This window comes from Danio rerio, chromosome 7 (genome assembly GCF_052040795.2).
Source record: "Danio rerio strain M-AB ecotype USA chromosome 7, GRCz13ab, whole genome shotgun sequence".
NCBI classification, from domain to species: domain Eukaryota; kingdom Metazoa; phylum Chordata; class Actinopteri; order Cypriniformes; family Danionidae; genus Danio; species Danio rerio.
In genome coordinates, this window is record NC_141027.1 from 52,189,695 (window position 1) to 52,295,000 (window position 105,306).

The window sequence follows — 105,306 nt, forward strand, 5'->3', positions numbered from 1 at the left end:
ACAGACTCGGGGTGGAGTCTCCATTCTCCAGAGTGAATCTGCTGCCGTGAGAGCACATCGGCTGCACGGTTGAGCATACCTGGGATGTGAATGGCGCGCAGCGACTTCAGCCGCGGGTGACTCCAGAGGAGCAGACGGCAGGCAAGCTGAGACATGCGGCGAGAGCGCATACCCCCCATGCGGTTGATATACGCTGCCGCCGCCGTACTGTCCATCCTGACCAGCACGTGTTGCTGCCCCAGCGCCGGAGAAAAACGGCGGAGAGCAAGGAACACTGCCAACAGCTCTAGGCGATTGATGTGCCAATGCAGCTGGGCACCTACCCACAGGCCCGCAGCTGCATGCCCGCGACACACGACTCCCCAGCCTGTGCTGGAAGCATCTGTCGAAACAACAACATGACTGGATGCCTGTCCCAGAGGCACAGCGGCCTGCAGGAACGAGGAGTCGTTCCAGGGGCTGAGGGTGCGGCGACACAGCGCAGTAACAGAAACTCGGTGTGTGCTCGCATGCCATGCGCGTCTCGGAACTCGATCTTGAAGCCAGTGCTGAAGTGGTCTCATATGGAGCAATCCGAGCGGCATGACGGCCGCAGCGGAAGCCATATGCCCCAGGAGCCTCTGAAAATATTTCAGTGGGACCACTAACTTGCTGTCGAGCTCCCTCAGACAGTTCAGCAGCAGGCGAGCGCGCTCTCCGGAGAGGCGCGCTACCATGGCGACCGAGTCCAGCTCCATCCCGAGAAAAGAGATCCTCTGCACCGGGGCGAGTTTGCTCTTTGCCCAGTTGACCTGCAACCCCAATAGGCGGAGATGCCGGAGCACCTCGTCTCTGTGCGCAGTCAATTGCTCCCGAGAGTGGGCTAAAATCAGCCAGTCGTCGAGATAATTGAGTACGCGGATGCCCGCAAGCCGCAGAGGCGCTAGGGCACCCTCCGCGAGTTTGGTGAAGACCCGCGGAGACAGAGAGAGCCCGAAGGGGAGGACCTTGTACTGCCATGCTCGACCTTCGAACGCAAACCGCAGAAACTGACGGTGGCGTGGAAGAATGGAGACATGAAAATACGCGTCCTTCAGGTCTATGGCTGCAAACCAATCCTGAGGACGAACGCATCGGAGGATGCGCCTCTGCGTAAGCATTCTGAACGACAGCTTGTGAAGGCAGCGATTCAAAACGCGCAGATCTAGGATTGGCCGTGACCCACCGCTCTTTTTGGGTACAATGAAGTACGGGCTGTAAAACCCGCTCTCCATCTCGGCTGGAGGTACCGGCTCGATTGCACCCTTCGCCAGGAGGGCAGCAATCTCCTCTCGTAAGACAGGGGCGGACAGGGGATTGACCCTGGTGAAATACACGCCCGTAAACCTGGGAGGCCGTTTGGAGAACTGTAGTTCGTAGCCGAGTCTGATCGTGCGTATGAGCCACCGCGAGGGGCTGGCCCGCGCTAACCAGGCAGGCAGAGCCCTCGCTAATGACGTCATTGCAGCAATCGTTGACGTACCCACGGAGGGGCAGCGAGGAGCGGGTGTGCTGATCCGGGGAGCGCGAGGGTCCCACAGAAGTGCTGGAGGAGAGCGATTCGCTCTGGCTCCGCACCCTGACTCCGGAGGGGGGGCTTGGGGGCTGGGAGAAGGGAGAACGTCCCCCCAGCGCCCGTGAGCCGCTGGCGGAGCATGCAGACCTTGCGAGCTGAGAGGCGGCGCGTCCCAGGCTGGCAGGGCCTGCAGTGCCCGTGAGCCACTGGCGGAGTGCACCGAACCTACGAGCTAGAGAGCTGAGCTCAAACTGGCAGATTTCGGGCTGTCACCTCCGGAGAAGTGGAAAAGTGCCCTTTCATTTCATGGCAGTAAAAAGTGCCGTTGGAAATGGCGCCCCGCCCTCCAGCGGGGAAAGAGCAAGTTCCCTCCTCTCCAGATGACCTGTCCCAGGGACGCTTCGCGGTCCGTTTGCCAGACTTAGCGGCGTTCTGGGCAGGGGGAGTGGCCTGCTTCCGAGGTGCTCGACGCGCTCGCTTCGCCAGAGGCGAGTGCGGGGGCGGTGCAGCTCTCGTAGGCGGGCGCCTTCGGCGAGGAGCAGGTATGGATGGCACGGCGGGCGGAGCGGGCTTACGGGGCTGCCGATTAGACATCACCCATCGGACTGCTCTCTCACTGCCTCGAATTTCTGGGTGAATTCGCAGACTGTGTCGCCGACCAGCTTGGGATATGGGCGAGTCAAGAAAGCGGACTGTCAACTTCGCGCATATCAACCAAGTTTTGTTAGAGGTGGGGCTTCTGGACCACTAGTGTGGACATCGTCCTCCCCAGAGCACACGCAGCGGACTTAGTAGTCCGAAGAGCTTAGTCGGCTGCGGTGCAAAGCTCATAAGCCTGGGTTGGACCCACCCTCGTGCAGCTCGGCCAGCGCCTGCGCTTGGTAGCGCTGGACGGTGGCTATCGCATGCAAGGCGGATGCAGCCTGGTCCGTAGCTTTGTAAGCTCTAGCTCCCGAGGGAGCCGAAAACTCACAGGCTTTGGATGGGAGACGAAGCAGACCCCGCCAAGAAGAGGCGGTGCGCGGATTAACCGCCATCGCACACTCAACCTGAGGAAACGCCACATACCCCCTGGCTGCTCCACCACCAAGAGTGGTGAGGGTGGAGGGACACGCAGCACGAGCAGAAAAAAGGTGCTCTTTAAGACCGCGTGAGCCTACTGTGCGTCACCGGGAAGAAGGGAACGCCCCTCTAGTCGGTCCGGCCGCGGAGCTGGGGGATAAACCATCTCCAACCCACGGCCAAAGCAGCCCGGGAAAGCACGGCTAACACGTCCGTTTCAGTATCCGTTTTGACAGCGCTCACCTGCCCGAAGGGGGCGAGCGGGTCCGGATCATCGTCGGACAATGAAAGCCCACCCTCCGATACCGCGGAGGACATCTGATCTCCGATGACAGCGAGCGTGAGAGACGGATGAGAGATGATTAGACGGATCACTCCCAGCGCCCGAAGCTTGGATGGAGCGCTTGGAGGAGCGAGAGGTCCGCGAGTCCTAAGGCAGCAGATTATCTCTCGCTGGAACCCTCAGATCTGCCCGAGCCCCCGCTGCAGAACAGGAGGCGACTGGGGTGGCTCGCTCTCTCACGAGAGTTTGCCGCGATCTCAACTGCGCGACGGTCATGGCATCGTAGTGACGACATGAACCGCCCCCGAGCACCACATTAACATGCTGGACCCCCAAACATGTAATGCAGTGATCGTGCCCATCATCCGGAGCCAGGAAACCCCCGCAACCAGAAACGCACAGTCGGAGCGCCGTCCTGAAAAGGACGTGCTGCACGACTGTGTTGCTCTTTTAGAAGCTTTGCAACAATACGCACCGCTCTGGAGGACCGGACCCAAAGGGAAGCCAGGCAAGGGAGAAACCCAGCTCGACCATCTGCCGCTGCGTGGACTCGCTCTGGACCGGGAGACACTCGTTCGCTCGAAGTGGCTGTAGACAGCAGGAGGAACCCTCATGAACCTCGATCAGAAAAGTCTCTGAAGCGAAAAGGATAGCGTCTGCTGGCGCCGTTCAATACTCTTTCAGACGAGTAGCTTCTGAACCGAACCTCCCTATGCGTGGATTTTAACAATCAAATCCACTTATAGTGCTGGAGTTCCCCCCGAAGGGGAACTTATTTTATTCCTTTGTTTTAACTTCTAAGTGGCATATACGTTTGTTATGAATAAATTACGTTGACTTATTCTTGAAATGACTTATTCTCGAAAAAACAACAACATTTGAATAGAGTCAGGCTGTAAATGGGTTCGGGCTTTTAAAAATCTGTCATCAAAATACTTGTCAAGCTCCAGATAAATTCTGATGGGTTCGGGCCATGTCGGGCTTAAATATTATGGCATGATTACAGCTCTAACCCTATGTTCCTTTAAAAGACTGTAATAAAAAGTAAGATAGATTATTTAATCCTGGATAGCAAAACATGGGATTTCCAAATATGAACCAATTTGATCCAGATGAAATTTTTTGAAAAAACTAGTCTCTGGAAAATGGCTTACTGGATTAAAAATGGCAAAACTTAACTGTTTAACTCTAGAGGAGTTGTAAAAATAGCCAATAGCCAAACAGGCTTGTTTAGTTAGTTGTCCCTTTCTCCACAATCAGTTTCCTTTAGTATGCAGGTGTGTCGTCAGGAAGGTAAAGATTAAAGGTCGTGATGGTGGATCATGACATTCCCCTCATCTGACAGGGTGAGCTGAGCCACCTGACGCACAGTTGAGATCTTCCTCACTGCTTTCTTGAGCATCACCTTAAAATCTTTTGATTCGAGTCTGTAAGACAGAAACACAAAGAAGGAAACACCATCTTAGTTGATCAAATACATCAAATTACATCACGTTAAAAAAACAACAACAGAAAGGAGGACGTTTAAGTATACAGACTAGAAAGGATAGTTCACCCAAAAATAAACTACTCAATCATTTAGTTCTGTTCAACTCTATTTTCAAGAATGCTATACAATGCTAACCATTGATTTCCATAGTTTTTTGTTTTTCCTACTACAGAGGTCGATGGTTGCAGGTGTACAACATTCTTCAAAATATCTTCTTTTGTTTTCAACACGACAAACTAAAACTAAACGCAAACTAAAAACCCAAACTGGTTTGTAACAAGTAGACGGTGAGTAAATGATAACAGAATTTTCATTTTTGAGTGAACTATCACTTTAATTTAACCATTATATGTTAATCACACTGAATAAAACAAACGTAAAGACATTAACACATCACATTAGATTCACAACCTATGTGGAAACATATGAAACGCAACTACTTTTGTTACAGGAGGGCTAATAAATTATGGAATATTTTCATGCAAAACTATAAACAAATGTGGTGAATATAACAATGTTACACTAATTTCACATCTGAAGTTCATGACTGATCGATCGGTTGATTATTTATTGATTTATTTATTGATTCGTTAATTTAGAAAAGACATTTACATTATATCTCATATGAAAGCATAAAAACTGAATCTTCTAAATATATAGAAATAAAGTTTTGGCCTATGTTAAGACATGAAACATAAAACACTGAGAACAAACAAGACATCCAGAGCATGACAGAACACACAAGCAGAAACATAACAGCATGCCGAACATAGCCGACGATCCATTTTGAAAATCTGAGGAGCGCCATCCAATCTGAAAGGAGAGAGCTTTTATAACCACTATCTTAGGCAAGTCACAAATCTTCAAGACCAACACTGCAAAAAATGTGTAAAAATGAGTAAATTCTTACTCAGATTTTTTGTCTTGTTTCTAGTCCAAATTTCTAAAAGTTCTTAAATCAAGAAGCATTTTCTAGACAAGCAAAACATATTGTCTTGTTTTAAGAAATAATATGCCAAAATGAAGTGAGTTTTTCCTTAAATCAAGCAAAATAATCTGCCAATGGGATAAGCAAAATAATCTTATCACAAATCGAAAAACAAGATTATTTTGCTCACCCCATTGGCAGATTATTTTGCTTGATTTAAGGAAAAACTCACTTTATTTTGGCATATTATTTCTTAAAACAAGACAATATGTTTTGCTTGTCTAGAAAATGCTTCTTGATTTAAGAATTTGTAGATATTTGGGCTAGAAACAAGACAAAAAATCTAAGTAAGAAAAGCATTTTTTGCAGTGAAGAATATCTGATAGGGGGTACAGAGTTACCAGACATCACCAATTCACACACAATGTATTTCATTTCGATTTAAGGTGTGCTAATTTCTAAGCTGACAATCAATCGAAATTATCAAACAAAAAGATGACACAGTCGTATCGTTTGAGAAACATTACTTGAAAGTAGAAGAACTGAGTCTCGTTTATGGTTGGAGAATGAAGCCCAACCGAAATGAGGAAAAATTGGCAACAGCTTCCCACACTGACTCTTCATGCCCCGTCCTCCCCCAACCTCTCTGTGCCACATCGAGTAATGTTATACATTCTCCATGCATAACATTACCTCAGTTTTTCTTCTTTGCAAGCTGTGCTTCTGCTTTCCGCTTCTTGTATGCGGCTATCTCCTCCATCTGCAAGCCATGAGCCATTTGCCTGAAAAATACAGTGGAGAAGATAAACAAGAAGACAGATACACACTGCGGGACACAGGCCAGGGAAAGGCCTCCTCTTACCCTGACTTGAGCACGGGGGGCACGGGGAGCGGTTTGGTGAAGCCGTCCCTCCCGGTCAGCCAGTAGGTTTCTTCTATGCGCTTGCCCTGTAGAGAAGCACAGTGCATCTATTCAGCTGACCGTTACATCCGAAGTGGTGATCATTGTGGTTCTACAGCAAGCATGCATGTGCGTGCTATGGTAAAACTGTGGGTAATTTTCCTCATAAACTCAAACTTGTTCATATAATACATAAAGAAAATAATGTAATCCAGTTAAGCAGCAAAGCTGACTATGATTATTAGGAATAGCTATATTGTAATACATAATGTAATGCTTGACAAAAAGAAAGCCCCGCCCCCTATTCAATATTTCATTCAGTTGAAGCTAGATCCACTTATTGAAATAAAAGACTTTATGTTTAATATTATTGTATATGCTTAAAGTACATAAAGTATTCAGCCCCCCTTTCATTTTTCACTCTTTGCTATATTTCAGCCATTTGGTAAAATTATTTAAGTTATTTTTTTCCTAATGAATGCACACACAGCAGCTCATGTTGACAGAAAAACACAGAACTGTTGATATTTTTGCAGATTTATTAAAAAAGAAATACTGAAATATCACATGGTCCTCCGTATTCAGACCCTTTGATTTGGACACTCATACATTTAACTCGGGTGCTGTCCCTTTAATTTATATGTGTATATACACTTTAAAAAAAAAATACTGGTAAGATATTACATACTGTCAAAAAGAAATGAGTTATTATAAATGTGTTGAAAAAAAACTCCTCTTTGTTAAACATATTTTGGAAAAAATTTAAAAAATGAATTAATTTCACAGGAGGGCTAACAATTTGTTTTTAACTGCACATTCTTGGTTACAATCAAATAAACAAAGGCTGTTTCTTATATGAGTGGCTTCATTTAAATAACCTGCTCAAGAATTCTGGAGAGCACTCATAATTAAAATAAATGAGATGGAACTTTTTAACTATAAAAAACAATTTTTTTTTTTTTTTTTTTTTTGTGGAGATGGGGGAACTAATTTTATTCATTCATTTTTCTTCAGCTTAGTCTCTTTATTCATCAGGGGTCACCACAGCGGAACGAACCACCAACTTATCCAGCATATGTTTTACACAGCGGATGCTTTTCCAGCTGTAAACCCAGTACTGGGAAGGAAGTAATTGTTGGATTCAGATAAATAATTTATAGACAAAACAAATATCTTTGTAGACTCAAACTGGAATTGTAAATTAAACCCTGTTATTTCATTATATATATATATATATATATATATATATATATATATATATATATATATATATATATATATATATATATATATATATATATATATATATATATATATATATATATACATATATATATATTTATTTGTTAACATTTCTTAGCTTCTGTAAGTTGCACTACAAAAAAATATATTGTGAAAGGATTAGGAAGTCAGTCAGTTTAATTATTTTTAACATTGTTGTACTGTATCCTTGGTTTTCTCAACAGCAAAGCTCAGAGCTCACCTTGAGTTCTGTTCTGGCTCTCAGCTCTACTCTGTACCCCAATTTCAGCTCCATCAGGATCTTCACTGTACTTGAATGGACATGGATTCTGTATGCTGCAAACACACACACACACATATTTGTCTTTTTTTTAAATCACTACGAGCAAAGCAAATAAAACAATGAAGGGCTTTCACTGAATTTTTATCACACATTAAAATATAGTAATACAATAATTAAAGTCATTTTCAAAATCTTTCAGCTAGCGTTATGCCATACTGTGTTGTTAACAATTTATTGCAATCACAACTTTGCTTGATGCATTTACGTAGTTTGCTTGGCTTGGTTGTATTCGTCCACACCAAAAATGATAATATGTAATGATAAATGTGTTTAGATCTGGTTGCTTAGCTTTTTTTTTTTTTGGACAGAACATATTAAACATCCAAAACACTATGTTCTGGGCTAAATCCATTTGTATGCATGTGTAATGGAAGCCAGCTAGCCAAGTGTTACACAGGTAAACTTCACTCCTCTGATCTCTAAAGGTGCTCTATTGACAGTCACTAGATTCCATGGTCTTTAGCCTCCTGGTTAGAGCAACCGACTCCCATGCAAAGAGTCGCCGGGTTTGATCCCAGCTCAGCACGAGTTGCGTGCAGTAAGACCGTTGGGATACCCATAGGGGCTCGTCCGGGATGGGAGTGATGTTTAGGGGGTTGAGTGTAACAGAGGCCAGCTAGCCAAGTGCTATGGCGGTAAACCTCACTCCTCTGACCTCTAAAGGTGCTAAAGGACTTTGCTAGAGCAACCAATTTCCATGCAAAGAATCGCCAGTTTAATCCCATCTCAGCATGGGTTGGGTTCAGTAGGACTGGTGGGTTACACATGTTAGAAACTTTTAATTTTTAGGGACTTTTTTTACTTTTAAGTAAAATGTGTAAAGGACTCGAGACAGCATCAGGAGAGCCATTTTTTGACAGCTGCAATTGCCAACAGGTCAAAGTGGTTGAACTTTCTGTCCTTTTCAGGTTCACATCTTGAAACTTCACATCCCATTTTTTGTATGTATTGATGTTTTTGGTCCATGTTACATGTACATTGCAGCCAAACGGCACCAAAGTCCGTTATAAGAAGCTCGCTCACTCACACCAATCAAACCTGACAAGTGTGAACACAAATGTCTCATGCTTACGCAGTCCTGTAGACTCCATTCTGGAAGCAGTGGTGACGGTGTCCCCAAAGAGACAGTACCGTGGCATGGTCAAACCTACTACACCAGCCACACAAGGACCTAAAATACAAAATACAAAACATGAAAGATACTATTTACATGCTTTTAATATCAACTTTAACCAAACAGCACCGATCAGTCTGACCTGTGTGAAGTCCTATTCGGATGCGGACTGGGACATCAGGCATATGTCTCATCCTGAAGGTCCCAACAGCACTCAGGATATCCAGGGCCATGTTTGCAATCTCAGCTGCGTGTCGGTTCCCATTGGGAACGGGCACACCTGATGCCACCATGTAAGCATCACCAATGGTCTCCACCTGCAAGCAATGCAAACAGACATCCAATAGTAAACTAAACTTTTTTTTATAATTACACTACATTCCACTGGGATGTATTCATATCTGTGCCATCCCAAGTGATAGCTTTGAAGGGAATTGTGAATAGGGTTGAGACCTTCTGTATAAAATGCAATCCCAATCAACCCAATACCAGTCAACTTGTATCTTCAAAGGATAATGGGTGACCACAGTTGTATCCTTTGAAATCCTTCCAAAGAGCCAATCCAATTGTGAAGAGCCTTTCGAAGTGGCCAATTTTAAGCACTTTGTTTTGGAATGACACTTCAATATGGCAGCCATGATTTTTTTTACTCCGAAGTGCCCTTCAAAATGTTAATAAACCCCATGTAGAATACACAATTACAATTTAAAAATGCAAAAATACATGCAAATAGAGCACTGGGATATATATATTTTACTATTTTTAACTCAGTGGATAAGTGTTAAACACAAGTTAGGAATTAAACAACTCAAATGTAATTACTCAGAGAGTAATGACAATGACCTAACAATGCTCAAAAGACATGATGGATGTTTGCATTATTGACTGCTAACAATAAAACTATTAAGTGCTAACAATTTTCCCAGTGTTACCTTGTAGACGTCATGATTTCCAATTACAGCATCAAAGGTTGTGTAAAGGTCATTGAGGAGGTCAACTACCTCAATGGGCTCGCTATTGGCTGAGATAGTGGTGAAGCCAACAATATCACTGAAATAGAGGCTGACACTCTCAAAATGTTCTGGTTCAACTGTAGTGCCAAGCTTCAGAGCCTCTGCCACTGACCTACAGAAGATAAGATAACACAAACAAAAACACACTTTTGAATATATATGCAGTTTTCTTATTTATAATAACATAAATTTGTCATACTATGTTGTCTTTTTTACTCTGTAGTATGCAATGTGTACAGTTTGAAGTTGAATTGATGTTTGACAGAGCAAGGAAATCTGATAATATTTTTTCTTCTGGAGAAAGTCTCATTTGTTTTATTTCGGCTAGAACAAAAGCAGTTTTACATTTTTAAACTCCATTTTAAGATCAAAATTTTTAATCCTTCTAAGCAATTTTTTTTACTGTCTACAGAACAAACCATCAATATACAATAACTTGACTAATTATAATCCCCTTTAAGCTATATTTGTTGATACTCTACAGAACAAACCATCATTGTACAACAGCTTGCCTAATTACCCTAACCTAGTTATCCTAATTAACCTAGTTAAGCCTTTAAATGTCACTTTAAGCTGTAGTGTCCTGTAAAATTATAGTTAAACATTATTTACTGTCAACATGGCAAAGATAAAATAAATCAGTTATTAGACATGAGTTATTAAAACTATAATGTTTAGAAATGTGTTGAAAAAACTCTCTCCATTAAACAGAAACTGGGGGAAAAAATAAATAATTGGGGGGCTAATAATTGTGACTTCAACATGTATGTATGTATGTATGTATGTATGTATGTATATAAATATATATATATATATATATATATATATATATATATATATATATATATATATATATATATATATATATATATATATATATATATATATATATATATATATATATATATATATATATATATATATATAAATAATTTATATTCACTGTAATATACTTTTACTGTATTTTTACTGTCCCCTTTTAGGGCAATTTGTTCTCCAGCATAATAGATTTACAACATAAATACAAACATTAAACAACATTAATAGAACTAAAAACAGAAGCTACCTCTTCCCATTAAAATTCAGCAAATCAATGGCACAAGGAACAAATAAAAAATTAAATCTGTTGGTCCTTGCCAAAGGCACCCTATACTGAGATCCTGAAGCAAGGTTTTGAAATGAATCAAAAAGAGGATGGTAATGTCAGATGTAATCTGATGAGTTTTCTTTAACACATGAATTTCATACAAATTGGATAACCCCACGACTTTCACCCCTAATACTTTGCTGCAGGTATTATAAACCTGGACAGTGCATTCTTCTGTTTTACATTTAAAGAAGAAAATCAACAAATTAGGTTCAAATTAATTCTACATAAGCCTTATAAAATGCAACCATCAGAGTCGTATCAATATTAAACTTCACTAATTTCCGCAGACAATAGCGTCTTTGTTGGCCTGTCCTACACAGTCTTTAAGTATTTTCAATAAAATTGCATTTATTATCAATAATACTATTTACACTCTCAGAAATAAGGGTACAGGAGCTGCAACTGGGGTAGTACCTTTTAAAAAGATACATATTTGTACCTGAAGGGTCCATAGTGGTACGTCAAAGGTATGCACTAATATGTACTTTTAAGGTACCACTGTAGACTCTTTGGGTACAAATATGTATCTTTTGAAAAGTTACTGCCCCAGTGTCAGCTTCTGTACCTTTATTTCTAAGAGTGTAGGTACTCATAACTTTCGACTAATTCAATCTGGTGGTTATCAATCATCATTCTGTTACTACTTCCTGCTATATGTCCCAAGTGTCAGGTAAGCCACACTGATCTGACATCAAAGAGCTAACGGCAACAAAAACAACTGTGATCACTCACAAAAATGCTTTTGTCTTGTTTCTAGTCCAACAATCTCAAATATTGACTTGTTTTCAGAAATAATGTTTAAATTAAATGAGTTTTTCCCTTAAAACAACCTAAATAATCTGCTTTGGGGATAAGCAAAATAGTCTTATTTCATATGGAAAACAAGACAATATTGCTTACCACATTGACAGATTATTTAGTCGTGTTTTGACAAATACTCCAATTTTGAACTGCATGTCCCCTCCTTATCACATTACCCCTGTCCTGCAGCAGATTCATTGGTTACCTGTTCATTTTCGAATTGATTTTAAAATCTTAATGTAAACATTCAAAGCCATCCACAGTCTCGCCCCTCTATATTTGTCTGCCTGTTATCCACATTTCCACTTGTCTGTTCCCTCTGCTCGTCTATGGGCAACAGAGCATTTAGTCGCTCTGCTCCGAGGCTTTGGAACTCACTACCACCTGCCATCAGAAACATTGACTCCCTCACACTATTCAAATCAAGACTCAAAACTCACTTATTTAAGATGGCTTAAATAATTTAATTAATTTTATCTGCACTTTTGCTGTGTATATTTTTATTATTTCTCTTGTTGTTTTATTGCTCTTGTTTATTGTACGGTGTCCTTGAGTAGCCAGAAAGACGCCTTTAAATAGATAGAATGTATTATTATTATTATTATTATTATTATTATGTAAACACTTTTACCTGCGTCTCAGCAGTTTATTCATGCGCCTATACCTGATCTGGTGATGACATTACACATATCAGCTTATAAAGCATAATCAGCTTAAGAATATTCCTGTGAACACACTCACTGATGCATGTGTACATTACCTGATGAATACTCAGAACTACAATCATGAAACATGAGGAAGGTTAGATATAGTGCTTACTGTTACAGAGAATTACTCCATTTGTACTTTGTAGATTGTTTTTCATGGCTAAAAAGCAGCATTACACACTAAAGAAAGTAAAGTCTGTGTATCTGATGCTTACGGGGGCAACATTTGCGTCAGGAGTTTCTCTGTCTTTTGTTTCTCTATTTCCAGCTCCTCTGTCCTTTCCCTGATCAGCTCCTCCAGGTTGGAGGAATATTGCTCCAGCATTCGCAACATGGAGTCTATGATGTTGGTCTTTTTCCCTTTATTAACGTTCTTGAACTGTGGAGAGAATAAGAGAGAGGCTGAGCACATATGCATACTGATCTCTAAAGTGATACCAACAGCTTACCAACGCATTACAATTGCTACAGCATTTGTGTCCTCTGCTTGCTGGTGTAAACTCTTTTTTTAAACAAGATGAAATAAATACTCTGTGAAATGATACTGTAATTTTAAAGTAATGTAAAAGCTGTAGTAATAATTATAATGTTATCGTAAAAAAATGTCTTGCATTATATGTAATTTTACTTATAATTTTTATAATTTGGCGAAGTAAAAGCTATGAACAATGAGGTTTTACTATTTTATGTAAAGAGAAACACAGAAACACCATCTCATTATTACCAATAACTCAATAATCTTTTTAAGTTTTGTTGTCAACTATGTGTACTATGGTGTTTTGTGTTAAGATTTCATTGTTTTGAGTTAATATTTATTGCAATTTTAGTCTTGTACATTACCTTGATGTTAAATGAGCACTGGCCTTGTTTATGGTGGATAGTGGCCATGTGACTTTCTGTAATATAGTAAATTTGTTTTGTTGTTTAAATGTACATTTTGAGGAAGATAAAATCAGATTTTTAAAGTAGATTAATATATTACAAATATTTCATTTAATGAAATTCATGGCTGTAAAATCTATATTTAAATCAGATTAGAAAATATACAAGATATTTCTATACTTTTTGTAGCAATATTATGTACATAAAAACAGTTGTCAACCCAAAGCACAACTGTCTGACTTCTTCCATAAATTAAACAGTTTTTTTTTTTTTAAAGAACAACAATGTAAGAATAGCATCATGGGACATTACATTATACTTTAGCTTCGCTGATATTCACCTGGTCAAAGATTTCATCAAATGTGGGTCTTTTCTCCGGTTGTTCATTCCAGCACTGCTTCATAAGCTGAATGCACTCCATCGGAGCATGATCTGGAGATACAATCGGGCGGCACATTGGTGGAGGCTTCCGGACCTTCTGGACAATTTCTATATAATCAAGACATACAAGAACATCGTAAAAGTAAGGAAAGCACCCTTTTCACAAGACTGTTATGACACGCTTAACGGTCATCATAATCTTAAATCCTTGAAAGCTTTTAATATTTAGATGTTTTTATGATTCTCAGCTTGTGCGAGGTGTTTCTAATGCAACGTCTATTTGACTGAGGGTAAATTTGAATTTATTCTCTTCTCTGGCTGCCGTTATCAGTCTCACACAATTTTTTTCCTTTCTCCAAAAGTCTTAATAACAACATAGTATAGTTTTTATTTTATTATTTTAATAAATAGGGTGGTAAAAACAATATTTGTTGTACTCTTCCATTCACTGTGCTCTAAGTTTACCCAACTACGATGACTTCCACCACTGAGAAACCTGAAAATGTGAAAAGGGTCCACATTTCAACAATCTAGAAATATAGCCATGGTATAGCTATAGATCAGTGGAATTCAAAGTGGGATTCTAGCAAGTTAATGGGAAAGTACAGAGAAATCTAAAGTAAAATGTCAAATCAAGTCAAGTCACCATTATGTTTTTCCCTTTAATGTGATAGAAAAGATTAGAAAGCTAAGTTTGATGGCTTAATGGGGTGGTATTGGGAAAGGACCATGCAGAAAGCACAGTTGGTGTCCATAAGGGTATTGGCAAGTCAACTCACCTTTATTTCTAGCATCTTATACAATGTACAAAGTTTCATCCTTGTGAATCAATTTGAATTCATTATACACAATCAGATTGCATGAGAAAGTAATACAAATAAAAATTATAATTACTATTATTTATTGTTATTTTCACTAGAAACTGGTCAGAATTAATGAGAATAAGCAGTTATTCAATTGGCAGCTGTACTTTTACTCTCAGGTTTATGCAATTAAAGAGATAGTTCACCCAAAACTTGAATAACCTGAAAATTCCCTCACCCTTCACTTCTTCCAAACCTATTTGAGTTTCTTTCTTCTGTTGAACACAAAAGAAGACATGCTAAAGAAAGCTGGAAACCGGTAACCTTTGACTGCAGTGCAGGGTATATGTTTTTCCTACCATGGTTGTCAGTGGTTACAGGTTTTTAGCTTTCTTCGTTTGTGTTCAACAGAATAAAGAAAAACTAATAAAAATAAATAGTGTAAAATAGATTTAAAAAATACTGTAAATAGTGGGTTACTAGTAAACTATCCCTTTAAACTTATTCATAACGGAGGGTATAAAAAACAATGTCAAATGATTTCTAAAGTAAAGACATTTTACATATTTATTATATGTCAGTTTTTCTCTAGATACAATTTGCATGAAAAATACAGTAGATTTAATATTTAAGCAAATGGTCAGTGCTAATAGCAGAATAGTGACCTGGTGCAGTGCAATCTGAGCTGCATCCAATGCTTTTAATGCGCTCACGTACACTGTAAAAACTAAATCACCATTTGTTTAGCACACTGTACTTTTTCTGTCATATATACTAAGAATTGTGAATAAGAATTGATTACATAAAAATATATGTTATGTCAACAATATTATCTAAAATGTTATGTCTACATGTTTAACTGAGTTTTCTGGACAAACATTTTTGTGTTGAACAGGAATGTTGATATTTAAATAATTTGCGCATGTGTGACGTGACGATCGAAAACTAAGCTTGTTTATCAGTTGCTTGAAAGAGGGGTGACAGAGGCGCAGTTGGAAGCACAGTCGCCTCACATTAAGAACTTTGATGGTTCGAGACCCAGCTGGGTCAGTTGGCATCCCTGTGTTCACATGGGTTTCCTTCGGGTACTCCGGTTTCCCACACCGTCCAAAGACTTGTGGTACAGATGTCTGAGTGTGAATGAATGCTTCCCAGTACTGGGTTGCAGCTGGAAAGGCATTTGCTGTGTAAAACATATGCTGAATAAGTTGGCGGTCTATTCCGCTGTGGTGACCCCTGATTAATAAAGGTGCTAAGCCAAATAAAAAAAATGAATTTAGTAAGTTTGTCTTTGTCATATTTAAGTAAAATGATTAAAAACAAGATGATATGCTAACTAGTACTAATTACTTATTTTGCAAATTTGAAAAAATCATCTACTAAACAGAAAATAGCAGTAACTGTTGCTTCAGTTGATGTGACAAGAATATCTTTATCAGTAAAATACAAAAATCAACATTGTATGAATAAACAAAATGATGTTAGCTGAACAAAATATTGTTACTGAGAAGAACTAAAAAACAGCTGTTGAGACAACTCAAAGTACTTACTGCATCCAGTTGCCGTGTTTTTTAATGTTTTCTCAACAATTTTATTTTATTTTTTACATAAAAAATGTATTTTAAAACAATTTATGTTTTACATACTGTGCTGTGGACATTCTACACACACACACACAAAAATATTGCAGACTTAAATTTTTTAGTTTTCGTTGAATGAACTTTTCTCGTCATCTCAAAATACATCAATATAAATGACAAAAAATATTAGCTTCAACTCTGAAACCTGATTAACTTATTCAAATAAGTTAAATCAACATAAAATATCTGTTGTCATGACTGCTTGTAATAAAATCTATTATGGTGCATGTACGAGGCCCGGATCATGGACCTTTTCCGATACCATCCCCCACTCTCTCTCCCACTTCACTTCTTGTCAGTATACTGTCCTATCATAATAAAAGCAAATTAACAAAAATAAATCTTTCATAAACAAATAAATGTTTGTGTGTGTGTGTGCGTGTTTGTAAAAAAATTGATCATATTTGTGTTATGAAGAAGTGTTAAAACCCATGAATAGTGAATATGTATATGAGTTTACCATCAAAAGTATTCTCCAGCATGCAGAACGGAGGCCCTCGCATGACCACTTCTTGCATGATGATTGAGAAGCTGTACACATCGCCAGAATGTGTGCCATGCAGACCTGGGTAGGACCCTCTCAGTATCTCAGGGGCCGTCCACAGCAGGTCTGTAGGGTTTAAAATACATTCATATTTCATTGGAAATTAAACGAATGTGTTAAAGCAAACAAAACAATAAAAATAAACTGTACCTTCAGCTGGTGGTTCAATGTAAGGAAATCTCTGAGATTCTAACACCTCGTTGTAGCCATAGTCTGTGATCTTGAGGACAAAGCGCCCATCAACCACACAGTTCCTTGATTTCAGCCTGCCATGGCAGACATTCCTGTGGTGAAGGTATTTCATTCCCTGCGCGCCAATCATAAATACACACAAGCTTACACGTGACATCATTACCAATCTATATCAGGCATGTACACTCCAGCAAATAAATAAAAAGGTTTCTTCACATAGGTCAAGTTAAAGGACCCATGAAATTAAAATAAAGCTGTATATATGTTAGCATCAGTATTGTTAGTTTTAAGGATATCTATAAGCTAGTGTGCTCCAAAACAGTTTAGAAGATCTAAACCTGATATAAACATTCAAAACTTGCAGATAGTCACTTAGATCAATGATGTTTCTCATCAAATCTCAACCAATCAAATGCTTTCTATATCTGACATGCCCCACCACCTTCAAGACACTTCTCATTTGCTTTTCTTTCGATGTGCTTCAGCTCAACTATTCTCACTGGCAGAGCTTTGATGAAACAATGCAGAGGAGGGGAGGAGCTAATCTACGTCCCACCCTCTGATCGTGGTTCAGTTGAGATTAAGTCAAACTCTGAATGCAAATGTACATTTCAAAGCACTTCATGGCACGCTCAAAGCTGCTTTGTGCCTGCTTAAATTTAAATGTCAATATTGGTGCTGGGCAGGGATGCCGCTGGCTGCTGACGCTGGTGAGGAGGGGGTTCTGGTGTGCACCTAATAGTATCCCTGTAAGCTCCAAAACAGATTGTTTTTTATATGTATTCTTTAAAATATGTGTGTGTGTATTACATATAGATTATAAATCTATATAATAAACACACAAATCTCATGTTAAAACAAACATATATTTTGGATGTGATTAATTGCGATTATCTTTGCCCTGAATTAGTAAATATGCAATGCTGCATAACTGCCATAAAGCAGGGGTCTCAAACTTAAATTGGCAGGGGGGAATATCAGTGACTGACAATTTATAGAAGGGCCGCTTTAACATTTAAACACAGCAAAAAAGTGGAAACCTATTATAATTGATGCACTCAGATATTCTTCCCCAGAGTATATGCAGCCAAAGCTCCTTTTTTTGTTTCTTATTGTACATATTGAAGGGGTAGTTTAAATTTCTATAAAAATACTTCAATTTAATAATTGGAATAATAATTATTATTATTATTCTGTCCCAATCAAATGTTGCTTTATGTTGGTAACTTTAGTGACTTTATTGCCAATTAAGCCGACAAGAAAATGAATGAATGTTCTTCTCAATATCTTTCTTTTTTCTAAAACTACAACAAAGAGGGGGAAAGTATATATATATATATATATATATATATATATATATATATATATATATATATATATATATATATATATATATATATATATATATATATATATATATATATATATATATATATATAAGCAAATGAGCAATTCCAGCGTTATGGATGTGACATTTGCAGTAAAAACTCGAAACATAAATGCACATAGAAAGCAGTTGTTAACATTACACTGAAACATCTGGTTATATTTTCATGGGAGGAGAAAAATATTAACCTGTTAACATGTTTTGTTCTTTAAATGAGGAAAAGAAACATGCATTATATATGTGATGAAAAAAGTCAGTAGACAACATACTTTGTAGCAATTCTGTGAATTCAAGTGCACAACCCAAAAGAAATAATGCTAATCAAAAGGATAAAAGATGCCTCTCTACAGAACAAAATAAATGACTTTATTTTATTTAATATTTTTTTCATTTATGCGGAAAAACTAGATTTTTTTTCATGGCAAGGTAGACATTTGCATAGAATTGCTCATATGCATTTAAAGTCAGAATTATTAGCCCCCTTTTGATTTTTTTTATGAGCATATGAGGAAAATCTATTAAATGAGACCATTTGAATCGAATATCAGCAAAATTATCACATTTACACCACGCATACCATGTAAGCCATGGAGATGTGTTTGTAAAACACAATACAGCTAGTATAAAACTAATTAATAATAATAATCAAATGACCCTTGAATATTTTCAAAAATAGAGCTTTAGTAAAAATAGAGCACGTACGGACATATATTTCAACGTTTAAATCAGCCCCAGAAATAATCTGCATGTGCTCTTGAACGCACGCTAAAGCCTGTAGAGAAACTGAAAGTAACCCTAACATATAGTACAGTACTTTAAATGTCCAGTAGGTGAGGGTCAAAACCACAAGTGTATATGCGACTGCACAACAATGAAAGAGATTGAAAAATATGTTTTGGGTGGCCAAATCTTGTCATTTGGGGGGCTGCAAATGGCCTGCGGCCTGGCAGTTTAAGACCCCTGCCATAAAGCATTAAAAGTAGCCAGTTGTAACTACTGTGTAAATGTATTCAAAAGTGCTCTAAATAATCCATCAATAAGTTCACTATTAATCAGAGTGTAAAGACATCTAAATGGCACTTCAGAAGCACTTCTGTGCCACCTTTGCTGTGTAAATTTGGTCATATGTTGTTATAAGGCATTATTAACATGCACTTGGTTTACTTTAAATGCAACCAATGACATTCCCAGTATAAGAGCACCTTGATGAGGTCCAGAATGAGAGAGGACTTGAACATCCAGTCCAGTTTGACGTCATCGTTGACCAACAGATCCTCCAAACTGCCCCGTGAACAGAACTCTGTCACAATGGCAAAGACCCCGCAGTCGTGGAAGAAGCCGAGGAATGGGTTAATGTTCTCGTGCCTCAAATCCTTCATCTAGAGCATTCAAAGCAAATAACTGTGTGAGGATTTGACGAACACAAAGAGCAAAAATGACCACTACCTCTACTATGTAATATCGGTGACAAAACTAACCAGTTCAAATACATCACTGGTATTAGGAGTGATGCTCCGGAAGGTTCCATAGGGAAGTCGCTTCATCCATGCCCAATCACCCTGCAAAATCAGAAACAGTATAAATATAGCAGCACATTTACGGTATATATACAGTTTTAAGCAAAGATTTGGCTCTGTGGCTGCATGGTTATGTGCTCTTTTTTCCTAAGAGAAGCTCACAGTGAAATTCTGTTTTTAGTGAAAGCTTGTTTTTCAGACAGATATCTGTAGTGTGGCAGTATTGAGATGTGTGAAATTCAATTAAAACTGAAAAAGAGGCAATGCAAAAGTTTGGGCACCCTCTCTTTTGTGTGGATTTCAAAACCTTTAGTCACTTAATGCTGACTGATCACAACACAAAATTGATTTGAGTGACTCCGTGAACCTTAACAATGCCAACACAGGTGCAACCAATCATTAAAAAGGATATTTAAGATAGCTGATTGCTAGTTGTGCTTCTCCTTATTGTGATTCAGAAGGTAGCAACATGAGAACCTCAAAATAACTTCATAATCAGGCCCGGATTGGCTAATCGGGAGGACCGGGAGAATTCCCGGTGGGCCGGTCTGTTTTTTGGCCGCGAGGGCCGGTGTCCCTAGCTGCTTGCACTCTCAGCAGTCACACTTTTTTCTTCTATTTATTTATTTGACCATAGCTTTACTCTTTTTAATCATTATTTTGCTGCAGTGCCGCTCTTTTTATTTATTTTCTCGCAGCCCCGTGAGAAAAATGCAGCCTGCAGGTTAACTAACGTTAATGATGATGATGTAATGTAACTATCGACCCCAAACAGCGGCACCTTAGTGAATATAAGAATTCGAATAAAATGAATAATACACCTGCTCAATGAAAATCAAATGATTCACTACATTAATAAATCTGACATAACTTGATCAGAAATCTAAAAATAGGAGAAAAAGATTGAGCCATCAGGGTCGCAAGTCATTAGTTATTTTTTACTCTCACTGAAATAGCGCCAATGTGGTCCAGTGGTAAGCACGTTACACTTCAATGTCGCAGACCTGTGATCGAATCTCCCATGAAGAATCTTTTTTTTTCGATTTTATTGTTAAGACATATAATACTGTTAGGGCTGTTGAACATTTGAATTTCTAAAGCAGCAGTTTTCTTGAAAAAGACGTGATAGTGCCATTAGTAACTGAATTGGAATCAGTCGTGAACTGAGGTGGGCCGGTCTGGCTTAAAACTCCAGGGCTGAAAATGAGTCCCACTCCGGCCCTGTTCATAATGATCTAAAAACTAGGATATTTCGACAACATGAATTAGGAGAAGGATGCAAAGAGGTATTACAAAGGGTTAAAGTCTCCACGGTCAGAAATATAGTTAGAAAATGCAAGGCCACAAGAACAAGATCGAACAAGATAAACATCTGAAAGTCAACAAATATTTAAGATCTTCCTTTACCTCATAAATGGCAACATTAGAATTTTCGTAGGTGGCTGGCGACTGACTGGACATTGGAGAAACGAGGCTTCGCTCTGAAATACTCATTCTGGTGTCACTGGCCTTGCTGTCATCCACGCTCAGCTTCTGTATTGCAGATAAAAGTGTGAGTTATTAGAGTACTTGAACATCTGCTTGCTTGTTTAGATGTTATTGTTACTGACCTTATTACTCAGCGATGGGTTGATGAACGTTACGTCATTTAACGTCAGTAAAATCTTGTTCGGACCTCGTACCAGTCGAATCTTATTAATTTTACGCCTGTGCAAATATATATCAAAACAAAACTTTACAAATACACACTCACAAACACACTCTAAACAACATACATTTATTATAATTAACTAACAAATACCTGATGCAGTACGAACAGCCAATCGACAAAAAGATGAACAGAAACCCGAGCAGGAACATTGAAATCATGTGGAAAAGATTCACGCCTGTAACAAAGATGGTGATAGTTGAGTCAATGTGAATGTGAGCCAAAACCATAGTATTAAGTACACACACAAATACAAACACTCACCTCCCCGGCAGATGATCCCGTGTGTAAACCAGCAGCTGGAATCAGTTCTGGGTGGTCCTGCGTAGGGGAAATGAATATGCCGACCCAGAAACCTCACCATATCTGTCTGCATCTCTATACGGTATGTAGGCTGCAACTCCCAAGAAAAGCCATCTGTGTCCAGAATCACATAATCCAACATCCCAAAGTCAGAAGAGTTTGCTTGTAGGCTAGACCCTCCTTTGAATAACAGGTTTCGGGCATTCTGGGCGATGTTCCCACCGGACATCCACTGACCGGCAGCCCTGACACTTTGCACAGCATGAGCCATAAACACGATCGACGAGTAGATGGTGCCAAATAATGGGGACACCTGTAGGATGGCATGGTTGAAGTACTTGATTATACCAAATTCAAAACGTTCCTAAAACAACATCTTTGTTGATCCTGGAACAACATTTAAATTGTACAATCAGATTTGAGGAACATGTTTACTCATTATTTCAGGTTTAGGCTTCAATCGGGGTTAGGTGTTCCCGCATCATGGTTATTCATTGATCATTTTTAAGAATAATTTACCCCTATCTAGACTTCCACAAGCTGAATTAGAAAAGCTGTTTTAAAAGGATCTTATCTAATGACAAGTCATATTTCATTATTTTATAGCAAATATGTGAATGGCTATGAACAAACATCACACTGACTCAGTGCTGGATTATTTCAACCCAATTCTGGGTGTATTACAGACTACCAACTGCTGGGCTATTTTTTTTAATTAAACTAATTGGACCAAGGGGAGACACAGTGGCTCAGTGGTTAGCACTGTTGCCTCACAGCAGGAAGGTCGCTGGTTGAAGCCCCGGCTGGGTCAGTTGATGTTTCTGTGTGGAGTTTGCATCTTCTTCAGCTGCTTAGACTTTCCCCACAGTCCAAAGACGTGCGCTTTAGGTGAACTGAATAAATAATGGGCTTAATATGGACTTAATGGGCTAATAGTAATAAGCTAATTGTGTGTGAATGCGAGAGTGTATGGGTGTTTCCCAATTCTGGGTTGCAGGTGAAGGGACATCCGCTGCGTAAAATATATGCTAGATAAGTTGGTGGTTCATTCCACTGTGGCCACCCCTGATAAATATGTTTGGGTTACTTTTACCCAAAAACTCCCAAATTTTCCCAAATTGTGTTAAAATAACCCATTATTTCGCCAGAATCTATAAAAGATGCTTGGAGGGCTGTTTTGCAATGCAACATCACTTAATTAGGATGAAGCCAGATATACAGTTGACGTCAGAATTATTAGCCCCCCAACCCCAAACCCAAAATTTAAAACTAGGTTAATAAGGTTAAATAGGCAGGTTAGGATAACTAGGTGAGTTATTTTATAATCATGGTTTGTTCTGTAGACTATCGAAAAAAATATAGCTTAAAGGGGCTAATAATTTTGACCTTAAAATGGCTTAAAAAAAATTAAAAACTGCTTTTATTCTAGTCGAAATAAGCAATTAAGACTTTCTCCAGAAGATAAAATATTATTAGGAATACTGTAAAAATTTCCTTGCTCTGTTAAACATCATTTGGTAAATATTTAAAAAGAAAAATACATTCAAAGGGGGGCTAATAATTCTGACTTTAACTGTAAAAGCCCCAACCCTTGATTTAAACTGATCTATTACAACTGGGTAATGCATACTTATGTTACACCTGAAATATTAAATATGTTTAACCCAAACATTTCATATATATGTTTCAAAAACGGTAAAAAAGAAAATGTTTATTTTGCTGCACTGTAATAAAAAAAAGGCTGAGCTCCACACAATCGATTTGTGATGGGACAACATAAAGAAATTCATTTAACTTATTGGGCCCTATCATACACCCGGCGCAATGCGGCACAACGCAATTGTTATTTGCTAGTTTCAGCTCGCCGCAAGAGTTGTTTTGACGTTTTTCACCACGGTGTTTAAATAGCAAATTTGCACTCATATGTGCGCCCAATGGCATTCTAGTCTAAAAAATGAGGCATGTTGAGGCGCATTGTTGGCACGTTGCTATTTTGAGGAGCTAAAATACATTGTTCTATAGACCAGCTTAGAGGAGGTCTAAAGTCCAGCGCAGAGCGCGTTTGTTGTGCGCCTCGCTTAAACGTTGCTTAATACACATGGTGTACAGCAATCCGCAAATATCCATACATATGAAAAAGAATAAAAGGACTAAAATATTACAAAAATTATTATTTTCTACCCTACATAAATATAAAACCTCCGCCTTAATGCCTTTTTCATCTTGGGGGGCTTTTTCAGTTTATTCATGCAAATTTGCTTTTGTATAATGTTATTATTATTAGCTTTATTATTTATTATTGGGAATTTAATTGAATATTTATATTTGTTTTGTTAAAAACAAGCTTAGGTTTGCCCAACTGTCAGGTTTTAGACCATATGGGGCATAGCATGTGTATTAGGATAAAACTTAGTTTGTTATTATTGTTCAATTATTAGTTTGCTGGAAATTAGATCTGAATTTAGAAATAGCTTTGAAACAAATATTTGCGCTTCATGAACAAAATTAATTATGTATATGCTAATGTCTGTGCGTAGCTACAACACATTTACCTGTGAAAATGAGTGAAAGTAAAGGATGAGGAGGCTCATCTCTCATTCTCATGCTGTAGATGCTCTGTTTAGCTATTTCCTTGCTAGTGAAACATTCAGTTTTTCCACTTAAAAAATTCCGCAATGTAAATAGCAAATGCGCCATGGTGCGACATAACTGACTCTTAAAGGGAATGGGAGATGAGACTCTGATTGGTTTATTCTTAAACACACCTATAACTTATTAAGAGAAATGAGTTATAGGTGTGTTTTCTCTTTAAAAATAGCAGATTTTTCCGCCCCTTAAAAAAGCAAAAGTGGATTCTGATACGCCCTTAATGCTTTTGCGCCCTGCGCTTTGGACTTTGCGCCTGGATCATCAAAATATAGTCGATTAGCTTAAACAAATTTACGTGGATTGAACATAAAACAATTAAATTTTCCCAAAAAACTCTGGAATAGTTTCATTCAGCTCATTTTAAATAATAGTTTCAACAAACAGCAAATTTTTGAGTGTGTATCTGAGAATGTGAGATGATTAAGGCCTTCTGACAAAAAGTAATAACATTAAATTCCTCAATCATTTCAAACCAATTCCAATCACCCTTAAATTATGTGCTTCCGGTTTTAAGTACCAGGATAATAAACTAAAATGATTGACATGCTTCTTGTTATTCTGAAACGTTTAACAGACTCTACTGGAAGACTATAGAAAGTCCATCCACTTTGACCACTGATTTGGCACATTATAATGTGTTGAAAAGAATAACCTATAGTTTAGAACATATAAAACTTCTTAGTATACAATTTAGTATACAACTTTTCCTTTGAGTAAGGCCGTACTCACACTAGGTACAGTTGCCTCGAACCGGGCCAAAGCCCGCGCTCACAACACAAACGGGCTTCGGCACGCTTACGTCATCGCTGCTGGGCTGTTCAGTGAGAAGCGCTCTCTCACTCAGCAGCACAGTGGAGATTTCTCTAGTTATATTGTTTCAGTCGTTTGATATGCCGTCAAATATTTCGCCAAACAGTCCTTAGGGATGCGGGGACACGCAGTCAGATATTTCGCCGAACAGATCTGCCACTTTTGGCGCTCATAAACAATCATAAAGCTCTCGTGCTGCAGGAATGAGGAGGTCTGCTGAAGCCACGCAGCTGTCGTGCAGTGAGAAGTGCGCGTCTTTAATAAATGACGGCAGTTTGCGTTCACTGAACAGTAATGATTAATAAATCCATATGAAACAGTCCCTTAAAGTCACGTCTCGCTTTCAGTTTCGGGCTCTGGCGTGTTTTGCACTCACACACAAGCGTACCGCGCCAAAGCCCAAGTGAACCGCGCTCAGGCACAGCTCTTCCAACCGGGCCAGGGCCGGCCAAGTGAACCGTTCTTGAGCCCGATTCAGCGCACTCGCACTTCTCAAACAATCCGGGAAACGGGCCTGGGCACGGTACGGATGGCATAGTGTGAGTGTGCCCTAAATGCCCATGAGTGAATCTCATGTGAATCTCAACCTCACCATGTCTTGAGTTCTAGTTTTAGATTTTCGTCCTGCTAAGGGATAGATTTTAAAAAGTTTATTTTATGAGCACACTGAAAAAATGGTTCGTTGAATTAACGTTTTTTAGGTAAGTGGCTGTCAACGGTTTTTATGGGCTGAATTTAAATGAACAAATTAAGTTAAACATTTTAAATCAAATTTCTTTGTTTAAGTTCAGCTCATATAAATTGTTTGCACCCACTTACCTTACAAAATGTTTTGTAAACCCAATAAATATTTTTTTTCAATGCACCAATCTCATCTGCTTGTCATTTGGTTAGAATTCATTCACTCATTCAATTATTTATTCATTCATTGACATTCATTCATTCATTCATTCATTCATTCATTCTCCTTCAGCTTTGTCTCTTTATTAATCAGGGGTTGCCACAGCAGAATGAACTGTCAACTTATCCAGCATATTGTCACCTTGGAATTATAAGGTTCTATTTGCGTTCAGAATGATTTTGAGATATTGAACTTCAAAGTTTTTGCATTCCATAGCAAACAGTATTTGTGTAAAATTTGTTTTTTAAAATAAAAAGTCTTAAAATGTAAACAACTTATAAAAACATCCCATAATGTACAGGTAAGTTGTCATTTAATAAGAATCAGTAACTTAATTTTGACAACAATGTCAGATAGAACTTTGTAATTCAAAGGTGACAATATGTTTCACACAAAGGATGCCCTTCCAGATGCAACCCATTATGGGGAAACACCCATACACACTCATTTACACATATACACTACGGCCAATTTAGCTCACCCAATTCACCTATAGCGCATGTCTATGGACTGTGGGGGAAACCGGAGCACCTGGAGGAAACCCACGCAAACACAGGGAGAACATGCAAACTGCACACAGAAACGCAAATGACTCAGCCGGGCTCGAACCAGCAACCTTCTTGCTGTGAGGCGACAGTGCTAACCACTGAGCCCCCGTGTCGCTGTTTATTGCTTTTAAAATTAATTTTAAAACTATAATAAACTTACCCAGAAGTATAACTCTCCAAAACCAGAACATGCATGATGGTGATATTAGCCATTAACTTAGTACAAAAAAAGTAACGCCATATGTAAACAGTCTTTGTACCTGCTGTGGTTTGAGGTGTTTGGGTAACTCTCCATCCTCCTGTGCCTTTTCAAAAGCTTGATAAAAAGACTGTTCCTTTGGAGACTCAATAGTGATCGTGAGCACAGCATCATAGGCACGTAGCAGCTTGCTGTTATAGCGCAGGGCTGGTTGAGTAACGTGATGGTAGGGCAGACTGTAAAAGAGAGTATCGTAGGACATAAACACCAACGAGCCGTCTGTCATCCGCATGTCATGTGCCGTTTCCAGCAGCAGCTTCTGGGTTCTTCCACCAATTAACACAGAGTGCATGACCAAGATGACCACTGCAAACAAAGCATTGAGAAGAGGAAAGGACAGTTCAGACTTTTAAATGCTTGAGTGTGATGCTGAGAAAGTATACATGCACTGTAGTAAATGCATTGAACACAATTAAGTTGTCCCAATAAAATCTCAAGAAATGTGTTGTTTCAGCTCATTTTAAATAGGTAGTTTATATAAGCAGCAAAACTCTTAAATTACTAGGATAAAAGAAATTTGGCATTGTAAGTTTTAGAATAGCGTACAAGTAAAATGTTGAAAACAATAAATGTAGAGATAAATTATCACTAAATCACATCATCTTTACAACTTTTCAGCTCATCAACTTTACATTTGTTTATTTACTTTTTTTTACTTCTTTTTCTTAATGCATTATTCTTCTCAAGAAAATAAAAAAAAAAAATAAATAAATAAATGAATTGGCCTTTTGACACTTTCTATTGTTTTTTTATTCTATCTTGTTACAGAAAAATACACATTATACACATGTACACATTTTGTCTAAATATCCTATAATATATATATATATATATATATATATATATATATATATATATATATATATATATATATATATATATATATATATATATATATATATATATAAAAACAGAGCAAGGAATGTCTGTCTGATAATAATTTTTTTCTTCTGGAAAAAGTCGATTTGCTTTATTTCGGCTATAGAATAAAAGCAGATTTTAATAGTTTTAACACCTTTTTAAGGTCAAAATTATTATCCCCTCTAGGCTATATTTTTTTCGATAGTCTACAGAACAAAAATTGTTATTCAAAAACTTGCCTAATTACTCTAACCTAACATTGTTAAGCCTGCAAATGTCACTTTAAGCTGTATAGAAGTGTCTTGAAATAAATCTAGTCAAATATTATTTACTGTCATTATGGCAAAGATAAAATAAATCAGTTATTAGAGATGAGTTATTAAAAATATTATGTTTAGAAATGTGCTGAAAAAAATCTTCTCTTAGTTAAAAAGAAATTGGGGAAAAAAACAAACGGGGGTTAATAATTCAAGGGGTTTAATAATTCTAACTTAAATTGTATATATATAGAAATTTATCAAGTTTTAGTAAATGTTAATATTGGTTTCATTCTATAAAAGTCTAAAAAAAATTCTTCTAAATTTCAACTAAAATTACTGTCATTTCTTTAGAAAATGACAGATGGTCAGAATAGCAAATGTTTTCATTTGTTAAGTTAGAAAAAAAATTTGATTATTTTACTGAATATTGATATCTCAATCATCTTTAAATGACTTAAAATGTACAAATGATTTATTCCAAACCACATTATACCAAATAGTTAAAGGGGTGGTCCAGAGTGTATTTTAAGGCTTGGTTGTGTTTATAAGATGTAAAGCAATGTGTAAAACATTCACATATCTTTTGTGAGTTGGTTATTTGAGATGTAGAATGCAAGGAAAGCATCTGCATAGAGACACACTGCAGCGCTTCTGAAGACTGTGGCTGTTTACAGCAGTTTGACTGATAAATATGAATTTGTAGCTACATTGTTAGCGGTGCCAAACAGCATTTCCCATTGTTTACATCCTTGCCACAACATACCGTTAATGTTAGAAACTATGCAAGTACTGTAATAGATCAATTTTAACAAATAAAAACACAGGTTGTGTTTATTATATGTTTATTATGGTTAGAGCTGCTCCTTCTTTGAGTAGTTTTTAGCCGAATCCAGCACTGAACTAAGAGAGAATCTAGCAGCTGTCCTTTGTCAAATGCTAGCGCTGTATATTTATTATAATTCTCTGCAACATAATTAAATTAAACCAAGCAATGCTCTCTTTATGTTGTGTCCTTTGGAAGCCCAAATACAGACAGAAGAAAATGGGAAAATAGCAGCTTTTGGATGCCATTTTAGCTTTCTCTGCTACATTACAGCACCTCTGGCCACGCCCCTTTAATGTGCAGGGTGTGTGTGTGTGGTGTAAGCACGTAACCTGAAACGTTTGTGATCTCTTTAACCCAGATGTATTTTTTTGCAGTCCCCAAACTTTGTTCGCTGTAGGCTTTGCTAAGCTAACTCTGTAAAAGCCAATGTCTCCGTTTGGATTGAACGTTGAGCGCCTTACATCCAGAGATGTTGTTTATGTTTACACAGCTACATTACACGTCAACTAAAGTTTAAAATATCACATCGTAGTGGACCATCCCTTTAAATATTGTTGATCCTTATAGCTTTGTTTACTTCTATTGTTCTCATTTGTACATAATTGTTGATAAAAGCCCAGGAGAAAATATATTTTGTTAGACAAAAACTAAACCTCTTGGTCAAAAAAAACATGTTCGTTGACTGAAATAAAATAAAACATTCACAGTAAATGAAAATCTAAAACAATTACTGAGAAACTCAAATATGATAAGCAAAAATAAATAATAAATTTCAGAACTCAGTGAATGATGCTTGATCTTTATGGCTTTGTTTACTTCGATAAAAAGTCGATAAAAGCATCTGCCAAATGTGTCGATGTAAATGTAAACTCACATCGGAGATCTGCTACTTTCCTGACTTTGGCCAGGGTCTGACGAACACTGGTGTGGTCATTGCGAGCCGACGTCACAATCCCAACAGGCAATCCATGACTCCGCAGGGCATTAGCCAGCTTTATAGCTGCCTCCACCCAGACATCCTCAGCTGATGAAATGATGCCCACGTGTGCCCAGCGAAAGTGCCGCATGAAGCTCAACAGCACAAGGGACGGGACGGGCATGGTGCGGGCAAATGTAGGATGACTACGGACATCATCCAGCTCATGTTCAATACAAGACCAGGAAAACACTGCCTTATTCCAACTCTTCCCTAACAGAGAAGCAGCTTCACAGTAGCCTGGGTTCACCGGACCAATAAACCCAGAAGCCCGTGTGTAATAACCCAGAAAACGGGCAAAGGACTTGGATGTTTCACAGTCCTCGTCCAGGATGATATAATCAAAGGTGATGCCCTGTGAAAGGTAGGGGTCCTTGTTTATGTGTGCCACTGCCAAACGTGCAGCCACGCCAGGCTGGGCTTTAGTAAAGATGGGGTCACATGACCATGGCCCCACCACGCCAACCTTGATGGTGGCAGCATTGGTGGCAGGAAGGAGGCAGAGAATTATGGTTGACCACAGGAGACATAAATAGACATGTTTTGGGTCACTCGAGAAATGGAGCATTTGACTGGGGGATCGGAGTCCGCTGGTGCCCCGTGCTGGAAGGAAGCTGTGAAAGGCACTGGAAGGATGTGGCATTGCAAGGTGATGGGTTATTCACTGGGCTAGTGGGTTGGCACACGCTGGTTCTCTTTCGTTGTCACATTAGAGATGCGCTTAATGCCAATCAGTCTGTCAGCAAACTAAAAAAGGTAAACATAAATAAATAGATATTATTAATAATTTTATTTAAAAGTGCTATACAGTTTTATTTGTATAGCACTTTTTTGGCATAAAATAAAACTCAAAGTGCTTATCAGGCATAAGCAAATATTAAAAACACACACATCGATGTTGGTTACTCAAATATATAGAAACAGATATATAAGCAAATGCATAAAGCAAAATAAACCCAAAACAAGTATAAGAAAATACTAAGAACAAAAATAGACAACAAATATGAGCAGATAAATGCATACATACACATCACACACTTATTGATATACATGTACAGTACAAATACTATGCATACTGTACATGCATGCATTCATACATAAACAGACACAATATACATACATAGATACAAGAAATACAAACACTTCACATTATAATATGTCATTTCAGCATAGATGTGTAATTCTGCAATAGTCACATTGTAGGATCTGAAGCGATTTCAAGTGAATTAAAACAATTTGGACATAAAAAAATTATGAAGTTATTAAAGTTATTAAATTATAAACAGTGTTATTTATGGAGGCTGATCAGTCTCAATAACAATAATATACAAAACAAAATTCATACATGCACAATTCACATTTACAAAATCCAATTTTAAAATTCTAAACACAATTCAAAAATACAACACACAGTTTGTGAATTCACAATTTTAGTAAAAATTGCCAAATTAATTGTAATTGTGTATTTACAAACTGTGTTTTGAACTTATGAATAGGATTTTGGAAACGTGAATTGTGTGGTCTTTTGTAATTGTAATATTATTACATTAGTAGTTATTTTACATTAGGTTACTGAATTTTTGTAACGCAAAACAGTTTGAAACCATGAAGCACTTGTTTATTTCATGTTTTATCCTGTTTATATCATGTTTTATATTGTTTATTTCATGTTTTATCTTTGTTCGATTGTTGTAATTTTGTACATTATGCAGATGCATTCCCCTAAAAACATCTCAATCAATGTAAAATCTTTCCAAACAGTGTAATATTGTGAAATGATTTTCATATCGCAATATACAGTTGAAGTCAGAATTATTAGCCCCCCTGTTGATGTTTTTCCCCAATTTCTGTGAAACGGAGAAAAGATTTTGTTCAACACATTTCCAAACATAATAATTTTAATAACATTTTTCTAATAACTGATTTATTTTATCTTTGCCATGATGAAAGTAGATATTATTTGACTAGATATTTTTTCAAAACACTTCCAAACAGCTTAAAGTGACATTTTTAGTATATAGCTTATGTTAAAATGTATAACTTAAAGTGGCTAATAACATTGACCTTAAAATTATTTTTTTAATAAAAACTGCTTTTATTCTAGCAGAAATAATTCTGATAATTCTGACTTCAACTGTATATCACAGAAAAAGAAAATATTGTAATGTCAAATTTTTCCAGTATCCTTCAGTCCTAAATCACCTGCTATATTCATATGCAAATTTAAACAGGTAAATCTTTACACACTTTTTAAAAACATAAATACCAGAGGACTCTTTCACTTCATTCTCAGATAGCACTGATAAATCTGTAGAAAATCTCTTCATAATGCTCCAAAATGGAAATCTTAATTATTCAGCTTTTTGAACGTGTATAAATCTCAATTTTATTAAAAAATTGACTCTTATGGATGGTTTTGTGGTTCAGGGACAAATATAGCTCTTTTAACAGAGATGAATAAAACTGTAACAAAACTGCTATCATCTTTGACACACACACACACACACATGTTTTTGAAAGGCATATGAAGTCAGAACTATTAGCCACCCTTTGATTTTTTTTTATTTTTTTTATATTTAACAAATTTGTTTAACAGAGCAAGTACATTTTCAAAGTATGTCTGATAATATTTTGTCTTCTGGAGAAAGTCTTATCTGTTTAATTTCAGCTAGAATAAAAGCAGTTTTTAATTTTTTAAAAACCCTTTTAAGGTCATGAGTTAGTATTACTATTATGTTTAGAAATGTGCTAAAAACATCTTCTGTTCGTTAAACAGAAATTGGAGAAAAAATAAACAGGGGGGCGAGTAATTCTTACTTCAACTGTATACACACACACACACACACACACACACACACACACACACACACACACACACACACACAGTATACTGCTAGTTATTGTAAATGAAATGTATAACTCTAACCATATTGTAAGTGTCACCTTGATGTTTAGCGTGATATGGGGTAAACCCCTTCAAGAATAGCAAAAATACTTAATTAAACAAAAAAATACAATGTATAGAATTGAATCTATACATTTGAGCTGGCTATTAATAATGAGGGGTTGTGAGTGAGAGGATTGCTGAAATCCTTAGTATAATTCTTAAATTGGTCATTTCAGCATTAGCACAATTTTCACACATTAACTCAAAAACACTGTTTTGCAAAACAATAATCAGCCTAATGAATGTCCTTTAACGTGTTTGGTCTCATAATCAATATGAAATACGTGGAACTTGTGTTCATCAGCAGGTCTGCTGTGGTGCTGCTTGAGTTTACTGTGACCATTACAGACAGAAAAAAAAATGAGCAGGCATGTATTGATTTAATAGTAAAAAGTGAGGTACACCATAAAGTTAGTTAATGGGTTAGTTCAGCCAAAAATGATAATTTACTCACTATTTACTCAACCTCAAAGGGGTTCCAATACAGACACTATTGAATTCCATTGTAAAAATAAACATACTATTAAAGTCAATGATTACATGCTTCCAAGCTGTCTTCAAAATATCTTCTTGTGTTTTGAACAACAAAAAACAAAAAAACAAAAAACAAAGTCAAACCGGTTTGGAACAAATGAAGGGCAAGTTGCTCATTGTGTTCATGAATTATTGCTGAGTGTGTTTGAAAGTGCAGGCTAGCATACCAATACAGTGATATTAATTACTTAACTAATTAGCTTACTGGTGGGTTTGACTTACCGACACTAACTGGCAAAGAAAAGTTTGACTGCTAATTTCCATAACTTGTTGTCTTCATCTGTGTAGGTCTTCTCCATGGAAACACGACAGCTTTGTGCCTTGTGAAAAATAAATTAATAATTAAAGCCAAATATGATCAGTAAGCACAATCTTGCAGCCTATTCTGAACAGAGACACAGTCATAATCTTCTCTTCAGTGCACCATGTCACTGCTGACCTCAGTCAATCATCTGAAGATTATATCAATCCAATTTCCATCCTGTGAGATAGACATTACAGTGCTGCACGTAGCAATGAGCTGTTCCAAATATGCCAGTTGCTTGTAATTTTGGCTTATACATATTATTATTGGTATAATAAAGGTATTATATTAGGTAATGCTTCAGTTTAAACAACAATTCTCACTATTAACTAGTGGTTTATAGGGCCAGACAGTATCTCCAAATATATTTTCCTAACTGTAAAACCCAACAGTCAACATTATCATATGAAATGTGTGTAATTAACTCAAAGTTTACCAAATGTAAATTCTACTCATTTGAAAAGAGCGATGAAGTTAATTAAAATACCTCATTATTTTAACTTAAATGGATTAAGTTCACAGTACTCATTAGGATTCGTTTTTTTTAACTCAAATAGTTTGTAGCAATAGGTTTCCTCAAACGATATGAGTTACCTTAACTTATTGGGTTGTACAGTACTCACCTGGTTTGAGTTCTCTTCATTTATTGAGTTTTACTGTGCTCAAATTGCTTTCTTTACTCAAATAAATTAAGTTCACAGTACTCAATAGGAATAGTAGAATGAACTTAAACGCTTTGTTGCCATCGGTTTCCTCAAATGGTTTGAGTTACCTTAACTTTTTGGGTTTTACAGTGTATTTTCCCTAAGAATTTTGTAAAAAATAATCTCATATATTTCTCATATAATACAAAGTGTCTCATATAATATATCTAGTGAAAGATTACTTCACAAACTGTAAATGAACATTTTCATGTTAGTCAATAATATGACTGAAATTAGTTTAAACACTGAATAAATATACATGTACACACATTTACACAAGCACATAAATAGACACAATGATGGGCTAAAAATCAGCGGATTTCTGCATGCCCAGATTCCGTGACCATGTTATTGCAGCACAATTTCCTGAAATACGTCAACACACACTCAAATCAATATTTGACTAATAAAAATACTATTATATCACATTTTAAACAAACAAAGTAAAACCAATAATTAAAAAACATCAAATTAAAGTTATCTATACAACAATTTTAGAGCACAAAGAATAAAGGAGAGTTCATGATGTTTAGTTTTACTAGCAAATGTCTTGTGTCTCCGAAGAATTGTTAAATCATCAGCTGCAATTGTTAAATCATCAGCATACTTAATTCATTCAATTCTTTTCTTTTCGGTTTAGTCCCTTTATTAATCTGGGGTTGCCACAGCGGAATGAACCGCCAACTTTTCCAGCATATGTTTTACGCAGCAGATGCCCTTCCAGCTGCAACCCAATAGTGTGAAACACCCATACCCTCTTGCATTCACACACATACACTACGGCCAATTTGGCTTATTCAATTCACCTATAGTGCATGTGTTTGGACTGTGGGGGAAACCGGAGCACCCAGAGGAAACCCATGCCAACACGGGGAGAACATGCAAACTTAGAAACACCAACGGACCCAGCTGGGATTCGAATCAGTGACCTTCTTGCTGTAGGCAACAGTGTTTACCATTGGGCCACCGTGCCACCACTATTTAGAGAGTGCAATGCATTGTAAAATATCACCCTGGACCACTAAAGCAGTCATAGCAGTCAGTTTTTGTAAAGTAATATTTAAACATAATCTGAAAAATATTTTTTCTATTAATGTAAAGATTGTTAGGACAAGATGCTTGGCCAAAATAATAATTATATAAATATAATATCTGGAATCTGAAGGTTAAAAAATAATACAAAATGAAAATATAGAAGGTAAGTTGTCTTTAAAGTGGTCCAAATTATTTTTCCAGCAATTTATTTCTTCATGGAATGTGATCTTTACTATATATTTAAATTATTTTTGGCATAAAATAAAACCAATCATTTTGACTCATACAATGTTTTTTGTTTGTATATTTTGGCTATTCCCACAAATATATCTGTGCAATCCGTGTTTTTAATAATGTCATTCTATTATGATCATTATATATATATATAAACGATTAAGACAAAAAAATGCAGTACCACAACGAAATCGAGGGGGCAGTACAATACTATAAGTTTGTTCCCTAACAGCTCCCAGTTATTTCTGCCTGAGGATATTATTGAAGCCTAAACGTCTGTAAGATTAGCCAGTGCTGTAGTTTCTGTAATCTTTTTAAACATTTCTTTTATCAGTTTTTTTTATGTATCAAAAGTGACTTTCATTATCTGCTCTATCTGTCCCCTCCACTCCCATCCTCTTTGCAATCCTAAACAAATACTTTCTCTTTCCAGATAATTGCTTTCTTATGCAGTGACCAAAATTAAACCCTGGACCAATCAGAATGTTTTAAGTAAGGCTTTGTCTGGGAAAAAACTTTCCATATGCCATTTCTCCATGCTATGTTTTGACAGTCTAAACTCGTGGAAGATTAGTTATGAAGCTCATAATTCTCTCCTCAAGGCTTGACCTGGCGTCTCTGCGGTCGTGTAGAGGACTTTTCAGTGGGGGAAGAAGCAAATATAAAACTCACACGTCAAAGGTAATGCGCTGTGGAAAATGGAAAGAGTCCTGTGGCAGATCTTGTGCCTCACAACATTCCCTCATACCATGCAGACCCTCCGGCATCAGTCATACAGGCAGATGAGTATCCATGCGCAGTGTTTACTTGCAGAGAGCAAACACAAAATGGTAAATTTTTTGATCGAGACTCATAGAAAAGGGATAAAAAGCACAGAATATGCACTTGAATTTTGAATAATTCAAAGTAATAAACAATGTACTCATAAACTCAAAGATGACAAGGAAATACTGTACTGATTACTATTAATAACTATATTGTGAAAAGTAGGACCTCTGGTGACAGACTCGAGAAGTTGCAGGCATGTAACCGTGGCATTTAGATCCACATAGGCTACTCAAAATCTCAAGTTATTTTGATTTGGACTATTTATAGATCTAAATGTCTTCCGGAATAGCAAATAAAAGTAATAATAACTATTTTTACCAGAGATTAAAAGGAGTGGAAACGTTCTAAATAATCTCAGACTTAGATTCTAAAGTAGGTATGATGAGGCTTGCAATACTTCAGTGCCACATATAGTTTAGAAGAAAAACAGATGGAGTTGACTGATTATGAATCTTTTGTGTTGTAGTAACCACTCTAAAACACTGACTGGTCAAGCAGTTCTGTTTCTTATGCATGTGTGTGTTCGTTTAAATGTTCATAAACACATTTATATGATATATTTGCATATAAAAATTGATGAATAAGTGTATAAAAATGTATTTGTGTATATTTGCGCCTGTTTATGAGTGGTTGCACATGCAGGGGTTGGACAACTGGGGAAACACATCTGTAAAACTACGTCATATTTACAAAAGTGTCTGTAAAGGCTAGGTGAGATTTTATTAAAGAACATGTCAAAAAGTCTACAAAGCAAAAAAAAACAAAAAAAAGCAAAAAAATAAATAAAAATTTGACATTTCTAATAACATAGACTTGCCCAGAAATGCGTAAAATTACCAAATGCAAAAAATACAGTAAAATGTTGTGCTGTAAAATGAATTACAGTTAAAGTAGTGATACAATGGGGAAGTTTTAGACCAGTGATACCCAGTAATGTTGATTGACATTTTCTTTCTAGTTCTATTTTTTATTGAGAATAGGCAACAAAACTATATCTGTATCCCTTAGATCGGTCATCTGCAATCTGATCAGAGTTCCAGCAGCGAATCACGTGACTGGATTGGACCTAACCAAAAAATTCTTACAAAATTGTGGTTGCTCAAAAAACAGCGTTTTATGTAACTTAAAAGGAAGCTTCACCCCAAAATTAAAATGTAATCGCTATTTTTTTCTTCAGTTGAACACAAAAGACGATATTTTAAATAGATGAAAACTTACCAATGACTTTCATAGCAGGAAAAATGAATACTATGAAAGTTGATGGTTACAGGTTTCCAACTTTCTTCAAAACATTATCTTTTTATGTTCAACAAAAGAAGAAAAAAAGACTTTACAGTTTTTTAAAGTGTTTGTTTAGCGCTTCCTTGTGTGTTTATTCTATTACCCCAAACTATAAAAAGTTGGGACAGTATGGAACACGCTAATAAAAAAAAAGAAAGAAGTGATTTCTAAATTTATTTTAACTTATATTTCATTACAGACAATACAATAAACATTATTTAAATGTGTTCCTCAAGATAGTTATTTATTCATTTATTCAATAAACACGTATTCCAATTTTTTTTGTTCTTGCAACAAAATTTTAAAAAAGTAACAGTAAAGCATTTACCGCTTTGTGATGTTGCCATTCCTTTTCACAAAAGTTAAAAGACATTCAGGCACTATGGACACCAAGCTTAATAAAGTGTTTCAGGTGTAATTATATCCCATTCTTCCTGCAAACAAGTCTCAAGGCGGGCAACATTGCAGGGCCTGTGTTGTTGCATTTTGCGCTTCAAAATGTGCCACACATTCTCTACTGGAGACAGGTCTGTACTGCAGACAGGCCAGTCAAGTACCTGTATCATCTTCCACCACTGTCAGCACTTTGTAATGTGTGCAGAATGTGGTTTTGCATTGTTTTGTTGACATGTACATGAGTGTCCAAGGAAAAGAAGGCAGCATATTGTGCTCCAAATCTCTATGTATCTTATCTTTCAGCATTAAAGGTGCAGTAGGTGATTGTCTTCAGAAACACTTTTTGTTTTGCTGGTTGAAAGTCTCTTCACATTCCAATAGTAATGATTACCATAAATGATCTTAATGTCTTTATATTTATTTTTGTATTATGGGTAAGGCATAAAACTAAAAAAATGTTTATCCAATTACATATTTTCGGGCCGATAATTCCCCTAATTTTGATAAGTAACCCAAACTGTCTGTCAAGAAATGTAGATTTGTATTACGGCGCATATTTGTTCATGCGGATCAGCCATTTGTTCATACACACATGCATGCATGCCGCAAATTCATGTGCAGATGAGACAATCACATCGGTAAAGTCAAATGCTGAATCAAAACTTGTTAAGATCCTAAATCAATTTTGGAGATTGTTTTGCACGCTGTAGGAAGGACGACACCATGGCTGAAGTATTTCTGTTAGACAGGTAATGTTATGTTTTAAAACTATTTTAGTCACGCAAAGCTGACGTAGATTGTGTTGTTTTACGAATGGATTATAGAAGTGTTGTTTAGCCACTGAAATCTCCCGGCAATAGATTGATGTGACTATTTTCAGTTTCATAAGGGACCTTTTACAGCATCGATAATGTAGATTTTTATTATCCTGCTTTACTGACCTGAAGTTTGTTATATATTTACATTGGTTCATTTTTGTACAATGACAACCTGTGACACACTCCCTTTATTGTTTACCATGCTACTCTGAATATTCGATCTGAAACAGTATGCAAGTATGGCTTAGTATAAAGTGTACGTCCTGCACGCCGCCGGCCAACCACTAAGCATATAGTCACTTTAGGACAAAGCGCATTGAGAGAGTGAGACCATTATGACAGGTTTTGCTGCTACACAACTGAAAACGTGCTAGATATAATAAAGTTTTTCATTCAGAATTGCAGTTTTATAAAGTACTGTAAAGTTTTCTAACTGGCGAATGACATGATCTTGTGGGTCGTCTGCTGTCATCTTTAAGGTGCATATTTCAGGAGGCTTGGCTTTGGAAGGTAGGGGAGTGGTTGTATTTCAAAGATATTATGCTAACCTGTTAGCATTTTGGCAGATCACCAGCTGCACATTTTAATGGTGCCATCACAGAAGTGCAAGTTAGGGCACTGACATAACCCAATACCCTGACAGACCCTGACTTGTTGCTGGTAACAGTCTGGATGATCATTTTCTTGTTTGATTGTGAGCACACAGCATCCATTTCTCCAAAAAAAATAAATAAATAAAAAAACTGAAATATTGATTTATCTGACCACCATCCCAGAGGCCAAGCTCAGAGAAGTCAACAGAGCTTCTGGACACTGTTAACATAGGGCTTCCTTTTGGCACTGTACAGTTTTAACTGGCATTTGTGGATGTAACTATGTATTGTGGTACTCGACAAAGGTTTGCCAAAATAGTCCTGAGCCCATGTGGTGATATCGCTTATAGATAAATGAGGATTTTTGATGCAGTATTGCCTGAGGGATCGGAGAATCTTTCAATAATGTTCTGTTGAAGGTGAAATATCCAAATGTCTTCCTATCTTTCTTTGAGGAACATTCTTTATAAACATTTCAATAATTACCACACGTATTTATTGTTAAACTTGCGATCCTCGGCCTATCTTTGCTCCTATCCTTTCTTGGATGCTGCTTTTGTACCAAATCATAATTACAATCACCTGTTGACATCACCTGTTTCAAATCATTATTTAGCCAATTTACCTGATTACTCACCAATTACTAAACTGCTCCTGTGCCAACTTTATTTTAAATGTGTTGCAGGTCTGAATGACAGGATAGGATGTATATCTACAAATGAAATGAAGTTGACCAGACAAAACATGAAATATTTTTGTTCATATTGTCTGCCATAAAATAATTAATAATTATTTTATTTATTTTTTCTTATAATTAAAATAAGTTAAAGTAAATTTGGAAATTATTACTTTTTTATTTATTTATTTTTATTTTTTTTGCGTTTTCCATACTGCCCCAACTTTTTCATTTTTTTCTCTAATTATGCTTTGCTTCTGCTATGCAAAATAGACATGCACATTTAGAGCTGTTCAAAAACGTTAAACCTTACGATAAGGGCTTGGAGCAAGCTGCTGAAAATATACTGTAAAGATAATTTTTTGTTGCCCTTAAGAGTTGCCCTGTGTCTCATCTGGTTACCTGTTAATAGCAAGAATTGCCATACAACATTGCAACAAAGTTGACTAGTGTATAATCACCTTAACTGTACTGTAATCCATTTTAAGAGTACCTTGCTACCAAGTGTGCTGCAAGTAACTAACTATAAAAATACAAGAAGTCAGTGAAGGAAGATTGAGGGATATTTTACTGACAAAATGCGTACAGTTCCAACTCATAAAACATATTGAGGCTAGATGCCAAGGTATAAGATCACTTATATACACACACTCTTATATTGTGGTAACCAAAGGCAGTTTTTGACCTAAAAGGTGTTGTGTAAGATCAAAAAGACTTGAAGGTTTACAAGATTTAATTTAGACGTACTGGGATGAATGAGCATTATGCAGCATCACAAATAACTGCAGACCAAAAACACAAAACTAATTCAGCACCTCTCTGTCTATGTTTCTACAAACCCAGTGTTACTTTTTACCAAATGCTGGGCTGATATTCAAAGTCTGCTATTATTTAAATCCAACATGCAGTGAAGCAAAACCCGTAAATACTTCATGTAAACAAAATCTGGATTCTTGAGGGAAAGAAAAAATACAGAGTTGTCTACTAGATCCAGATGGTTTGCGTCTGAATAAAGCCACAGAACACCTTCTCTGTAGTCAGCTGTTAAACAAGGTGGGTGATCTTTAAATGTATGGACAGCTATATCTCATGGGGGCCATTATGTCAGATGATGGTATATACAGGAATATCAAGGCATTTTTAATGACCAGGTGCATCCTCCGCTTTACTTTCTCTCACAACGTCAATCTTTATTAGGATGGGAATGCTTCTATTTGTGAAGGTCAAATAGATTTTTACTGAACTATCACTGTAAGATAGTTTATCTCAAAGAGATATTAGGAAAGCCAGGCTTTAAGTGTAAAATATGGAAACAATTATATTGGGAGAATTAACTTTTTAACAGTGCAAAGTTTTCTGATAATTAAATATAAGGCTATTTTTAAGGCATTCAAATGTAAATATTTTGTCCCATACAGAGGTAAATTTAGGTGGGAATATAGTGAGTATAAATAAGCCTGATCTCACAAGGAAACGTAAGTATTTTACGTTTTATCAGTTTAGTGGCTTATTCATACCAATTTGTATGAGTTCAGTCGTACAAAAATGTAAGATTTAAAAAGGAGGCGTGGAACCTAACCCCACCCCTAACACCAACCATCTTTGGGTGATGAGCAAATTGTACTGAGTTGTACGAAGTAGATTGTGCGAATTCATACGAATTAGCCACTAAATCAAAAAGTTACGAATTGCCGTGAGATTGCTCTGATATAAATACATTATTGCAGGAACTTTTTCTGCTTGTTCAAACTAGTTATTTAAAACAACCCAGGCTCATTCTGAAAATGTACCTCTATATACATTTCTGGAGACCGTCAAATGCATCCCAGGAGCTTGCAGTTTTTGTTTTCATGAATCCCGCTTTGTTCGCTTTTTTAGATATCAAATTTCTCAAATAATCCTAAATAAATCCACCAGAGGCTACTGTTGACTGACTGTTTGTCTGAGTGAATGACTGGCTGACTGACCGATCGACTGACCCACCCTCCTCCTTCCTTAAACTCAGCCAATAGTGTTTTTAAAAGCACCGATTGACCAGCGCCCACCCCCTTTCCTAAACCCAACCAACAGTGTTTTAAAAAGCACAGATTGACCCTCCCGCACCTTCCCTAAACCTAACCAACAGTGTTTTCAAAAGCAATCCATAAAAAAGAAAACCCATCGCCTGATTTTTACCATGTTTTCAGATTATACCACATTCTCACACTGTTATTTACTTGTTTACTTAATTTTTTAGATTTTGTTTGTCTTACCTGCTTTCTAGAACCTTTCTTAACCAGACTCAAACCTCATCATTGTTGTCAACTTCTCTCTGTGTCTCAAGTCCACCGATGTACATGACGAGCTATAACAGGACAAACTGGTAACAGCAGGAAAGCCATCCATATGGAGGTAAGCGGTCAGCTGGTAAGCAAAAACAGAAACGGTATAGCGTTCATTTTATAGACAAACTGCAGCCATACATACTTCTGGCTAAAATCAACACAATTCTTAAGGTTTTTTGGGACAACTTAATATTTTTATGTTCAATCCATGTAAATTTATAAAAATGATTATGTTAATATAATCGATTTGTGTTGGGACAACATGAAGGAATTATGTGGAACCCAGCATTTCTTACAGTGTTTAGTTTAATATTCCTTTGGCTCAGGCAGGGTTGGCACAGTGGCTCAGTAGTTAGCACAGTCGTCTCATAGCTAGAAGGTCGCTGGTTCAAGTCTCGGCTGGACCAATTGTTTTTTCTGTGTGGAGTTTGCATGTTCTCCCCATGTTGGTGTAGGTGCTCCGGTTTCCCCCCACAATCCAAACACATGCACTATAGATGAAGTGAATAACTAAATTGACCGTAGTGTGTGGGTGATTGAGTGTGTATGGGTGTTTCCTGGCACTAGGTTGTGGCTGGAAGGCCATCTGCTGCATAAACCATATGCTGGAATAGTTGGTGGTTCATTCCACTGTGGCAACCTCTGATAAATAAGGCACTAAAAAGAAGGAAAATGAATGAATTAATGGTTCAGGCAGAATTAGCTTCAATACAGCAATTTCTAGAGAATTTAGTATACTCTAATACTGATACATAAATTTATGAAATTTTCTAAAAATAGTTTTGAGGTCTTATGTTGCACTTTTTAAGAATGGTACTTCATGGATCTAATTATGAAAATGTTCTATTTACCACCCAAAGGGTCTTGCTATTATTACAAGGCAAGCTGATAAGCTCTAATTTGGTACTGTTTAGCACCATATTTGAGTTTAGATTATCTCCATAGAGACAGCCCAAAATGAACATTCACTTATTATTTATTCTCCCTCAAGTCATTCCAAACCTTTATGAGTTTCTTTTATTCCCAGGGTGAACACAAAATAAGTCATTTTGAAAAATGACCAATGTAACCATTGACTTGGATTTGTTTTTTCTACTATGGAAGTCAATAGTTATCGAGTTGTATAGTTTCCAAAATTTTTCAAAATAAAACACACACTCAAACAGGTTTGTGACAAGTGAAAGGTAAGCAAACAATGTCATAATTTTCAGTTTTGCTCGATTGATCTCTTTATTATCACTCTTCTTGGCCTCTGATTTGATGATTGGTGTCTGATTGTTCATCTTGTGTTCTTATTGGCTCACATAAAGAACTGTATAAAACTAAACATGAGTTGTAGAAAGAACCTTTTTGTTCTTTAACAGTAAATTAACATAAGAGACACTGCATAATGTAAATAAGTTATCACGAAGTAAGAATATGAACAACTCTGTGATTTTAACAAAAACGTCAGACTGAAACTAATAATTTCATGGCGATGACATTAGGGTAAATGTCTTAGGGTGGTTCGTCAGCTGCAGATGCACACAGATCATAAATCATAACTCCAGCTGTCTTCATTCCAACACTTATGAGAACAAATGTGTGTGAATGTGCATTACTATATTCATACTGCAGTATTAAATGGGAGCTGATCTGTTTTCACTGCAGTCAGAATTTGTGAGCTGACATGAACTATAGCAGGTCTCAATTCACACTGACATTTATCACTTTAGAGGATGAGATGGAAGACTGTGTCCTCTTTAAGGCCTCCCAGCTCTTTACTGTAAAACATCTGTCCTCTCTTCTTCCTTCTGTTACTTTTCAGCATTAATCTCTTTCTCTCCCTTTAACTTCCTGCCTCGCTGCCTGATCCTCCTTTCTCGTTCTGTGTTTTTCCCTCTATCGACTCCCGCTCCTCCTTTGGGAATTATCTTGGTCATGCTTCCTGTGGCTGTGATAACATAATGAGCTCAGATGGAGAGAAAAAAAAAGTCTCTTACCATTTCACGTCACAGCTGTTTCTCCTCTAATAACACTCTGCTGAGAATTCAAACTTCCTTGGCCAGCTTTCCCAAATGAGCCATAATTAGGACAAACACCAAGTCCTCATGAGTCAGAGGATAACATAAGTCCTCTTGGCTTTCTCAGTTCTTTGAGGCAAACAGGAAGCCATTTATAATTGTAACGTCTGAGAGATGGTTTATTTAATCTGTCTTATTCAAACTAGAGGACAGACGCCACTGATGCAGGCTTGTGGTCGACAATCTAGCAACACATCCCTCAGATTTTTTATAATTGTAGGCAATTTTGGAGAGGCTAGCAATAGCAAGCTAGCTTTGAAAGCTCCTTGAAAACACATAAACACACATAGAGCAGAGTGTGTGAAGCAGCACAAGAGATGTTGTTTGTGAAGGATTGGATGTAAAACTTCTGATTAACTGATGTCTGACGAAAACTTTACACTAACAAACATTAATAAATGTAATGTTAGAATGTAACTGCTTGCAGCATTGAGCTTATCCCTAACCATACACTCTCAGAAATTAACGTACAAAAGTTTTCACTGGGGCAGTAGGCTACATAACTATAGAGTCCGCATTAGTACCTAACCCTCGACGGCCACTTTATTAGGTACACCTGTCCTACTTGTAATGCAAACTTCTAATCATTTGCAGGAACAGAAAACACAGGCTCACCAAAATTTGACAATAGAAAACTCAAAAAACGTTGCCTGGTCTGATGAGTCCTGATTTCTGTTGTGACATTTGGTTGGTAGGGTCAGAATTTGGCGTCAACAACATGAAAGGATGGATCCATCCTGCCTTGAATCAACAATTCAGACTGGTGGTGTAATACTGTGGGGGATAGGTTCTTGGCACACTTTGGGCCCATTAGTACCAATTGAGCATCGTGTCAACACCACAGCCTACCTGAGTATTGTTGCTGACCATGTCCTTCCCTTTATGACCACAGTGTACCCATCTTCTGATGGCTACTTCCAGCAGTATAGTGCGCCATGTCATTAAGCACAAATAATCTAAGACTGGTTTCTTGAACATGACAATGAGTTCACTGTTCTCAAATGGCCTCCACAGTCACAGATCTCAATCCAATAGAGCACCTTTGGGATGTGGAACAGGTGATTTGCATCATGGATGTGCAGCTGACAAATCTCCAGCAACTTCGTGATGCTATCACGTCAATATGGAGCAAAATCTCTGTGGAATATTTGCAGTACCTTGTTGAATCTAAGCCATGAAGGATTAAGGCAGTTCTGAAGGCAAAAAGGGGTCCAACCCGATACAAGTAAGGTGTACCTAATAGAGTGGCCGGTGAGTGTATAAGGAAATGGTAGTAAAATGATCATGATAGTAACAAAAAAAAAACAAAAAACAAAAAAACAGAAATGGTAAACTTTTGTACTTTTTCTGTGCTAAAATGTATATTTAAGGTACCAATTTGGACCTGTCCTTTACAAAAAAGATAAATTTCCAAAAAAAAAAAGAGGAGTTCCAAAGCTCTAAGGACAATGTCAGTTTACATTCTCAATTTACTTCATTCTCAAAAAAGATTAAAGCTATTATGCAAAAATCACTTTAATAAGGGGTTTAAACACTCCTTATGTTGTTCAACAGTGTGTGAATATACCCTCTAATGATCAAAAAAAATATTTTACAATCACACTTCATGAAAACCGTCTGAAAAAACACTTTGATTGATATTCTCCCATTGTACATATCAGAGGGGGAAGCCCCAACCATTAATGATGATTTTCCAACACAATCTTACAGCAATTTGTAACGTTTGACTAATTTGAATAAATTCATCTTATTCATCAAATTCATGCATCTCATTTGTACAATTTAGTATGAATCGCTCATATCCTAATAATAGTTTAGGTTTAGGGGTGATGTTGGGTGCCATGCCTCCTTTTTAAGTTAGACATTTTCATATGACTTAACTCGCCACTAAACTGACAAAATACGTTTCCTTGTGAGATCAGGCTGGATTATGATGGCCATAATGGACAACGGCCAGTGATTTAATGTCTCCTCCATAGGACGGTGCTCACTAAAAGTATACTTACTTATTATAATATATTATATTATTATATTTACTATAATGCAAATGCAGGTATATGGAAAAATTCATTGCATCCACTTCTCTGAAAAGTGTGAACAGCAGTATGACACTGATAGAGGGACTTTTGAAGGGGACATTTATGAAAAAATCACTTTTATAAGGAGTTTTAACACAGATGTGTGGAAACATTCTGTGAATTTAACCAGCTTCTAATTGTAACAATTATTTTATTTTATGTTTTAAAATCACTCTTCATATTAACAGTCTGCAGAAACACTTTGATTCTCCCTTTGTATTTGATATCAGAGGGGGAAGGCTCCGCCCATTAGTGATGATCTTTCTCATTAGCATAGGATGTTAGTCTTGTTTTTTAATCTGCCACTATGCTGGCACATAGGCATTCGTAGCTTCGCGCTCTTTTCAAAGGAGCACCATCTCATTTGAATTTAAAGTGACAGTCACCCAAATAGACAATTAGGATTAAAGCTTAAAAAGGGCAATTTAAAAAAGTTATAAAACATAAATTGTGTGGTATTTTGAGCTCAAACTTCACATACACACTCTTGGGCATAGGTCTCAAAGTCAATTCCTGAGGGGGGCGGAGCTCTGCACAGTTTTGCTCCAGTCCTAATCAAACACAGCTGATCCAAAAAATCAAGGTGTTCAAGACTCTTCTGAACACTCGGTTGTTTGGATCAGCTGTGTTTGATTAGGATTGGAGCAAAACTGTGGCCCTCCAGTTATTGAGTTTGAGACCTATGCCCTTGGGACATCAGATACTTATTTTACATCTTGTAAAAATGAGCATAATGTAGGTCCCCTTTAAGGGAATCCTCCACCCTACCTAATTCTTTTTCCCAAAGATTTTTTTTCCTTTTTTTAACTTAATGTCAATATATGAATGGGAGAATTAAAAGAATAAAACCCTATAGATGTGAATAATGAACATTGGTTATATTTGTGCAAGCTCACTGGAATACATATTTAATAAAACAGTTCTAATGAAATGTTCAAGAGGACATTTTTAGTACACTTGTAAAACTAATGATGCATCCCAATTTGCATCGTATCCGTCCTAAACATTATTTAAAAAACAAAATAAGTTTGTCCTAAATCGTATATGTTGAAAAAAGCATGCCAAAGGCTCCAGGGGTGTGTTTCCCAAACAACGACGTATCTCTCTCGAGGCTAAACTATCATTGTACGATGCATCATTTGGGAAAAGAACCATGTGTGACTAGTGTTTCCCAAAACCCGTAGTTTCTCTGTCGAAGATCCACATTAGTTTTACATTACCACATTAGTTTTAACATAAAATGCCCATGATGATGCTCTAAACGGGGTGGAGTAACTGCTTCTTTAGAGAAAAACCCATAATTTCTTAGTGCAAATTATACCGTTTTACAAACACACGCATTAAAAATAAAATCCAATACTAGATTTGGTAAAAACATGCACTCGCTTTCCATATTAACTGAAATATATGTAAATGCCACTAATAGGGCCTGTGTTTGCTTTACTGATAATATTGAGAAGTTGAACATATTCTATTCTAAAACATATCATATAAATCAAATAAATAAATCAACAAGCAAATAAATAATGAGGCTATTTATCATAAAATAAAATATAATATTTATTATTTATTAGAAATGAAAAAATCATACTTTAATAATAATATTAATGATGATGATGATGCTAATTATTATTATTTTCATCATCATTATTAAGTAGGATATTTTTTATTTATTTATTTATTTATTGTAAGTCTACTTTTACAATTTGACACATGTAAATCACTGCAGAAAGTTCCAACCAGCAGGCCCATGTCATCGACAGTACAGATACTTAATAAATAACCCACTGTAAATTAAAAGAGTTAACGTATGCTTTTTGTTTTCACAAGCTTTGGAGACTTAACATAAACTTCGCTTTTAAATAATAGGTTGCCTATAGCTTTCGCCATGAGGCTTTGTTTAAAATGACATCAATGTTTTCAAAGTGCACTGTGAAGGGAACACAACTGCAAACATGAAGATCGCTAAAACTGAACTGTAAAAATTGTTTGAAAGCAAATTACACCTAAGAGAGATGACCTTAATGCTTTTTTATTTTAAATAATTCCAACTTTGAATGTTATAATGTTCTAAATGAAAAGGGCATAGGGGGGATAAGTGGGAATAGAACACAGCCAGGAACTATGTTTCTAACTACAGCTCCACAGGTGTAGTTGCGAGCAATCAAGTTTGCGACGCAGTTTGCGAATGTTCGTTGGAGCGACGGATTTAAGAAACGGCAAATCAACAAACTATGTTTGTAATGATGGAACTTGTGACCTTAGTTGGCTAACGATGCTTTTGGGAAACGCACCCCAGGATGGTTTACTATTTCTGGTAAAAATTAAAAAAAAGAGCAGAAGCGTCCATACTCTAACCGCTGATATTGGAAACAGTACATTGCGCGTTGCACATGAATTCGATAAGAACTACAAACGCAAGTGAAAAGTGTAAATAAACTAATATAGCTGCAAACTATGTCTTTCTTTGCTTCGCAGGAACAATAAGTTTTACTTGTTACAGACAAATCCATAAACAAATATGCGTTTATTAAAAGGAAAGTACAAAAATCGAAATGGTTCTTACATTCTGCATCCTTATTTACCCTTTAAGTGTGTCTCCTGCAGTGTTTAGACACACAAAGAAAGGTTTCCTTTAACTGACAGCAGACGGTAAGAAAACAGTTTCTCCCATACCTGCGTTAACACTTCACTGAAAATTCTTGCTAGAAAAAAATGCGAGCATTAAAGAAACATTACACAAATTATACATAATAAAGCATCAGGTATGATTTTGCCATACATGAATATAAAGCAAATTTTGCAGGAATTATATCTTTAGTTATCACTTACATAACTATTAAACTGGCTCTTATAACTACAAACATGGCGGGCGCGCGTAGAGAGGCTTCAGTAAAGATGTTTGATTTAGTGTTAATTAATATCTAGCCAACTGGAAAATATTTAAATCACATTTTCTGTGTTATACAGTATTTCATCTGCAACAACAATACTTGTATAAAGACGTGTTTGGACATTAACATCTGAATGAATAACTATCCAAAGACCTAAGGAGATTTCTCTGCATGACAGACTCCCGAATGGGAGATTACCTGCTTCTGCTGCAGCAAAGTAATTAAATATGACAGAAATGTGGATGATTGACAGGGCTGATAACTAAGCAACATAACGATCTGTTGACGAGAAAGTAATATGTCCTAAAGCTTGCATACTCTTCTGTCACACACTCAAAAGTATATACTTTTCCTTATATACCTTCACAAAAAAGTACATACTTTTAGGGTGTAGTATAAGTATGCTAAATGGGATGCAGCATAACACTTTCTAAGAGCAAATTTAAAACCTTCCATGACCTGAAATACTTCTGAAACCACAACAGATTACATTAAGTCCTTAGAGATACACACAGCTGAGTTCTATTTGCACATTTATTAGAAAAAAGGCGGTCAAATAAGTTAATGCTTACCAACAGCTTCGAAATCTGCTAGTGGTTTACAGAACTTCTAACACTAGTGATCCACCAACAAGTGCCAAGATTTGTAACAATTTCATAATACAAAAAAACCTTTTAGTTAAATTTGTAATGGAATGAATGTTTTTTGTCGCCTCACAACAAGAAGGTCGCCGGTTCGAGTCCCGGCTGGGACCCGGCTGGTCCAGCTCCAGCTTTTCTGTTGGCGTGGGATTTCTCCGGGTGCTCCGGTTTCCCACACTGTCCAAAGTCATGCGCTATAGGTGAAATGAATAAGCTAAATTGGCTGTAGTGTATGTGTGTGAATGAGTGTGTATAAGTGTTTTCCAGTACTGGGTTTCAGCTGGAAGGGCATCCGCTTTGTAAAACATATGCTGGATAAGTTGGCAGTTCATTCCACTGTGGTGATCCCTGATAAATAAAGAGACTGAGCCTAAGAAAAATGAATAAATTAATGAATGTTTTGGTAAATACAGTTAAGGAGGAAGAAAGAGATAGCAAAGTTTTGTTGAGCAAGAAATCAAATCACCACACTGCAGTATGTTTTACCAGGCTTTTACTGTGTTAAAGTGTAAGGAAATGGACACTCACATTATGAGAGAACAGAAGGCTTGTCTTGGTCTTAATCTGTTTTAAGCCATTGGCCGAATGAAAGAAACTGATTTATCAAAGGTGAAAGGTTAGAGGTCGGCGACTCAGCGGGTGCACGGCTACTAGTTCAGTCTAGGAATCTCCAGACCTACTTCAGAGGAACGCTACTTCATCTGCGCAGCAAGATAAACATGAGTCTATTTCAGTGGGCGAATGGGACATCTGGAAGAAACAAGCTTAGGAAACCCTATATGAACCTCCAGTACCCTCAAATCCTTGACACAATTTAAGCAGGTCAAAGGTCATGGGAACTGCTAGTAAACAACCTCTTTCTCCCATGATTATAAAAACACATGGCTGGATTATGCATCTCGCTGTCAGGAAAACATGGTATATATTACCCTAAAACAGGATTTTATAAATCTGCCCCCTATCAAATGAGAATATTACAGTCGTCTTAACGTTTTGATACTTTCAATATAACAAATGGCCTCAACGGTCAAATATAATCTGTTAATCTTTGCTTCACATTTCAAGAGATAAAGCTGATTCATGTGTAATACTAATTTATAAGAAAGTCATTACTAAGAAATCGAATTTGAGAGTTCATCATAATCCTGGAAACCGTTGCTTGACAGCATCTAAAACAAACCAACAAAAACAGACTTGATGGCCTTGAAACCATTAAAAAACATTAAAGTTTAGTGCCAGGAGTTCATCCAGAGAGCAGTGATCTCACCTCTTGTCGTCTATGAGTGCTTGCTAAAACAGCTCATTGTTTTGCCTTGTGTTTCACAATCACTTCTGCAACACTTTAACACTTTCCCAATCCTCACATTCATCAAATCCTCATAGCGCCGTAGCCGACTTGACCTTGGATGACAGCACTTGCCGGAATCTTCTCTTCAACTCCTGCATGTTTGGGCTCTTTGGCCTGGCAAGGTGTAGTCCACCTTTTCTCTTTTCCCCGTTTCCTCCTCCCAGCGCTCGGCTCACCTCCTGACATAAGTGCAGAAAAGCTGCCTGGACGCTCTCGTGGTTCTCCCTGGCCGAAGCCTCAAAGTATAGCCCTCCCAATTCATCCGCCAGCGCCTTCCCTTCGGGATCTGAGACCTGTCGGGCTCGCAGAAGGTCGCTCTTGTTTCCCACAATGATGACAGGGATGTTACCGCTGGGGTGGATTCGGCGCACATGTTGGTAGAGAGGCTGGATGGTGCGGTAGCTGTTGAGGTCAGTGATGGAGAAGACGAGCACATAACCGTCCGCCCAGTAAATGGAACGGTTGATCTGCTCTTGACAGTAAAGGCCGTCTGCATCATCCTGGAATGACAAATCTGCTGTTAAAGTATGTCCACTGTCCGACTTATCTTATATTGATCTTATTCAAAGTTTCGGTGATTATTTTAGTACTTCTGATTCTGTTGCTTATTGGAGAAATGACTAGGGATAATAAACATCAGAAAATGATCAAACTAACTGATCTACAAACAAGTGTGTTCATGACTACACATAAAAAGAAGAAAACTATAATAAGACAATATCTGTTTGCAACATGAAGCAGCATACCGAGATGTTTTAAGGTCTAAAAATCACAACCCAGGCTCATTCTAAAAAACATACCTCTATATACATTTCTAAAGCTGTTTATTTATTTATTTATTTTTTTTTTTTTTTTTTGCAATTTCACCAGGAGCCGCTGTGAACTGTATGCTTTTTCAGATCTCAAGTTTCTCTCACGAGTTCCATTCAAGCCTGCTGTTCTTGTGTAAATCCACCAGAGGTCGCTGTTAACTGACTGACTGACATATCCTCCTCCTTCCTTAAACCCAACTGATAATGTTTTCAAAAGCACAGATTGACCTGCTCACCAACTGCCCTAAAACCAACCAAAGTGTTTTAAAAAGCAATCCAGAAAAAGAAAAGCCCTCGCCTGATTCTGATTCACATTCTTACCCTGTTATTTACTTGTTAATGTTATTTTTCGGCTTCTGATTTTGTCCTTTTGCCGGACTCAAACCCTGTCATCGCGGTCAACTCCTCTCTGCGGGCTCTATTTTAATGGTCTAGGCACAAAGTCTAGACCACATGGCGCAAAAGCATTAAGGATGTGTCTGAATCTACTTTTGCTAATTTAAAAATGGAAAACTCCACTCTGTGCCACGGCAAATGGTCTAACAGGGTTGTGCTTATTCTCTTAATAAGTTATGGGTGTGTTTTGAGCATAATGTGCATTAAACCAATCAGAGTCTCATCTCCCATTCTTTTAAAGAGTCAGTTGTGTCACACCATGGCGCATTTGCTATTTAAATGGCGGACTTTGTAAGAAGAAAAACTGAACGCTTTAACGCTGAATGAGTTAAACAGACCATTCATTCATTGCTTTCTTTTCAGCTCAGTCTCTTTATTAATCAGAGGTTGCCACAGCAGATCGAACCGCCAACTTATCCAGCATATGTTTTACACAGCAGGATGCCCTTCCAGCTGCAACCCATCACTGGGAAACATCCACACTCATTCACACACATATTCTATAAACAATTTCACCTGTACCACATGTCTTTGGACTTGTGGGGGAAACCGGAGCACCCAGAGCAAACACGGGGAGAACATGCAAACTCCACACAGAAACACCAACTGAACCAGCAACCTTCTTGCTGTGAGGCTATTGTGCTACCCACTGCGCCACCGTGCTGCCCTTAAACAGACCATCTGCAGAACAATAGCAGAAGCTGTGGATTGTGAGCCACAACCTGTAATTGTTTTTATTTGTTAAAATGCATCTGTTACAAGCTGTTCCTAGCACTAACCGCAGGTTGTAGCGAGGACGTAAACAAAGATGTAAACAACAGGAAATGCTGTCTGGCACCGTTAACAATTTAGCTACAAATTCATATTTATCAGTCAAACCGCTGTAAACACTCAGTCTTCAGCAGCGCTGCAGCATCTCTCTCTATGCAGCCGATTTCCCTGCGTTCTACATCTCAAATAACTCACAAAAGATATGTGAAAGTTTGATATTACTTACACATGCTTATAACCTGAATATATGTGAAAGACTTTATTTTAGAAAGCAGGCTTAAGGTTCAGATCTGTCCTCTGTGTCATTTTCTCTCTAATTCAGGCTCAAACTGATACGACTAACAGCTAAACTGACTGACAAGCTGCGTCCCAAATGGCACACTATGCACTATGTACTTATGCACTTAAACACTCAACAGCAGAATATATGTATTTAGTGTCATCCCAAATGGAACACTAATGTTTTTTACTAAGCGAATAGTCAAACCGTTTCCCTGATGATGTTTGTCTAATTAGTGAAGTAAATGACCAATTACCAAATAATACCTGCCAGGAATATAACCGCATTCACCATCGTGAGGTGCTATGATCACTCTCGTAGTAGAATACTGCTTTCACAATCCAAAATAAATAAAGTAATCCAACATGTGCGCCCGATAGCTCTGCCCCTTTTGCTACATGAGCAAACCTGCAGTTGTTGAGTGCGTGAAGTGTCCATCATTACACACTTCATTTAACCGGTTGAATAAGTACATCATCCGGGTAATTAAAGTGCACTTATTATTTTTTCAGAGTAAATGCAAGAGTTTTCAGTGTAAATGCACTACTTACACTGTTTATACTACAACTTGGTGTAGAATAGTGCATAAGTATGCGATTTGGGACACACCGCATGTACAGTATTTACACAGTGCAAAAGCGCATGCTTGTAGGGACATGACACCTTTTCTAGTGACGTGAAGCTGATCCACGAATCACAGCACATAATGTTAGCCGAGCAATCAGAGCCTCTTGATGGCAGGCTTTTAGAGGGATTAGGAAATATGGCAGTCGTTTTCATGTTAGCAGAGTAGCTGTTTATAATCGAAGTAAGATATATGAAAAAATAAGCATGAACACACATTGCTTTGCATCTTATAAACACAAGCAAGCCTCAAAAATTACACTTTGGACCACCCCTTTAACAATTTTAAAATGAAACCATTTTTATACTGTAATAATATTTCACAATATTACAATAATGCCCTCCAATACATCTACACACGTGCAATTTTCATCATTCTCGCCAGATGTAGTAGGTCATTGTTGCCAACTCTTTCATAAAAACTATGAATTCAGACATATTTCTTTTATTAAATCTTATTTTCGCCTACATCAGTAAGGAAGTATGCAGCATTTGTCTTTTTCAAATGCCTGACATCAAAATGTTTGACATATCTGATTGTTAAATTCAAGTCTACAATATAAGACTTATGGAAAGGGGAAACGTGCTGAAAAATGGGCGGACACTAGTGCACTCTGTAGGACTGACTACCAATAAATTGTTTCTAATCTAACTGGTAAGCTACTTCTCAATCATCGTAACACCTATATATACACTGCGCTTGAGCCAGGCTCAGATTCATTGAGTTGAAGAGAGCCCTTCAGTACACATGAGTCAGTCTAATGAGCTTATGGCTGAGCACACCCTCTTTATCTCCCCTGCGCTGCATACTTTGTTTACAGGCCAAATGTTTGAACTAATATTCCCCACAGTTCATCTGAAGCATGCAGGAATCCCACAGGCGAAGAGGCTGACTGATCTCAACGACTGTGATAATACACCACGGGCACACAATGTTTGATGGAGGTTTAGACGAAAGACGGAAGGAAGCGTTTGGTAGTGTGATTTGAAGTACCTGCAGGGAGACACACGGAGTGTCCTGTACTTGCAAAGAAACTTGCTCCCCGTCCAAATTAATCTTCCTTGAATATAAGGCCCCTAGGAATATTAAACAAGACAGAATAAAAGACTCCACACTTACAGTTTATTACAGATGAAGAAAATCATGCCAAAAGAATGCCTAAAACTCATTCAGTCGAGTACGAATGACAGAAATAAATGTGATGATGAGTAAACAAATATGAAAGCCATTTTATAGGTTAGTATAGGATCATAAAGAGAAGGATTATTTAATTATGTTTACCTGTGTTGGCTTCATAGTCTCCTATGAATCTCTTAGTAAGAAATCTTACAATCAGAGCTGAAAATGAAAATCAAATGGAGATTTTGTTTCAGCAAAGCAGGCACATACTGTGCACAAGAAGGCAGAGCCTCAGTGTATGTCGCACCCTGGCGTTAAAACATATCCCAGACATCATGATGTCTTATGATTAAAAAACACACATATTAACTCTTTATTAATGACTTTAAGAGAATTGAAAGGATAAATCACTCTTTTTTTTTGTCACATTTACTTGCCCTCAAGTGGTTCCAAACCTTTATGAGTTTCGTTATTCTGATGAACACAAAAGAAGATACTTTGAAGAATGTTAGAAGCCGGTAACCATTGACTGGTAAGAAAAACAAACACAGTGTACGTCAACAGTTACTGGTTTCCAGGTTTCTTCACAAATTCTTCGTTTGTGTTCAGCTAAAGAAAGAAAGTCAAACAGGTTAGAACAAGTGAAGGGTGAGCAGGTTAAATGACAGAATTTACACTTTTGGTGCACTGTTCCTTTAATGCATAAACATTCAAATGCAAAAGTACGTTTAAATATAAAATATTTAATAGTAAAGTCATAATAAAACGAATTACTAAGGAAAAATATGCATTATGGCACAGCCTACAATATTAAAACATACATTATATGAAATATATAGGCTATAGTTTATTTTCTTACCTGTTTTTCCGACATTGCTTGCTCCCAGAACAACTATCTTGACGTTTTTGTTTGGCACACAGTCTAATACAGGGTACTCCGGTATAGGAACTAGCAGAAAGTTGCTAGAGCCACTGCTCATTGTTCTTGGCTGCTCGATAAGAAGACGCATTTAGAAAGCTGTCACTGTTGTTCGGCGTGCTGAAAATGCATCTCTTTTCCTCCGCTTATTCGCGCAATAGGAGTCCGCTCCACGCGTTATGTGTCTTCCTCATAGCGCCAGAAGTCTTGCGTTATCTCCGCTCGGCAGACTGAGAGAGGTCTGGAGAGATTCTTTCAAACAGATGCGAATATCCAGTGTGTGCACCCCAAACGCTGGCTCCACTTTTGCACCACATGAAGGTTAATTCTGCATAACGGCCCTCTAATGAACTAGTAAAGTTTAATGAAGTAGGCTACATCTGAACAGTTCACAACCCGCAGTTCATGTTCGCCCGGACCACTTTCCACAACTGCGCCTTCAGCCAAAATAGAAAAAAAAAGAAAAAAGAAAACGGAGGGGCGTCACTCAAGCAGACCTAAATTTACTATGTGAATACATTTAATGATTTGATTTGAAATGTGCTAATATTACGAGAGCCATAATTAAAGGGATAGTCCCCCTCATAATGAAAGCATAGGATAAGTAGTTGCAGGGAAAATAATTTTATGGATTAATTTGAAAAATTGAAGGATATCAGGCCTGTATAGCCAGCCTGGTGAAAGGGGTGGTTCTTTTATATTAAAAATAGGAGGACCTTTTGCAGGTATTTGCCCCATTTTCTATTTAATTATGAGGTTTAAATCGGTTGCATTTAATGTCATTTTAAGCACTATTTTTTGATGGATTAGCTTGTCGGATGGTCATCATAACCACTTTTTTGATGAACCAAAACATTTCCTAAAGATTTAGGCTACATCAATTAACATTTACATCATATACATACATCAATTACATCAAATATAATTTGATAAAAAATAGGAATCTGTTAAAGTTTTAAATAAACACTGTAGCCTATTGTCATTTAAATATCATTCATTTAAATAGCAAACTTTTCCTTTGTGTACAAGTCTTCTTTGATGGGTTGTTTTCACAATTTATAATGGCATAGCAGTCAAAATGCAATAAAAAATATATACATATTTTTTGCTTGTTTAAACTACTTATTTAAAATGAGCTGAAACAACACAATTCATGATATTTCATTGTGACAGATTAATTTTTTTTAATTCAATCCACAAATGTGTTAAAAGTGTTAAGTTAGCTTAATTGATTTGTGTTGGGGCAACATGCATGAATTGTGTGGAACCCTGCATTTTTTTTTACAGTGTAGGACAAGTAAGCTCATGTATGAAACAAATTCTGGACCTTTGACAGTGAGGGGTGGGTCTTTCAAACCACCTGAACCCCTCCTGCGGGTCTGATGAGTAGCCTAACTATTCCTTTAATAAGAGGCACACACAGCCTGTGCAATTTTATATTATGCAACTGCAATTAGGGTGCTTTTTTATATATGTAATAATTATTAAAGTTATATTTTACTAGTCTATTATAGACTTACTTTATACTCTATCTGCGACACGGTTTGCCATATATAATATTGATAATGGAATGATATCTTAGATTTCACAGACTCCTAAACATTTATCAAAGTGTGAGGGACCCCCAACCTAAAATACAACTTAAGTGTAGCCTATATTGTGAAAAAGTAGCTATACGTTAACTATTTAACCCTTTTGCACTGTTCAGATAGCCTTTCATTATGTGCGGGATAAAAACATCCACTGAATTAAGCTGCTGTAAAATTGCTATCAGATGTATATACTCTATTGTGTATTTTTATTTTTTGCATAAATCTGTTAATCAACCCCAGTCCTGATAAAAAAAAAATGCTTAGTAAATTACAAGATTTTAACTCTTTAATTGTCAAATTCATAAATGATGCCACTATTTTGGGGAAAAAACATCCAAATTGACATATTTTCAATATAAAAAGTAATTGTGGACTGGATTTTTTATCACAGTCTTGGACATGTGAATGATTAGTAACAATTGGCTTTTGTTAAATTTTCGTTTTTCCTCCCTAATTTACTGCTGGTGGCTGTTTTGCAACATTGTCTTCCATTATAAGCACATTTGATGGTGCATAAATACACAGTCTTTGTTTTTGTTTACTCCATGTAGTTCTGAGAGCTGAAAAGCATATTTTGATTTTCTCAGATGCATCAAGATTAAGTGCGCAAAGGTCACTCTCACACACTCAAAGATACATGTACACACACTTTTAATTTTCTGTTATACTCCATATAAAATCCAGAAACTGAGCTTTTTTTTTGCTCAGGTCTATCTAAAGGGTAATGGTGCCGACTGATGATCAACAGTAAAAATGACAAATTTGATCTCTTCCCAAAAAAACCCAGCAACAATCAAAAATGCGTGATTATATGGTGTAATGGTTTTGCGATAAAACAGTGGTTATAATGGAAATCAATGGGGCAAAAACAGCCACCAACAGTATGAAAATTAATCAATGGCAGTGTTGTTTCTCATGTCCAAGACTTGGATAAAAGATTTTAAAAAAAATCCAGCCAATGACTACTTATTATATTGAAAATACGTCATTTTGTGGGTTTTTTTCACCACATTGGTGACATCATTTATGAACTTGGCAGATTAAAGAGTTAAAAACCTGTACGTAACAAACGTAACAAAGGGTAGTACATTTGCCCAGAGTGTATTGTTTTGTTATTTGTTCTTTTTTGGTTTAATAATCTAAGCATTTTCTCAAAATATGTCAAATAAGATTTGTCACCAAAATCATCCCACTAGCTGAAACACAGAAAGAGTTATGGCCAAATTAAGACACAAAATCACCCCAGAGTGCATGAAAACTCCCCAACATTAAAAATATTATTATAGCCTTTTAGGCTATTATTTTAATTTAGCCTATTTATTTAAACACTGACAGAACAATTAATGTATTGACTATGCCATATTTTGTAATTAATTACTTTATAGTTCTGAGATTATTTATTTGACACTGATCATTATTAGCCTTCAGCTGCTCGCTGTTGCTCATTCGGGTGTTCCGTGTAAAGACAGCAGGGGAATAGCAAAGCGCAAGTTTGACCCCTGCTCGTCTCTTTTCTTTAGTCGTTTTTTTAATGCCAATGGCGTCAGATGCAGCAGATTGATTTTATAACATCAGGTTAAACTTTCTGGCACATTTACAGCTCTGATATACATTAAAAAAATAAACTAAGAATAAACTTGGGTCTATTGGTGTTTGTGCGTTATTGCATGCAAGGTTTCTGTATATGTAACTACCTCAGAGGATATTGGGGTCGCGAGTCACAAGCATTGTTACTTTGGGGGTCGCAAGCTAAAAAGTTTTGGAACCCCTGCTCTATGGTCATCTATAAAATACATGGATTAGGTCAGAAGTAACACACTGCGTCTGGAATGGCATGAAACTAGTTTCTTCAGTCGGAAAACCAAACAAGGGCGGATACATACGAATGAGACTCGGATTATGAATATTAATTAGGCGACGTAACAGGAAGGTTACCAAGCAACGTCAGCATTATCTAATTAATATTCATACCTCAAGTCTTACTATAAAAATAAAAATAATGTTATGAAGGGTTGTTTCATAAGGGACTACGCGCTTTTTTACTAGTGACGTACATAATCCACTGCCTATGTGCGAGCATTTCTATTCTGTTTGGATGCTTATCTAAGATGAAAGACACATTTTGTTAAATATTATGACAATTATATTTTCATTCAAAAAAACTCAATTATTTTTAAGCATCATAAATTACTATCAAAAATCAGTTGCATAAATAAACAATCATGATTTGTCAATTTTTTTGCTTATACAATACACAAAAGCAAAAATATGTGTTTAAATTTTTAGGAAGACGAATAATACATTTGAGACCCTCTCGAAACATTTGAACATTTTAACTAAAACAACTCTTTTTTTTTATTATGTCAAATTTGCCAGTATTAGTGAAATATACATTTAACTCTTTTTAAATATATATATATATATATATATATATATATATATATATATATATATATATATATATATATATATATATATATATATATATATATTTTTTTTTTTTTTTTTTTTTTTTTTTTTTTTTTTTTGTAAATTTAAAGAGAGTATGGGTGTTTTGGTCATAGTAGGATTAGTAACATCGCGTACTGCGCAGCTGCTAGAGAGCGGGGCGACACTCCCTCATTCCGCTACGAGCTGCTGCTGGACCGACTGAAGGATTCACCGGAACTCCAGCCCGTGCGGCTGTCACACTTTTAAATAGGGGTTCGGTCCAATATGGCGGCAGACGGATGGAAATACTGATGACAGTCCGAAAGATCGCCTCGATTTGTACGATGGTGAGTTTTCCCTCGTATAAGTGAGTGTTGTCCCGTCCACTGCGTCTAACCTGTGTTTGGATTAGCTTGCTAACAGGACTAGCTCAACAGCTAACAGATAAACAACCGTGTCATGACATGGCAACACAGCCACAAAAAGTTTGCACAGCTCCCTTTATGCGTTTAAAGGCGCAATAGAAGTTTGGCGATGGGGTTAAATGTACTTTTAAGAGTTTTGCGAGATAATTTGTTATTGCGTTCAAGGGTCAAATGTATAGGCTAGCGTATTAGCGAGCAATACACATAATATCAATGTTTGATTAGCCGGGCGGCTCAGCTTTATTTAAGTTAATTTACCATATTGTTAGTCATTAGGACGATTTTCTATATGTTAACTAGTGTTTTGTAAAGGAAATGGGTGGTCAGAGGTAACAGGCGAGGTCATGCATGAGACTAACGTTACAGTTCCTGCTTCTTCTTCTGCTGCTGCTGCTGCTGCTGCTGTTGTTGTTGTTGTTGTTGTGGTTTTACGATTGTGTGTGTATGTGTGAAGGATACAACTGAAAACAGTTTCAATGAACTCAGTGTTTTTGTAGTGCTGGAATGATCACGTAAACGGATACATTAGAAAGTGAGTACCGTAGATTGAAAACACTGAGTACACAAACGTATGCTGTGTGTACACAAGGTTTTATGAATTAAAATGTCCTTCATCTGGGCAATGTGTTAGTCGTCGTATTTTAGAAAACAATTTGAGATCATATCAGTCAATAAATGCTTTAAATAGCAGATATTTATGTGGCAACTTCCCTATTTACTAGCAGTTACTGATAATGAGTTGGAGATAAGAAGCATGGATTTACACCCTATTGATTCGGCTTGAGTTATGTTAAAACTGTGTATTATTGTGTGTTTATTACTGTGTGTGTATTATATGAAAGTTTTTTTTTTTTGTTGCTTGGAATCAAAGTGGTCAAGTCTTGCGTTGAGATGATGATACAAAAAGCTGTACATACATATAGTTGACTTTTCGCAGTCATGATGAATCAGATCCTTCCAGGAACAGCATTTTCAGTTGATTCAATCTATTATTATTATGGCCAAAAATGTTGCTCCTTGTATCTAAGAATTACTTATAACTTTATGACTGGGTCTTTATTGCAGTGAATGTGATTTATATACATCCTGCCTTTGTTATTTTAAAACAACAGTGTTGGATGCTGTATTCAATGATAGTGACCATATTTTTGGATGGAAATGCAAAGATTCAAATTATGAATAAAGTTTTACATTTCTTTTTTGAACATTATTGGATTTTTCCTAATTAAACACAAAGTATAACAAAGTAAACAATAATCTAAATAGGTCTTTCATCCATACACATACTGCCCTATACATGTCCCAGACAATCAGGGTATCTTCTGTCCATTTCAAAAACGAAAATTAAAAAAAAAGAATGAGATTTTGGCTGGAGTTTAAATTTTTTTTTTGGTTTAGGCTAACTGATCAAATGAATATGTAAACATACTTTTTATATATCAGGGTTCAACGCTAAGGATTTTTTCTATTGGCCCGATTGGACCAGTGGTTCAGATTTTTACTTGCCAAAATTTTCACTGGCCCCTTAAAAGAAATAAAAAAGTTAGCCACATATATTAAATAATGTTTCACGAAATAATGTCAGGCTGTTCATTCCACTGTGGCGACCACAGATTAATAAAGGGACAAAACCGAAAAGAAAATGAATGAATGAAAATAATGTCAGTAGTTGTAGAATTGAAATATTTGAAAAATATTTAGCAGTAAAATGTAGCAGTGTGGAAAACGTGCACGTATTTTATTGCAAAACAAAAGGTGGCTGACTTAAAAGTGACGGCAAGCTAAGAAAAACATTACCTTCATTTTTTTCGTCAAAGTTAGAAACAGACATTTCCTTTAGCCTCATAATTTAATGTCGCGGTCATGTTGCCATCTATTAAAATTTAGTGACAAGGCAGCACTGCCCCGATCGGGCCAGTAACAATTCTGTCTACTGTCCCGAGCATCTCTCACACTGGCCCCGGGCCATCGGGCAGTCCTTATTGTTGAGCCCTGTATATGTATTCTACTTTTCACACCTTAATCTCTCTAAATGTCCTATTGATGTGCAGGAGTATGCTTTACTGAATGGTTCTCCTCAGGGTCAGATAAGGGGCTTTCACACTAGATAAACTTTTTCAAAGTCAATTTTTTTCCACCATTGATAAAAGTACATCTACTATTTGCACCACAGTAATAATTAGTTTATTAGTTTATTCTGGGAACACTGTTTTGGGGAACTTAACTCCTGCTTCACAGTTAAATCTAAGGGCATACTCACACTATGTACAGTTGCCTTGAACCAGGCCGAAGCACGCTTGTCCCCCCTCCCGTCTTCCCCGATGGCCTGCACTCTCATTACACTCGTGCCTGAGCATGCTTACGTCATCGATGATGCGCTGTTCAGTAAGTGCTTTCGCTCAGCACAGTGGAGATTTCTTTAGTTATATCGTTTTAGTGGTTTGATATGCAGTGACACACAGTCAAATATTTCGCCAAACAGATCGGCCACTTTTGACGCTCATAAACAATCATAAAGTCCTCGTGCTGCAAGAATTATGAGGTTTGCTAAAGGTGCAGCTGTCGTGCAGTGAGGGGTTTGCGTCTTTAATAAATCCATATGAAACAGTCCCTTAAAGTCACGTCTCGTCTTCAATTTTGGGCTCACTGGTGTGCTTTGCACTCACACACAAGCATACCGCGTCAAAGCCCAAGTAAACCGCACTCTGGCACACCTCTTCCAACCGGGCCAGGGTCGGCCAACTGAACTGCGCCTGAGCCCAATTCAGAGCACTCACACTTCTCAAACGATCCTGGAAAAGGGCCTGGGCACGGTTCGGATAGCAAAGTGTGCCCAAACTCTGTTCCAGTATGACACTACCAGTGATCATATGCTGACTAGGCATATGATATTACAAATAATCTTATAGTGTTATAATGTTATAGGAGAATGTTTTAGGAGAATGTTAGTGGCATGTATCCATTGCATTTGTCTGCAGCACTGTGTTCTTTTCTTAATGGCATTCATGCACTACAAGTTGTCTACGGTGATTTAGTGCTCCTTTTTTTTCAACCGCATAACTTTTACACCTACGTTCAATCTCCTTTATCTGGAAACACAAACAGTGCTTTATCACTGTTGGCTGACTTTCATCACTTCACAGTTCCTAGTGACAGTTTTGAATGTAACAAAGAAAAGAGTATAGGTACAGGTGGATTTTTTTATAGTATAGGTAGAATTTGTTTTCAAACACTTTAACACCTCTATGCTGCAATAAGCAGAGCTGTAAATGTGTCTTGCTGTGTGTACCCCTAAACCAGTGGTTCTCAATTCTGGCCCTCGGGCCCCCCGATTTTCACATTTTGGGCAACCACTGCCCTAAACACAACAACGAGATCTTCTGTGAGGGAAGAACAATTTCATAGACATCTGGCAAACAGCCTTCTCCAGCCTGTTGCACACCAGCCACCGCGGCATGCCACATCTCCACATTGTTTTCTGTTTGCAGTGGAGAGACACTGAATGGAACATTGTTTTGCAATTTATAAGACGTGGCGTCTGCCATAAGACTTTAAAATCTCTCTCTCGACTTGACCTTCCTTTCAGTGTTTTTATGTTGGTAAATTGATGTTGTTGTGTTATATGTTGTTCTCCTGTCTGAGCCCTTTGGATATGAGATGGGAATTAGTCGCATGCCAAATAAGGTGGAGTTCTAGATCACCAGGGCCGGCGCGTCCATAGAGGCGACCTAGGCGGCTGCCTAGGGCGGCAGAATAGAGAGGGCGGCGTCCCCGACACTACCCTCACCACCTGCGCCCTCGGTTATATCCGCGTCAAGGGTGGCAGAATAGAGAGGGCGGCATCCACTACACTACCCTCACCACCTGCGCCGTCTGTTTTATCCGCGTCTAGGGTGGCAGAATAAAAAGGGTGGCATCCGCGACACTACACTCACCGCCCTGCAGAACACACAAACAAATTGCATAATCGGCATAGACCAATGGTAGCTCAAAGGTATTTAAGAGTCAAATTAATGCTAAGCTTTCGAAATGCTAATATGAACTAAAATTAACCTTCCTTTTGGACATTTTTTTCCTAAACTGACATAATTTGAGTTCATTTTTTGGTTTTCTTTAAAGTATACCGAGGCCTTAAAGGTCCCACACTGCAAAAAATGCTTTTCTTACTTAGATTTTTTGTCTAGTTTTTAGTCCAAATATCTCACAATTCTTAAATCAAGAAGAATTTTCTAGACAAGCAAAACATATTGTCTTGTTTTCAGCAATGATATGCCAAAATTAAGTGAGTTTCTCTTAAAACAGGCAAAATAATCTGCCAATGGGGTAAGCAAAATAGTCTTGTTTTTCCTTTTGACATAAGTTTATTTTGCTTACCCCATTGGCAGATTATTTTGCCTATTTTAAGTAAAAACTTACTTCATGTTGGCATATTATTGCTGAAAACAAGACAATATGTTTTGCTTGTATAGAAAATTCTTCTTGATTTAAGAATTGTGAGATATTTGGACTAGAAAAAAGACCAAAAAATCTAAGTAAGAAAAGCATTTTTTGCAGTGCATGAAGTTTTTTGAAAAATGGAATGTTTAAAGTAATCTCAACTGAAATACAAAGAGTGGGTGGGGCATAGTATAGCCCCTCCCCTTTTAAAAAAACAGCCAGTTTTGTTTTATCACTCTTATCACTTTTATCGCTCTGCCAGTGAGAGTTGGTTAAGCTCAAGCACATCAACATAGAAGGTCTTGAAGGGGTTGGGGCATGTCAGATTCTGGAGAGTATTTCATTGGCTATGATTTGAGGTGATATAAAAAAATAAAATAAAATGTAATTTCATGCAACCTTTAACTAATGTGAGAACCTTGTAGTGACCCTCTGGAGGATCATAGTAGCTTTGATTATGATGTGCATTAGCTATGGCATTGTTTTGAAATGTCACAAAGATTAATCACACGGCCCTGCAATGAACCCAGTTGTGTTGTGGATGGTTAGGACAAAAGCTCATTTTAACATGGAAAAGATACCTTTTATGGCATGTCGCAGTGACACACTGTGTTAGCCTGAACGGGAAAACAAGTAAAATAAGTAATTGAATGACAATTGTTAAGAACAACTGACTTGTGCATTTTACCTTATGAGAAAACATCATACATTATACCTCAGATACTAAGAGCACTTACAGCTTGATGTTTTCCCCTGGTAAAACAGAGTGGCTGCGCTTGCCCAGCAACTGCATCCTGTACAGCCAAGCCTGGCATCACGCTCCACAAACAGGATGTTCCTGTTACTCTCAAATAGGTGCAGGGTGTTCCTGGTACCTTGTGTTATTGAGACCCCATGAGCAATGATAACCATTGTGGCTTTTTTTTTTCTTTCTCTCTCTCAAGGGCGCCAATGCCTCTGCTTTGGAAAAGGAGATTGGACCGGAACAATTCCCTGTTAATGAACACTACTTTGGGCTGGTCAATGTAAGTTCACATAATTGTCTGCAAATGTTCTATATATAGTAGATGACCTTGCCGTTTTTGCTTTTACATTTCAAAGCAACTTAATCTAATGCGCTAGTGCCATCGCTTAATGGCAGACTTGGCAAGCATGTATAAAAAGCAGCAAAATAATATGATACAAGCTTCATGTAATTATGTAAAGTACATTGTACAATAAATCAGTTTTGCCAAAATAAAACCTGAAAAATAACAGTGCTTATGTTATGAAACTGATGCAATTAAGAAACTAATTTAATTTAAGCTGTTCAGTCGCTCTAGAGAAGATAATAGTTACATTATTGGGCTCAGTTTAATTTAGGATTGCTTCAATTAACTTCAGTGTTGCAAAGGTCGTAGAAATCAGTTTAATTGAGTTGTAAGGAATAGAAGGCAATTGTGTGTGTGTTTTTTGTTTAAGGTTTATAGGTCAATTTAATAACAGTGACATTGTTGCAAAGTTAGTTCAGTTCAAATAGTTTTCTAGGACTGCATGATTTCCTGAAATAAAAATGACATTATGAGGATTCTTATTGCAGCGATTTAATGTAAACAGTATTAATTATTATTTTTTTTCAAAATAAATATTCGATAGATTTTTTTTAAAAGTTAGCATGTAATTATTATTAGTGTTTTTAATTTCACATACCTATTGTGTTATATCAATGTTTCTTGTTTTGTGTAATTGTACTAATAATCACAATAAAATCACAGTGTTTAGTCTTTCATATTCGATTGGTCAGAAATAGCTTTGAAATTACATTGAAACAATGTTCTTTTTGTGTTTGTTGATGAATTTTACAGGTTTTTAATTACAAATTTAACTCCAAGTAACACATTTAATTTACAAGAAATATGTGAAATAGAAAGACTGAGATGGTCTATTTTTGTAAAACAATATTTCAATAATGTTGTTTTTATTTTTATTGTTGAAAAGGTGTTACTAAAGTTTATTTTAAGACAAAAGTCATCTTGCTATCTCTAAAATGAATAATTCTTTCCTATATAGCTAATCAAGTCATCTGGTGAAAATATGTTTTTATACTGATGTAAACTACTGGTCAAAAGTTTGGGGTCAGTTTTTTTATTATAATTTTTATTTAATAATTTAAATAAAATTATTCATCAAGGCAGAATTTTATAAATGTAAAAAAAGTTAAATACTTATTTATTAAATATTTATTTATTACTTATTGTATGTAGTTTCAAATGAAATGATTAATCCAGTCATTATTGCTTAATAATAATAATAATAATAACAATAATTATAATTATAATATTAATTAATATTAGATTGATTTCTGAAAGTTCACGTCACTCTAAAGACTGGGGTAATGAAGCTGATAATTCATCTTTAATTGTTCATATTATTCATAGTGCAATAAGATTTCACAATTTTATAATTTGTTCTGTATTTTTGAGCAAAGAAATGCAACCTTGGTGAGCAAGAGAAGCTTATTTTAATACATTTAAAGATCCTACTGACCCCAAACTTTTGATCGGTAGTGTATATCTCCAAAAAATATATAAATATATTTGAAGTGTTCAAAATCCATTTTTTCTGTTCAATATCGTGCAACCGAAGTTCCAGCAAAGGTTTACATTCTTGGTGCCATGATTTCTGATTTGAAACATTTATAGGTACATCATGTGACGTCTTCATCATTCTGTTTTGTTTTGTTCTTTTTTTCCAATCACAACCTGGTCCCTCAGTTTGGCAACACCTGCTACTGTAACTCGGTGCTCCAGGCACTGTACTTCTGCCGGCCCTTCAGAGAGAAAGTGTTGGCTTATAAGATCCAGCCGCGGCGGAAAGAGAGTCTGCTTACCTGCCTGGCTGACCTGTTCAACAGCATCGCCACTCAGAAGAAGAAAGTGGGAGTCATTCCACCGAAGAAATTCATCTCCAGACTGAGGAAGGAAAATGGTGAGAACTGGCCCTACAGTGAAGAGTCTGACTGACTGACTGACTGACTGACTGTCTGATGAGACGTGTTGTTGATGTGGGTTAATCAGGTTGGCTAGAGGTAGCCATAAATTTGCGTGGTGATATTTAAAGATGTTGTTTAACAGATAATATGTTCAGCCAGGTGTATTTGTAAACATTTTTAATGTACACATTCAGATTATATATACAGTAAACGAAATATAGTGTATATACAGTTGAACTGTTTATTCCAGCCAAAACAAATAAATTAAAAATCTATCTATCTATCTATCTATCTATCTATCTATCTATCTATCTATCTATCTATCTATCTATCTATCTATCTATCTGTCTGTCTGTCTGTCTGTCTGTCTGTCTGTCTGTCTGTCTGTCTGTCTGTCTGTCTGTCTGTCTGTCTGTCTGTCTGTCTGTCTGTCTGTCTGTCTGTCTGTCTGTCTGTCTGTCCATTTTCCCACACATCCAACTATCCATCTATTTATCCATCTATCTTCCTATCTGTCTATCGGTCTATTTATCTATCTGTCTTGTCTGTCTCTCTGTCCGTCTGTCCATCTGTCCATCTGTCCATCCGTCCATCCATCCATCCATCCATCCATCCATCCATCCATCCATCCATCCATCCATCCATCATTACTCCCATCCATCCTTCTATCCATCCACCCATCGAGTCCCTCTCTGTAAAAATCCAGCTATTATTTTTTGTTGTTGTAATATTTCTGTTTTTGACGAAATCATTCTACGCAATATAAAGAATATTCCTTAAAAATGTAAAAACCTTGTTTGATATCTTTAATATACTGACTGAATTAGGCCATGTCAAAGATTAATTTCACAAAATCATTTTTTGAAAAAATCCAACTTAAAGAAATGCTTATAGTTAAAACGCATCTGAACCATACTTATCCTGACTTTGTGCTAAAATAAAGCTAGATATTTTTTATATTTTTATATTTTTAAATAAAACTAGTTATGATGTGACGATTAATATATAGCCTATATAGCCTAATAGAAATGCAATGTTTATTATAGATTTTAAATGACGATATATAATTTAAATATATTTTATAAATATTTTATATGTTTTGGTAGTATGAATTGTTTTTTTTCCTTGTGTTAGCATTAAAGACTATCTTAACTACTACACAACCTAACTACTACCTTATTAAGGCAAATATAATAGTTAATGGTTTATTAACAGCGATACTTTGAAATAAAGTGACCATGTATTTGATTATTTATAACTTTATTTTTTTATAGCTAAACACAATATTATTCCTTTCTCATAAAAGCAATTTACCATTTGCCACACTACAGTAGTCTTGCAGCCAGCAGAGACAACATAATTTATTTTTGCTTGTATTATTTTGCTTTGACTGCAAATTCAGAGCTCTGATAAAATCTCATTACTTTTGCTGCTGTAGATTCAGCTAAACTGAGTAGCTATGCTGGAAACACTGTATATATTGGATTAATATGCAATGGTTTTATATCAATTTTTCTCCTGTTCATGTTCACCTTACACTGTTTTTATATTAGACTTGCAGCTTTCTAATGTTATCAACACTTCCTTATACTTTGATTTATCCTATTCCAGAGCTGTTTGACAACTACATGCAGCAAGATGCACACGAATTCCTCAACTACTTGCTCAACACCATTGCAGACCTGCTGCAGGAGGAGAAGAGCCAGGAGAGACAGCAGAATGGAAAGGTAGTACAGAATGGTGGGAGTGGAAGTGGAGGAGGTGGAAGCGGCAGCAGCACAGGAGAAGGTGAAACAGAGGAAAAGACCCAGCAGACCTGGGTGCACGAGATCTTCCAAGGCACGCTGACCAATGAAACACGGTGCCTGAACTGTGAAGCGGTGAGTCAGAGGAAGTGGAGTGAATCATGAGCACTCTCAATAAGATATTGGGAATGAGTATGTTTTTGCGCCTAGGCCATTACTAATTCAACTTTGACACATCACCATCTGTGAGGCTGTATAGATGTGACATGAGGACAGTTTTCAACAAGTTTGCAGGGTTTGAATTGAGACTTGGGGGTGTGTTGTGATGATGAATGATTTAGCCATTCATGTAGTGTCATGTAGCTCTTTATGAATGTAAAAGGCTTGCCTATTCTTACATCACAAACACATGTAGTTTTATTGATTTATCTTTACCAGATTCGCTTAATGCAATCTAGGACTGTGCAATTAATTGAAATTCTATTCATTTTTGCCTTTAATGATTGTGAAAAAGCATTAATCGAGATAAAATGGTAATTATGTGTCATCCTGCCACCTTTACAGCAGTCCACATTCGTTCCTTTGCAAAGCTCAGTTTCACATGGAAATTAATGAAAGTATGTAATGTGGCTTTTGACTTTCTGTTGCAAACTTTGTTTTTCATTTTTAATCAAACAACAAAAGAGAAGATCGCTCGCTGCTTTTGACTAAATGTAGCTTTAATAACAAATTGTGTATGTAACAGAGGCCCCTAAGCAAAGTGCTATGCAGGTAAACCTCACTCCTCTGACCAAGTTCACCTTACACTGTTTTATATTAGATTTTCAGCTCTCTAATGTTATCAACGCTTCCTTATTCTTTGATTTATTCTATTCCAAAGCGAAGTGCCATGCAGGTTAACCTCACTCCCCTGACCTCTAACGCCCCATTCACACAGGGCTTCAGCATCGCTTTACAAAGGACGTGTCTGAAGTTTGGGGCTGACGCGATTGTCATAGCAGCGTCAGCCAATGAAATTAGTCAGCAATTGGCTACAGTCTGAGCTGGTGTATTTGCATACAACGATCTGATTGGCTGACACTTCCGTCTGCGGTTGAAAAGTTGAGTAAGTCCCAAGTTTTGCAGAGAGCAACGTTTCTGAAGCGGGAGTGAGGTTTGGAGTGGTGAGTGTAACAGAGGTCAGCAAGCGAAGCACAATGCAGGTAAACCTCACTCCTCTGACCTCTAAATGTGCTCTAGTGACAGACGCTAGAGGCCATGGTCTTTAGTCTTCTTTCTTGGAGCAACAGATTCCCATGCAAAGAGATGCTGATTTGATCCTAACTCAGACTGGGTTGGGTGCATTAGGACTGGTCCGTTATACGTGGGGGCCTGTCTGGGATGGGAGTGAGGTTTAGGGTGGTGAGCATATCAGAGGCCTGCTAGCGAAGTGCTATGCAGGTAAACCTCACTCTTCTGACCTCAACTCCCATGTAAAGAATCCCCGTTTTCATCCCAGCTCAAATCATGTTGGATGCTGTAGGACCGGGGGGTTATATGTGGGGGCTCGCCCGGGATGGGAGTGAGGTTTAGAGCGGTGAGTGTTAGGGGTCTCACGATTTTGATTTTTAATCGAAATCGATCGAAATTTATGCTCAATTTCGATTATCGAATCAAAAGATAGAATCGTCGATGCTGCCAAGCCCCCATGTCATGTCAGCTTGGCTTGCCAAGCCGGAAAAAAACAGGCTTGTTGCAGCGCTTGTTAAACTGCAGAAGCAGGAGACCCGTCGACAGAACTTAAACCCTCTCCTCTTTCAATGAAGTCGCCGGTGTGTAAGCATTTTGGATTTTCAGTGAGTTATGTTGACAACGTTCGTGTTGTCGACAAAAAAAAAACACAGTTTTGCAAGCTCTGCTATGTACGTATTACGTACGGTTCGTCCGATAGACAACACCGGCATCGCGATCCTCCGCCCGCCCCCGTTGCAAATCCGCTCGCGAAAAGTACACACTCAGGCCCTGTTTACACTGTCTTTGTTTTTAAATGGCATTTTAGAACGACAACGATTTGATATCCACAGTTGCGTGTAGCATTTCTGAGCAGCCCTCTTTCCTCTCTACCTCTGAAAATGCACATCACGTGACCACAAAGACACAGACGCACACACAGCCATGCGCTCGAGACAGCAGGTCCAGGCAGTCAGAGGACTGCTTCAATCTTTCACTCACTTGTCACTTGGTTGTGCGTCTTTTTTACCGACGCCATTATAACGACACAGATCACTGCCTATTCACGAGTCCCGCAGAAAAAAGTGATTGACAGGTGGTAATTATGTGTATCTTGCCTTTATTCATTTACTGTATGATTTGTTTATCGGTTAAACAAAGACCATGCAGGTCAGGTAGTTTAAACGGTTGGCTACAAATAATTAATTGGTCATTAATTAATTAATTACTCATAATCGAAAATCGAATCGAATCGTGACTTTAGAATCGAAAATGTAATCGAATCGAGGATTTGGAGGATCATGACACCCTTAGTGAGTGTAAACTAGACCAGCTAGCGAAGTACCATTCAGGTAAACCTCGCTCCTCTGATCTCTAAAGGTGCTATAGCAACAGACACTAGAGGCCATGGTCTTTAGTCTCCTTGTTGGAGCAACCGATTTCCATCCAAAGAAATGCCGGTTTGAGCCTAGCACAGACTGGGTTGGGTGCAGTAGGACTGGTCGGTTATACATTGGGCTGGAAGTGAGGTTTATGCTGTGTTCAGACTACATAATTTTTAAAGAAGTCGTGTCACAGATGTTTTCACACTGCATGACTCTCTGGCCTAGCGTTTTGTTGCTGCTTTGTTTACGCTGCAAGATGGATCAGCAACAGGGGCTTTCACAGACAACTTCTTCTAAACTACGTCTCACAGCCAAAAAGACGTAGTATATCATTTGTTATTAACTACATAATGAGAAAGAAGCCTTTAATGGGGTAAAAAATGTACATATTTGCTCACCCTGGTTTGAAGGGAATTAGCTATTTCTCCTCAACTTTCTTTTTTAACTTTCTGTATGAAACGTCAAACAGACACATGTGCTCCTATCAAACCTCCACTAGTATTTCCTCCATTTCTTGAGTCCAAATAAACCGATAATGAGCGCTTTTAACTTCTTCCCCAACCTCCGCTGGCCTGCAGGTACATACACAAGTGAGCTGCTTTCTCATTGGCTGTAGGCGATTGCTGATGTCATTTTGCAGTCAAAACTCATCTCCGACAGCTCCAGATATTTAGCATGCCAAAAATCTCACAGGCATCGTTGACTCATCAGCGATTCTCTCAGTTTCGTCTTTGATAGTTCATACTATGTGATTATCACTCACGTGCAAGAGCACCGATTTGCCTGTGATTTCAGGCATTTGGCGGCGATTTCTCAAAACCTGTCGGCGAGTAAAAATGTGTCTGAATGCGAAGGCCAGCTGAAGGCCAGCTAGCAAAGTGCTATGCAGGTACACCTCACTCTTCTGACCTTAGAAGGTGCTCTAGTGTCAGATGCTAGAGGCCATGATCTTTAGTCTTCTTGTTAGAGCAACTCACTCCCATGCAAAGAATCACCGGTTCGATCCATGCTAGATACAATGGGTGATTCTCACGAAAACGTAGTTAAAAAATTTTCAAACATGAATTTTTAAAAAATGTTTAAATTAAATTTTGGTTTTGCAGATAATTGAAACAAAGTCTGGAGCATTTGTCAACATTAATTTAAAAATATATACACATCATTTAGTACCTTTTTGAGCATAATTTTCAAAACAAGTAATAAAAAATCTCATTACCGCAACAGTCTGCTAAATTGATTCTTACAAAAAAGCAAATTCATTTAGACATTTTTAAAAAGATACATATGTATATATATTTTTTTTCTTTTCACTATTATGAGAAATCTTTGTTAATTTTTTTTACTTCGTCCCATTCTGCTTTCGTATTATGAAATATATCTCTATATCATTTTGGTCATATGGCCCACTGATAATCATTTAAAATAATCATGGTTACAATTATGACCACAATAATTGTGATTATGCCATAATGCAAGCCTAAGGTCTTCAGTGGCTGCTCCTGAAAATGTCAGCTTTGACCAGCTTGCGTCACAAAAACTGTACTTGTGGCCTAAAAGTGTTTGGGTTGTGTAGACATCCCTTATGAAAAAAGTCCACTTTGCATTTAATTTCAAAACATGAGGATTTGGGCTCTCATTGCTTTCGTAAAACTGCCATCTTTATTACTGTTTCTTTACAAGTTTCGAGGAACCCTCTGTGGCTGAAATTTAGATGTGATAATGGCCACTCTTACAAGTGTTTTTAGAGATTCCATTCCATTAATTGGACAAATCAGAAGAGAGTAGGCATCAGACTTGAGTCTTACAATTTGTTCATTCAAACCAGAGTTAAAGTTACACATGCACAATAGAGCTGTATATGACCTTTAATAGTGTTGAAGAAAGAAAGCTAACTTTTTTCTTGTCATAGTACAGCTGTATAAGTACATTTATTTAATATATATATATATATATATATAACATTTAATATATTGAATTATTCCAAAATAATTTATAGATGTCTCAATAAAAAAAAAAAAAAATATATATATATATATATATATATATATATAACTGTAACATATGATTTATATATAAATTATAACTGTAAAATCCTCAGGCTTTTTTCAGGGTAAAATAAATGTTTTTGGCAACATACTGTTTATAAGTGATTAAAATTACTTTAGAATTTTGGGATGCTGATTACCACTGCTACGTAAACATCCCACAATTAAGAGCACATTCAGAGTTTTTTTTTAGCTCCATATCTGGAAACAGTGCTACACTTCCCTCTGAAATGTGCAGGCACATATTTAATGAATTAAATGAAAGCCTTATTTCCAGACAATAACAATTTTTATTCTGATTTATTGTGCAGTTTTAACTTAAGGTCAAGTGGACTTATAACATGTCAAGTTTTTCATCTGTACCCTCTTTAATGCCATTACTTTGTGTACACAATGCAATGCTCAGCATTCTTTGTGCGATTGCATTATTAAAGTTTCGAAGTTATGATGGCATTTGAGACAGAGCTTGACTGTTTACTTTAACCACGTAAAAGCCCTTTGGAAATGCATGCATAAGCCTAATTATTCTTTAAAACCAACATTCAAACAAGCCACTAACTAATTTTGAACCTGCACATCCATTTTTAGAGCTGACATTTGACAATCTAGTTCATACAAACCTTAAAGGTTAATTTACCCAACAATGAAAATTCTGTTATTTATTACTCAGCCTCATGTGAGTATTTCCAGTCCCCTGAGATCTGAGATCATCTTCAAAACACACATTTAAGATTTTTTTAAGAACCAAAAACACCAAAAACACTGTCAAAACATTCCATGTGAACTCAGTGGTTTAACTGTAATCATAAACATCTCTAAACACTTTTGTGTGCCAAAATAATTCTGAAAAACAAATTTGTTTTTAATAGACTTCCTTATCAGGTCAGGGTGCACATTTACTATGAGCAATGATGCTATGCTTGTGTGTTGTTCTGCTGAACCTGAAGCTAATATGCGACACAGAAGAGAAAACATAGTCAAACAAAGTCATGTTTTATAGGTTTTGTCACACAAAGTGTTCTTTGGAGCTTTAATATGAGGATGAGTAATAGGGATGCAACGCTTACAGATTTTGCTTGTACAATTATAGTCTGAAGAGTAAACACGTTTATCATGATTATTATGCATTCATTAGTTTCAAAACACTACTAGTTTAGAAAATGACATGGAAACTTATATTAAAGTGTTATTTATTGCTGCTCAGCACAATATAATAATAAAAACAAACAATAGTCCAATAGTTTCTCTCTCTGGACTTTTGGGAGATCAAATGAAGTTAAAGGCTGCCAAACCTCTGAAATGCACAGATCAGACTTTATACTAAACTTTTTCAGTATTCTTAGTTTTGAAGTTTTTATTTCTCTTTGGAGTAGAAATGTGTATATTTTATACAAGGTAGGAAGCTAGTTGGTCAGTTTTTGTCACGTGACTCGCAGTGAGCTTGCGCCATTCTTTCAACTAGAAGCATCTGAAAAGCGTGACCACATCGTGCCATGTGCACATCGCTCCCAATATGCTTGCAAGAAAAGAAATAACAAACTTGCTACACAAAAGACATGACGTGAACTACCCTTTGTTAATAGCCTCAGCCACTCAGCCATAGTTAATCGGGTATTTGTGCATATTAGCCTAGATGTAACTTTAAACTACTGCACATTTGGCATAACTTTGTTTAGTTGCAGAAGTTTTGTTCCCTGCAGAAACATGGTGTTTAGAAGCCTTCACGATTAGTTAACCGTGACAAATTAAAGCGTGGCTAATAGTGAAACCGGTTAATCGTTGCATCCCTACCAAGTAAATAATAACAGAAATGTCATTTTTTTGTTGGACTAAACCTTTATATTATAATAAGTGAACTTAAATTGCATTATAAGTAACCCTGTCCATTTATGCCATAGGTGAGTAGTAAAGACGAAGACTTCCTAGACCTCTCAGTGGATGTGGAGCAGAATACCTCCATCACACACTGTCTAAGGTAATGCCTCAAATCCCACACTTCTCTTTAAAATGTTTAATAATGTGGAATAATAACATGTTGTCTCTGCATTGACAGAGGTTTCAGCAACACGGAGACCTTATGTAGTGAATACAAGTACTACTGTGAGCAATGCAGAAGTAAACAAGAGGCTCAGAAAAGGTATGCAGTATGGCTGAAATCTGTCTTGTCCCTAAAGTGCATTTCTAATATATTCACATTGATGCCTTGGCATTCCTGGAACTAATGGCTCAGCATACCTTATATATACCTATTTATTTTTTCCTCATGAATGCATCTCTGTTGGCATGTGAAGTGCTGTCTGGGAATGGAAATGGAATTTTGAGTTCAAATTGATCTCCTATTTCTTCTTCCTTACAGGATGCGGGTAAAGAAATTGCCCATGATCCTTGCCCTGCACCTAAAGCGCTTTAAGTATATGGACCAGCTTCATCGCTACACCAAGCTATCTTATCGTGTAGTCTTCCCTCTGGAGCTAAGGCTGTTTAACACCTCTGGGGATGCTACAAATCCTGACCGATTGTACGATTTGGTGGCTGTAGTGGTGCACTGTGGGAGGTAGGCTTCAGCGTTTATTATTTTCAGGTGCTGATGTTTGAAGTCCTTGTGAAATTTAAGTTTGCAATGAGCGCTAGCAAAATAAACATTATATGAAGCAAACAATCTTTTGGTGAAAAATTAATCCATGAAAAAAAAATGTTTGTTTCAGCAATCTTCAATTAACATCTGACCTTTTGCTTTCCCGTTTGGTGTCAGTTTGATGGCTTCAACCACAATATTCTTAATTTCTCTTACCATTAGTTTGCTATGAAGGAATGAGGGAAGCCCTTTCCCACACTCAATATTTTGTTTCAGTTGTAAGTACATCATCAGTGCTTCCCACACATATTAATGGGTGCCCAAATATATTTTTAAATATTTTTTTTTACTGTTATTGTCCTCCTTTTACACTTTTTTTTGTGTCTGCCCAATATAAACAAACATCTGCAAGTGATTAAGTTGTGGAAAATCTTCTCTTGTTTACCCGTTTTATACTGCTCATTCTGTGTGTGCGAGAACTGTCAACACTCACATGCTCTGCAGACCCACAGAGACTCGCACCTTTTTGCGTCCGGCCGGGGTTTCTAAATCTACTAAAATGTTCAGGATTTAGTTTTGCTTTCGTTTTCTAAGCTGTCTTTAATTTTATACGCATATCAGCTGAGCTTGATAGACTTTAAATAATAGATTCTTTAATCTAAACGACTCATGAAAACTTCATGAAATGAAATACTAAATATACTTCATGAAATACTAAATACTCGGAGAGAACGAAATGACATCTAAATTGGCTGCGTAGTATTTGTACACCATTAGAAATGTGTAATTAACTCATTTGTCTTATTTAAATGATCTACAAATTTTATTCTTATAAATATTTACATTTTTAGAGATAGTCTATTTTTATTCCTTTTTTATTTCTTATTTGCTGTATATTTTATTAATTTGACATTAATAAATTCCATATTTTCATTCGTTCAATCATTCATTTTTGCTGCCACAGCGGAATGAACTGCCAACTTATCCAGCACATGTTTTATGCAGCGGATGCCCTTCCAGCTGCAACCTATTCCTTGGAAACACCCATACACTCTCATTTACACACACACACACACACACACACACACACACACACACACACACACACACACACACACACACTACAGACAATTTTAGCATACCCAATAACCACCTGTACCCGCATGTCTTTGGACTTTTGGGGGTAACCAGAGAACCCGGGGGAAACCCACGCAAACTCCACACAGAAATGGCAACTGATCCAGCGTAGGCTCGAACCAACGACCTTCTTGCTGTGAAGCAATAGCACTACCTACTGCGCCACCTCGTCACTTAATTTCATATTTTATACACCTAAAATGATTTGCCAATACTGTCAAAAATATTATGCCAATAAAGCAACCTGAAGTTGAATGAGAGAGTGAAGCCGATTTTACTTGTCAGTGGGTGCATAGGCACCTGAATAGCATAAAAGAGAAATAGTGGATTTTTTTTTTACATTTATTTATTTCTTTTTTTACTTTTTTTAACATATTGAAAAGAAAAACGTTAAAATAGATAATAATAAAAACAGTGTTAAAAGTCTTATTATGTTTTGTCGCATAAGGGTAACTATTTATGTGCTGTGGGTTAAAGGTGCTTTTTAATCCGGCCAGTATATTTCAAACCTGTGGAAAGCACTGATCATCATACTGAAATAAGTCAAAACAAATTCCGGTTCATGCTGATTTTAAACAGGCTATGAAATCAAATTTTCTTAATCTGTGACCCACGTATTAATGCAAGTTTCCTTTTTTATTGTAGAAATTTTTGACCATATCATTTTTACTAAATGTGATTTTGTTTGTTTTTTTGTAGTGGTCCAAATCGAGGTCATTATATCACTATAGTGAAGAGTCACGGCTTCTGGCTTTTGTTTGACGATGACATTGTAGAGGTAATGTATGATGTTCGTTCTACATAATCAATGATGTTTTCCAAATGCAACATTGCAGTTTTCATGCTCCCATTATCCAGAGAAAGTCAATTTCCTTGTTTTTCAGTTACCTCAAAATACAAAAAATGTTTTCCTTTAAATACAGTGGGGAGATTAGGTGATGAACACGTCAACATTTTTCTTAGAAAACATGTTTCTAAAGGTGTCGTTGACTTGAAATGTTTCCCGGATGTTGATAACAACCAAAGAAATCCTTATATGCAAAGAAAACAAATCTAACTTATTTACAATTTTTTTATTTTTTATTTATGCAAGTTATGCATAACAAACTGAAATGACACAGGGAAAAAGTATTGAACACACAAAGAACGGGACATGTAGAAAGGCAGTGGAAGCCCAGATAGCAGCTAAAATCTCTCAGTTCTTTCTCAGCAACGCTAATTTTCTATATGAGAGGCATCTTAAAGCTTTAACAAAGCCTTTTATTTAAAGTATTAAATACATTTCAGTAGTTTGGTACTTTTTCTTTGTACCATTTCAATGTTACTACACATAACCAATTTTTTCAAATTTTTGTTATGTTTGGATTTTTACCAAAATCAATTCTGCTTCAATTCCATGTCAACAGCTCCTTTAGAAATATTATTCCCAGGAAAAAACATGATGTATTCATTACTTATTTTCCCAGCTGTACACATTTCGCCATAGATACACTACCTGATAAAAGTCTTGTCATCGATTCCAGTTGTATGAGCAACAAATAATAACTTGACTTCTAGTTGATCATTTGGAAAAGTGGCAGAAGGTGGATTTTTCTAATGAATCATCTGTTGAACTGAATCCCAATCATCACAAATACTGCAGAAGACCTACTGGAACCCACACGGACCCAAGATTTTTACAGAAATCAGTCAAGTTTGGTGAAGAAAAAAATCCTGGTTTGGGGTTACATTCAGTATGGGGGCATGCAAGAGATCTGCAGAGTGGATGGCAACATCAACAGCCTGAGGTATCAAGACATTTGTGCTGCCCATTACATTACAAACCACAGGAGAGGGCAAATTCTACAGCAGGATAGCGCTCCTTCTCATACTTCAGACCCCACATCAAAGCTCCTGAAAGCAAAGAAGGTAAAGGCTTGGCCAGCCAAGTCACCAGATATGAACGTTATTGAGCAAGTCTGGGGTAAGATGGACGAGGTATTGAAGATGAATCCAAAGAATATTGATGAACTCTGGGAGTCCCGCAAGAACACTTGCTTTGCTATTTTACATGACTTTATTAAAAAGTGATTTGAGTCATTGCAGAGATGTATGGATGCAGTCCTCCAAGTTCATGGGAGTCAGACTCAATATTCATTATTTTTCCACTGCACCATGACTTTATATTCTCTACTGGACATTATTTCTGTTAAGAGACAAGACGTTTGTCTAAGCAAAGTCTTTGGTAAAATAAGTCTTATCTAGAGGCCTTTGCCTTTCATATAAGCCACTTCTGATACCAAATGATCAACTAGAAATCAAGTTATTATTTGTTGTTCCTAACTTGGATAGGTGACAAGACTTTTGTCAGGTAGTGTAGACTTTCAAATACACAAGCATGTACGTATTCTTTGTTTTCAGAGAAGTAAAATAAAAGTCTGAAGAAATGCTTCTGAAAAGCTTTATTTGTTTTTAACCTAGAATAGCCATTTAGTTTTATGTTCTAAGAAGATAACAGAAAGTAGAAGTATCTAAAAATGCACACAGTTTCAGTTCAGCAAACTCTGTTCATTCTTCCTCCAGCTGTTATTGTAATATGTTTATTTTCACATTGAGTTGCTGGTGATTAGCGCTGAATGCATGAGTTGATCTGAAGGTGTCTGGATGTCTTGCTCTGCACAGTAGCACCTCTGTTAACCCTCCTTGTCAGGTGATTAGCAGCTGCTGTTTATGCCTCAGCAAGTGCTTGCCTGGAGTTGTCCTCAGATTGATCCAAATACTTGTGCGTTCTCTAAAGGATGAGAATAGAAATGCACTAATGAGACTTAAGACTCTTGTCATTGGTTTGGTAAATGAAATAGAAGTTTTGTATTCTTGGTATGAAAAAGAGCAATTTACATATTGTAACCCAACACCATCTTTCCATTACGTCTTCATGATGTTGATTGTTTAAATGTGTTCTAGAGATCTGGTTTAAGAGTGTACTTTGAACTGACATTTAGACAGATTTTCCGTCAACAGAATGGGCATGTATAGTATAAATCCTTTCAGTTTTGACACACAAATGTCATATCCGCTTAACTACATGCTAATCTGAACAAATATTTACAGGCATGTTGGGAACACAAACTTTTAGGTGCTTCTCGGCACATGAAGTGGCTCTTGTAGCGTAAACACGAAAAGCAGCAGTCTTATAAATATCAAGCACAGTTGGGATGTGCATCTCTGGATGAGTAGTGCTTAGCTGTGTTATATGCTAAAGTGAGCTGCTGTTTTGATGCTATGGTGTCTCCCCAATTGCACATCTGGAAAGCAAGACATGAAAGCATTGAAACATTTCCACAGTTCAACCTGATGCAGATGCTTCAGAAGTCACGGGCAGTGTAATTTCTGCACCACTGGTAAACAGATTTTCTCAGTTTATCGCTTAAGTCAGCGTTATATTGTTTGGCCTAGCTGTGAATCTTAAACAGATTCAGTGTTACTGACTGCACAGATATCATATGCTTCCACATATAAATTGATGTTGTACTAAAGCTGTATGGACTTATACTGTATGGCCTGAAAACACGTACATTTTTCAAGATTAAAGTGTTTTAAAGCAATACCAAGTTTTTTGACCTTAAAAATATCGCTAAAATTCAGTAGTCTACTCTGTCAGTAGTAGAATATATTTAAACTAGAGGAATTCCGCTGCTGTGGCTACAAGATTGGCCTCCTCTTACCTGAAATTTGGACTGGGCGATATAGCCTTTTTTTCCACAAAAAAATCAATTCACGATTTAAATAAATTTTCCCCCAACAAAAAAAGCTTTGAGTTGAAAGTTAATTAATTATATAATAAAAAATGTTAAAGATAAAAAAGTTCTCGTTTAGAAATCAAATATAACAAGCTCTATTTATAATTGCATTTATTCATTCATTTTTTTTAGCCAAGTCCCTTTATTAATCCGGGGTCGCCACAGCGGAATGAACCGCAAACTTATCTAGTATATGTTTTACACAGTGGATGCCCTTCCAGCCGCAACCCAACACTGGGAAACATCCATACACTCTTGCATTCACACTCATACACAATGACCAATTTAGCTTTTTCAATTCATCTGTACCGCATGTCTTTGGACTGTGGGGAAAACCGGAGCACCTGGAGTAACTCCACACAGAAATGCCAGCTGGCTCAGCCGGGGCTTGAACCAACGACCTTGCTGTGATTCTATCGTGCTATCCACTGCACCACCGTCCTTATTGCATACAAAACTTTTTTTTAAATAATAAAACCATTTTTACAATTACAGTAAAAGTAAACTTATAGTAATTGTTAAAAAGGGACCTTTTTAAAGATGATTTATTTTAACTTTTTTATTTTTTCAATGAACATGCATTCATTTGTTTATTCAATTTGATTTTGTGTTATATCAGTTCATATAAATCAGTGGTTTCCAACCTTTTTTTTGTCTGAGACCCCCCTTTCCGCCAGAAAATATTGAAAGGCCCCCCTCAACATTTAATTATATTATCGCTCATATGTTTGCAGTAAGGATGACAAAAAATGTTGTTTTCAAACAAATGGTAATTTTTTATTTATTTATTTATTTATTTATTTATTTATTTATTTATTTATTTATTTATTTATTTATTTTTACTATATCTAGATACGATTATGCACAAATAGCCTAATGTAAAATGTAAAAGCAAAACATCAGTAGGCTATTTTCATCTGAAAAACGAAAGCCTTCGGCCTTTAAATTGGCCCTAATATATCAGTTGTCAATTATATAGTTGACAATCTTGTAAAAGTTTTTGTCAGTTTTTGTCAGTAGCTGTGATGTCCCTCATCTCATTTTGGGTGTGTCAACTCTTTTGCCTTGCACTCAACAATGTTCTGGGCTTGTAGCTGTATTGGGCATGAGTCATCTGTAAATTTCTTATTAATTTGGACAGCCTTATGCATTCGTTAGCAAGAACTTTGGCACAGATAATGCACCATGGCTGGGTCAGGAACTTTTTGCTATGAGAAAATGGAATAAAACTTTAGTTCAGTTAAGTATCTTGGTATTTCCTGCATTTCATGTTTCTAGTATTTCTAGTATTGCTAGCACTGTGACCCGAAATATTTGGAGCTTACTCACCTGGGTCCTGTGCTTGGGTCATTAGTATTAGCTGCTGAAGGCAAATCAGTGAGATGCTGTCGTTTTTGTGGAGGTTGAATTACAAATTTATTTTCTATTTTTTAGGTCAGCCAGGGGATAAAATAAACCAAGACAACATGATCATTCTCTTAATGGTCCACTGCTAAAAACGTTTAAAAATATGATGCAACCTCTTACTGTAAAAAAATACGTAGAGTTACAAATGCATGTCTCGTGGTGAATGCGTGACTGAGTGCCCTGAATTATGCTGTTTTTTTTGTCGGGTGTGTTTGTAAGAGTGTAGCATTTCTCTGAGTTCTCCTCTGTTTACTGCATGTTGTTTGTGTGTTTCTATAGCAAATGTAGGGGGAACTACTGGAGCCCAGTGTTAGGGTGAAAAACGATTTTCATTCAAACAAATCGATGTGAACTTCACACTGGAGTTAATTGATAAAATAGATTTTTCGCCTAGCCCTGCCTGAAATCATGCTGGCTTCTTTGGGTGAGGGACTGTACACACAGCCCTGCCCATCTTTGCCATTAGAACCATGGTCAAATATTTAAATGACCATGGCATTGAGCACTTGGGATCTACACACGTTTATCACAATCACATTGCATTCTAGGACATGTTGGTTCAGTGGACACATGAAGCCGGCTTATTCTCACTGTCAAAATCGAGGGATCATGGATATGTCCATGCAAGCTTCCCTCATTCACTTGAAGTGGAATGCACTTCAAAATAGCTTCAAGATACCCCCGAGGAAACAAGGAAAGGGAAGTTCAGAGTGTGTTTAAAAGTGGACTGGAATGCAGCCCATGACCAAAATAGTGTAATCAGCTTTGCTGTTAACAGGCAATTATGCTCATCAATAGGAATGGGTATCGTTAAGGTTTAACGGTATTACTACTTTTATCGATGCCACTTATCGGTTTGGTACTTTAATGGTTCTCTTATCAGTAGTTTTTGTAGTTTTTATAAAAAACAACAGTTTATTTTATTATATTTTTTATGAAAAAAAAACATAATAATTGTAAAACATTTAAATATTTTTTTTTCTCGCAAAATAATCTACAATGGTTTGGAAAATGCCTCAGTTTTTTTACCATTCTTCTGGAGAAAAAAATCAACATGTTTGTCTTTTTTGGCAGAAGTCGGGATCTTTCTTGGTTTTTATTGTGCTCCCTGCAGTATAAAATTCCCTCCTTGAGTTGCAAAATGCAGTTAAATGAGATTGTTTATAATATTTCATTAAAGCCTTCACTTAAATGAGTTAACGGTGTTTTGGGAGTTAACAATGTAAAAATAAGCAGTTTTTTATCATTTCTTTATAAGCATAATTTATTATTAGGCTATTCATAGGCTATATTTGTAAATACAGTTATATAAAAGCATTTTGAATGTTTAAGTGAATGTGTAACTTAATATGCGTGTTTATTAAACTAATATACTAATTTAGAGAGACCATATGTGATTGACTACTAGCATAACGATGTTGATGATGTACCTTTAGTCAGAGTGTCAGGGTTTATTTTGCAGAGTCCTGCTCAGCTGTCAGGGGAGGTGGTGGTTTGGAGGTGTTTGACAAGGTGCGCGCGATGTATCTGAAGAGCGAGGAGAGATGCGATGGGGAGGGGTGAGAAGGATGGGCGACGTATTTGAGGACCGGGAGGGAGACGCGAGATTACCTGGAGATTATCACTCGTTTGCAGGCATCCGGGAGACTCCCGAAACTTCCCGCCATACTCATAATTTTCTCTTTATATAGCCGTATGCCTATTACATATCCATAAAACACTGTGATATAACTGTGCTCGGATCATATCGCTTTCTCACTGCAATTGATCCGCTCCAGAGTTTGTTTCAATCGAGCCGAGACCACTTCATTCAAGCGATCTCGGAGCAATTGATTTGGCACGGATCTTAGCACCATTGCTGGTTTCACATATGCCAAACGAACCGGACTAAATGGGCAAATGAGACCGGTTCCGAAACAAAGGTGTAGGTGTGAAAGCCTCCTGAACCGTCTGAGGCCAGTTTTACTTAATAAACATTCCCTTGCCAAAACTCGCCACAAGTGAGATGGAGAAACTGAAAGCATGTCTGAAAGAGTATCTTTTTTAAACAAAATTTGTTTGATATAATTTGTTGGTTATTTTAATGTATTTTTGTTGGTCAGTTATCGACAAAATAAACAAAAATATGTGAGGTGAAGTTCAAAACAAGGTCCACTTATAGGCTTATGCTTCAGTGCACAAACTGACAAACAGGTCTGTTAAATAAAATAATAATAAAAATAAAATGACAGTGAAATATTCACAGTTTCACAGTAGCCTATATTACTGTAAATAATTGTCTGTTAATAAAAATCCATATGTGCCTGGTCGTCAGTTTCACTTTTAGCCTATTCATTTAGTCAACTACTTTGACCACAATGAGCCAAGCTTTGTAGAGCCAAGTATTCCCCTCAGAAGAATAAACTTAGTCTAAAGAATGAGAGAACAGAAAGTTATTGTAAGAATAATCTTACAGAGTGGCGCATGTCACGTCTGCGCAGCCGGTGCCTGAATGAAGCGCTTGCATCACTGACACAGCGTGCAACCCTCCAGTCTACAGACACTGCCAAAACTGCAGCACAAAGAAGAGAAATCAGTGAGTTGAAGATCTGTCCAATGTATTATTGAGCCTTTTCTCATCTAAAGTTTCAGGTAGGCCTACTTTGTGTGTGAAGAGCAGGTAATAACCCCTTTCTACTCCAGTGTACAGAGCAACATGATTTAAAAACAGCAATGATCTCCATGCTGCAGGTTAAAATGAACCCATTTAATGCAAAACGAAATGCATTTCTCCACCGATTACTTATATTAACAGGAACAAATAGTCTTGGAAATAGTTTTATGAGTTGTCATGAACGTGACAGTTTGAATTGTGAATAAATGGAGAACGATTGACAGGTGCAGCAGTGGGAAGCGCTGAAGTTAACATGAATTTAACCATGTGAATATTCATCCGTACTTCACATTAAACTATAGAATGGCTTCAAAACATTTCGGTTATAGTAGGCCTACATGACAACTTTCTAGTGCTACCTTCGTGGCTTTTGTTGGCTTATAACTTACACCGAATATACACATGCGCAAGATTGGATTTGGATCAGTACCAGCTGGCCGATAATCGATTTAGCAAAAATATGCAGTATCGAACTGATATTCGATCCAAATATTCCATCCAAATATTTATGCATCTCTAATCATGAATGCTAAGCCAATCAAACAAATTGTGAACAAAGTAGAAAGCAAGCAACTGGCTCCCCAGATTAAATGGGGTTTGCTTTAAATCCCATCATTCACCCTCTTCTTTCTTTGTTCCCACAGAAAATAGATGCCCAAGCAATTGAGGAATTCTACGGTCTGACGTCGGACATCTCCAAAAACTCAGAGTCAGGGTATATACTCTTCTACCAGTCTAGAGACTGAGCCAGCAGGAGTGATTAGAGGAATGAGAGGGTGTGATTTGTGAGAGACCGGATCGGGCAGAATGGGGGGGGCTTGGGCTGTGTTGACAGAGCTCTGCCTCCTGCTTCATCCCCTCTCAGTCAAGTCCCTTTTCATCCAGGCTTATCAGTCGAGCTTTGCACCGGAGCGTCAGGCCCCAGACTGGAGCAGTTGATGCCAGAGCGACCTGGACACAGCACAGCAATCGCCAGGCAGACGTAATCGCCGTCTGGTTCGCCGTCGTCTCACTAGCCTGCTTTGTGTTGCTCGGCACACACAAAACGCACATAAACACATGTGAAATGAGCTACACATACGTCTTGGTGGCCTGAGAACGGACACTGTACAAACTTTTTTTTTTTCTTTCCCCATCACACACAGTAATAAGGTTTATTTTAATAGTCTGGTTCGCTTCTCTGCATTCATCGTGTGATGATCTATGTTTGGCGCAATGTCATGGTCAATCCAGAAAGGCACACAATGGTTCTTGCAATGTCAAGGACCATGCTACGTCTGCTAGTTCTCAATGTGCTGTACGCAGAAGCAGTAACTCATGTTGTCATTGTAGTAGAGCTGCTCGACCTGAATGGGTAAATCTGAAGGGGTTTGGACGAATATGAAAAGGATGAGCGTTTTGGTGTCAGGAACTTCACAAGTGATCTCATGTAGGGCTTATTGGAATGGGTTGACGAGTGCTCTGCTAAGGATTGTGGATAGCATAGTAGTGTGTGGATAAAGGATGTAGCTTGGCTTAAGGATGCTTTTTCAGTATTCTGTGAATGTAAAACATTCTGCCAGTTCGTGTGGACTGTGAGCGAGTGTACAGATTGATTGTGTCATGTAGTGCACACTAGTGTAACACACATGGAGGAGAGAAATCAGGGCTTTTTAATATTCCCAATATAAACTGAAGCTCATAGTGAAACCAAAAGCTGCGCACATTTCCAGTCGTGTTTCATTAACACTGTGAGATTGTCTGAAATGAATGTGGACTCATTAAACAGTAGGAATGTTGGAGGATTGAGTATAGTACGGCTCTGCACTCCATTATATCGTCCTCTTTAACTCCTCTCTGGATCTGCGTAGTCTTTTCCGGCCTCTTCATTAATAACATTTGAACTCAATATTGGCCTGGATGGGAAGCGAAGCACAGCCAGTGGTGAAGGGCAGTCTTTCTGTGAATGTCTGCTCAAACCTGCTTGGCTCAGAAGTAGGTTGGTGACTCGGATAAAGGGTTGCTTCTAATTTGTAGCCCAGCCTGGAGGTTAAACCACTTTTTTTCCTAGGTTGGCTTGATGTTAGTGAATCTTACTACCTAGACCATCCTGCAAACTATCAAGATTTACAGGCACAAATAAACATAAGCAAGTTTAGGTATTCAAGGAACTTAAAGTTTTTTTTTGTGTGTGTGTTTTTAAATAAGCTCATTTTACAAGTCTCCAAAAGTTAAACAGTTGAGTTTTACCATTTTTGACCAAGTCAGCAGGTCTTGCAGGAGCACTTTTAGCTTAGCTTAGCATAGATCATTAAATCGGATTAGACCATTAGCATCTAACAATAGTTGCCTTATTTCAGAGGTTGCATCCTCCAAAGGATGCAGACTTCAAGGGTGAGTCATTCAAAGTCCACACAAGCCACACCGAGCATTTTGAAATGAGATGATCCAGCCTACAAAGGGACATATCTCATCACCTAGCAACAATAACAGCTGCCATTAATAAGCAGTAATAAAATTCGTAATAATTAATTTTTATTTAGAGCGATTTTAAAACATTTTAAGCGAACTGAAGTGTTTATAAAAGCATAATGATGAAAACTGTCTACAAAATCATTTTTAGTAAGACATGTCATACTCTTTTTGCTTTTTTAATGTGTTTATACCCAAGTAAAATAAAACTTAATTCATTCATTTAATCTGGAGTTGGCTTTTTAAAACGTCCTGCCGTTATCCGCACGTAATCAATTTTGGGATGTTCAAGGCTGCTAAGTATCCACCGGTTGTGTCCTTCATTACCTGGGAAGCAAAGGACACATTTTGAGGCTGCATTTGAAGGAGCATTCTACATTTTTTTTAAATGAGACCGCCTTCATCAAGCAGCCCCTTTTAAATGTATCCTTGGGTGGATGCAGCCTGTGAAATGAGACAGCTAATATTATGCAGCACCTGAAAATAGTCCCCAGCTAGCTAACGAAGTAAAAGATTAGTATAATATTGCACCTGCTGCAGGCATAGTACTTGATTATTACGCCAAGTTTCCAACCATATTGGCCTAGAAAAGAGCCAATTTTCAGTTTGTCCTAGTACATGTTTAAACTACAGAAGAGTCAAGAATAAGAAAATTATCATAACTTTTTTTTGAGAGCCTAATGCTAATGGTCTAATTCGATTCAATGATTTATGCTATGCTAAGCTAAGCTAATAGTGCTCCCCTGCCAGACTGAAAGGATTCAAAAATGGTCAAACTCAACTGTTTAACTCGAGAGAAGTTGTCAAATGAGTGTTCCTTTAAATCCTAAGTTTTGCTAGTACATGCCAGCGAGATACAGCAGTAAAAGAGTCCAGTTTTGAGCAAAATAGCTTTGTCCATTGCCTCTCAACCACATACCTGGAGGACCACCAGCTCTGCACATTTTTCCATGTCTCCTTAACCAAACACACCTGATTCAGATCATCAGCTCATTAGCAGAGACTGAAAGACCTGTAATGGGTTTGACAAAGACATCTAGAACATGCAGTGCTGGTGGTCCTCCAGGAACGTGGTTGAGAAACACTGAATTAGTCTGTTTTTCTTATCTAACTTTATCCCTGTCAAATAAAGACTAAAAAGGATGATATACGATGGTATAAAAACGAAAAAGTGGTCATTTTATTTGATAATTTCAGGTTTCCTGTGTAAATGACACTGGTTTTATTTGATAGTTGGTTTGACGGAAACACGCTTTAATCTGTGAGAGGTCATAACTGACAGTGCTGCTGATTATTATTCCACTCATCCTGAAGTCTACTTGGTATCGATGCATGTGTGGTATAACAACTCTTGACATTGTTATAAAGCATGCATAAAGGTCTTATAAACAAGACATCACAACGTCTGTTAAGAGGTTTACGCTTCTCGCCGGTCAGTTGAACTCACTGGCATTGCGTGTCTCAAGTAGACTCAACTGTATGTAGAAATAAACTGACATATGGTGCCATGTCATGTAAATTCCACATTTACACATACTACAGTGTTTGTAGATGTGTCATCATCACTTTTGAATTAAAGGGATAGGTCACCCAAAAATCTGAATTCTGTCATCATTTAGTCACCATTGACTTATTTGAAACCAGATTAGAGATTATATTTTGAATAATGTTGCTAACCTGGAACCATTGACTTCCATGGTAGGAAAACAAATACAATTGAAGTAAATGGTTTCCAACATTCTTCAAAATGTCTTCTTTTGTGTTTGGAACAAGTCAAGGTTGAGTATATGATTGCAGAATTTTCCTTTTTGTGTGAACTATCCCTTGAAGGCTTCTCCAAGCGGAGTTAACTGGATATTTTTATTTCTTTGGTTTGTGATCTAGTATAGTTACGGGAGAAGGATTGTTCCTTTATTTTGATGATTTTATTTATGTGTAATTATAAATGTTCTATTAACTTTTCTTTGACATTCTCTCTCTTTTTATACATTTTGCTAATTAGTCCCTTATTTGGACACCAGGTCTGTTGTATGTGATGAAGCAGAAATGTAAGGGTGAACGTTGAAATGACTTACCAGATTAATGCTGCAAGAAGCTCAGTTACTAGTCATAGAAAGAGTTAATGCACTGATCTGAGTGTTAGCTAGCTGTGGCATTAGCAGACGGACGTGTACTGGATCTAATGCCATGTCATGCTAACGTTGTTTCATCCCGCCCCTTCCTATAACATTGTAATGATGTTTATTCCATACTGGGTTTGAAAAAAAAGTGCACTTTCGATAAAGCAATGTACAAATTGTAAACCAGGTGAATGATCTGGTTTGTGGAGTGGAGTGGACAGCGTGGATGAAAGATGGGACTGGGTCATCCTGTCCCAAATAAAAGCAAACAAAACGCATCAACCACCTCAAGGGGGTTCATATAGTGATCTCTGTTTTTTTTTTATCATGTCATGTGTTCACTTTTTTTCCTGATTCACAAAATCTTCACGGTTTTGTTCAGGTAGTGGTAAGAGATCTGAAAGAGATAGTTCAACCAATAAATTACTGCTTGGTTATTTACTCTAGGATGGGTGATATGGCAAAACTGCAATCTCGATGATTATTTATTGAACGATAGTGATCTATGTTTCAATATAAGTTGTTAATGCTTTCAGATTTAAAAGAGTACCCCAACAATGACTGAAGCCACTAAACTTTGAGGGTCCATTAAACGGCGTAACATATTTTTGGTGGCTGAAAATTCGGTACATCTCTAATATGATGAAGAGTTGTCACAGCACTGTTACATGCAGCGAAATTAGACCCCTCCGACCAGGCCCGGATTAAGAATTCAGAGGCTCCTGGGCACAATGTCTTGTCGGTCCCCTACCTGGTCACACCCCTATTGTTAAATAAAAAAAATAAGAATAACATTATTTTAAAAATAAAATTAATCTATAATGTATTGCCCACCTTTTTAAAGCAGATGATATACAGTACATATATTTCTAGTCTACAGAGATTTAACAAATTTTTAAAGCATTTAAAGCACACTTTTAAAAAACGAAAATCATCAGAAAGGAGTTCATCAGATGCTATTTGAACTGAGTTCATGATCATGTAAAACAATTTGCAATGCACTTTTAAGCTACGCCACTCATGCTGCTGTGTGTAGCGCTTTTTAGTTATGTTGTCTCTGTCTATCAAATGGTGATGGGCGGGAATCACTTAATTAGCTTATTCCAACGAGGTGTGTAATTTGCATGTAGCCTAAATAGACACTCCAAAAAAAGTATTTCCCCATACACAGACATCACACATTTCAGGGGAGGACAGGTCTGTCGAGACATAACAGAGAAAAATAGGAAATAAGATACATTGGGGGACAAATGGAGATAAAAAAAAAGCCTTAAAGTAGGGCAATATCAACACACTTTTCGATTCCCATTGTTGCTCATTTCTGCTGTGTGATTGGCTCTTAGATCATTATAAAAAGTCCAGAGCTTGTCATTGTCATTTACCTAAATTTTAGCCCGATTCGATATAATGCCATTTATCGGCCCTAATTTACTCACCTCATTTTTTAAACATTTTTTTCTGCTGGACATGAAAGAAATTTTGAAGATTGTTGGCAACCAATTAGTTGATAATAGCGATTAAATTATTCAAAATTATTCTAGCATTAGAATAATTCTAACAAATTATAATAAATTATTCTAGCATTTTTACATGCTAAAGGTTGGTAGCAGAATTGCACAGAAACTTGTGCTGGGCGATAAGGCAAAAATGCAACTCGATAATTATTTCCCATATTAAACGATAATGATATACATTTCGAAATAAGTTGTTCATGCTTCCAGATTTAAAGGAGAACCCCAACAATGACTGATGCCACAAATGTTAGAGGGTCCATTAAATGGGATGACATTTTCGGCCAATAAATTTGAAAAAGAGTTTTTATTTGTCTTGACACTGTTACTAGGACTGGGCGATTAAGCGAAAAGTTATCGAAATCAGCATTTAGAACCTATAATCAATCACATTTTTCCAGGTAGATTTTTTTTTCAATTAATTTTCTGCAGCGTGTGGAGTCATTTGACCCTGCTCTTTTTATACTTTTGCGTTGAGCTCACACATATGGTCCAACGTAATCTCACGGCAATTCGTAACTTTTTGATTTAGTGGCTAATTCGTTCTATCTAATTCGTACATTTTAGTACGATTTGCTCATCACCCAATGACGTTTGGGGTTTGGGGTGGGGTTGGGTGCCACGCCTCCTTTTTAAAATCGTAAATTTCATACGACTGAACTCGTACTAATTCGAATTAACCACTAAACTGACAAAATGTAAAATACTTACGTTTTTCTCGTGAGATCAGGCTGGGTCCGGGACGGCCTTCGTGCAGTCACATACTTCTCGCTGTGGCTGACGCCGACGCTAAATTTATTTCTTTTATTTTTACTTTATTTTAAAAAAGCAACATAGGCTCATTTTGAAAACGTACATGTATATAGTTTTTTGGAGATTGCGAATTATGTAGTCAGAAGTATGCATGGCTGCATTTACTCTTTAAAATGAACGCTATTGGGCAGTACGATGCCGTTCCTTTACCTGCTTACCAGCTGAGTGCTTACCACCGTGTGGACAATTTTTCTGCCGTTACAAGGTGTCTGCGGGGTCTTAAAAAGTATTAAAAGTTGATTAAATCAATTTGGAGAAATTTAAGGCCTTTAGGAAGTCTTAAATGCTGCAACAAGGTAATACATTTTCATCATTATTGATAACACAGTTGTATAATTATAGTTGTATGCTAAAGTTTGAAATTTTAGGATGTTGTGTAGTTTATGAAATCCATAAAATCCTGCTATATTTGATGTCACACTGCTTTGTTTACTACAGTAACCAAGGCAGCACCATTATTTCTGTTCTATAGTAGACGCCTTCTGGATTAACATTTATTTTTTATAAAGTATATGAATAATGTTTTCCTTTAGGATTAGTTCCTTACAATCAGTATTTAGTGAATATATTTAAAATGTTGCCAATGTTACCGGTTCAGACCTAAAGGGGCGATGAGGTCTTAAAATGTATGGAAAGAGACTTAAAAATGTCTTAAAAGGTATTGAATTTTACTCTCTGATTCCAAATCAAATCTGTTTTATTGTCACATCATCAGTAGCACGTGTGCTATGTTGAGTAAAAAGCTTAGATCTATATAGTCACAGGGTCCTGTATATACCCAGTGTTAACAGTTTGTCCAGTAGCTCGACATTTACGTCAGCGGACTTGAGACGCAGAGAGAAGTTGACCACGACAACAGGGTTTGAATCTGGCGAAGAACGGTTCCAGAAAGCAGGTAAGACAAAAACAGAAGCCAAACAATAAATAAATTAAATAAACCTTCATTAATCGTAATCAAGTAAAATGGCCATTTTATCGAGATTTTAATTTTAGGCTAAATGCCAGCTCTAATTGATACATTCAGCGAAATAGGACCCCTTAGACCATACACAAACATCACTTATTTCGACAGGTCAGTTGAGATGTAGCATAGGAAATAAGGTACAATGGGGGAAAAAAAGGTTAAAAAAGCCCCTTTCAGACTGTCCTCAGAGCAATATCAACACACTTTTAGATTCCCATTGTTGCTCATTTCTGCTGTGATTGGCTCTTAGATCAGTATAAAAAGTCCAGAGCTTATTACTGTTATTGACCTAAATTTTATTGCGATTCGAAATATTATATCATTTATTGTCCCAGCCCTTATTTTCTCACTCAAATTTTTCAAACTATATTTTTTCTGCTGGACACGAAAGATGTTTTGAAGATTTTTGGTAACCAAATGTTATTTTAAAGCCATTGATATTCTTGCATTTCTACATGCTACTGGTTGGTGACAGAATTGCGCAGAACCCGTAAATTTGTTGAAAAGATCATTTCGCAAAAGTGCGTAAGTGCGACTCAGAGAAAACGATTATGTGCACACCTCTCTTCCAAACGGGACATTTATATAAATGGCAAACGATTTTGAAATTGTACACAGCTGACTGCGGTCAGAGCACTGCCTTGTAAATCGTAAAGCAAAAAAAAAATACAGATATTAGTGTGTATTCAGAATAACAAGCACACTGAAAAAATAATCAGAGTCTGTAATTAAGATCTTGTGGCGAAGGTAGAAACTTGCACACGTACACTTTTTTTTTCCACACAAAACGTAATTTGTGGCAAAGGCTCTGAACGAGGTGGTGGACTCGCAAAGGAGTTTGAAATTAGTCCAATGACAGAAAAGTGTCAGTTTGCCTTTATTTTAAATCATTTATTGTGGGATTTTACGCATTAATAAATCAAAGTGTTGCCAATTGTCTAGTAAAAAACAACAACATGGAATAAATGCTGTAGTAGTACTCTCAACATTAAACGGTCAGGTCAATCTGCGTAAGACTAAAGTTATTCTCTCAAAACACATCTTGTGTATGATGATTTCGGTTCATGATCACCACTTTTATTAGATTCTCAGATAGCTGCAGGACTTTGCCTCAAGAAAAAGTGCCTACCCCAGCTAGCAAAATTCATGTGGCTCAAATCCGGCCCACACCAGACACTTACATCCGGCCCACATACCACATGGAATGATGGCACTTGGGCGGTCCGCTCCTGTTTGCCAGATCTGGGCCACAATTAAGCCGTAGCAATATCACATATCAGCCAGAATTCAACCAAATGAACCAGAACTGACCCTATTCTGGGCCACAGTTTGCTTTTATTCTGGCCCAGATCCGGCCCACACCAGACACTTACATCTGGACCACATACTGAATGAAATATGGCTCTAGGGTGGTCCGCTCTTGTTTGTCAGATCTGGGCCACATTAGGCTCACAGCTGCAATAGCCAAATCTTACTGAGCCCAATATTTGCCAAACGTGGCAGACATATGTCATGTTATTAGGATAACTGAGCCACATTTGCACTTACACGTGTGAGCCACTTTAGGTTTAGACCCAGATTACCTTTAAATGACAATGCCACATTTTTGCCAACTGTGGCCCACATTTTCCCTCCAACATTTGGGCCAAATTGATCATTTTCCATATGGGCCACATTAAGCTTACATTCAGATTACATTTTGCAATAAGTGCCAAATCTTTGCCTTAGATGGCCCATATATGAAATTGAATCTTTGCCCCCACTTGGCCATTGTACAGGTGGGCCACTTCCTCATTCGTTTTGTCTGGGCTGAAGGAATACCACCAGTGCCGCATAGCTGCCTAAAGTAGCCCACATATGTATGCTATCTGGGACATCTTCTCAGACCTTGATGTGGTGGTAAGTACTTCTCAATGTTAAAGACTTTATAAATAGGAACATTGCTGTGAATTTAAGCATTCGCATGCTTTTAGATCAAACTGGAGCATACACACACTTTCAGAGCTTAATTTAAGCAGGAGAGAATGTGAATGAATGCTTGGTGATTGTTTCATGCGCAGTGAGCAGCGAAAGTAAGTAATGGCATAGTGGCCTACCTAAATAATATTTGTATTTTCAAAGTGGCAAAGAGTGAGTTATGCATATTTTAAAACCACAAGTAAATCTGATAATGAGCCTGATCAAAAAAGATCTGAAGAAGATGAAACTGTCTCTGGATCAGGATAGCAGGAGGCAGAAGCAAAGCCAGAATACATGACAGAAGAGGTAACTGCGGGCTCTTCTTGAAGACTAGACTAAGTGAGTCATAATTATTTTTTTCACTCGACACCTAATAGTGAAGTGACCTGAATAGTGATTGTTCATACGATTTATGTTTGTAGCTACAAGTTTTTATAATCCATGACTGACCTATAACATGGCACAAAATAATCAAAGACCGTTCAGAAATGCGATGCTCTTGTGTTCAATAGAAAATACAATCTCAAACAGGTTTATGACAAGTGAAGGTTGAGTAAATAATGAAAGAATATTCATTTTTGGGTGAACGATTCCTTTTAACACAAAAGAAAGATATCATGGAAGTCTGGCTACCATCAACTGGTAACTAACGTTCTTCAAAACGATCTTCTTCTGTGTTAAACTAAAAAAAAAAAAACTTACGGTTTAATCACCGTGGAACATTTACTCACACTTAACTGGTTTTAAACTTTTGGAATTTTTTTCCTCTGTTGAACACAAAACAAGATATTCTGAAATAATGTTAAAAAAAGCAGTCATTGACATCCATAGTAGGAACTAGGCATGGGCTTGTATAAGATTGTGACGTATAATAACCTTGGATAAAAATATCACGGTTTCATGGTATTGTGATTAAATCTCTGGGTAAAAAAAGCAACCCTTTTCCTCTTTGAACATGGTATATTTTATTTTAACATTTAAAATATTCTGAAACAGTATGTCAGGCTAAATAATTAATAAGTCATTGACTTCTGCTGTCTTCATTAGTTTCAAAAACACAGATTTCTGTACAACTTGAAAAGGCATCTTTGAATATCTTTCTTTTCTTTGAATATTAAGTAAAGCCACTGCACTGTTCGGGTATAACATGCTTGTATATTGGTTTTAAGCCATTTTTCTCTCTCAAATGTTTCCTGACTTATGGACTGACCAGTAGCTTCTGATGCGGAGGGTTCTTTAGCTAGAGACTCAGACTTTATTATTTCGTTTAGGGAAACTAAAATTGCAGTAAGGTGCTGTAACACAGGCAAAGTTCCATGTACACATTAACAAGATATTACAACACAACATGCAATACATCATTTTTTTTGGTGCATCTCCCTCCCCTCTGAACTCATTTAATGATCTAATGGCCACCATTATAAAATAATTTATAAGTCTATTTGTCCTGCAAATAGAAACTCTAAAAACACCGTCCTGATGGCAACAGCTGAAACACAGAGTACAATGGGTGATCCAGGGTGCATACCCTGAGCTCTCTTTAAAACAGAATTATGGTAAATTATCATTGGACCAGTTTGGTTAAAACTGATGATCTTGCCTTCCACCTTCACAAGACTACTCAACCTGTTCTTATTTGACACAGTCAGATTACCATGCCAAGCTACAATGCAGAAAAATAAAAGGATTCAATAAATTGTTTATAAAACAGTCATTATAGAGGTACAAACCTGAAATAATCTCAAGTTTCCTAATAAAATAAAGTTTCCTCAGAAAAAAAGTTGAAAAAACAGTGATACTGTTGCCCTAAAAAACCCTCAATAAAATAGTCAGAAAAAAACACATAAAAGGTGACATGGTAGTGCAGTGGGTAGCACGATCACCTCACAGCAAGAAGGTCACTGGTTCGAGCCTCGGCTGGGTCAACTGCCATTTTTGTGAGGAGTTTGCATGTTCTCTCCGTGTTCGCACGGGTTTCCTCCAGGTGCTCCGGTTTCCCCCACAAGTTCAAAGACATGCGCTATAGAGGAATTAGGTAGGCTAAATTGCCCATAGTGTATAAGTGTGTATGGATGTTTCCCAGTGATGGATTGTAGCTGGATGGGCATCTGCTGCATAAAAAATATGCTGGATAAGTTGGTGGTTCATTCTGCTGTGGCGACCCCAGAATAGTAAAGGGACAAAGCCAAAAAGAAAACAAATGAATGAAACACATAAAAAATTACAAATACCATAGGAAAGGTAAAACAGAAAATTTTGATGGTTTTAAAACCTTATTTTTTTCCAAACAGTGGTAAACCTTAAAACCGGTCATCTAGAAAGAAATATTACGAATGTCAATGGCTGTTTTCTTTTTTTCTCCTCCCGAATTCTTCAATATGTCTTCCTTTGTGTTCAACAGAAAGAACTCAAACCAGTTTGTAAAATTTGGAGAATTTTTCATTCTAATTTTAAATCTCTGTTAAACAGTTTTGGAAAAAAGTAGCTATCCCTACAAAGGTGCATTCAGGTTGATGTCAATTATATTTACAAATGTAAAACATACATTAGTATAATATGTAAACAGGTGGAAAGATTTGTAATAGATAAAATCACAGTAATGCCCATAAAAAGATGCATAATTTGGTTTACTTGGAAGATAATTTATTAATTTATAGCCTTACAAGTATAATTAGCAGGTTAATGTCAATTTCTCAGAGCATTGCGTCATCAGTACACAATGAACAGCCATGCTAAAGCTAAAGCTACAGAATGCACCTTTAAAAATCTGTACAAAAATGATTGAAATCGAATAGAAAATGATTTAATAGCAAATAAGAACTGATGAAAAACTACCTTGATCTTCAGCTTGTGTGCAAAGAAGGTTTGGCTCCAGCTTAAAAGTCCAATATTAGTCTGAATGAACGAAGTGTTTCTTAATCAGAAGTGCATGGGTAGTAAGTTCATTTGGCATTTGGTGATAGGTGTTCATAGTACTGCCCACTAAAGAATTGCCAGTGTTCACTCTGAAAAACATTGCTCTTATGAAAGAAAGACAGCTTTTTCTTTTAACTAAACAGAGTTCAGATATTTAATACAGTCAATATTTGTCTAGGATCTAGTTATATGAATCTTTAACGCCAATAAAATGTTGACGTCAGTGAATATCCCCCCCTGGTGGTTCAATGATGCCATGAGTTCAGAGAGCGTTCTCCAAAGCGAGTCAAGTTATCAAAAATACCCCGTTCTTCAAAAAGAAAAGAGGAAAAGAGTCTTCCATACCACCTAACGTTTCTCAGACTGCGAGTGGTCATTGAAGAAATTTTGCAGGGAAGGACTTCTTCTGACAACAGGTATCTGAAAAGCAACATGTACAGCATTTAAGGGTACAGAATCCATTTTGTCCAAATAAAAACAACTCAAAACTACCAAGCATAGCCTACTATATGCGCTTTATTTACCAAAAGAAATGTGTTAACATATATGTAAATGCTTCTAAGCCTCAGTTAGCTGCCAATACATCAGAAAACAAATACAACTAGCATGCTTCAAAAAACTTGAGTATTATTGTAAACAAATAATATAATAAGAGATGTCTGTTTTTGCTGAAATGTTCAGGACCTACATGTAAATAATTTGTGTATATAAAAAGCTGCTTTCTATTTATATAAGTTGTATAACAGCCTATATATTTACATTCTAAAGTCACATGTCTGTAGCTTGATAAAATACATAGTTCTGGCAAGTTTATAATGATAATCTCACTTTAAAAAAAGGTCTTCTTGTTCTAGATGAGCTTGGTGATTTAAGATTGTTCATATAAACATTATATCGTCCTTTACTTCTCTGTGTGTGTGTATTTACTGGCAGTTCTCACTGTTATGTGTACATTCATTCACACGCACACACACACACATCCCCAACACTACATGTAGGGGTCATACTATAGTCTCTGAGCCGGACACCTTGCCAGTGAAAAAGTCCCAGAAGTTGCTTGGCGTCTTGCTGTCGTCTGAGGTGGTGGAGGAGGCGTTGGAGTTCTGTCGTACCCAGATGCCCTTCTCTCGAGGACTCTGTGGCTGAGAGCCGCTGTCCTTCCGGCTCAGGCTGAAATGAAGACGCTCCTCTGGACAGGTGTGCCTGGAGCTGGCCTGCCGCTGCTCCTGAAGCTCTCGCTCATCACTCGGGGCATTGGAGGAGGACTGGGTCAGACTCAGCAGGTTGTGGTGGGAATGAAACTGCCTCATTTTTACAATGGACTTGGGTGGGACCTCGGAGGATCCTGTTGTATAGAAGAATAGAAAAGGAACAATTTGCTTACTTTTTTATTATTGGTCTATAGGTTGGTATCAGAATATGGGCTCTATTTTGACGATCCATGTGCAAAACGAAAAGCGCAGGGCGCAAACGCTTTCAGGCCGTGTCAGAATCCATATTTGCTAATTTAAGGACGAAAAAAATACGCTTTGCGCCATGGCGCATGGTCTAAAAGCGTTGAGTTTATTTTCTTAATGAGTTATAGGTGTGTTTTGAGAATAAACCAATCAGAGTTTCATCTCCCATTACCTTTAAGAGCCAGCTTCGTCGCGCCATAAGCGCATTTGCTACTTACATGACGTGAAGTAAGTGTAAGTGGAAAAACTGAGCATTTCACAAGCAAACAGTTAACAGTTGACAGTTTTTTTTTTTTACAGAAAACAGTTAAACAGAGCATCTACTGCGTCAGAATGAGAAATAATCAAGCTACTTTCGCTCTTGGATAGGGAACCTTTACGCACAGACATCAATTAGCCTATAAATAATTTTGTTTGTTAAGCGCAAATATTTGTTTCAAAACTATTTCTAAATTCAGTTCTAATTTCTAGCAAACAAATAAATGAACAATAATAACAAAATGTGCTCAAAAATCTGAGTTATATCCTAAAACACCTGCCATGCCCCATATGGTCTAAAACCTGCAGGTGGGCAAATCTAAGCTTGTTTTTAATAAAACAAATAAAAATATGGATATAATAAATAATACTGCTAATAATAATAATATTATACAAAAGCAAATTGTTATGAATGAACTAAAAAAGCCTCCCGAGATGAAGAAGACATAAAAGCAGTGATTTTTCATATTTATGTAGGCTAGAAAATAATATGTTTTGTAATATTTTAATCTTTTATTTTTATATCCTATATCTACTCTTATTATATCCTATATATATCCTTAATATTAAATTTTTTTCATATGTAAAGATATTTGCGTATTGCTCTACATCTTGTGTGTAGGCTATTAAGCAGTGTGTAAGCGAGGCGCAACTCTGCGCTGGAGTTTAGACCGGGTTTGTTTTGGTCTAATGAAAAATCTATTATAGTTGCACAAAATAGCAACGCGCCAGCAGTGCGCCTCAGAACGCCTTCCTTTTTAGACCAGAATGCCTATGGGTGCACATATGAGTGCTAATGCATTTGCATTAAACAACGTGGTGCAAAACAGCAAAACGACACTTGCGTCAAGCTGAAACTAGCAAATAACATTTGCGCCGCGCCTTGTGCCAGGTGTATAATAGGGCCCATTATGTTTTAAAGACATTTTTATTCAGTATTTTGCAAGGATGCATTAAAATTTCTAAACAAAAATGCTCTATATTAAAAGATGCTAATTTAATTTACGAACATATTTTTATACAGCCTACCGAGAAACATATCAATGGGATAGTTAACGCAAATTTATATTTATCTATACAGATACAGTAAAGACCACCTGTTTATTTTTTCCCCAATTTCAGTTTAACGGAGAGCAGATTTTTTCAACACATTTCTAATCATAATAGTTTGAAGAACTATTTTCTAAAAACTGATTTATTTTATCTTTGTCATGATGACAGTAAATAATATTTGACTAGATATTTGTCAAGACACTTCAATACAGCTTAAAGTGACATTTAAAGGCTTAACTAGGTTAATTAGGTCAACTCAGCAGGTTAGGGTAATTAGGCAAGTTATTGTATAATGATGGTTTGTTCTGTAGACTATCAAAAAAAATTGTATATATAAATAAATATTTATATATTATTATTATATGTACAATATTATATATATATATATAACCGGCTTTATTGAGGAAAATATGTCTTAACTAAATCCTGTTGTTACAAGAAATTACCTTTTATAACATTATTAAGTGAAAAAAATAGGCTAGCCTGTGTGTGGCAGCATTGCGTCACCGTGAATGAGTCGGCCTATCTGGTTTCAGAATATAAAAAACAAGCCTTTATTCGTTTTTGTTCTTTGGATGCATGTGTGTATTTATACATACATAAGAAATATACATAGAGCACACACAATTATTATGTCAAAACAAACTTTTGTTTTGGATGTGATTAATCATGATTAATTTGTGTCAATAATAATGTTACATTTATAAAAACAATTAAAGCTGTCTTACACTTTTTAATCTTTTGATCCTTAAAAAACCCTGTTTGTTGTTTAATGTATTCATTAATTAATAAAAGATTAAGTTTAAACTAAATTCTGTTATTTTAAACCTTACATTTTATCATAGGCTCTTGAAAAGAAGGTATTATCTTGATGAATTTTCCACAATTTATTTATTAAATAGATGAAGGAAGCAAGAAATGTTAAAGACTAAACTTTTGAATGGTAGTGCATATAATGACACACACGCACACAAAAAGAGGAAGCAGATATTATTAGAAGTCCACAGCTTCGTTTGAAGAAGTCTGCACTATACTCACGTTTCCTGTTAGTGTTTAGATGAAGTACATTGAGCAGGACCTCGCTGCTCAGACTTCCTATTGCAGAATGCTCTGGGTACAGAGGACACAGTGGCTCCCGGGAGGAAAGGTCATCACTGGACTGACCCATGGAGTCCAGAGACGACTGAGTATCCCTCCGTCCACCAGAGTCCGGCTCCACTGTTAGGCTGCTACTGCTGCTGTCACAATGGAGAGACATTAGAGTCATACACACAATAATGCACTTCAGTGTTTGGACAAGTGGCAATTATTGTCGCTTTGCCTCTGTAATCAGGCACATTAATCATGACAGCCTTTAATTTAGAGTATTTAGCCGATTAACAATGTAAACAAATGTTTGGGTTACAGGGTTCTGTCCTTTGAATTGGGAAATGATAATTATTAAATCATAAGGAGAATTATATTTAAAGCGGCACAGTGGTTTAGAGTGGCTCAGTGGTTAGCACTGTTGCCTCACAGCAAGAAGGTCGCTGGTTCGAGTCCCTGCTGGGTCAGTTGGCATTTCTGTGTGGAGTTTGCATGTTCTCCCCGTGTTTGTGTGGGTTTCCTACAGGTGCTCCGGTTTCCTTTACAGTCCAAACACATGTGCTATATGTGATATTAGGTAAACAAAATTGGCCTTAGTCTATGAGTGCATGCATGAATCTGTGTTTCCCAGTGTTGGGTTGCAGCTGGAAGGGGCATTCATTTTATTTAAATAAAAAAGACTATTTGAAATTTGAAAGTCAAAGGTGTGTTCATGGCATAATTATCATAATTACACCATTATACTGGTCGAACCAGCAACTGTCTTTTTATGAGGTGATCATGCTACCCACTGCACCACCGTGACGACCCCCTCTTCTACACTTGTAAACTCTAAAACTTAAAGTATTGCTACAGAAAAAGTAAGAGGACCTAAATGGCTCCAAGCAGAACATCATGAGTTGACATCTCAATATTACTGTAGTAAGACATGGCATGTGAACGCACCAGAAGAATATGAAGTTAACTGTTGTAATGGGGGAAAGAATGACAATCCCATAAAGCATTGTAAATCACACACAAAATCACATTTAACACAGTGGACTTGAGTGAGTTTCTACCTGAAATTGAAGTTAAATTAAATAAACTTTACAAGTAATTTTAACTTACAATACACTGATTTTACTTAAGAATCATTAAATCTTGTATAACTTCAAAACTTAAGTTATCTTGCTTTAACTCTTTTGATGAGTTAGAGCAGAGATCACCAAACCTGTTGCTGGAGGGCCGGTGTTCTGCAGATTTTAGCTCCAATCCTAATCAAACACATCTGAACAAGCTAATCAAGGTCTTGCTAGGTATAATTGAAACACCCAGGCAGGTGTGTTGAGGCAAGTTGGAGCAAAACCCTGCAGACACCAGACCTCCTGGAACAAGATTTTTGACCCCTGAGTTAGAGTAATATAAAAAACATATTGGCATGACTTACTGATTAGATTTTTTACAGTCTGGGGTAACCACTGATTTAAAATTGTATAGATATTAATAGAAACATTTCTGTTTACAGTTATGGAACAATATTTAGCCATGCTACAATTATGTGAAAATCTGGAATCCGAAGGTTCAAAATACTGCAAAAATTGCCTTTAAAGTATCCTAACTAATGTACATTACTAATCAAAATTGTTTTGATATTTTTACGGTAGGAAATTTACTAAATATATTTATGGAACACGATCACCTTAATATCCTAATGATTAAGGCATTAAATAAAAATCAATTATGGACCTAGTCATTCGTTCATTCACTTTTTTCGGCTCAGTCCCTTTTTTAATCGAATGAACCGACAACTTATCCAGCATATTTTTTATGTAGCAGATGCCCTTCCAGCTACAACCCATTACTGGGAAAATAATTGTGCCCTATAAAATACATTTTTTTAAGCTATTACCAAAAATATACTCTTTCAACATAAGACTGGTCACATACTGCATATGAATCTTGTCTTAGATGACTATAAATCAGGACGCTGACCTGAGTTTCCTGCGCAGCAGATAGTCAATGACATCAGGATCCGTCTGAATGAGGCTCATGAGCACCTCCTGCTGCAGCTCTGCAGACACCTGCACATCACAGAACAACCCGCACTCTATTACAGCTATAACCACTTAAATAATCGAACAATCCTACAAAGGTGTCAGAAATGTATTGAAAACAGCTCTGACATTCTCACTACTATTTACTTTGGTCTAAATAAACTATTTAATTGCCTACATGCAGTGGTGTAAATTAATGAATTACAAATACAAAACTACTAAATTATATTGAAGTATTGAATATAAACATATTGCAATAGT

The 105,306-nt window shown here is 37.0% G+C and overlaps 4 protein-coding genes across 25 annotated transcripts in view; 1 reads left to right on the plus strand and 3 right to left on the minus strand.

Annotated features, from left to right (window-relative positions):
* Positions 1-3,663: 3,663 nt before the first annotated feature.
* Positions 3,664-36,805, minus strand: gc2 (guanylyl cyclase 2). 11 transcript variants are annotated; one of them, XM_087258686.1, is made up of 22 exons: positions 36,695-36,795; positions 36,445-36,578; positions 33,718-33,815; positions 29,913-30,761; positions 27,093-27,397; positions 21,886-22,237; positions 21,715-21,799; positions 21,524-21,620; positions 21,321-21,446; positions 19,875-19,955; positions 19,599-19,775; positions 16,968-17,124; positions 16,734-16,883; positions 13,790-13,938; positions 12,783-12,946; positions 9,829-10,021; positions 9,039-9,213; positions 8,855-8,953; positions 7,681-7,775; positions 6,159-6,244; positions 5,990-6,078; positions 3,664-4,306 (listed from the first exon to the last, which is right to left on the minus strand). In XM_087258686.1, exons 4-21 carry the CDS (start codon positions 30,655-30,657, stop codon positions 5,991-5,993), a joined length of 3,324 nt encoding a protein of 1,107 aa, XP_087114812.1. In that variant the 5' UTR covers positions 30,658-30,761; positions 33,718-33,815; positions 36,445-36,578; positions 36,695-36,795; the 3' UTR covers positions 3,664-4,306; position 5,990.
* A 14,035-nt stretch (positions 36,806-50,840) lies between these two features.
* Positions 50,841-57,067, minus strand: rasl11a (RAS-like, family 11, member A). 3 transcript variants are annotated; one of them, XR_015494747.1, is made up of 5 exons: positions 56,575-57,067; positions 55,878-55,934; positions 55,590-55,672; positions 51,632-52,212; positions 50,841-51,533 (listed from the first exon to the last, which is right to left on the minus strand). XR_015494747.1 is itself a non-coding variant. In NM_001017840.2 (4 exon segments), coding segments are annotated over 4 exon segments (762 nt in total).
* Positions 57,068-60,886: 3,819 nt separating this feature from the next.
* usp12b (ubiquitin specific peptidase 12b) lies at positions 60,887-91,273 on the plus strand. Of its 9 annotated transcripts, none has more exons than XR_015496169.1 (10): positions 60,887-61,003; positions 66,463-66,543; positions 68,272-68,485; positions 70,101-70,369; positions 76,772-76,848; positions 76,927-77,010; positions 77,230-77,427; positions 79,285-79,363; positions 87,069-89,777; positions 89,925-91,273. XR_015496169.1 is itself a non-coding variant. In XM_087261845.1 (9 exons), exons 1-9 carry the CDS (start codon positions 60,956-60,958, stop codon positions 87,168-87,170), a joined length of 1,152 nt encoding a protein of 383 aa, XP_087117971.1. In that variant the 5' UTR covers positions 60,887-60,955; the 3' UTR covers positions 87,171-91,273. The 9 variants fall into 9 exon arrangements, 1 of the variants encoding a protein (XP_087117971.1); XR_015496172.1 differs by having other exon boundaries at positions 89,942-91,273; XR_015496167.1 differs by having other exon boundaries at positions 87,069-89,770.
* A 7,512-nt stretch (positions 91,274-98,785) lies between these two features.
* arhgap36 (Rho GTPase activating protein 36) overlaps positions 98,786-105,306 on the minus strand; it is a gene marked incomplete at its 3' end in the record, with an annotated part of 103,097 nt that continues 96,576 nt past the window's right edge. For both annotated transcript variants that reach the window (NM_001351681.2, NM_001044906.2), the window contains 4 exon segments: positions 98,786-99,578; positions 100,187-100,503; positions 102,965-103,161; positions 104,984-105,072. In NM_001351681.2, the coding sequence (NP_001338610.1) occupies positions 99,507-99,578; positions 100,187-100,503; positions 102,965-103,161; positions 104,984-105,072 (675 nt within the window).

Coding starts and splice junctions, on each gene's coding strand:
- gc2 (XM_087258684.1), bottom strand. CDS start 30,657: ATGCCACATCCTTCCAGTGCCTTTCACAGCTTCCTTCCAGCACGGGGC. Junction 16,884..16,967: donor CATTGAACCACCAGCTGAAG/GTACAGTTTATT, acceptor TAAACCCTACAG/ACCTGCTGTGGACGGCCCCT. Junction 8,954..9,038: donor CCGAATAGGACTTCACACAG/GTCAGACTGATC, acceptor TTTGTATTTTAG/GTCCTTGTGTGGCTGGTGTA.
- usp12b (XM_087261845.1), top strand. CDS start 60,956: ATGGAAATACTGATGACAGTCCGAAAGATCGCCTCGATTTGTACGATG. Junction 61,004..66,462: donor TCGCCTCGATTTGTACGATG/GTGAGTTTTCCC, acceptor CTCTCTCTCAAG/GGCGCCAATGCCTCTGCTTT. Junction 77,428..79,284: donor GTAGTGGTGCACTGTGGGAG/GTAGGCTTCAGC, acceptor GTTTTTTTGTAG/TGGTCCAAATCGAGGTCATT.